Consider the following 142665-nt stretch of genomic DNA (forward strand, 5'->3'; position numbering starts at 1 on the left):
GATTATCCATTTAACCAAGGACAAAAGTTCCTTTAAGAAGAAAATTAAGGAGAGTTGGCAAGAGAAAATAGCCTTAAATTGTCCTTGGGTGACATGCATATGGATAAAAAGGGTTAGGGTACTTCATCTGTAAAGACCACCAAAGACCCCTGAAGAGAAGAAGGCATGCACAGAAGAATCTGAAGTGGAGCACAGAAGAGTGACTTTATGCCATTACGTGACCTATGTAGATTAGAATGAATATGTATTACATAGGTGGAATATGTATGGACTTATTGTATAAATATAATGAGGTGGCCACCTTTGGTGTGCTTCATTTGTGGAAAATCACCGAACACCCAGGCTTGCACAACTCTGACATTAATTCACAATCTCTCTCCTGTCTGTTATTATCTACTCATTGCACACTGGGCAACGAATCCATTTTGGACAAAACTTCCGGTATTTCCTATCTTTTCTAGTTACAGCCTAAACTTACTATTTCCCTCACTCCTCAGTTTGATGTTCTCCAAGTTTCCACATCCCATAGGTACTGATAAACTCTTCCCACCCCAACAAGAACAGCTGAACTTTCAACAGCAGTTGGCTTGTATTTCCAGGTATTTCCAGGCTCCTGTGCACCTCGCTGGAAACGAGTTCCCAAGTATGGCCACTATGAAAACTAAAGAGAGACGTTTCTCTAGCCCTTATCTGATCCTGGATTTGACCGCCTCTTGCAGAATGGAACTCACCATCTAGAAGACGTAAATTTTGCCCAATTATGCTTTCTTTCTCACCACATCAAAACCAGAAAGACCTCAATAATTTTGCTTTCTCTCATGAAGTAGATGCTCTTGAACTGTATTTTGGTGTGCACTGTACCAGTGTCACAGCATGATTTTTTTGCCTTGATTGTACCAGCAATACAAAATCAATACAAACATCATCAATTCATTTCTGAGACTATTGTCCTTTCCAATCTTGTTTGTTTAGAGGAAGTTCTGAATTCTTGCCACTTGTGCAGGTAAAATCAAACATACTGGATCCTTACAGCTGGGGACTGTCATCACTACTTTAATATGTCAACATTTTCAAATTATTTAGTCCACTGATCCCATGCAAAGGCAATACTCCTGTAAAATCCCCAGAAGTCCTTCCCAGTGACTTGAACTAACTGGATTAGCTATAGCAGAAGGCACATATACTGAGGTAAGAATACACAAACAGTGAGGAAATCTTGCTTTCCTGTCTAGCTTGCAATCCTCTGCAGCAGCAGGCGAGATAAGCCCAGGATGAGGGAGCATTTAACCCAGGAGCTGTGGACCAATGACCTAAGAAGTACTTAGTTGATTACAAGTACTCTAGTTGATTAGAGTGCTCCTTCTCATTATGTCACAAGATAAGCACAGTCTGCGAAAAGCTGATGTAACTGCTGCTACTGTTACTAAGGGAATTATGTTCACGCTGAATGTTCAGCCCTATGTGGTTCACAATTCTCCTTTTCAGGTATAAGCATGATTCTCCGCAAACTAGGTGTGGTCCTCAGGCTTCCATCAACATGCCACTCACATTTTTTCATTGGCCAGATGTCAGCGTTGTTGGACAAGCACAGTCAGATGTTATACTCACAACTTCAGAAGATACTTTTCTATCCCTTGTTTTCCAATTGCTCTGGTTCCCACTGCTGAATAAGTAAACAGAAACTAACATTCTGTCCTTTTTATGAACCTCCCAAGATCTTGTTAAAATTTTACCATCCTAGAATTTGACAAATATGTGCCTACAGATAAGCTGGGGATTTCCATGTGTACAGTAATAGATTTTGGCTGGTGAAAGGGCAGCCAACTGCCAATAGCCAACCCTCTGACCTTTGGATGGTCTTTTAGCATGGCAATGTCTGTGCAGAACATAAATGGTGTAGATGAGTAGCTAAAAAAAGATCAAGGCCAAGTCAAAGTCATGATTAGACAGCGAGTCCCAAATAATTCCCAATTATAACAAAGAGGTGTTTTAGTGATAGTTTATACAGATTAATGTAGATATATGTATATTGTGTATATTCATAATCACAAACATACACACGTATTTTAGCTTTAGCGGTATTCTGGCTTTAAAAAATGTAGGTAGCATAAGCTTCAATATAGGCACTGTACCAGCAGGGCAGTTCCAGAAATATCTGAAGATAGCAAAAGGCTGCACTGCCACAGAGAGGCTGCTGCCCTGCCTCCCTTCATGCCTCCTTGTGCCAGCCCAAGGCTTTGCACAGCCATGTAGTGAGCAGGAAAGCTGAAAGCTGGCCAGGCTTCTTTTGGGTCAGTCTTATTGCAGATCAGTTGCCTACTCTGGTTCATCGCGTGGGTGCACAAATGTTTGGGAAGAGACGATTTGAGAGAAGGGGAAGGAGAATGCAGAGGTGAAACAAGCAGCCAGAGATGGGACTGTCTTTGTGGCCAATGTCCTTGCTTAAAGTACTGGACCTGGAATGTGGAATCATTGAGCAACAGTACCTTTATGACTCTGCAATATTACGAGTAGAAGCAAACATGGGTAAATTTACTTCTCCAAGCAAAAGCAACACTTAGGAAGAAGCCTAAACTGGAGTAAACTGGACAGCTGAAGCACTGAATAAGAAGAGTTGATTCTCTCATCCCCTAGTTGCTTATTTTACTCAAGCAGAGTTGACCTAACTAGAAGCGCCATGCAATTCTGCGATGGTTAGTGTTGGCCTGAGTGAGCTGACTTTGCTTTTTGCTGTAGTTCCAACATTATGCAAGCTACATTTCCTGTATATAATCACTTGAGAGACTAATTAAATAACAGTATTTTAATTATTGAAGACTCAGAAAGGGAATGTCACCTTCCTGGTAGGATGAATGCCCACAAGGTTAACATGCCACATTGCCAGGCAATAACAACCCTTGATTTAATTTCTGAGCTAGCATTTACTAAGGTTCTGACAAAGCGAGTACTTTGGAGAGGCCATCCTTGAAAAAGCAGAGAACACAGTTCAGAAGTTTTGAAAAGATAAATATTCAGCCTTTCTTTTAGGGAGAGGTTATAATGAATGTGAACTTGAGAAGTGTTTTTAATAGTAAAGTCCTGTGTCTTTAGCATCCTACATACTATTGCCTTGATTCCACTGGTATTTCTCTTGGTGAAAATCAAGGAAGGAGAATAATACCAATGCATACCAGTCAGCTCAGAAACATTTTTTAATATAAGTCAATACTGTTTGGGACATGATAATTTAAGTCTAGGTCAGCAATCAACTTAGGCAGTGATGGAATCCCAGGAAAAGAGCCATGGACTTCCTGGGTGAAGACTGCAAAATTTCTAGGAAGACATTTCAGCATTTAACCGTTCTGTTTCCTAACTGGAAAAAAGGTATTCATAGAATCATAGAATCATTAAGGTTGGAAAAGACCTCTAGGATCATCAAGTCCAACTGTCAGCCCAACACCCCCATGGCTCCTAAACCATGTCCCCAAGTGCCACATCTACACATTTTTTGAATACTTCCAGGGATGGTGACTCCACCACCTCCCTGGGCAGCCTGTGCCAATGCCTGACCACTCTTTCAGTAAAGACATTTTTCCTAATATCAAATCTAAAGCTCCCCTGACGCAACTTGAGGCCATTTCCTCTCGTCCTATCCCTAGTAACTTCTAACTAGCAACTTCACGTTAAGTCCTGCAACAATGACGTAGCTACATCCAGATGATGGTAATGAGAATGTAAAATATACAGCAATAAAGTGACAAAACTTTTAAGGGTGGATAAATCACTAGAGACTTGCCTGAGGTCATGCAGGATATTAGTCACAGAGAGCTGAAATGCATCCTGCAGTTACTGATCAGCAGGCTAACCCCCTGAACCGTCTTTCCTCTCTGCCCTAAAAAGAATGCTTCTGACTAGAATGCATTCAACTATTGATATAATGCCTGTGACTTTGTGCTCATGACTGTGAAAAGTCTTCTGCATTGACTTAGGAGTAAGTACCTCCTCTGATCTCTGTGGCTAAAAATAGATGACAGAAGTTACTTTATAGAATACAGTTTCTGGTATCTTGGTTGTAGAACAGGATGAACATTTCCTTCTTTCCTAGCTGCACCATGGTACAGATACATTGGAAGAGAGAAGAAAGGGATAAATGGACTTATGTCCCCTATGCCAAACCCTAGCACTTCCTTTTGGAAGTGCCCACGCTCCTTGGTCACGATAGTCAGGGCTGAATAGGTTCCCTCTTCTGCTTCAAGTGGCATCTGCCACTAAGTACTTCTAGCAAAACTGCATACAGATTTTTTGAAGCTCATTCATGGGGTGCTTTATGTAGTTTTGCTTTCTATCACCACTCCTTTTTACACTGCCGTGATGTGTTACAGGTTAAAACGGACTGAATTTTAAGAATTATAGGATGATTAAAGTAACCCAAGTGTTTCCTCTAGAGGTTGCTTAAGCAACACATATCAAGTGATTTAATTAACCTTACAGGTGGCCTATCCGTGCTACAGAGGTGGACCAACTCAGTCTCTGTTGAGCTACAGGCTCAGATATGTGGCCTAAATGCAGCAGTAGTATTTCTAAGGCCTTTTAGTTCTCATCTTGAAAGAGTATGTTTGATTTTGTGTGGCACAGAAGCAAAGTTAAAAAGACTTATCAAACCTAAAGCAACTCCATACAGAAGCAGTCCAACTGTCTCCTGGATGGACCTCTGTGGCTTGCAGAGATGTCAAGGTGAGCCTCCAAAGTAATATTCAGCATGTCCTGTAGCACGCATATTACTTAGGATTACCCTGGATAATGAGTACTTGACAAATCTTCCTGCCAGTGCATTTCGATTCCATTTGAACAAGTCAGGTATGTACTGAGCCAAATATTTGACTGCAGTCTGCCAAGTTTTATGACCATATTTTGCCATCAATTGCAATGAAGGGTCTTAATTGTCTCTGGGACACGTATCACTAAATGTACTAAGAGAAACGCCTGGGAGACAGTATGCTGAACTCAACAGTGAAAGAAAGACTCTGAAGGAGCCAACATCAGCCACTGCCAATACTGTGCATCACTTTACCACACAGACAATGATTCCTAGGGAAGAAAACCACCACTCACCACCCCTAACAAAAAGAGGTAGTGAGTTGCACACAGCACAATGAACCAAGCAACGCTACCTTACCTATTTCAGAAAAAAATGAACTGGGACTCTTTTCCTATTAAATAGATGACATAAATGTTACATAACTACTGTAAAAGTGTGATGAACTACCGTCTTTGGTTGGTTTCATTTACCTAAAGCAAAACAGACAGGTCAAGCCAGTCATCCCTCAAGTCATCCCATCTAGACAAACTGGAAAGCTGGGCAATCACCAACCGTATGAAGTTGAATGAGGGCAAGGACGGGACTGTGCACATGAGGCATGGCAACGCTGGCTGTACATACAGACTGGGGAATGAGAGGCTGGAGAGCAGCTCTGCAAAGAGGGACCTGGGGGTTCTGGTCGACAGCAAGTAGAACATGAGCCAACAGTGAGCCCTGGCAGCCAAGAGGCCCAGCTGAGTCCTGGGGTGCACCAAGCCCTGCATTGCAGCCGGTTGAGGGAGGGGATTGTCCCGCCCTGCTCTGCGCTGGTGCGGCCTCACCTCGAGTGCTGGGTGCAGTGCTGGGCGTCACAGTACATGAAGGATATAAAGCTATTAGGGAGCGTCTAGAGGAGGGCCACGAAGTTGGTGAAGGGTTTAGAGGAGAAACCGTACGAGGAGCAGCTGAAGTCACTTGGTTTGTCCAGCCTGGAGGAGGCTGAGGGCAGACCTCATTGCGGCCTGCAGCTTCCTCCCAAGGGGAGGGGGAGGGGCAGGCGCTGAGCCCTTCTCTCTGGTGACCAACGACAGGACCCGAGGGAATGGCAGGGAGATGTGCCACGGGAGGTTTGGGTTGGGCATGAGGAAAAGGTTCTTCCCCCAGAGGGTGGTGGAGCACTGGAACAGGCTCCCCAGGGAGGCAGTCACGGTGCCAACCCTGATGACATTCAAGAAGCGCTTGGACAAGGCCCTCAGAGACAGGTTGTGAATTTGGGGTTGTCTCATGCAGGGACAGGAGCTGGACTCGATGATCCTTGTGGGTCCCTCCCAAGTCAGGACATTCTGTGATTCTATGAAGTTAGCTGCCTGTACGTGCTACCCGTTCTACCAATGCTCATTCCCTGTCAGGGACTCGGAGGCCTTTTCCCCGCGGGCAGGCTGCCTGCGAGCTGGGGTTCTGGCGGGCTCGGCCGGCGCTGCCAGGGCAGAAAGATGTCAGGCGGGGCGGTGCCCTCCGGACGGGTCTCTCCGGAGAGCCCTCGGGCCGCGGGCCAACGGCTCCGCCGCAGCTAACAGCCGCCGCCTGAGCGCCACCCACCGCCGACTCGGCGGCGAAGCAGCAAACGCCGCTCTGCCGCCCGACGGCTCCCCGCGCCCCGCCCCGCCATCGACCTTCCCTGGGAGCGGCTCGTCCTGCCTGCCGGCAGCCCGGCTGCCCGCTGCGCCTGCGCCCGCCATCGCTCCCGTCGTCCCCGGCGCACGGCGGTGTCTGGCAGGAGCGGCGCGGCGTGGCCCGGAGCGGAGATGGCGCTGCACGTCCCCAAGGCCCCGGGCTTCGCCCAGATGCTCAAGGAGGGGGCGAAGGTGAGAGCGGCGCCGGGCAGGGGCTGTTCCCTCAGGAGGATGCCGGAGGTGTTGGCGGCGGGGAAGGGGGGCAGTCTCAGCCTGGCGGCGCGGGGAAGGTTCTGGAAGGCCGGCGGGGCTCCGCGGCTCCGCGTGCCCGCCGGGACTGGGCGGGGGCTTGAGGGGCTCCGCGCCCCTCGGCTGGGGTCCCTCGGCAGGGTGGGGATGGGCCGCGGGCACGGGGCGGTGGATGAGGAGGGCGGTGCCTGGCGCACGCGGCCTTCCAGAAAGCTCTGCCAAGGCCGGTACCCTCTGCCCCCTCCTCCCCGCCTTCAGCTGCCCTCCCCCGCCCGGGGCCCGGCCGCCACCTCCCACCGCCTCGGGGGTCCCGCTCTGGGGGCTCCCGCCGCTGCGCGGGGCGGCGGCGGCCGGCGGTATTCCCGGCGCCGGTGCTCGCTCCCGGGCCGTGCGCCCGCCCCGTGCCCGCGCTGGGGGAGCGGCGGTCGGTGGGGGTCGGCGAAATTACACCGGGCCCTGCCGATTTAGCCGCTCAGAAGCGTCCCGCTCGCTGTGTGTGTGCTGTTGACTCTTCTCTGCTGCCCTGCCTGTAAGAAAAGTACCTTTGCCGGCACTTCTGAGTGGCGTATTATCTATGTATGTTCCCTTTACGTAAATCCATTTTCATTGTGTTTAACGCAGTGCGCATCTTGGCAGTCGTCAAGGACTGTGCCTGATAAATCAGAAGTTTTCTTTGAAAAAGGGGACAGAAAGCAAGCAGGGTTGGGTTGGGGTTTTTTAGTTTGTTTTTTTAGAGGAAAATAAATAAAAGAAAGTTTCTGGTTGCTGCTACTTAATAGAAAGTGACTTATTAGAAGTTAGTGACTCGGGAGGCCCTCTGTTTTTCTTTTCAGCATCTTCCTTGGAGACAAAGAATGGCATATGTCAAGGGTAGGGGGAGAGCAGGGGAACCAAGTGGCTTAGATGCTGGTTCTCCGATGGAGAATTCAAGGCCAGAATAGGGAGGGCTGTCTTTCACAGAACAAGGGGGCAGCTGGCATTCTGAGGTGTTTGTTTTCTGTTTACTGAGTAAATATTGTGAGAGAGTATCTTTCTCCCTTCACTTGTGGGCCACACAGTACATTTTACCCTGCTCCTAGTTAAGGCCCTTTCTAGGGATCATTCCTTTTCTTATGGCTTGCAAACCGAAGCCAGGCTGATCAGCTTCTCAAACACAAATATTCTATGAATTATTCTGCCTCTGAATTTTCAAACTGCACATGTTCAAACATAGAACTGAGTTAAATTATTTTTGTGGAATATAGAGTTGTGAGTAAAGAAGCATGTACAAAAACGCATGCTTACTAAATCCTTGCCTCTCTCCAGTCTGATATTGGTTATATTGTGTTTCCCTTTGGTATGCTACTGACTTTTTGAGTCACTGCTCAAATTTTCTGTTCAGAAACTTACTGTGCCTGCTGAGCTGCCTAGCTGAGAAGGAGTACACAGTAGTTCTTTTCTGACTGTCTTTGAGTAACCTTTCATTTCTGTTTAAACTTTAAGTGAAATACTGAATGTAAATTAATCAAAAACTTCCATGGACTCAGTAGGTTGTTGCTGCTTTGATGAGAAAGGACTGCTTCATCCTTTTCCTTTTTTTGTTAGAAAGCCTAATTCTGAGCAGAACATTTTTTCCTTTTAGCATTATTCAGGACTCGAAGAAGCTGTCTATAGGAACATCCAGGCATGCAAAGAACTTGCTCAGACCACCCGTACAGCTTATGGACCAAATGGTAAGTAAATCCTAAAATTATTGTAATGGTTTTGGGCAAAATGTTATGTTTGAAGCCTAAACCTACCTTGACAAAGAAACAACTGTTTGTTTCTTGAAGAGACATGTTGGACTTGCTCTAGAATGCTTGTGGTTATACAGATCAGACTTTGTTTGGTTAGCTTTTAAGTTATGCACAATGTACCTGCCTTTGCCAGGTTTTTTAACTAGTTGCTGTGTCCTTTTTGTTGTCTTAGTGCTATATGGAAGACCTGCAAAAATTAAAGGAAAGGCAATAACTTGGTAGACAGTCATAATGAACATAAGCGCACCATATCTGGTCAGATATACCAAAACAAAAGGTGTTCTCCAGTATTGATTAATTAAACGATGTACTAATATTTCTGAAGAGAGAACTGCTTCTTCAGAAATTATTGATTCCTCCTTAATGTAACACACTCCCAGTTGTTATTTTGCAAAAATCTTTTAGGTTGTTAAATTATCAATAGGGCTAATGTTTTCATGTGTAAGATATACCTGAAAGTTATGAAAGAGTACCTGTGTACAACATTATGTTTGCCAAATGGATGATTTAAAAATTTTTTCCCCTGTTAGGAATGAACAAAATGGTTATCAATCATTTGGAGAAGCTTTTTGTTACAAATGATGCTGCTACTATCTTGAGAGAGCTAGAGGTAAGTTTTCTTGCTTCAGATGTCAGTTGTGAAATAGTGTTTCTGTTCATGAGCTGCTATGGTTCTGAATGTTAATAAGGAAATACATGTCACCCTGCCAGATGATTTACATGTGTCATTTTGTAAGTCATTTCTATTTTTCACTGAATTACGAGTAAAGTCAATGGGCTGTTTCCACAGTGAGGGTGGTGAAGCAGCATCAAGTAGTTGCAGGAGATGCTTAATTGCCTACTTTTTTTCTCCAAAACCAGCGTAGATTTAGAAGAGGATACACCTAGAGAATAAATTGTTTGGAAAACTGAATGAAATAGCTGTTGTGTTAATATCCCAGTGTTGGTGGTTGCTATGTTCTCCCATCTGCTTAGAGTATGTTACTTGGATTTAGAAGCTGAGGATATAGCCACATCCTCCTGTGAATACAGTAAAAGTGTGGAGAGACTGACCTGTCCTAACTTTTACTATTAAATTCAAATTTGTGTCACAACACAACTAATATTTTATGGAATTCTATACTTATTGATAGAAATAATGTAAGTATTAAGTATTTATTTACTCAGTGCATTGTAGTAGTGTTCGATATAAGTAGAATAACTGGAAGTCTCAGTTATGTGTTCAAAAAATAATCTGCGGACAACTTTAATGAGTCTTGCATGTTACTTGGACAAAATGACAGCTGCTCTAATTATATTCAAGAATACAGCCTTTATTTGAAAGAAAATGAAAGCAGTACAATCTTTAAGCAGAAGAACCACTAGAATTAAACTGTAATTTAGATACCTACTTTGTGTGGTACACACAAATTCAGCTTGAAGGTCTAAACTGCTTTCCTGTTGCAGAGCTTGATTGTGAAGCCACTGCACCCTGTAAAAATAGGATAGAACCAATGTCAAGGATGTCTAATTCATGTTGTAGGGGGAATGTTCAGTTCTCTTATTATTATTTTTTTTTCCACATGTGTTTGTACTTTTGCTTAATAGGAAAGTTAGCCAATTAAGATAATCTGTGCTGCTTCCTTTTCTTATTTTGTGCATTCTTAGTATCTTTAGATACAATTTGAAATGAGAGAGCTTATACTGGATGAACAGAAAAACCTGGAGCTGTAGTCTGTGTGGGATTTTAGTAACTGAGATGTGTAACCTCTTTTAAAGGTTCAGCATCCAGCTGCAAAAATGCTTGTGATGGCTTCCCACATGCAAGAGCAAGAAGTTGGAGATGGAACAAACTTTGTCCTTGTTTTTGCTGGAGTTCTTCTGGAGTTAGCAGAAGACCTTCTGAGAATGGGGTTATCAGTGTCAGAGGCGAGTTATATTGTTATTACAATTCAGGTGGCTTGAATTCAGATTGCTGTTGGTCAGTATTCTTCGGTCGCAATATTGTGAATTGTCTGCTTCCTTCTGAACTAGTTCTTTAGATAGAGATGTATGAAGAAGAACAGTATGTGTTTTGATGCTTGTGATTGCTTGTTTTCCTTGTAAGCTTTTGCGTTTGTTAATGTTCCGTGACCTGTTGAAAAGGAGATATAAGCAGCATGAATGCATAGTGAAGTGGTGTAGTGAATATTTTGTTTGCTGCACAGGTGATTGAAGGATATGAAAAGGCTTGCAAGAAAGCGCTAGAAATTCTTCCAGACTTGGTGTGCTGCTCTGCAAAGAACCTTCGAGATGTTGAAGAAGTGGCATCTTTGTTGCACACTTCAGTGATGAGCAAACAATATGGCAACGAACGTTTTTTGGCAAAGCTTATTGCTCAGGCCTGTGGTAAGTGGACAGATGTGTGCATGCATCTAAAAAACTGAGTAGGTTTGCTTATGATCATTACTAATGTCTTCATGTAAGACAAGAGGTACGGTGAGTTTATCAGGTTGAATTAGATGGGATGCTTTGGCCTCTGAAATGAGTATAACTTTTTTCCTGTTGAACTCTTCGTTGGCATTGTGGCTCAGAAAAGGTCTGTGTTTTCTACTAAATGTTTATAGAAATAGCTTTCTAGTCTTTTTAAAGCAGAAATCCCATATTTCTTCCTCTTTTTTTATCATTAGCACGATATATATATTACACTTCAGATAAGCTGTTACTAGTCTCAGCCACAGAACAATGGAAGCAAGACTGTAGTTGTGTTGAGTTGTTGTTTTCTCCCTTTAGGTTTCCAAGAAGAAACTTTCATGTCTAGTTTAAGTGTTTTCTCAGAATATTCTGGATCAGACTTCGCCCTTGAATTTACATGTGTAAATGGATATTTGGACTTTATTTAACCAAGCAGCCTGATAGATGTTGATTTCTGATTGTAAAAACAACATTTCAGTTTCTCTTGGTGCAGATTATAATTGCCTTGAATTTAGGCAGGCATCTTAAACCATTGAATTTTGGTACTTCAGAAAAACTCCAGGCATTATTTTTGTGTTCATTGTTCTACTTTATTTATTAAGCAGCAAACTTTTTTCCCCCCCCTCCAAACAGTTTCTATTCTTCCTGATTCTGGTCATTTCAACGTCGATAACATCAGAGTGTGCAAAATTGTGGTAAGTTGGAAGTAGCTAGCTTTACTGTATTGTTAAGGTACATAGTTTAATGACAGTTCATTTTTAGATCTTTGAACTTCGAAAAGTGCCTTTTCTGTTCTAATCTCTGTTGTATTGTGGCATGCATAATAAGTTTTGGAAATTTGTCTTTACATTCCTTGTTTAATGCCCAGTAGCAGCTTTCAGAAACAGAAGTCATTAATACTGGAAGTTTATGCTATTTTAGATACATCTATTATCTATTTTAGATACGTTAACTTAATTATACACAGGGATATGGATTGCATCCTTGTTGTAGAAGCAGTCACGAGATTATGCTAAGATGCAGGCTGGCAGAAATGGAGCGGTCTAATCTTGCATGCTTTTTGTCAGGCCTCAGTATGGTATGTAGGATTGGAACAAGTTTATATCTGCTACGAATTTCGCCCTGTGGATTTTCCCTGCTAATAAATAAAGAACAAGTTGAGCACGGAAAATTAATGTTATGGGCCTTAACCTGGACCACCAACTAATCTGCAAGACAATGTTTGATGTTGCTAAATCAGTTTAAGTCTTAATTCTTTGTGCTGCAGTGAAAACTTATATCTGTTTCAATGTGCCAACCTAAGGACTGATTCTTATAAAGGGTAGTGCAGCTTTCTGACAATAAATGATCAATAATATGACTTTCCCCCTTCCACTTCTTTCCTTTCAGGGTGCTGGTATCTCTGCTTCCTCAGTACTGCATGGAATGGTTTTTAAAAAGGAAACTGAAGGAGATGTTACTTCTGTCAAAGATGCAAAAATAGCTGTGTATTCCTGCCCTTTTGATAGTATGATAACTGAAACTAAGGTATGTAGAAGCTCAAAATAAGTTTTATATCTATTTATGCTCATGTGCTCTTATTTTTAGACTTAACTATAAATATTCTTGACACTTGGTGATTGAGATATTTTTGTTAATATTGAGTTCATTAGTTTAAAAAAGTTAATGGAAAATGTCTGAACCTAATTTGCTTTACAGGGGTTTTGGGGTTGGGGGGGTGTCGGTTTTGTTGGGTCTACGTGATAGAATTAAAGGTTGTCTAGAAGTGCTAGAATTGCCCTTTTTTAACTTGTTTTACCCCATTGCCTGGGAGGGGTGGCAGTATTATAAAACAGGATGGCTTGGGCTTTATGGATAGGTTAGGAGACAAAATGGTTTGTCAAAACTTTCAGGCATGTAGTTAACAGGGAATTGATAATAGTGTATGTGTTTTACTAGGGCACCGTACTTATAAAGAATGCTGAAGAACTGATGAATTTCAGTAAGGGAGAAGAAAATCTAATGGATCTGCAAGTCAAAGCTATTGCTGATAGTGGTGCAAATGTAGTAGTAACAGGTGGCAAAGTGGCAGACATGGCACTTCATTATGCCAACAAATACAATATTATGCTAGTCAGGTAAGTACTAGAAGAGCATAAAAATGTTTGATCTACCACATTTATGAACTGTACTTGCCATATTGTCTCTTGTCTCTCAAACAAATTAGAAACAAAATATTGCAGACTATTTGGTTTTCTAGTGGACCAAAACCTGAGTTGCAGTTTGGTTGCTTTGTAGCCTATGTTTCTTGGTAGTATTTCACCTCTGTATGACAGGTAATTGGGGAGTAGCTTGTGTGTATGGTACTGTAACTACAGTTTAAGTGCCTTTATAGCACAACTGAAATCAAGACTATCAAAATTTGTGGATCTAGTAAAGAGGGATGTGACATCAAAGGCATATAAGACTATACGTAACGGTTCCTCCTGGTCACGGTCCTGATGTGATGCTTTATCAATGATGAGATATACTTCCGTGCATCACTAATGGATTGGTGGATGGAAGAACTAATTATTTGTACTTCTCTGTCATTTGTGTGGGCCTTAAATCTTCTTATCAATAAATAAAGCATGTTTGTATGTCCTTGAAATACATTCTGCAAAACAAAGCCCTCTGTGTGTGCAGCAGCACTCACCTCTCACACAAATAAATGGTCCTTTGTTGAAGGCTGTAACTTTATTGGTGGCATCCAAAAAGATTGAACTTCTGGAAATGGGGCATGATACTGTATCTCTTGTGTAACAAAGGAGGACTGTTACAGAGGTGTTGTAAAGATCAGTTCAAGTCTTAAGTACTAGAAGATGAAGTTTGATAATTTTCATGTATTTGAACTACCGACTTGTTTTTAGATTCTGAGAAACCAGTCTTTCTGTAGCATCCCTGAAAATAAATAATTACAACTGGAAAAAATAGATGAGTGGATTTTATAACTTGATGCAGTAAATTTGGATAGATGTCATTAGTTTAGAAAAAGCTGCTGAGTTAAGAGCGTACTTACACAAGTGTGTGTTAACACTTGTTCTGGAAACTTGTTATTAGAAAGACTGTTCTTGTTTTTAAAGGTTGAACTCAAAGTGGGATCTGAGAAGACTCTGCAAAACTGTTGGTGCAACAGCCCTACCCAGACTGGTACGGACTTTTCAAATGAGGAGCAGAAGGGAGAGAACTGATGAACAAGCTCACCTCTTCTGTTTTTTCTTTCCAGACTCCCCCTACTCTAGAAGAAATGGGTCACTGTGATAGTGTATATTTATCGGAGGTTGGAGATACTCAAGTTGTTGTGTTTAAGCACGGTGTGTATGTTCTGTAGAACCCTTAATGCTACGGTTCTAAAAGTACAATGTTGGTGTGTGTTTTACATCTAACAAACTGAATTCAGTAATGCGGGTGTCTGTCTGAACAGAAAAGGAGGATGGTGCCATTTCTACTATACTGATTCGTGGATCTACAGACAATCTGATGGATGACATAGAGAGAGCAGTGGATGATGGTGTAAATACTTTCAAAGTACTCACAAGGGTGAGTAACCAGAACACTTCCGTTATCAAAACTGAGCTACGGATCAGTTTGAGGCAAGACTGGTGCTTGCTTTGTGCTCATTTGCTACAAAGGCTGTAGGAGATATTTACAGATATGAGCAGATATATGAGATTAGGAGCCTTCTTGAGATGTAGAGAAAGCTGTGTAGTATTGAGGTGTAGGGGCTGTGCAGAGAAGACTTCTGCTGACGTAAAAGATAGTGCTCAGCATGTACTGCACGCAGTTTTCCAGAAACTAGTGAGTTCTTGAAGATGGGTTAGTTTTACCACTTTCTAATGGCAGTCAGCTCGCTCTTGACTATTTCCCTAAAGGTTTTGTGGTGTTCCTTGGAAACCAGGCACAGAAGAAAAGCTAGATAGCTTTGTGTGTCACTGGGGATTGGGAGGAGCTGACTGGTTACAAACTAAATTCTAGTTCGTCAGTGACAAGGCATGCTTCCTCCGTATGCTACAGATACGCTTTATAGATGGAATAACTCAGTTCTTCGGACTTTTTCTGAGCAGCTTTTGTGGACTTGAACACTTGAATATTTATTTTTCCTTTAATACAAAAGGAAATGTTTTTGTATTTACTTGGAAGGTAGCATGCAAAAAATGTTAAACTTCTGTTTGATGCTTAATGTCCTGTGCATGTCTTGGTGTGTACATTGGTTTGGAGTACAGAAACAGCCACAGACTCTGCGTTCATGATTGTCCCCAGGAGTGGTCATGACATAGAATTTATGATGATTACTCTTCTGTTTAAAAGACTGGGAGTTTTTAAGTGAATGCTGGTTGGCCAAAGGATACACAAAATGCTTAATCTAAAACAAAATAAAAGGCCCAACACCTTGTGATACTTGCTGACATGTTAAACATAGTGTACAGTAGATTGGTTTCCTGCATGATATTTCCTGATGAGTTAATGGAAAAAATGACAAAATCTAGATAGTCTAGTATTAGTTAGCCAAGAGCTGATTTTGTTTTAATAAACAAACAAAAAAAAAAAGGCTGAAAAAAACCCAGACTTAAACCCCACTGTATTATTATTTTGGCTTTTACAAAAGAAGCTATTTTTCTTCAAAGCCATTTGGAATGAATGAGTAAATTCTGCTAAATTTCTCTTATAATCCATGTTTGATCTGAAGCGGATTCTTGATAAGTCTGTGTGGGATAAAGTCTGTTGCATTCTTGATAGAGGATATAAATTCTAAAAAGTGAACATTAATACGACGCTTTAAGCAAAACGTGTTTTGGGATGGTCTGTTCACAGGATAAACGTCTTGTTCCTGGAGGTGGTGCAACGGAGATTGAATTAGCCAAGCAGATCACGTCTTACGGAGAGGTACAGCAAAGGGGCTTTCTGACTTTTTTTTTTCTATACACACGCACACACGTGTATGTACTTACACATGTATTTGTGACTTATAAAAATATATTTCGGTAGAAAATAATACTTATATTTGTATTAATGTATATAAATAAAAAAAAGTGAGGGGGAAAATGCCTCCCTATGTTATGGTTTTTTGAAATGCTGACATGGTTTGCATCTTCACTTTAGACTTGTCCTGGGCTTGACCAATATGCCATCAAGAAGTTTGCTGAGGCATTTGAAGCCATTCCTCGAGCACTGGCAGAAAACTCTGGAGTAAAGGCTAATGAGGTCATCTCCAAACTTTACGCTGTGCATCAGGAAGGGAACAAAAATGTTGGATTTGATATTGAGGTAAGTAGTCTCTCATATTACTTGGTGCTCTGCAGTAGAGGGTTGTGTTTAAAAGTACTTCTATCAGGGTGAAGTATTTATAGATTAATTTAAATCACTGAAGCTCTGTGTTGCACAGTCTAGAAGTAGAACTTCTTAGAGACCACTTACTGAAGTGGTTCCATCAGCAAGTGGTTAAATTCAGCGTGGTGGAGTGGCCTTATGTAAGAGGTAAAGTGAGGTACTGAACTAATGTGATGGAGGGTAAGTCTTCAGTAATTACTTACTTTGTCTTCCTGCTAATGGATTAGGAATGAAGGTTTTCTGAAGAGAGAAGATGAGCTTAGAAAAGTGATAACTTATTCTAAACCTGTAACTTTGAAAACCCAGTAACTTGCTAGGTAGAAGCCTGAGAGAGTTTTGAATAATGGTTTGGGTTTTTTTTTCCCCTGTCTGATAGGCTGAAGCTGCTGCTGTGAAGGATATGTTGGAAGCTGGGGTATTAGACACGTACCTTGGGAAATCCTGGGGTATCAAGCTAGCTACAAATGCAGCAGTAACTGTCCTAAGGGTAGATCAGGTGAGTTTACAAGTAATTTTGAGGCTGAGCTGAAACCTTTAACTCAGTGTGCAGAACACTAATGCAGAATATGTGAATCTTTTGGAAATGCAAGGCATAAAAATATGATACTTGAAAATGTGGTTTGTTTACTTCTGAAAGACAGGAAGTAGCTTGTTCAGGAGCTCTTAGTTTGGGACATAACAGTGTTGCTGCTTCCATAGGAGCACTATTAATGTTTCTTTTTAAGATTTGACAGCTGATATTTGTATCCAGAAAGTTACCCTAACTTTTGTAGGAACAAGATTTAACACAAGAAACGTTCTATCATATATTGTTTGTACACAAAAATCCAACTTTTAGGAAAAATGGAGGTTATAATATTAATGGTTTTAAAACTTCATATATATGGTAGAACTTCAGCAAAAACATATTTGCATGTAAATTTCTGTAGATTATTATGGCAAAAACAGCAGGAGGTCCAAAAGCCCCTAAGCAGCAAGGACATTGGGATAAGGATGACTGGAAAGATGAGCCTGAAATTTAGTATGCAGTAAGCTCTGTTTCTCTAGCAGAGAGGTATCTGTGTGTGAGCGCATGCATGAGTATATTGACAAGCACATGGCAGACGGTATCTTTCTTGAGGACACAACACTGCTGTCTTCTGTGTGCTGATTGCTACATTTTGTATTTGTGCCTTTGCAAATGAATTTTACTCCTAAAACCAAATTTTCATTGGAGGGACGACAAGTGGAGTTTTAGTTTTACCTTCCTTGTCACAATAGCAAGTGCAGAAATGAGCCTTTATCGTGGTAGGACTAGTGGGCTTTACGCTTTTAAACAGTGATGTTTAGACTCAGTAATTCAGAACAACAGCTCTGATAATTCTTCTGCTTTCTGTTGTGTGCATCCTCTAAACCAGACACTTGCTAGCCTGTTCAAGCACTCACTTTCTGTAGACTAACTGAAGTCTTAAATTGCATGCAAAAATGAGGTAAATGCCCTTTTTTTGTGTGTATTGGGGCTCAGCTTCTGCCATTTTCAAGAAAAAAAAATAACTAATTTGTGAATATCTCCATTAGGTGGATAATAATATTCACTGGCTTAAGTTCAGAGTAGGGAAACTGCATGAATTTGGTGAATGTTGACAGTCACCGTTGTATGGCTGTAAGTAAGAGTGGGGTAAGGGTCTGATTCTAACCTTACCTTTTTCTACTTCCCTGTTATCTTCAAGATCATTATGGCAAAACCGGCTGGTGGCCCTAAACCTCCATCAGGAAAGAAAGACTGGGATGAAGACCAAAACGATTGAACAGTTTAACTGTACTTAAGTGATGTGATTATGTGAGGGTTTTTTTAATACTCCAGTTGGAGCCTGTCACAATGTCTTGCTCTGTTGCCTTTAAGTTATGAACTGCGTGCAATGGAGCGCAGAACTTCAATAAACATACTTGCTGTTAAAATGTTACCTGTCACTTTATTTGGACTTCGCACGGCATGGCTGTTCCTAGCAGGTGAATATGTGGGGATGGCAGTGGGGGGGCTGTGGCAGGCTGACTCTAGGTGGCTGCCAGGGGCCCCTTCCTCACCAGGGCAGAGGTGGAAAATAAGCAGAAAAAGCTCATGGGCTGAGATAAAGATGGGGAGATCACTTACCAGTTGCCGTTTCAGGCAGAACAGATTCAACATGTGCAAAATTAATTTATTACCAATTAAAAATAGAGTTGGGGGGTGAGAAACCATGTTCCTGTGCACCTCCCCTTCTTCCCAGGCTCAGCTGTACTCCTTCACTCCTACTTCATCTACCTTTTCCTCCCCCCCGCCTGAGTGGTGTGGGGACAGGAATGGGGGTTGTGGTCAGTCCATAGCAGCTCCTGCCTACACACACTTTTCCCTTCCTCCGCTCCTGCAGGGCCCAGTCCTTTGTGAGCTGCTTCGGCAGGGTTGTCCTCCATAGTCGCAGTCTGTCGGGGACGACTGCTCCAGGTAGCCCTCTGTGGGCTGCTGTTTCTGGCAGGAAATCCTGGCCCAGCCTGTGCTCCTTGCTGCAGGCTGCAGCTCCCTCCAAGGCATGAGCCACCTGCTCTGACTTGGGGGCCTCCACAGCTGCAGCGCAGAGGTCCAGCATGGTCCTCACCATGGGCCATGGGTAGGCCCTGCTCCAGCGTGGTCCTGCAGGGGATCCCTGCTGGCGTGCCTGCGGCTCCTCTTTCTCTCACGTGGCTGCTTGCAGGGCTGTTTGTTTCTCCCGGTTTTCCCCTCACTCCTGAGCAGTGTTTTGCCCTTTCTTATATGCCCTTTCCCCAGGGTGCTACCACCTTGGCTGCAGGACTCAGCCGTGCCCTGCGGTGGGTCTGTTGGAGTTGGCTGCAGCCAGCATCAGGCACACCTGGCCTCTCCTCACAGAGGCTGCAGCCCAGCCCACCACCCTGACCCCAGATGAGTATCGAAATAAGTATGGCAGCAGGTCTGCGGTCCACGCCTACATTCATTTTTGTTACACGCATCTATTATTTGACCTTCACCCTTTAAAAGTCTCCACGCTCTCAAAATGGCAGCCTGACAGCAGTGAACTGCATCTCAGGCTAATGGCCTTAAAAATAAATGCTGAGCAGCAATAGCTACTGTGATGCAGTGCTGGAATCTTTCAGCTGAAGCCCCCTGTTAAGATTCTTCTTGGAAAGTGAACAGCTTGTGTGTCTCAGAGTAGCTTGAAAGGAGAACTGCACTTGAAATTCAAGCCACTTCAATAATTAATCCTTTCATCACTCTTGCCAGTGCTACTCTATTTCAACACCAGAAGGGAGTGGAAGGCTAAATCAAGTCTGGGACTATCATCTTATGCCTAAATAAGGCTGCCATATGGCAGCTACAGTAATGCTTTATAGTCATTTGCTGGTGTGGCTGAAAAATAGAGTTTTCAGGAGGACTGGCATACTGATATAGTCAGCTGCACAAGTGCTACTGCTGATGACCATAAGGATAATAGGAAAACATAAGCTGCCCATTTTCTTAGTAAGGTTGTGGTGAAAAATGCACTGACTGTAAGCAGCTGCTGCTCTTGCATGGGGGAGCCAAGATTTTGTTGATGTGAAACACCCTATGAAGCTTAGCCTGTGGAGAACTTCAAAGTTACAAGTCACTCTGGGACTAGTTTTCTTACCCCTCCACTGCAGAGAGGCTAAGCTGGAGTCACTGTAGAGAGCCCTGAGCTCTCAACCATGCCAGGATACCAGCATACGCTGCCCATGCAGAAGGATTCCTAGAGAGTTTGCAAACTGCAGGCTCTGCTGTTGCATGTAAACCAACAGTGGAAAGAGAGCTGATGCTGAATTTGTCTCAGCTCTAAGATGTGTAGGAAGACACATCCTAAAATACACATGGAGCAGATGATAGCCAAGATAACTTTAAAGTGAGAGAGTTGCTGACTAAGATGTATAACCCTTGCAGGAAACTAACAGTTGCTGTCTGTGCCAACACAGAAATTACTCAAGAGGAGGTCAAAGCTGTAATTCTGGAAAAAAAAACTTTATTTATTTAAAAAGTAGTGAAAACACTGGAAAAAGTATAAGTTAACCATTTGTCAGTGGGCCTAAGAAGCATAAAGTATATTCCTGCAGGTGTATACAGTGGCTCCGACATTTAACATGATTTGCTAGTCTCTGCCTTCTTTCAGACCACATGAAGAGGAAAGCATATACGAGAAGGCTTCTCAGATGAGTTACAGCAGTCGCTCATAGAAAAGGAGATAGGCTTGCGAGCTCAGCACCTTCGATGCAGACACGGCTTGTACGTGGGTATCGCTGATGTGGAACCACTGTCCTTTTACTGGCTCAGTTTCTAAAGCTGTGAAAGGAAGAATTTAGGAGTAAAAGTTATTACAAAGAACTGAAGCAACAACTCTGTTACTGTTCTGCAGTAAGAAATAATTTGTAAAGTATTTCTAATTATTTACCTTGAGGAGACTGTCCTCGAAGGACAAGATCAGAGAGATGGTTGTTCATGCTTCTCATTTTAGCATAAGCAGTGTAGTGCCCAGACCTCATTGTTCCACTATGTTCCACAACTCCATAGAGAGAGTAGAGTACTTTTGTATGCCCTTCAGCCACGTTCTGTAAACGCAGAAGTTTAGGTATGTCAGTCAGGTACTGGGCTTTAAACAAGGCTAGAATGTAAACTCTTCACTTTGCTTTGCTTGCTGATGGAAGGGAAGCTGATCATCATGGATTCATGCAAAAGCTACAGCTTTAATCAGCAGAAGCACGCTGACTCAGGTACAAGTTGCACTTATAAGTTATCCTGTATTATCACACAAAACTGAAGCTTCTGCTAGATTCTGCTAAGCAGCTTAATTGTGAAAGGACATTACATGGGAAAGGAGAATCTGACTGTTTTCCCACTTACTTTGCATTTAACTGTACAGAAAGGAGCCAAGTCTATCACTTCTGGAAACTTGATATGCCTGTTAACCTTCCGTAGATTAAATCCAGCCTTAAACAGACAAAAGTAGAAAAAACCCCGTAACATTAAAATGTAGTACATTAAACCCCTGCTTAGTTACTAAGCATTTGAGGTTAAAGTTTCTACAGTACAAAATTAGTTTTACATCACACAAAATTGGGAAAAGTCAACTTTTTTTCCCCTCTCCAATGCACAAGGTTCTCCAGCATTACCCCCTTGCCCCCACATGCTGAAGCGGAGGACAAGTTACGACCACTCTTTAATTCACTCTTATGATAACTTAACAGTAGCAAAAGTGGAAAAAGAATCACCTCTAACATATTTATGTAACTACGAGGACACCTCTGCTGCTCAGATACTGTAGTATGCCCGAGGGGCGAATTTTATATTGTCAAAACTGATTGTAACATCTACTCGCACCTTATTCAAATAATTCTCCAGTATCAAACTGGAAAAACAAAAGGAGGTAATGACAAACGTTATTTCCTTAGCCATGTTACAGTCTCTTGGAATAGGCTACACATTTCCGTTTTCTCTGTGGAATTGCTTTGCACGTACTTAAAGTCACCTCCCTTATTTTTCAAGAATTTTGACTAAAATACTGAACAGCTTAAATTTAGAAGAGGCAATACTGTCTCCCATCCCCGTTCCTTTCCTCTTTCTTGAAAAGCTAAAGCCCTAAATTAAAAGTTCTCCTACAACTTGGAACAAAGGTAAGCCACCTTACTTTGGTGTCTAAAACTAAGACTTAAGTTGCACTGCTTTCCATTCACCCCCCTTTTTTCTTCCCTCAGGAGGGCTCTTAATCCTCTCTTTTCCAATTCTACTGGCCTGTTTGTTACATTCATTGAGTAAGGGAACCTATTCTATCTGTACTGAAATGTAAGAGACCACGAACCACTGCGGTAGTGAGAAACAATTAATGCTAAGGTACTGCTTAATACAGTAAGCAATAACAATAGCGAGGGAATATATTAATAAATAAGGGAATAAATAAGCTCAAAAGCCAGTGTTTTTCAGGTAACTAATGGAATATTCTTTCAGGAAAAGACATCCCAACTCCTCAAAGACCACGAAAACCAACACTCCGCACGAATACCTTCCAAACCTTGGGAAAATCCTAAACCAAAACAGTCCTATAGGAAATGAAAACATGCTAACGTTAGTTTTAAGTTAAGCTAGTAGTATGTGCATATGTACATATTAATGCTATATACATACACATTTTTGAAATATCAGCCTTCTACTTACCTGCTGAAACCTCTTTAAGTGAAGAGTTAAAATTGGAGGAGCAAGAGAGATTAGCATCTGCTTTTGGGCATTAGTATAAACATACTTTTCACCTAGAGAAAAGAAAAACCACCAATGATTAACATCAAAACAAATGTTACAGCAAGAATTTCTTTATTTTCACTATTTAGACCGTTACAGTGTCACCCCCTACAGCAACTGAGAAACTGAACATTCTCCTTTAACATGATGAACTACTGTACAACAGCTGCCACCTTGCAGATCCCATACCGCAAGAGTAACCGCTCACACCACCTCTGAGCAGTGTCAGCACAAGCAGGATGATTTCTTGCTCGTTCTTTACAAATCTCACAATCAGAAATTGCCTTTTGAGCAATGACCAACATGATTTCCCTATGACTGTCACTGCAGAATTTTCACATTTGAGGAAAAGAAGTCACCTGCTAAATAGCTACTCCCTACATTCATCCACATAACAAATTTTCAGGTTGAAATGCCCCTTCCCTCTCCCAAACCCACTCCTCTTTGCTTACTCTTCTCTTCCAGTCCTGCAGTAATCTGTACTCAAACTGGTGATCCCTACTATTCTGCTCAGTTAAGAACTTACTTGTATTGATCTGTGTGAAAGATGTTCACAGCATAACTTGGATCAGTTGAACTGATCAGTGGGTAAAGTTATGCAAATACCACTTTAGGGACCTTTCCCCCCCCCAAGCAGCAGATAGGGACATATTTAAAGTTTTCTTTTAAAAGATGCTTTGTCATACTTTTCATGTTCTTCTTTGGTCCATAATGTCTTTGTGTACATATTTCACAGAGTAGTTTATTGTTCTCAGTAAGTTTTTCATTACGGGTAAATTGACACAAACAGTGATGGATTGAACCTTCTTCAGGGTTCAGATCTTCCCTGTTTGCAAGAGTACAAAACGCTGTTTCTGGATCTTCAGTTGACACTTCACGCAACTTGATGGGAGCAGTCTGAAGGTCATCAAAGATATTCGTATCAGATTCAGCACTGGTATCCAAGTGTAGTTTTGAAAAGTCGGTAGTGAACTCTTCCTCATCTTCATTTTCATCATCCTCATCTTTCAAAGATGAGTTGTCAAGGCCATTGAGAAATTTTATAGGAGAATCTAAGTCTTCCATAGGGAGATCCATGAGAAACTCATTTTCTACACACTCTTGTTCTGGCTTTCCTGTATTTCCATGCATACTCTGAATTTCTGTACTATTTCCCTGTATACTCAAGTCTTTTTGAGTTAAGCAGTGATCTTTGCAGTCATTTGATGATTCTTCTTCTTGCTTCATATCAGGAGTTTCAGAGTTAATTTCTGCCTCTGATTCTTGGTTATTCTCGACGTCTTTTTCTGACTGTTCAGTTGCACAGATATCTGTCAAGTGAAGCACCTTTCCTTGAAGTTTTTGCTGACGGCGCTGGCTCTGCAAATTGGAATACACAATATACAAGAATACAAAAACCAGAGCAAGGTCAAATTATTTTTAGCACTTCTTACCATATCTTTACCAAAATTTTTGGAGTATGCCACAGCTGCAAAGGGCTGGGGAATATTATATCTATGATATAATGATCACAGATGATCAATTCAACCAATACTGAGTTTATCCTCACTCGGATATAGTTCCCACTGCTCCTTGTTACACAGTATCTTCAAAATACAACCAATGATCCCCTTTATATCTTCCTGATCCTTTCTTATGCCTGTATTCTAAAGTTTAGTGAATATTCTCACAATCAATGACTGGAGAACAGCTGTCTGATACAAATTAATGCTATTTCAGGCAGGTAACACGAATTCCACATTCCTCTGGATATTAGCTTATTCCTAGCACAGCAACTCTTAGCAGAACATGTAACTTCTTAATAGCAAGGACAGATACAATTGGTCTTCAGTTGTGCATTTGAGTGCGGAGAAGTTCTAAGCTGTCTCCTTCCCCTCCATCTAAACTGAGGAAGCAAAAAGAATTTGTTTTGTTACTGAAGTGCTTGCAGCTTCTGGTAAAAGTGGACTACTTATCAAAACCAACCTTGGCTTGTTTTTTGGCCTGTTTCTTTGCTTTTTTCTGAAGGTGCTTGCTTGTACCAGGGGGCTCATCTCTCTGCTTAAGGTAACAGTCATTGTTTTTGTCCTCCTCTTCTTCAGGTGCGTCTTTGGTTTTTTTAATGTTTCTCTCATTTGTAATTTTTACTTTCTACAAAAAACCAAAAAGCCACAAAACAATCACAGAAGAAGAGATGTTATTGTCCTTAATAACAAAATAGTATTCCAAAGAAAACTGTAAGGATGTTATCTGAGTTTTCAGCTCAAGATATAACATTTTAGTGACTATAACATACACCACCCTAATGCTTACAGAAGGTCTCACGCCGGGGGAGTCCATGTGAAACAATGACTTGCAGAACAAAACAGTATGGAAAAAGTGAGGCTATCAAGGGCCAAATTCTGAACCTGTAAAGGGGCAACATTACCTTTGGCTCTGAGAGATGTAAAACTCATTAAATGCACTGAAGAGTAACATTCTACACAAGTGGAGACATTTTCAGTTGAATTGCCTTCTACAGAATTTGTTTGCTTCTGGCAAAGTGAAATTTGTTTGTTGCAGAAGACATATGATCCCTTTGCCTGAGGGGGCTTCATTTCAATATTTACTCATTAGCTTTTGTGTGAGCAGTGCTACGTAACAAATCTGAAATGTTACATATGCAAATTATCAATTTGAAACACAAAGCAAATAAAGTATTTTAAGCATCTAGAGATCAAGCAAATAAATCAATATTGATCAAGTAAGTATTCACATACTATCCTAATAACGTTTCTTAATATTCAGGTTATTGAATAAAGTTATTGAATAAAGTTATGAGAAGTATTCTTGCACTCAGTGCAGAAAAACAGATGAAAAGAGAAAAAAAGAAAAAGCATTCAAGCAACCAGCAGGCACCCACCACTGCCATGGAATTTAGTTCAGTTTTACAGCAGTGAGGACTAATTGGGAAACATTGTTCTTTGCAACTCAGTCTTCTACAACAGTAAGACAACATTGGCACACACTAGATTATTCCCTAAGCCAACCTCTACATTAGAAACATTAACTGACAAAGCAGGAAGCTCACTAACAGACTATCAGTGATCTTCCAGAGACAGCTGACAGGAATGACTGTCATAGTTGTATTCTCTGTCTTTCCGGGCAAATTTATAATTTTAACTTTCAAGAGACATTTAGAAAGATGCATAAATTCATTCCCTAATGATAATATAATAAAGGTGTTTTCATGTAAGTTAAAAAAAAAAAAACTATGCCAAAAAGCAAGCATGTACTATTTCTTACCTGATCATCCAGTATGGGAAGTGACAAATCAAGGAAAGACTCATGGACCAAGGATACCTTTAAATGAAAATTTAGGAGTCCAGTTTAATTTTGTTTGGAAGCAGCTAGCTTGCTGTCAATAGGTTTATTTGTATGTACCCTTGTTTGCATTCAATGCATGCTTTCACTTGTGCATACAAATGTAAAGCTCAGCTAACCTACCTTCACTAACAGCTATCCATGACCACAGAAATAGGCAAGAAATAACTAAAATTTGTAAAAGTTTCTAGTAGCCTGGAGTGTGAGAACCCAACTTAGGGCCTATGAGATTGTACTCTGCAATCTCTCGTGACACTCACCTAGCTCACTCACTAATGCCCTGAATTACTTCGTTCTCAGGATGCATTATCCCAATAGTGCCTTCTTGCTTAACTATTCTCCTGGCAATCCCATGGTCATTCCAGTGTGGGAAAGGGGGAGAGTAGTCATCTGATGAAAAAGGAAGGGTCCCCTGGCAGCATACTGCTGGTAGCAGAGCAATTCACCCACTCTACGGTCTGTACGTCTGGAAGGTGTTTACCAGGAATCTGAGAGCAAATTCATCTGGCAAAGGCAGCTTGCTGTTGCTGACCTCTTTTTTTTAAGTCTGTTGAAAGGGACTGAAAGATTAGCTTTCTAACACAAGGGAAGAAAGATTCCAGCCAAACCATGCCCCTCTTTGAAAAGCACGCAGCTAGTCAACTCTTATAAGTGTATTAAATGCAGGAAGCTTCTCCAATTTCACTTCTCTACATATAGTTAACCCTGCAGATTACCTAAAATTATACTCTAGGCTATTCAAAGAAGGAAGTTTACTTACAGTTCTGCACTCCTCACACATAATCGTACTGGTTAATTCTCCACCAAAGATTCGATCTACAAAACTTTGTATTCCTTTTTTCTTTTCATATTCTGAGAATTGACAAGTTATATAGTAAAGCTGTCAGTATTACAAATAATATAGTAGCAACCAACTTAGTTATGGCACTCCTATTTAAAAAAAAAAAAAGACTACAGCATGCAAGATGTATGATGGAACATGTTAGCCTGTTCTAGTTTCATCAGGAAACACAGCAAGATTCTTAAATTAAGATCCTTTTGTGTATCAAAGGAATGCAGAAGACAGTTTGACTGAACCAACACCTTTACCGATTTTTCAGCTCATACCCATTTCCCTGTTTTCTCATAAGTACCACATTCCAGTAAGAGTTCATGTTTTCTCTCAGGACTTAACCCAAAACAACTGTCTGAACCTAAAAAACAAGCACCAACCTTTGTCCGTATAGGTGCCCTACAAACAAAACCAACTTCCTCAAGCTATATTTTCAGTGTAGCACACAGTCTGAATTTAAACTTGCTCCTTATCTTCTGACCTAAGTCATATGGAAAAAGCTTAAAAATTCTTCTGTTCACTGGTTTGTTCATACCACTGTTATGTAACAATTGACTACTAGGACTGAATAAGTCCTTACATTTGTGTGCTAATGTTTTAGTTTCTTCCATATTTGAATTATTAAATACTACCCAAATATATTTCAATGCATAACTTCTATAGAATCAACTTCATATTACACTGTTAAGAAGGAAACACCACCAAGTTCAGTCAAGACATTTAAATAGACAAACACTTCTGAGCCTTATATTCCAGATACACACATATTCAAGAGATGCCATAAAGCTGTGCAATTAAACATGTATCTGTTAGGTGATACTATTAGTGTAACTTTGTGTACTTCAATGAAACAGAAGATTTTAAATTATCACATCAGTAACACATTTTACCTCTAATTTTCCTTTTAATTTCTTCTTCATTTTGTTTGTTAGAGTCAGTCAGTGCCTTCAGTATTCCAACACTTATTTGCTGAAATTTTCAAAACAAATACCCACTGTAAAGTTTTCTAAACTAATTCAGTTAACTAGTTCATTTTACAAAATGTTCCAGATGAAGGAAATACTTCAATCTTCACCAATTAAAAGAATCAATACAATTAACACAACCACCTGTAGAGAGATAAAATAGCTCTTGCTGATATTAAAGAAGATAACCAAACGAGAAACAAGCTTGCAGCTGTAACACTGCAATTAGTATGTAAGAAAGTCAGTTTAAGGATGAAATACTTTCCCAAATTAAAAACTGGCAAAAAACCCCTGTGGACTTTCCACAAGTTAACTTTCAGGCATTTCAGAAATTAAGACAAAAGGACATTCTTTAGGGTGACTACAGACACTCCAAACCCACTTTTTCCTGTAGAAGTGTTGGACAAGTCAATCTCTTTCTGAAGGACAACAACCATTGATACGTGAATTAACCAAAGACCTTTAGAGCAAGCAAAACTGAACCGTTCTACTTGATTTTATTAGAAAGGCATAGAGAACAACCAGTATACGGCTTTCCAATAAGGCAGAAAATATCATTACCTTAGAGACATAAACAATGTGTTCAATATATGTGAGATAGGCCATGAACAACTTCCTTTGAGTAGTTCTGTTAAGTGAAAATAGTAATACTTGTGGTTGCTCCTTCACAACCCCACTGCTTAGAGGCTGCCCACTCCTACAGCACTGTTGCTGCTCTGCTTCAAGCACATGCTACAGGCAGCACAAACCACTCTACGGAGGTTGACTTATCTCAGAAAGAACATTCTTCCCTCGGCAGAGGGGAAAGTCTTGGTCTGGGGTATGAAGAAGATAGGTATGCATAACTATGAAACTAGCACTCACCTGGACCACTTCTGCTCTCATTCCATCAAGTAAGTAACGAAGCAATTCATGACTGTCTTGCTGCTGATAACCTTTAAATCTTATCGCTCTGTTAAATGAAACAATAATTGTGAAGTGTAACTGAACTTAGAGATAGACAAAGTAAAAACAATTTATACCAGACAGAAAAGAACAAAGTCTCAGGTATGTATGTTTATTAAAGCAACAAGTGTCTACATATGGTATTTTCTAAAAATATAAAGCTAGCTAATCAGAATATGTCACTGAATATCTTTCATTTTATTTCTATTTGTTTATATTTTGCTCTTCGTCTTCTTCTTTCAAAGCTAGTTAAGTATTACACAAATTTTTATATGTTGTGATGTGAGCAAAAAAAAGGAGGGAGAAAACTGACCTTTTTGAACAACTAACAAAGTTTTTGCATACTCACTATGACATGCAATTGTACAGATACTCACTTTTTACAAACCTGAGCAAAAAGTTCCTTAGGAGTAACTACCCCTTTTTTTGGCTCTTGCATTTCTGTCAGGAACTGATACATGGCTACTGTCAAAGGACCTGGCTGATCTAGTTTTATCAGCTGAGGTTCCTGTTTTAAACAAAAGCAACAAAGTTGTTTTGTCTTAATTTGGTGACAGATCCTTCTGGAGTAAGTTTTTCCTTATCTAAACACTTCAGTTCTAGAATACACAAAATTCTAAAATGGCAGTAAGTTAACGTCACACACACACACACACACAAAAATCAGTCAACACATGGATTCTCATGATATAATATCAAAACACTATGCTAAGAATCACTAATTGCTTAGTTGCAACGATTTCTTGCCTTTATTAGGGAAAAAAAAAAGTACACTTTCTTAAGATGCAGAACCCTTCTTTCCCATCTAAATCCCTAACTGTAATGACAGGTATGTTATTTAAGTTAGCACTGCAGACATCCTCTAGTTTCCTATTTTGCATTTAGAGAAGTTACACTACAGCAAGAGTTACACATTTTCACCCTTTAAATAACTTATTCATAACATAAATACTCCTTTGATGACAACTAATTCTTTGAGTATTGAATCACTACTCTTTCACTTTGAATGAAAGACCTCCACTGACATCAGAAGCAGCTTTATGGAAGTCAATGGTGAAGTCCCCACTGATTTTACATCTTAATCTTCTTCACATTTAACTGAAAAACCTTTAAAATCCAGACATGAGTACTGCTTATTTCTTTAACAGATTGGAAGGGTGGGGAGATACACTACGGAGATCAAAGCATACATACCATGAATAACTCAGGTGACTCAATTTTAATTGTTGTGCCAGGCATTTTAACTTCTTTAACCAGCTCCCTCAGGACTGGAGTTTGTGACAAATTCTGTAGAACATAAAAGAAGGAAAAAGATTGGTAACTGGAGAACAAGAGGAAGGACAGCTGAGTTCCACTGGTCTTGGAATTAGTTGCAACCAGGTTAGCAGCAATTTATCTTTCCCAAACACAGGACCAGAGTGGTAATTACCACTCCGGAAATTCTAACAGTGTTTAACATATAAAAGGTATTGTCCATACAGCTAATGGGACTTCCAAGTGACCTCTCTATATAGTACTTTAGATTGCAGAAACCCTTAGTGTACTATTCTTGTACTAGTAAATAGACTGTCAAAAGATCAGTCTGTATCTGCTTCTAAAAATCAAAAGGTATAATGCAGTGTGCATATTTGCTTGGTTTAAAACACCGTAAAAAAGTTCATTAAAACCTGCAAGGACAGTGGGAGTTTTGAGTAAAGCTTCAGTCACAAGAGCCAAAGAGCACAAGATTACATGCGAGTTTTAATACACATGACAGAGCAAGTTTATTCCATCCAAACACTCAGCTGAGCAAGACAAGATGGCAATGCAAAATGCTCATCCTGTTAATATTTACTTTTATTTGATTTCCTGTTGCTGAGAGAGACATTCTTGTTTCAGTAAACACCCACAGTCTTTGGGTATTAATTTCTCATATTTTAAGAGGTCAGCAAGGGTGATGTGCCAGACTTTTTTTTTTACTAAATTAGGACATTGGCATGCTAGTCAACATCAATGAAAGACGCTGTCCCTCAAAGACCAGGCAGTTTGTTTTATCTTCCCTTAGAGCAAGTCTGAGCCTGCAGCTCCATTTCTTCATATTTCTCTGGGCCAACACACTATTTTTAGAATGAACCCATCATTCTTGGCAGATAAAAATTACATTCCAATTGTGTCATTATACAATACTGGGGGTGGGGTTGTTGTGCGTTGTCTGGGGATTTTTTTCTCTCTCTTTGAGAGCAGCAATGACTACCATACCTGCATCACTGCATTAAAGAAACATGTATTCCCCAAGTTACTAAGTCCTTTCACAGTCACTTCCGAGTTAGTACTTGTATGAGAATTCTCTTCTTTAAGCGAGACTTCTTTTTCTTGCTCATTTTTGATGTCTTTTTCTACTTTTTTATTTTCAAATTCTTTGTTCTCTTGTTTTTCTACTGAAATAATAAAAAACATACTACACATCAATCCAGTAACAGGGAATGGGCTAGCAAAAAGTTATTATAAGCAGCAGCAATCTACAATGTTAACACATACTGTTACAGAATTAGCTATCATATGTTTAAGTGTAACACTACTGACTTAGGTTCTTAAACTGTCTAGGTAACAGGAGTTAAATTCAGAAACCCCCTGAAACGCCATTTCAGATCAGCATACAATTTAAACACGCCACTTGGCCTCCAAACCATTCATGCCAACAACCACTGAAACTCTGCATGTATTATCTGAAATTTCATTCCTGTTGCAAAATCACCTATGATAGGGCTTTATACAACACCCAACAAGATGGCACCTGACACAATATCCCTTCTGACACAGCACTGTTGTCTGAAATTAAATGCACACCATTGTTAAAGCATTCTTACGTTCATTTCATGAGCCTAAACAGATGAAACTGGAAGGTTTATATTTTTCAAGACACATGCAAGATATTTTCCCCAAAATTACTTTGGTGTATAGCTCAAAATTTTAACAACCCATTTAATAAAGCCATAAGGGAATTCCAAGTATTTCAGAAAAATAGCCACACTGGTTCTGCCAGTTTGGCAGTTTCCTATTGATAAGGTTTCCGATAAATAGGGCTGTGAGCCAAGATTAACTTTAAAGTAAAGTAATGCCAGCTCACAGGAAGCAAGGAAACCAGGCAATACAATCTTTGCAGATGGACAAGAAACAGACAGGTGGACAACAACAGGTGGAACACATGAAACAGACAACAACTGCACCCAGGTATTCATCCATTTTCCAGTTCAAACCTGAGAAGAAAATTCTAGCAACCAATATGAGGTTCAAATATTAGATGTAGAGAAACTGCATATCTGGAAAAGACTGACCAAACCCAAAGATTCTGGTCCTGTGGGAAAACTTCAGCTGCTTCCTGAAAAAAAAAAAGTGCTCAGAGACAGCCATTTGGCTCAGTTTAGGGGACACTGAGCAAAATCCTGATCTAATTAGGTCCACAGGATGTTACTTACACTATCAGAATTCTGGCAAAGGGATAAAAAAGAAAAAAGAAAAAGCAGCTTTTTGATTTACCATAAGGTGCTTAAAAAGTTAAATCTAATTTAGTGTACATTCTTGATTTACAGTACTGCCTCCTACATTTAAGGGACTTTCTGATTTACTGCATGTATACCACAGTTACTTACCTGTACGTGATGAGTCAGCACAAACTTGTTTTCTAACGTAATCCACAGTCTGACCCAATCGGGTTGAAGTGCTGTATAGGACTTCATTATCACATATGTAGCACCTGTCTCCACCCCCCCCAAAGAAAAACAATTAATCCTATTTTTTCCTATTATTTAAAAATACTAAACTATTTGCTTGTTTGATGAAAATCATGACAGAAATTTAGAAAGTTATGGAATTTAAGATTCTGAAGTCTTAGAGAATAGTTCTATCTATTTGTGATCAAGAAAATAAAAAGTTTAAGAGTTAGCTTTACTAACTGATTTCAGTGATTGAAGGCTGAAGTTTACAAACATAAATTAGACCCTTAGACGTGCTTAGAAGCCTAGTCTGCAAGAAAAATAAATGCAGGGAAGACACTGATATCAGGCCCTAAAGAAAATGACTTACAAATGTTATGGCATGGAAAAATATTCTGAGTATTCTAGCCAAGCAAGTACTTCATTATATTTAAATTGGACAAGAAACAAACCAGTGTCTTCCATTAGTCCCGCATGCTTTTATTGCTCTTCTGTTGTCGATATAAATCTATTTGCCTCTTCATGAGCAAAGTGTGCAGTTAAACCACTAATCTAAAGGCTCAGGTAAGAGAAAAATTCTGCCAGAACACATAATGTCAGAGTTGTATGTACCAATTCAGTAGTTCTGCCCAATCAGCTCTTTGAAGAGGTGACAAAAAGGTATTGAAGATAATACAAATACTTCTGCAGTTTGAAACATACCCATTACAGTTCTATGTATAAGTTTTAAAGCAGAGAAAATAAAGCCATTTAAAAATCATAATTTTAAAACTCATTTAAATTCACAATAGTAAGTCCACTAGTTCATTAGTAATAGCTGTTATTGATGTCCATTTCCATTCTAGAGTTCAATAAAAGTACTGACAACTGCATATGAGTGTTAAATATGATTAAGTAAAGAGATAATGTTATATGAAATTAATATAATGACAAATAAGCAGCTTTAAAAAGGTTACAAAGCAAAATGAGAACTCTTGACATAAGGCGTAGTATTTCAGTATGGCACAGTTTGGAAAATTAAGGTTCCCCCTTATACAGCAACATGCTATTCCTTTTAAGAATATTCATTTCAGGAGAATGCCTTTTAAGATTAAAAAATACTACCAGAGAGATGATATTTGTATTGATTGATCCAGTAGCATCTTATAATTCTACAGTTGTGCTTCTTAACTATACAAATGGCATTAAGAAGTAACTTTCACCCTTGGGAGAAGCTAAGAGCTAGAGCTACATAACAACATACATTTCTACACATCAGGATAGTGACCTACTACTGACCAAGTAAAAGCAGTAAAATATGAAGTCAACAGCATTTACCAGTTGGTCAATTTCAACTTCAATTATGTATATTTCCTAGTTATAAATTTTACAATAATATTTATTCAGCAAATCTCAGCAAAGACTGCTGGGAATTTTGTGTGTGGAAATGCTTTATAAATGTCTAGAGGTAAGTCCTAGAAATCACAAAGAAAAGAAAACACAAATTATATCCCAGCCTCTGTTGCCCTCTAGCTATGTCTTCTAACTGTTGGCTGACAAACTCACCACACACTCCAGTTGTCCAAACTGAGAACCAAACAATGGGGCTCCGATCTTGGTGTTGTATAATGCTTTAAAGCATGCTGTTCTTGAGAATTTCTGCCACAGCCCTATAATGTTGATAACCAGAAGTGTCACAAAATCTAACTGACTATCAATGCAACATTCATAAAGTCAGAATATAAACAAAGGATTAAAATGAAAACTGTTTAATTATGTTAACCTAAGTAGGATGACCAGATGGGTCCGTATTTCTAGACACTTACTTCCCTCTCTGCAGAAATAATTTACTGGGTGCAGAATAACTATAAAGTTGCTTGGGGACCAAACATCTAATTTACAAATTCCAGTTCGAACAGCTTGAAAATGAAACAGAACAAAACCAAAAACCTCTTCAGCATCCATAGTTTAAAGTTTAATTAACTAATGTTAGCACAAGGTCTTATTGTAAAAATCACAAATTAGGAGCATTAAAAGAAATTTTTATTTTCTTAGCAAAATAATTTGGACTTTCTAGGAAAATAAGTCTCCAAGACAGTGTTTTAGCCTTAAGCCTGCTAAATTGTCTGTGCCAAGCTCTAAGTACTTCATTGGCACTTCAGAGCAGACATTTTTTTTAATCGCACTAAAGTATATAAAATCATTTATGTTGCACCACATTTAAAATAGAAAAGAGAATATAAGAGTTTAGTTAGAAGCTCTCTTGTTCCACTATATTATGAGGCATTGAAAGATATTTAGATTAATTAACAACAAAACAAAAGATACCCTATGGCCACATTTTAGACATAACCATATTGAAGGACTTTCGTCAGTCTCCTCCTCAGATTTCTCTTGTGTCTTATTGTCTGCTTTGCAGTCCTGACAAACATGCCATTCCACGTTCAGCAGTGCCTTTTTCAGATGACCTTGCTCCAGTCCTTTACGAATATGCTTGCATACAGGTTCTACAAAATAAAAAGCACATGGAGGATGTAGGTATCATAACAAATGCAAACGTCTCTAGGCTTCAAAGACAAAGGCAGCAATCCAGAAGTTAGGACAGCCTTTCTAGAGTCAAAGAAACATTGACAATTTAGCAGACGTATCAGAAAGAAACCCTTTTTTACACCCATTCACAATCCGGGGATATTGTTGCTGTATCCTAAACTACTGCATTACTTAAAAAAAAAAAAACAAAAAAACAAAAAAAACAAAAAAACAAAGAAACAACAACAAAAAAAAATCACCTAAATCTACATCTAGTCAGAGGAGTTGACAAAACCTTTGGATACAAACCTACCTACTATGCCAGGCTGTGGGCTTCTATTATTGTGGCGTTACGATTCCCACACCTCCCAGGGAGCAGCCACAGCCCACTGCCATGGTTCCCCGTCACCAATGCAGCACCTGACTGGCCTATAAGCGAGGAGATTATGGAGGTTACGCTTCCAGCTGAGCTGCCCCAGTGAAATTACGCAGCAGGCTATGGTAAAAAAAGAATGGTAGAGTCATCCTACCTATACCATTATTGCTTCACACTACAATACTACACCCTACTTGGAGCTGCACCTTCTGGGCCTGGTGTGAACTGCATCTATTTAACCAAACTGCTAAAAATGGTGACACTGAGAACAGGCACCTGTTGCTAAGAGTCTTATCAGAAGTTTAATTATCTTATTTCTTTTTTGTTTCATTTTTAAGGTTGTTGGTTACTCTGTCACTTGTGTGAAGAGAAGCTGTTCATAAGCCTAAGTCCTGTACAGAGAAATGGCAGTTGCCACCCAGTGCATGTGCAAACTGATTCACCTTCTTCCAAAAAAACAATTAGGACCATATTTTTATGGGTTTTCTCCCCCCTTCTCTTTCTTTTACAGTGTAGGTTTCTAAGCCATTTAGCATCATTAGCCTACAATTCTTTGCCATCTGCAGTTACAAATCTCTACATTTGTACTATCAGATATTTAGCGCTATATTTGCAAGGAGTACCTCAAAAGTAAAAAAGCAGAGAGTGAACAAACCCTTGCTAAAAGAGAAATTGTGTATATACTTAATATATTTTTTTTTTTAAATCACGTTTTTGTGAAACTATTTGAGAAGAATTACATAGCTGTTTGTATAATTCAACTGTTTTAAGTCCTTTCCTACAGAGATATTTTTATTGCTCAGATAGCATAACAGGTCTGAATCTGTCTTTATTGAGTACCAGATGCAAGCTTAGAGCCTCAAGATAGCAAACTTTTCTTGGCATGAACTGGAACTGGTGAAAAGTTCTGTACCTACAGTTCTGTTTCTGTCCAAGATTATAGGATTTTACCACAGTACAAACGCTAGCCAATAAGAACCAAATACAGATATTTAGATGCATTCTTTAAGCCTTTTTAAAAAACACAACCTTCATCTACAACTTCAAAATTGTGTTTTTTAAACAAGCCTTTTATATATTGGCCACTATTAAACAGTGGAATTATTCACAGTCATCAGTTTTAGTCTACATTTGTGGGTTTACAAGACTGTCAGGGTAAGCTAGCCTATTTTTAGCCAAAGAAGTGAGATGCCATCAGGAATTGCACCATAACTGATTTTTTGCCAGAGGAAAATGAGGAAGAGTCATAGCAGACACCGATCTTGACTCCAGGAAAAAAAAAAAAGATAAAAGATACTAAAAAGCCATATGGGACAAAAGCTACCACAAGACAAGGACAAGCAAGAAACCAAAGTGGAGTAGACCTGAATTTAAAATAAACAGGCTATCACACTGAACCTCTTGGCTCAAACTGCAAGCACTCTCTCTCCCAGCTAAATTAGCATGGCTCAACGTATTTCCCCAGTTGGGATCAACAAAAAAGATGGGCAAGATACAATCTGTGACTTGGTGGACAAGACAGTAGAAAAGAATAATACGCAGCACAAGCGAAAGCAAGAGCTAGAATAACAAGAGTAAACAGATAACAAATAAAATTTCAACACAGGGGTGAGATCCAGCTAGAAGGATAACATTTAACAAGTGGAATTTTCTCTAAAGGAACAGAAGGCAAGGAAGAACAAGAGAGTTTAATAAAAAAGCACTATGACTAGACAGCTGAGCCGTCCAGGGCCACTACTAAGTCAGTTGCTAGTATAAAGACAAACAGTCTCATGGAAATACTTTAATCACAGTCTTTTTTGCTGAAGCAAGAACCTTCTGCAACAAAGTCTTCATTAGGAAAATGCTATGTAAACCTATCATGACAAGCTTAGCAGCTTACTCTATAAACCATTTATATTCTGAGGAATTTTATACAATTCAATACAACCTGTACATCAGTAGAAAACTGTCTCAGTTTTCAAGACAGGATTATTATTTTCTAGCATACTTACAAGAGTAGCAACACTAATGTTCCTAGGTAGACTTCAGTTCCAATTATACAAACCCACTTTGTAAATGAGACCTTGAATCCAGCAACTAGCATAAAGGTCTTCTAATATTAATGAGTTTTCAAGCCCTCTTTGAGGGTAAAACAAACATTAGGATCACAAAATTCTCTGAGGAAACGTACCCGGAGTATCCAGAGACTCAGATTGTGCAGTTTTGCCTTTGATGCGTTTCTTCCCCATATTTGTAGCCTGTAATTTTTCTTACAAGGAACAGTGACCTAGCAATGAAAAATAGTAAATTAGAAACTAGGTTTTGGTTTTACTTGTTCATTGCTAAATAGTAAGTTACTTCTATGGCCAAGATGTCCCTTGAGGTGAATTATCTTGTTTCAATTTGAGATTTTCAAAAGAAAATAAATTAGTTATACTTTAACATGAAACAATTTTAACTGTTGTAGAGGCAAGATCACACTGTGAATTGTAAAAACCGAATTGTTTAAAACATTAAAACAAAAGTATTGCACAAAAGAACAAGGTGGGAAACTTAAGTATCAAAAATCCTATAAGCCTTTAGGACTTGTATTTTAACTGATAACACAGGGATTTTAGGCAAAACAATTGCGTTTATCCCAATTAATTATTCAAGCTTCTTGCACTTACAATATTTCAGTTTTCTTTACAGCAAATTCCTTGTATCTTTGATGAAGTCTGATACAGGCAAATACTCCAACATATTTGAAATATATACAGACAACAGGAGTCCCGATTTTTCAGCTCCTTCACTGGGGAAGATTTATCATCACCTTCCAAACATATCAAGCAAATAACTCAGATGTGGTCTGTTATTTGGTATGCCTGTAAACTCTTCCAGACAAGAGTGATCTACCACTACAGAGTCCCAAGCCAAGTGCTTGCCTTCAAAGAGTTGGCTACTGCGTATATGGTAGGACATTTTTAACTTCTGGCCTGTAGCCCCTGTGCCTTATCTCAGAAAAGATAACTTAAAAAGATAATGTGAAGAAAGAAAATGATAACCAAAATACACTACATAGTGAAAACATGCAAGCTGAAAGGGTTCAAAATCAAGTCTCTGCAGTCTCACACAGTCTTTGCAGGTTGGCCTAACCCTGCCGTCCACCCTTCATGTAAACATGCTAGCACCACATTAAATCTGACTTGTAAGATGCATCCTTTCAAACCCATTTCTTAGCTTGTACTCAGCAGCATGCCAGCCATAGGGAACAGCTGCCTGCTCGGAGCTGTCACAGCCAAAAAATGAGACCAGCCCAAGAGAATCTGACAGAAACTGAGCTGCAAAGAGTTTAGGCATGATACCACTGAGGGCTTTTCGTAAGAAAAACCTTTTCGAAGCATGCTTTTAGGACAGATTTCCCAGTCGTTAAATGACAGGTAAGCACCTACTTCAAGGGTGCAATGATCAACTTTTGCAACTTCACATTCAATTCGTCCAGAAAAAGAAATGACAGCTCATCCAACACACTGCCTCCACAGCGCTTTTTATTTTCGGTAAAAAAGCTACAACATTTGGTCTTTTAGGAACAACTCAAAACCGATAAATCCTTTCCAGATTGACTTTGCTCCCGCCGGGAAGGCGGGACAGCGGGCGCACGTGGAGCTCTGAGTTTAACCCTCACTGGGTCTGGATAGACTTGTCTGGCAAGCTCTTGACCAGCCTTTTCCACGGAACGGCTCGCGCGAGGAAAAGAGCTGCAGAGCCCAGTAACTAAGGCAAGAAAACGACGGTTTGGGGGTACGTTTGTTTGTTGTTGGTTTTTGTTTTTTTTTTTTGAACTACGAGAGAACGGTCTGCAAACGACAAAAAGCGCACCTGTGCCGGACGGAGACCGGGGAAAAAACGCCGAGAGAGTCACGCCGGGCGGAACAACCGGGGCGTGCGGCAGGCAGCCGGCCTGGCCCCTGAGGCTCCGCCGGACACCCGTCGCCGGCGGGGAGCCGACAGCCCCCGTCCCGGGGCCAAGGAGCAAGTGTGCCCCGGGCCTCGCACAGAGCGGCTGGAGCTCGGCTCGTCCCCAAGTGTCCCCCTCCGCCCCGGGCCGGGCCGGGCCGGGCCGCCCCGCCCGCTCACGGACCCACTCACTCACCACGTCCGACGCGCACCGCCGCCCACGTGCCCCCGGCCCCGCTGCCGCCCCGCACCTCGCGACGCTGCACCGCCCCGCCTGCTTCCAATTGGCCCGCGCCCGCCTCCCGCGCCTTCACTGACAGGCGCCGCAGCCAACAGGGAAAGCCGAGTGTCCCGACGGGAGCGGAGGCTTGTGGAGCGCCGGCGGAGTGAGTCCCGGGGCGGATGGGATAAGGGCGGCCGCGGCAGGATCGGGGTAGGTGGGTTCTGTCCCTCACCTGCCGGTGCGGCGGGATGAACAACGGAGTAGCGCATGGCTCCGTCTCGGGGCAGCCAAGAAAAAGACCTCATCCCCAGGCGATTGGGCGACGGTCACCAACTGCCATAAGCGCTTCCGGCGCGGTGCATTGTGGGGCCGTGAGGGACACGGGGGGGGTGGGGCAGTAAGGGGAACGGGGACGTGTCGGCGCATGCGCGGGCACCGCGTGCTTCCCCCTCCGCTGCGGCGGAGGCCCGTGAGGAGGGAGGGAGTGTGGTGAGACACAGGAGCGTGCGCTCACGTCTCAGATCAACGGGGGCCTCAGGGACCGGTCACAGAGTACCTTCATGCTTCTAACCGCCCGAACTACCGGAGTTAGTTTTGATGGGCTTGGTTAGAATCACAGAATGTCCTGACTTGGGAGGGACCCACAAGGATCATCGAGTCCAGCTCCTGTCTCTGCACGAGACAGCCCCAAATTCACAACCTGTCTCTGAGGGCCTTGTCCAAGCGCTTCTTGAAAGTCATCAGGGTTGGCGCCGTGACTGCCTCCCTGGGGAGCCTGTTCCAGTGCTCCACCACCCTCTGGGGGAAGAACCTTTTCCTCATGCCCAACCCAAACCTCCCCTGGCACATCTCCCTGCCATTCCCTCGGGTCCTGTCGTTGGTCACCAGAGAGAAGGGCTCAGCGCCTGCCCCTCCCCCTCCCCTTGGGAGGAAGCTGCAGGCCGCGATGAGGTCTGCCCTCAGCCTCCTCCAGGCTGGACAAACCAAGTGACTTCAGCTGCTCCTCGTACGGTTTCTCCTCTAAACCCTTCACCAACTTCGTGGCCCTCCTCTGGATGCTCCCTAATAGCTTTATATCCTTAATATATTGTGGCGCCCAGCACTGCACCCAGCACTCGAGGTGAGGCCGCACCAGCGCAGAGCAGGGCGGGACAATCCCCTCCCTCAACTGGGTGCAATGCAGGGCTTGGTGCACCCCAGGACTCAGCTGGGCCTCTTGGCTGCCAGGGCTCACTGTTGGCTCATGTTCAACTAGCTGTTGACCAGAACCCCCACATCCCTCTCTGCAGGGCTGCTCTCTAACTTCTCGTTCCCTGGGATAGGGGTTGGGATGATAACTTCCCAGGTTAGGAGGATTAGTATGATTTATGTGGAGGTAGTTAATGAACTTAGTCCCATTGCTTGCTGAAAGTTTGCTTCCTATCAGTGTAGTTTACTTAGCCACTGATGTAATGTAAATTAAACGCTTTGCCATAATCTAATCCATGCAAGGACCTCTGTTACTAGTGTGAGTGAGTAAATTGCATCTGGATGAGCCTCTGTTGCATGGGAATTAAATGATTCCAACTAGGTCAGAAATAATAGCCTGTCAGATGGGGGGTTGCTTTTTATTTGGTGGTGGGGTTTTTTTGTGGGTTTTTTTTTTTTTTTGCTTTACCTTTCCTTCCTCAGTGTTTGCTCCTTGAAGCAAGGGGCCTGTTCAAGCGTGACTCTGGCAAACCAGTTGTCTGGGAATGCCTCTTTTTTTGGAGTGGATGATGAACCAGTCGTGTAATGGTACGAACAACTGGACTGGCAGCTTCCTGCTTTATTTTCAGTTTCTGCAGAAGGGAACTGTGACAAGACGTGTTGCTAAGAAAACAAAAGTGCAATGGCAGCAAGTGCTACCGCTTCAGAATGGCTTGCAAAATATTAGCTTGTTACCTTGATTTAAGGGTCCTTAAGGAGACCATAAGGTCTACCAGAGGTTAGGTTTAGGCTGGATGTGAAGAAGACATTTTTTTACAATGAGGGTGGTGAGACACTGGAACATGTTGCCCAGAGAAGCTGTGGATGCCTCATTATCGGAAGTGTTCAAGGGCAGGTTGGACAGGACTTTGAGCAACCTGGTCTAGTGCAAGATGAAAGGAGGGTTGGATTAGATGATCTCTGAAGGTCTCTTCCAACCCAAACCACTCTGTGAGTCAATATTCAAGCCCTGTTTCTCTTCCCTAATTATTTCTTTGCTTAGGAAACATCAGAAATGACTAACCGAGAAGAAGCTGAGATACAAATTTCGGAATTAGATTTACTTTCTAGCATGTTTCCTTATGAGGAAGAGTTCATTGTGACTGACCAGCTGGCTGTAGCAGAACTAAAGAACTATGTGGAAAATGAATCTGCAGAGATGCCGTCTTCAAAAGTGCAGTTTATACTGAATGTAAAGTCAGAGGTCTCTCATGCCTCTATGGTACTGTAAACACCTTTTTAAAAACGTTTATTTTTATTTTGTGGGATTTTAGGGCTTCCTTGAACATTTGCTCATTTGTTTTCAGGTGGAATTCTCTATGGCCTGTGCGTTACCATTTAAATATCCAACTGTTCTACCAGAAATTACTGTGAGGTATGGCATTAAAAGTACATCTAATAAAAATGTTTTGAAGCTATGGTGTACTACATAAATACAGTTAAAATAGGAAAAGCAGTCCTTTTGTGATAGTTTACTGTCAAATTAAGCCAGATGGAGAACAACATGGAAGAAAAAAAAATCTCCAAGGTTATGATTTCTCTGGTGTCCTCAGCAAATAAGGGAGAAAAATGGGAAAACTGTGGAGGAGTGCCATCTTCTGTACAGAGGGGTTACACATAGATACTGTTCATAGGTCTGATGCTCAAGAACAGAGACCTTTGTCCATTTTGACAAGGCTTTACACTAATTGAAGGAGTGAAAAGTTAGTCAGTGGGCTTATTCCTCCCCTGTCAAAATGCTGTTACTCTCAGGCTTCTGTTATTTTTTATTGTAACCTTTCTGTTTAAAGAAGTAGCCTTGCATATTACAGGAAATTAGTTCAGCCACCATACTTACTTTTCAGGTATGTTTTTCTTGACTTTGATTTACAGATTGGTAGTACTATATGTGAACTCAAGAATTAGCACACCAATTAAATACTAATGAAGACCTTTTCATAGCTAATATGACTTAAGTATCAGTAGCAAGTGCATACCATCTAAACATGGCCTTATTTTTTGGCAGCTTGAAGTAAAAGTCTTTGAGAAACATGCTAAATTGTAAGCATATTACAACTGCGTTTATATTTTTCTTTTTCTTTAGGTCATCATTGTTAAGCCGCTCTCAGCAGATTCATCTGAACTCTGACCTAAAAACATATTTGATACAAAACTGCAGTGGAGAGCCCTGCATGTTGAGTGCAAGAGAATGGGTTAAAGACCATGCAGCTGCTTACATTGACAAAGAGCCTTCATCTTCCTCAGTGACAACATCAAATGCCACGCAGTCAGAAGTCATCACGTTCACTCGATTGTGGATCTATAGTCATCACATTTACAACAAGCAAAAAAGAAAGAATATTATCGACTGGGCCAAGGAGCTTTCGCTGTCAGGGTTTTGCATGCCGGGGAAGCCAGGTGTTGTTTGTGTAGAAGGTCTACAAAGTAGTTGTGAAGAGTTCTGGTCAAGGTTAGTTTTCTCCTGTGTACTCCAGTGCCATTAGTAGTTAGAATAATACATGTTTTGTATTGTACGTGTGGCCAGAAGGTGGGAAATCCAACCGCCTTCCAGCCTATCAAAGTCTGCAAAGTATTTGTGTTCTTCGTAACATATTCACCACTCTGAATATCCACTGTACTGTTGGTTACAGCAATCAAAGCCACTGGTATCGCACGGTGCACATTTATTTCTGTTTTACATTCCTCTGTATTTCAGGTGTATAGTGACAGACTGCAGCACCCCAGTCGTGTTAGATATGTATGCTGTTCTGTCGCTTTACGTTTGTGTTTTATTCTGCTCCCACCATTTATATTTCTGGGTGATGCAGACTAAATGAACGAGCAAGTCCAGCGGAGAGCTACCAAGATGATCAGGGGACTGGAGCATCTCCCTTATGAGGAAAGGCTGAGGGACTTGGGTTTGTTCAGCCTGGGGAAGAGAAGACTGAGGGGGGATCTTAGCAATGCTTATAAGTATCTGAAGGGCAGGTGTCAAGAGGATGGGGCCGGACCTTTTCAGTGGTGCCCAACGACAGGCCAAGGGGCAATGGGCACAAGGTGGAACACAGGAAGTTCCACCTCAATATGAGGAAAAACTTCTTCACTATGAGGGTGCCAGAGCAGGGGCACAGGCTGCCCAGGGAGGTTGTGGACTCTCCTTCTCTGGAGACATTCAAAACCCGCCTGGATGCCATCCTGTGTCCCCTGCTCTGGGTGTGCCTGCTCAAGCGGGGGGGTTGGATGAGGTGATCCCCAGAGGTCCCTTTTAACCCCTACCATTCTGTGATTCTGTGATTCTGTTGCCTTTTGATTATAACAGCTAAGAGAGCATGAGAATATGAGAGTTCTTAACACAGGCGAGACAGAAGTGGGCACTGAAATTGAAACCACATCTTCATCAATTATTTTGTGAGGAATAACGTTAGGGTTTTTGAATCCTGTGGAGATATAAAGAAACAAGCTCCTGCTTATGGGAGTGTTTACATGTGATTAGTATTTCTACGGCCAGCTAGGGAACTGTTATCTCTGCCAACATATACTTACAAATGGAATTTATTGACTTCTGTGATAATAGCTATTTCATAGTATTTTCTAAAACAGCCTTTATTTTATAGATTCGTATTTCTCCACTTGCTTTCAGAGTACGAAGATTAACGTGGAAAAGAATTCTCATTCGGCACAGAGAAGATGTTTCTTTGGAAGGTGGAGGACATGCTGAGATTCAGAAACAAAGAAAGTTCTCCACTTTGGAAGAAAAATGTTTTGATGCACATGGCACCAGAGGAAATCATATGGATTTGGGGCAGCTCTATCGGTTTCTAGAAGAAAAAGGGTGTGCTGACATTTTTCAAATGTACTTTGGGGTTGAAGGGCATTGAAGGATCCCAGTGGTGATCTTTGTAACTTAATCCTTATACCAGATTCCTTAGCTGTTCAGTTGATCAGAGAGGGAATTAATAATTTCTGGTTTATGTGATGAATCCAGTTTTCAATGAAAACAAATGTCAGTGAAATACTGATTAATGAAAATGACTAAATAAATGCTTTAGTACACTTTCTGGTTTTAAGGACAGTTAGGGTGCATACCTAATTACAGTGAAAGAAAATATGTTTGATACCCTACTGGGGCAGTTACAGAATTATAGATGAATTAATACATGGAGTTATGGTGAATGAATGTATGAATAAGAAGAGACAAAAATGAAGTGTGGCTATCTCAGGAGAGGAAATGTGATGTTTACATTATTTGTTACTGTTTATGTACACTACATGAAGACTTTTTTGTAACAATCTTTTTTTCTATTTTCTACCAGAAAATATATTAAGCCATGAGATTAATGTTTTATTAAAAAAAAAAGAGGAGGGAGCAAGTTCACAAGCGCCTTCTTCATGCAAACAGGGTGAGCTAGGGTGCCTGCTCTAAGGCATAAGAATTGTCCATAGGTAAGTGTGTATGCAGGTAAGAGAGATACGGTGGTGGCTCCACTCCATCTGTAGCTGCAGAGCCTAGTCTGTTTACTCATGCAAAAGCAGAAGCTCACCAAGGAGTGGGCTGCCTGACAGGACACTCCAAACCAGCAAAACAGTCCTTACCCTGCTGAGTTCACAAGTTAGTTGTCTACTAATTTACAGTGCATTATGCTGAATTATGTTTTTGAGTCTGGTTTCAACAAAGTTGTATTAATGAATGCCGGTTTGTTTATTTGCTTATGGATTCTGTATCTAAATCATGTACATGTAATAAAAAGCCAACGTTGGTTGCTTTTGATGTTGATTAAATATTTCTGCGTAGATCCGGTAAAATTCCTAACACTCGGATCTCTGGTATGGACTTGGGACACCTTTGGTAGTGATGCTTTGCAGTGATTTCATTGACGAGTGCAGCTTTGCCTCTGTTTGAAACTGCCGAATCATAAGTCTTTGTACGTGTACAAGAATACTGTGGCTTAATAAAGGACCCACAATACGCTTGAAGCCTCTGCGCTTTTAAGACCTATGGACGGGTACCAAGTTTAAGGATATTCCAACTAGATTAGATTGTTATATTTCACAACAACATGTTGGCAGCTATTTATACCATCTGCAATTTTCCTGTCGGCACAGGCTCGTCTATTACAGATGTGTTCCAAGTAAGAGGGGCTGCACGGGCCACCTCTCCCTGTGGTGCCCCGGGTACTGGCACTTCCAGCAGTCCTTGCAGTGCCAGAGGACCTCCTGGCACCAGGAGGGATGGAATCCTCTTGTCCAGAAGGGGCAAGGGAATCTTCGGCAGCAGGCTGGCCAACTTGGTGAGGTGGGCTTTAAACTGAAGGACTCAGGGGGCAGGGTCCGAAGTAGCACTGCTGATGCCATCACATCCAATGGCAGAATAAGCCAGGCCAACCAGAGCAGCGACAAAGGTGCCTTAGCTGCCTCACGAGGTGACAGTCAGAAGACCAACCACCTCAAGGGTGTGCATGTCTATAGTGGGTCCTCGTGCACCCCTCCAGGGATACCTGTGTGCTCAATTACCTCCCTGAAATACCTGTACACCAACGCATGCAGCACGGGGAATGAACAGGAGGAACTAAAGGTCTGTGTGCAGTTGCAGGGCCACAACCTCATTGCAATCACAGAGACAGGGTGGGATAGCTCCCATGACTGCAATGCTGCCATGGATGGCTACAGGCTTTTTAGGAAAGACAGGCCAACAGGACAAGCCAACAAGGTGAGGTGGGGGAGTTGCTCTTCATGTGAGGGAGCAACTGGAATGTATTGAGCTCTGCCTGGGGGTGGAGGAAGAATGAGTTGAGAGTTTATGGGTAAAAACTAAGGGGCAGGCAAATATGGGTGACACTGTTGTAGGTGTTTGCTACAGGCCACCTGATCAGGAAAAGGAAGTCAACAAGGCCTCCTACAGACAGCCGGAAGTTGCAGGACCTGGTTCTCATGGGGGACTTCAACCACCTGTATATTTGCTGGAAAAGCAACACAGCGAGGCGCATGCAATCCAGGAGACTGCTGCAGAGCATCAGGGGTAACTTTTTGACACAGGTGGTGGAGGAGCCAATGAGGTGAGAAGTGCTGCTCAACCTTATACTAACGAACAAGGAAGGGCTGGTTGAGAATGTGAGGGTTGGGGGTAGACTTGGCTGCAGTGACCATGAGATGGTGGAGTTCAGGATCCTGTGTGGTAGAAGCAGGGCAACAAGTAGGATTACAACCCTAGACTTCAGGAGAGCCAACTGTGGCCTCTTCAAAGTCCTGCTTAGAGGAACCCCATGGATTAGGGCTCTAGAAGGTAGCGGGGTCCAAGAGAGCTGGTGAATATTCAAGGACCACTTCCTTCAAGCTCAAGATTGGTGCATCCCTAGGAGGAAGAAGTCAAGCAAAGGATCCAGGAGACCCGCATGGATGCACAAAGAGCTTCTAGAAAAACTCAAATGGAAGGAGGAGGTTTACACGATATGGAAAAAGGGACTGGCCACTTGGGAGGAATATAGGAACATTGTCAGGGTATGCAGAGATGCAGTGAGGAAGGCCAAGGCCCACTTGGAACTAAATCTGTCAAGAGGAGTCAAAGATAACCAGGACTTGTTCAAACACATCAGTAGTAAAAGAAAGACTGGGGAATCTGTGGGCCCACTGCTGAACGAGGTGGGGGCCCTGGTGATGCAGGATGTGGAGAAGGCTGAGTTACTGAATGCCTTCTTTGCTTCTATCTTCACTGCTAAGGCTGGCCCTCAGGCATCCCAGCCCCCAGAGGTGAGAGGGAAAATCTGGAGAAAGGAAGGCTTTCCCTTCGTTGAGGAGGATTGGGTCAGAGATCACCTAAGCAAACTGGATCCTTACAAATCCATGGGCCCTGATAGGATGCACCCATGAGTGCTGAGGGAGCTGGCGGATGCTGTCACTAAGCCACTCTCCATCATCTTTGAAAGGTCATGGAGGACAGGAGAGGTGCCTGAGGACTGGAGGGTAACCAGTGTCACTCCAGTCTTCAAAAAGGGCAAGAAGGAGGACCTGGGAAACTCTAGGCCAGTCAGCCTCACCTCCCTCCCTGGAAAGGTGATGGAACAGTTCATTCTGGAGGTCATCTCCAGGCATGTAGAGGAAAAGAAGGTTGTCAGGAGTAGTCAACATGGATTCACCAAGGCAAAATCATGCTTGACCAACCTGACAGCCTTCTATGATGGCGTGACTGGCTGGGTAGATGAAAGGAAAGCAGTGGATGTTGTTTACCTCGACTTCCACAAGGCTTTTGACACTGTCTCCCATAACATCCTCACAGGTAAGCTTAGGAAGTGTGGGTTATATGAGTGGACAGTGAGGTGGTTTAAGAACTGGCTGAACAGCAGAGCTCAGAGGGTCATGATCAACAGGGCAGAGCCTGGTTGGAGGCCTGTAACTAGCGGTGTTCCCCAGGGGTCTATGCTGGGTCCGGTCCTGTTCAACATAGTCATCAGTGACCTGGATGAAGGGACAGAGTGTACCCTCAGCAAGTTGGCTGATGATACAAAACTGGGAGGAGCGGCTTATATGCCAGAAGGCTGTGCTGCCATCCAGCAAGACCTGGGCAGGCTGGAGAGTTGGGCCGAGGGGAACCTCATGAAATTCAACAAGAGCAAGTGCAAGGTCCTGCACCTGGGGAGGAACAATCCCATGCACGGGTATAGGTTGAGGGTTGACCTGATGGAAAGCGGCTCTGTTGAGGAGGACCTGGAAGTGCTGGTGGACAGCAGGCTAACCCTGAGTCAGCACTGTGCCCTTGTGGCCAAGAAGGCCAAGGGTATCTTGGGGTGCATAAAAAGGAGTGTGGCCAGCAGGTCGAGGGAGGTTATCCTCCCCCTCTACTCTGCCGTAGTAAGACCACATTTGGAGTACTGTGTCCACTTCTGGGCTCCCCAGTTGAAGAAAGACAGGGAACTACTGGAGAGAGTCCAGCGGAGAGCTACCAAGATGATCAGGGAACTGGAGCATCTCCCTTATGAGGAAAGGCTGAGGGACTTGGGTTTGTTCAGCCTGGGGAAGAGAAGACTGAGGGGGGATCTTAGCAATGCTTATAAATATCTGAAGGGCAGGTGTCAAGAGGATGGGGCTGGACTCTTTCAGTGGTGCCCAACGACAGGCCAAGGGGCAATGGGCACAAGGTGGAACACAGGAAGTTCCACCTCAATATGAGGAAAAACTTCTTCACTATGAGGGTGCCAGAGCAGGGGCACAGGCTGCCCAGGGAGGTTGTGGACTCTCCTTCCCTGGAGACGTTCAAAACCCGCCCAGACGCGTTCCTGCGTGCCTGCTTAAGCAGGGGGGCTGGATAAGATGATCTCCAGATGTCCCTCCCAAACCCTTCCGGCCACTCTGTCATTCCGTAACCCACGGCGCCCCGCAGGCTGCCTTGGGCGCCGCGCGCCTGGCCCCGCCCCCCGGAAGCGCCGCGCTCCCCCGCCCCGGCCGCGCAGCTGCCCTCTCCCGGCTGGTGCCCAACTTCTGCTGCCGCCGCCGCCATGGGGGGCAAGAACAAGCAGCGAACCAAGGGCAACCTGCGGGTGAGCGCGCCGCGCGGGTCGGGGACCGCCGCGCCCGTGGGCCCAGGTCCGCGCGGCCTCCGCCGGTGGCTCCAGCGGCGACCTTCCCGCCTCAGCGTGGCGGCGGGCGGCCGGGCCGGGGAGGGCGGCGGGGCCCAGGCCTCGGGGCCGGGGCTGGCGGCACGGGCGGGCGGGTGAAGGCCGGCCTTCCCAGTGCCTTGGGAAGGGGTCTGTGGGCCGCCGGAGCCCGGCCCCGCTGGGGGGCGGTGCTGCCTCGGGGTCCGGCTGCGGCGGCTGGGGCTGGGGCAGGGGCCGCCGTCGGGCTCCAGGGGCGAGCCCGGGCCGCAGGGCAGGGTGGCTGCGGCTTCCCCCGGCGTTTGTGCGCCCTTCATGGGGAGGGGCAGGGGCCGGGGGGCGTAACTCTAAAATCACCACGGGTGTAAGTTCGGCGAGGTATCGTTGAGTACGTTTAGTGTATTTTTTTCTGTGGAGATTCTTAGAGTACACCTGTCACGGTGTCTCCGTCTTGTCGCCGGGCCTGAAGTGATGTGACGTCTGTTGTATGTGGCACTTGCTTGGGATGTGAGAATTGTGGGTGAAGTGTTGTGTTTGGGTTGCTACAGATCTCCTTTTCATGTGTTCAAAGGAGGTTGTAGTGAGGTGGGTGTTGGTCTCTCCTCCCGAGTCACTAGTGATAGGACGACAGGAAATGGCCTCAAGTTGTGTCAGGGAAGGTTTAGATTGGATATCAGGCAAAATTTCTTCACTGAAAGAGTAGTCAGGCATTGGAACAGGCTGCCCAGAGAGGTGGTGGAGTCACCATCCCTGGAGGTGTTCAAAAAACCTGAAGACGTGACACTTCAGGGCATGGTTTAGGAGCCATGGGGGTGTTGGGTTGACCATTGGGCTTGATGATCCTAGAGGTCTTTTCCAACCTTAATAATTCTATGATTAGAGAAGACTAGGGAACACAAAGAAATATGTCCTTATAGTTGAGGTTGCACATGCAGAAAAAATGGCTTATCTGTAGATATAGTAGTCAGGTAAAATGTGACTTACGTACCTGAAGAAAATCACAAAAATACAATAAATTTAGGCAAATTGTCATTACTTAATAAAAACCCCTCAAACCCCAAACTCAAACTGCAGTGGTCATTAGGAAATAAAAGGTATTTGGGCTCTAAGGTGTCACAGAGAACATAACACCATCAGCTGGTTGTGAGGTGGTGTCGTGATTCAGCCCCAGTCAGCAACTGAACACTACGCAGCCGCTCGCTCACTCCCCCCACCCCTGTGGGATGGGGGGGAGAATCAGAAGAGCAAAAGCAAAAAATGGAAACTTGTGGGTTGAGATAAGAACAGTTTAATAATTAGAATAATAATGATAATATTGATTATGATAATAATAGCAATAATGATCATAAAAAAGAAAATGGAAAAAGGGAAAAAACCAGAACCACAAGTGATACAACCGCTCACCATCTTCTGACTGACGCTGCCCGTCCCGGAGCCGCAATTGCTGCCTGCCCGCCCCGGCCAGCTCCTCCCAGTTAACATACTGGGCATGATGTTACATGATATGGAATATCCCTTTGGCCAGTTTGAATCTGCTCTCTTAGCTGTGCCCCCTCCCCTCCCGGCTTCTTGTGCACCTGGCGGAGCGTAGAAAGCTAGGAGAGTCCTTTAATATAATAGAATATACAGATTTCATTTATCGTTCCCGTAGTCTATGGATCACCCCTGTAAAATGTATGTGAAATGTCCATTGAGTTCATTTAGTCCATGACTTTGGGTTCCATCCATTGTACGATTCTTTCAGAGAGGTGGGGTGTGTGGTGTTGGATTGTTGCATGCTGAAGTCTGTCCTTGTTCCATCACTGCTGCACTGTTAGTCCTTGTTCCATCTCAGCTGCACCTTGCTTGGTTCAATGAAAGTTCATTTTTTTATTAGTTCGGGAGATTTCCACCGTGATACCATTGATATGGCGTATAGCAACCATAGTAGTGATGACATACAACATTATATAGCAATTAACAGCATACCATTCAGTTCATTGGCTATTTTCACCCAAAATCAAATCCCCTTGAGGTACACACTGGACTCCTCCATCATCCCGCATCACCCACCAAGTGCACCCAGGTCCTCGACCAAAAGCAATCCCACGAATGGGTTTGCCTTTGCCTGAGGCAGGAAGAAGCCAGACTGTTTTCCCCAGCATATTTTTTCCGTGCACCACAGGGACTCTATCCCCTTCCAGAGTATGTAGGATTTCTGGCTGGGCAGGGCCAGCTCGATTGGTAGATCCCCTAGTGTTGACTAACCAGGTGGCTTTTGCCAAGTGTGTATCCCAGTGCTTGAATGTCCCACCCCCATTGCTCTCAGTGTAGTCTTTAATAGTCCACTGTATCTTTCAATTTTCCCAGAGGCTGGTGCGTGATAGGGGATGTGATACACCCACTCAATGCCGTGCTCTTTGGCCCAGGTGTCTATGAGGTTGTTTCAGAAATGAGTCCCGTTGTCTGACTCAATCCTCTCTGGGGTGCCATGTCGCCACAGGACTAGTTTTTCGAGACCCAGGATAGTGTTCTGGGCAGTGGCGTGGGGGACAGGATATGTTTCCAGCCAGCCAGTCGTTGTTTCTACCATTGTAAGCACATGGCGCTTGCCTTGGCGGGTTTGTGGGAATGTGATATAGTCAGTATGCCAGGCTTCCCCGTATTTATATTTCAGCCATCGTCCCCCATACCGCAGAGGATTTATCCACTTCGCTTGCTTGATTGTAGCACATGTTTCACATTTATGGATAACCTGTGCAATAGCATCCATGGTCAAGTCCACCCCTCGATCACGAGCCCACCTGTATGTTGCATCTCTCCCTTGATGGCCTGAGGTGTCATGGGCCCACCAAGCTAGAAATAGTTCACCCTTATGTTGCCAGTCCAGATCCACCTCAGCCACTTCAGTCTTGGCAGCCTGATCCGCCTGCTGGTTGTTCCGATGTTCTTCAGTGGCCCAACTCTTGGGGACGTGAACATCCACATGATGTACTTTCACAACCAGGTTCTCTACCCGGGCAGCGATATCTTGCCACAATGCGGCAGCCCAGATGGGTTTGCCTCTGCGCTGCCAGTTGCTTTGCTTCCACTGCTGCAGCCAGCCCCACAGGGCGTTTGCCACCATCCAGGAGTCAGTATAGAGATAGAGCACTGGCCACTTTTCCCGTTCAGCGATGTCTAAGGCCAGCTGGACGGCCTTTACCTCTGCAAACTGGCTCGATTCACCTTCTCCTTCAGCAGTTTCTGCTACTTGTCATGTAGGGCTCCATACAGCAGCCTTCCATCTCCGGTGCTTTCCCACAAGGTGACAGGACCCATCAGTGAACAGGGGGTATTGCTTCTCATCTTCTGGCAGTTTGTTAGAGAGTGGGGCTTCTTCAGCATGTGTCACCTCCTCCTCTGGTGATAATCCAAAGTCTTTACCTTTTGGCCAGTCCATAATCACTTCCCAGATTCCTGGGCGACTGGGGTTTCCTACTTGAGCCCGCTGGGTGATCAGTGCAACCCATTTACTCCACGTAGCATCAGTTGCATGGTGCATAGAGGGGACCCTCCGTTTGAACATCCAGCCCAGCACCGGCAGTTGGGGTACCAGGAGGAGCTGTGCTTCAGTACCAACCACTTCTGAAGCAGCTCGAACCCCTTCATATTCTGCCAATACCTCTTTTTCAGTTGGAGTGTAGTGGGCTTCGGACCCTCTGTATCCCCGACTCCAAAACCCTAGGGGTCAACTCCGGGTCTCCCCATGTGCTTTCTGCCAGAGGCTCCAGGTAGGGCCATTCTCCCTGGCTGCAGTGTAGAGCACATTCTTTACATCTTGTCCGGCCCAGACTGGCCCAAGGGCTACTGCATGGACTGTTTCCTGTTTAACCTGTTCAAAGGCTTGTTGTTGCTCAGGGCCCCATTTGAAATAATTCTTCTTCTGGGTCACTTGATAGAGAGGTCTTACAATCAGACTGTAATTTGGAATATGTATTCTCCAAAACCCCACAACGCCCAAGAAATCTTGTGTTTCCTTTTTGCTAATTGGTGGAGACATGGCTGCTATTTTGTTGGTCACATCCATTTGGATCTGACGACGTCCATCTTGCCATTTGATTCCTAAGAACTGGATTTCTTGTGCGGGTCCCTTAACTTTACTTTGTTTTATGGCAAAACCGGCTTTCAGAAGGAATTGGACTATTTTCTTCCCTTTCTCAAAAACTTGTTCTGCTGTATTGCCCCACACGATGATGTCATCAATGTATTGAAGGTGTTCCAGAGCTCCATCTTGTTCCAAAGCATTATGGATCAGTCCATGGCAAATGGTAGGACTGTGTTTCCACCCTGGGGCAGTCGATTCCAGGTGTACTGCACACCCCTCCATGTGAAAGCAAACTCTGGCTTGCACTCTGCTGCCAGAGGGATTGAGAAGAATGCATTAGCGATATCAGTTGTGGCACACCACTTGGCTGCCTTGGACTCCAGTTCATATTGAAGTTCTAGCATGTCTGGCACAGCAGCACTCAGGGGTGGTGTGACTTTTTTTAGCCCATGATAGTCTACTGTTAGCCTCCACTCTCCATTAGACTTCCGGACTGGTCATATGGGACTGTTAAGGGGTGAGTGGGTCTTACTGATGACTCCTTGGCTCTCTAGTCATCGAATAAGCTCATGGATGGGAATCAGGGAGTCTCTGTTGGTGCGATATTGCTGCCGGTGCACTGTTGTGATGGCGATTGGCACCTGTTGTTCTTTGACCGTCAGCAACCCCATAGCAGAAGGGTCCTTTGAGAGGCCAGGCAAGGTAGACAGCTATTTAATTCTCTCCGAATCCAAGGCATTAAAATCACTATAGGATAAGGGAATGCTCATTCTATAGAGAAGAATAATTTTCCAGGTCAAACTTTAAAGCATAAGTGGCCTTTTTTTGTGAGATTTTGTTTTAAATAAGACGTTAATTATACAATATAAATAGGATCATTATTTCAAACGCATGATTTGTGCAAAATGACAAAATGACAAAAATGACTGAAACAGATCACTGACTTCTGTCCCTGTTTTTTTGTTAGCCTTCTAGCAGTGGCCGAGCTGCAGAGCTCCTCGCCAAAGAACGTGGCACAGTGCCTGGGTTTATTGGCTTTGGAACATCTCAGAGTGATCTAGGATATGTTCCTGCAGTACAAGGAGCAGAGGAAATAGACAGCCTTGTGGATGCTGATTTTCGAATGGTGTTGCGAAAACTTTCTAAAAGGGATATCACAACAAAATTAAAAGTAGGTGTCTCCTTCGTCCCGCATAACTTTTTAAATTGGAAAACAATACATTTTTCTTAAGGATGGAAGATGAATGTATCTAGGTAGCTGGATCTGCAGTCCATCACACAATACTGGCGGAGCAAAATTAACTCTATAGATGCTCAGTTGCAAGACAGTAGTTGATTTTTGAAAAAGAGGATTGCAGTATCTGGTAGGAGCTGGTAAATTACAGAACGTATATATCTTCTTAAATAATGCTCTTGATGTCTTGATTTTAGGCTATGCAAGAATTTGGGACAATGTGCAAAGAGAGAGAAGCGGAAGTTGTTAAAGGTGTTCTTCCTTACTGGCCCAGAATTTATTGTAAGATCTCATTAGTAAGTATTAAAGTATCAAAATGAAAAACTTATCTGGATACTTCCTGTGAAAACCTCTAAGGCAGTCTTTATTGATATATCTAACTTTGTTGGAATTACTGACTTACTCTAGGAAAAACATGAAGTTGAAGGAAGGTAGTATTCTTTATTCTGGAGCTGTTTCAGTATTGGCAGTGGGTGGAATCTTCAACTGCTGATACCTGGGCTGTACTTGCTGGGTAGAGATAGCTGTTTTTTAGACCTTTATGTTGAAAACATGACAAGATATTTCTTCTCATGAAAAGTTATTTTATGTAGATTCTAGAAGAGCTGAAGAGAATGTAGTGTTCAGTTAATATAATTATAAATCTTTTTGATCTTGGACTAATACCAGACCTGACAATATTTTTTAAAAAAAAAAAGCAAACACAAAAAAAACCCACAAAAAACCCCTCCGAACATGAAAAGACCATGCGTAGCCAGATAATCCATAATTTTCTGATCTTTTTATATTTATATTTAATGTATCTCGAAACTATCTGGACTGGCTACTGTTAGAAACGTGGTATTGGATAAAATGAATCACTGTTCTGATCAGTTAGAGCGATTCCCAGTATTTCTTTCAGGAGCCAAGAGCATAGAAAATCATGATGATGTAAATTCATATGCAAATAATGGATAATGAACTTGTGTAGGCTTATGGTCATTTTAATCCAAAAGGAGTCTTCAAGGCTTCCTGTTTCTTCTGCCTTTTGTCTTTCTGTTAAATGTTTGTATAAAATGCAAATAGGAACTCTAGTTAGGAATATCAGGAAAAGGTTATAATTTTCAATGTACAACATGTCAGGAATATGCTGCTAAGTTAGGACTCTCTTCCTTATCTAGGGATACCAAGACTTTTTATTGTCGTTGTTGTGTATTTTCAGATCTATATAGCCCAATTAATTGCAAAAATGGCTAAACTGAGAGACAGCTTTTTTTTTTGGTCATCACTTCTGATCATCAAATGATCTTACTGATGATGACCAATCTCACCAATTCTGATCACAGCCAGCATTAGAGGTACATTTCTTAAAACAATAAACCTTCATTTTTTTTTTCCTTCCTTTATTTTTTCTTAAACAGGATCATGATCGCCGTGTGCGAGAAGCAACTCAGCAATCTTTTGAGCAACTGATTCTCAAAGTAAAGAAACACTTAGCTCCTTACCTAAAAAGTATCATGGGATACTGGCTGATTGCTCAATGTGACACTTACTCCCCTGCTGCTTCTGCTGCAAAAGTAGCTTTTGAAAAAGCTTTTCCTTCAAGCAAACAACCTGAAGCCTTAGCATTCTGTAAAGATGAAATTCTTAATGTGAGTTTATACTTTTGTATTTCTTTAAGGCTTTGTGTTGAATGTATGTAAAATTTTATTACAAGTTTAAAACTCATCCTGCCCCTATCTATTCTTCATGGTTAAATTTCTTTCTCACCTGATGCTTTGCTCCTGCTCATGTGAAGAGGAGACTGAGGCAAAGACACATCCTCTGCTGTTTTGACTTGCAGTTAGAATGACTAAAACCAGAGGAATGAATATGAAGTGAATTTTCTTGTATGCATTTCTACGTAATGATGCTCAGTCATCACATAATGTTGCTGACAGATGGAATAATGATGCCGGAGTAGTTTAGCTGCAGTGGTGGAGGATTAAAGAATGCTGAGCCGTGTTTCAGAGAGCCTCTACGAGTTTACTTCTGTCCAAGGTTAATGCTTTTCTGCTAGCCATATATGAAACTGAATTGACTGAATTTAAGAAGGTGAAAGTTTGCATTGCTGGCCTGCCATATGCAAACTTAACCATTTTGTTTTGTTTCAGTTTGGTTTCTTTTTACCAGAAGCCTGATGTCGTGGAAATGCAACTTACAAAGTATTATGAAGTCTTGATTTAAACAGTACCACAGCTACTATGTTCAGCTGGCGTCAATTAAATTATGTTTTCGTTCACTAGCATGTCTAAAATGTGTTTAAAAGACTCAGCTCGGAGGTTGTGAAGGTTTACTGTACAGCTGTTTCTGAATAATATATAGACTATATCATTCACATATAAATATTGGATTCTCATGTGTGTATATGTATTTTTTTCCCCTAGGTACTTCAGGATCACCTTCTGAAAGAAACACCTGATACGCTCAGTGATCCCCAGTATGTTAGCCTGCTTTAACGTGTATGGTTTAAGTCTTGGTCTGTACTAGGTTGTCTGTCCCTAGAGGTAGTGAATTTAGTTTTGTTTCAAGAGACAGAATAGTTATTTGAGTCTAGATCCCAGCAACTCCCTTTGGGACTAAGTATAAATACTTTTGAAAGTGTTATCAGTTGTCTAGTTCTTGTTTCAGCTCTTCTGCTGGAAGATGAGATGACTTGAAACTCTTTTTCTAACAGTTCATAATGTAATCTGCTGGCATTAGAACCTATGGAAAATTTACATGTTTACATTGCTGGCATCTGAAATCAAAAAAACACAGAAAAGCTGAAGAACGTTTAGTTTAGAAAAGCTTGAGAAGCCTACTGATTTATTTATGGTTCACTTTTTTTTGTTTTGTTTCTTTTTTGTTTCTGAGAACTGTACCAGAGGAAGAAAGGGAGGCCAAATTTTTCCGGATTCTGACCTGTTCCTTGTTAGCTTTAAAAAAGTTGCTTAGCATGTTGCCAAAGAAAGAGATGCATTCACTGGAGGAAAAGTTAATGTTACTTCTGTCCCAAAACAAATTTTGGAAATACAGCAAACACAGCATACCACAGGTGACTTTTTAATTTCTTCTTTATTTTGGTTGTTTTTAGTTAAAGGTAATACGCTGAACCTAAGCAAGTATTAGTTACTTGTATCCTACAGGGATGACCTTTGTACTTTGCTGAATTACGTTTGAAACGGCCTTCAAATTTCTAGGCCTTAAATAGACAATATTGCTCTAAAATTTGCCCACTAGGCTAATTTGTTGCTTCCGTGTCACCATCATCTACTTCTTGGCAATCTGCTGTCATTTCAAATTCATGTGAAAGACACAAACTGTGTCAGCTTGCTGCATGTGCTTTTGGTTTTTCATTTTTTTAAACGATTTCGTTGGTCTTTGGTCTGCTAAGACCAGTAGTGCATAGAGCGATGAATTGTTTCTGGTAGTATTTTGCTAAAAGTTTTAAGCTGCTCCTGGGAAAACATGCCTTTTGAGAAGTAAATTAAAATAAAATTTTTGATAAGCATTTTATCACTAAGCAAATTATTTAAAATATTAAACAGGCTTATCGAATACTTTATTTTCCTTTATTTTTAATAATACTTAAGCCTTTGCTGATGTGATAAAATATGGGGACTGCATGTTGTAAATTATGGTGACTTCAAAAGGAATGTTATAAACAACATGTAGTGTCAAAGTGTTGTCATTTGACTAAAATTTTGTTTTTCTGTGGCCAATGTCAGGTTCGCTCAGCTTTCTTTGAGCTGGCTTCTGCTTTTTGCCAGTACTTGCCTGAGCTGGTGAAAACTGAAGCACCAAGAGTTTGTCCTGCTGTTCTTCTCAGCATTGACGACAGTGATGCAGTGGTGTGTCCTGCTCTTTGGGAAGCTGTACTTTATGCTATCGCCACTATTGAGGTAATGCAGGAAACCTAAGGGGCAGATATTTTGCTCGGATTTAGCTTTTCATCAAGTGCCATTGTTCTCCGTGTAGCATTAGGAAGAACAGCTTGACTGGGTTTTCTCTATGATTAATAACATGAACTTATCAATGCTACATGCTCTCTCTTCCTTCGGGTTTTAGCGTAACTTTCAAATATATTGTGTCCAGCATGTGTCCAGGGTTGGTTTATAAGTTTTACTAAATTAATCTGAATCCCTTTGATTAAAAATAGTTATAAGTAAAATAATACTGAAAAACCTTTTCTTGGTTAAAGACAGTTACAAAAATAATGTGCAGTGCATTTTTGGTTGGTTTGTTTCACCTTCTACTTAAATGTTTGTTTCTGTAATTTTTTTTTTCTTTTTAAATTTGAAGTAAAAGACCAGCTTTGAATTTATTAGCAGGATGAGTGGTGTTGCCATAGACTGGGATGCTTTGAGGGTTTAATGCTGCAGATCTCTTTTGTAACTGTGGGTATAAACAGTAACAGTTTATGGGGGGGAAAAAAGATCTTTGTTCAGCTTGCTATAAATATAGGTATCTGGAACTATGATAAATCTGATTAGATGACAAAAAACTTTGGGGTGTGTGGGGAACATGCCAAGGTATTTTGTAACGATCAGAAGATTTTTTGAGGGGAGTTTTGAAGTTAGTGATGCTTCTAAAGTTAGGTTTTTGAAATCATTGCATATTCTTGATAATAAGAACTCAGAATTAAATAGAGGACCAGTTACAATAAAGATTTTTGTAAAGTATCCTTAGAGTGGTATTAAAGAGAAGCTTTTAATTACAGTTTGCTAACAAAGAAGGTCCATTGACCTTAAACAATACAAAAACAGTTTTATCATGTTAACTTCTTAAATTCACAAGCTGAAATAGGGAGAAAATAATATTTAAAAATACTGGCAAGTGAATTTAAACTTTACAGCAACTTGTTTCAGCTACACCTTATGGAGGTAAATGTTTAGCTTGGGAGTTCCTCCTAGGCAACATTTAATTTACAAAAAATGTATTTGTTTCTGTAGGACTGTTGGAGTCATGTAAATGCCAAAAAGGGAGTTCTGCCGAAGCTGTGGACAGTGCTTCGAGAAGGCGGACGAGGGCTAGCTACTGTTATATACCCAAATCTCTTGCCGTTCATTAGCAAGGTACCTCCTGGCATTGCAGAACCAAAGCTGGAATATTTCAGAACTTTTTTCAGCAATATGATTCAAGGGTATGAACCACAAATCTGTTTGTTTATTTATTTGAAATAGGTCTCTTTTACATTTGGAAATAGGAGAAATTAAGAAATTAGAGCAGCTTTGAAGATACCAGGCTCTTCTCACCAGTATGTAATTACTACAGAGGTTATTGGGGATTAGCATTGTGATTGTGGTTTGTGAAACTTCCTATATGCAGGAACTTTAATTCTTGTGATACTGATTTTTAAAGGTTTAAAACTGGTATAATTTTTTGCCTTTAAAATACATCAAAACCAACTTTCTACCAAATCTGTTTTAAATAGATGCATGTGCATTGTGTACTCAAAAGCATACGAAAGTTATTTTATGAAAGACTGAAATGTAACTTAAACAAAAATCAATTCTTGATTGATGTTGGCGTGGCCATTAGCAGAGCTCTTGGAGAAGAGAGTTATATATGGGTTGGTTTTGAAGAGTACACAGAATTTTACTGTAAGTAGTAAAACAGTTGTAATATTTGTATGGTGATTTGTGTGGTCTAATTTTCATTAAAAAACAAATCACAGTTGCTTAGACACAAACTGGCTATGGTGGAACTGTCTTTTGGTGGGTTTTTCTGTTTTTTTTTTTTTTTCTTTAATGTCAGAAACTGGCACCTTCTAAACCTCTGGTGTGTGTAAAAAACAACAACAACAAAAAAGACAAGGAGTTTTGACAAACAGCTGAAACAGTAGACAGTATTCTTCACTGGATATGTTTCCTCTAATTACATAGATATTTTTGATGAATGCTAAAACTGGATGAAAAAAATATTTTAATATAAGTTACATTAAATGCCTGGATTGATTGTTTTGACTCTTTGAATATGTCCTATTGAACTGGTTTTGATCTGACTCCTATCAATGATTTTATTATTCTGTATTCTCATATTGGTGTTGTCTGGATAAGAACAACACAACCGAGGTTACATTCTTTACGTATGTACTGGGTTTCTCAGAAGCACAGGTGACTGAGCGTGCCCTGCCTTTGATGTTGCCTTTCAATAGGTTGTCAAGGGAGCGAGTGATAGCCAGCCCTTCAGAAAGTTCAGCAATTATAACTGCATTTATGGAATGTCTGCGCTTTGCCATACTACAGAAAACAGACAAAGAAGATGACCAAAGACCAATTCATCAAATGCTTATATGTGACCAGGTATATATTAGAATTACTTAATATTGTTATGTGTACACTCAATAATTCAAAGTTAAATAAAAACATCAATTTCTGTGACGATTTACTTCTCTGTTGAAAGTCTTACTAGTTTTTATGGAAAAAAAAAACCAAAACCAACCCAACTTACTGAATTTAGTAAATTTTTTTCCTTCCTATAAAATCATCCCTTTTAATGTGCCATTTAAATTGTATAAAAAAAAACCCCAAACAAACCAATACAAAACTAAACCCCAAACATCCTACCCTGTATATTTTTATTAAGTATTCAAGCATGAGTAATTCCGATGTTTTCGGAATTGCTTCTGTAACATTCTTCAAAATTATTGAATTTCCAAGTATTATAAAGAATAGAATTATCATCTAGTGGGATTACTGTACTTTAATATTTTTTTTGTCTTTATAGCTAATTCCGCTTACCGATGCTGTACTTAAGGAGCCCAGGTTACAAAATGGACTGTTATTCTATCAAATAGCAGAAACGCTGAGCTCCTGGGAAGCTAAAGCAGAACTTTCCAATGATGACGGCACAGATGAAGTTTTCCAGAAACTGTTGTCATATTTTTGGGACCATCTTTTAAAAATGTGTATACTCCATGTCGATAAGTTGGATGCTCATGAGAAATCATTGTTTGCTATATCTGGTATGCTAGAAATTATTCAGAATCCAAAGAGTGCTACAAAACCAAATAGCAGAAGATCTCTCAAAATCAGATTTACTGATGAGGATGAATCTGAAAGAAACACAGAGAATGGAAAGCTCACGGAAGTGAGAAACAGTGACTCTGAAATACAGTCTGACTTGCAGCATTATTCACTTCTGAGGAAAGAGCCTTTAGAAAATTTAGTCTGCAACCTTGCTGAACTAAGTATTGTGTACGTCAACGAACAGAAGTCAGAACAGCATTTGAAATTTCTCTCTGCCCTGCTCAAATCGTTTTCTTCAAATAGAGTTTTTCAAGTACTTTTAGAGCAGGGAAATGATGCAAGCTCTGGTCAGGCTGAATCCCGAAAGGAAATTAAAGCTCACCATGAAAGTCCATCTGTACAGTTTCTGTATATGAATTTAATAACTTGGCTGAAAGAAGACTGGCGGAAAGACACCCATTTTCTGATTGATATTTTGTACAGTGTGCTTGATTGTTGCAACGGTAATGGTGAGAGGAAAATTGTTCTTGATGATTTAACGAAGGTATGACTCTTCTACGTTTTGTTATTAGTTTTTATCAAAGTGACCACTCTTCTTGTGGGCTGTGGTTGGTTATTCGTTTTATTCTGGGGCTGTGAAATGGAAGATCTTCTACATGAACTTGGATAAGTTCAGCGTAAGGACAGTAGATTTGGGAAAGGTTGACATGGCACTGTTGGGGTGAAAGGTTATGACATGTCCCTTTCTATATGGTATAAATCATTAAAAAGGTAACATCAGAATTTCTCTGTTCTTGCTTCTTCATACACCGTGCTTTTATACTAGTCATTGGTGGCCTTTCTTATAAATACAGTCCCTTGTTGACCTGTGTGGTAGAGAAACACTTGGAAGCCAAAAATAATATAATCAATAATTTTGTTACTGAAACTTAACAACTTTTGCTGATCCCCTACAGAAAATAAAGTTGTAAAATAATAAAGAGTTAAAATGGTATTAAATGCTTCCTACTCAGCAAAGAATGTGCTAAATACTGTGGAATTTTGTTTTTCTTTTCAGATGGATCTGAAATGGATTATTTTTCTGCAGATAATTGAAAAGGTACCTGTAAAGACTTTGTGTTTTGCATGTTTTTGATTATTTCCTTGGTGTTAGCTTTGAGAATTACATGTGTTTGAATTACTTCTTTTTTAATTATTATTATTTAAGTAGTGATCATTTCCATAGTTTTAAAATCTTGTAGTAATAGTTTCAGAGTGTTGTTTGTTTTAACTGCATTTAATCTGGGGACAGTCTTAGAAATGAAATGATGATACCAAAACAAAAGCATCTTTGTCCCTTATTTTTGGTCAGTTTGCTTTTTGAGCCAGGGGGATTCCTGATTTGTTTCTGGTCATCCCTTCTAAGCTAGAGAGAATGGGGCTGGGTATTAGACCAATAATTTAAATGATTATTTGTATCATCATGCTAACAAGGAGAAGACAGTATACCATTTTTTCACACAGGATATTGAGAGACTGACATTTAAGTGATTGCCTGGGATGAAGTATGAACTGTATTACAAATTTTTGGACAAGAACTTATAGCACTTGGTTTACAATCCAGTGCATTGACCATAATATCTTTCCTCACAGATACTGTGTATTTTAGGAATCCTCAGTTTTTATGGTTTTGTAACTTAAAATGGCTTATCTACTGTGTTTCTGATTTGTGACCTTCCATTTCTTTTTAGAGAAATTCAGATACTGTAAATAGATTTTATGTTGTAAATATATTTTATTTCAGACAACCTTGTCATCCAATGTAGGCATTCCACAGGCTCTATAGTTGGAGAAAAGGAAAATGAATAGCTTTCAGAAGGTCTGATCTAGCCATAAGTTGCTGTCTCTGACCAAAAAGAAAGTTGGGGGGATTGTTGGCAGACATAAACACCTGGAGTCTTATTGTTTATGACAGATGATATGATTACCACTCTGTGTGCAGCTTTGACAAATTGATCTTATGCTTAGTTAGTAATAAAAGTTAATACTCTCAAAAGGTTATTGGAATTATTTTCTTGTGGCTCAGGCATGCTCAAGCTCAACAAAACTTTCCTTAGTCTCTGACTGGCTGAAAGGAGATACACTTGGAGAAAGACTTGTAATGCTGGCAGATGACCTCTGTCATCTGGGTTTAAAACCTATAGCAGCCTCATCAGAATCATCCCCTTCAGAAAGGTGGACCCTCCTGAGCTTAGTGTTGTCACAACACATTAAAAATGGTAAGTGTATTTATTCCTTTGAGTTTGTGAAGTGTAAATATCGCACTGATGCTTTGTAGAAGGTTGAAAGGAATTTGAGGTCATCCAGAACACTTAATTTGTAACATCTAGGCTTTTTTTTTTTTTCTTACCTACCCCAATTAACCATGTCCAGTTTAATTTTGTAAACACTAACTTGCAGCAGTGACATTGCGATTTTTTTGGTCTGTGTTGCTAAAAAAGGTCAGTGTTTAAAGAACAGATTCAGATTTGTTAGGAAAATTTGAGGAATATTTTAAGTAAGTTTGTTTTATTAGCTGATGTGCTGCAAAATAATACTAATTTTTAAACCGTACTATCTGTAATTTACCATCAAAACTAGAATATCAACAATCAACAGTTGTGGACCCGTGTGTGTATTGGTAATGCCTTGTTACAGGATCTGTGAATTGCTTTGAGCCATTTTCAGTTTGATTAATGTATTTTAAAAACAGTGTGTGTGTACTTGTGCTGTATATGTAATCTATTTTTTATTAATAACATCCTATTTCATTTCTTCTTGTGTTTTGTGGTATCTGTGATATGACTTCTAGTGGCATGGGATTTTCTTGGTGTTTTCCATGTAAACTGGTCATTGGTGTTTTGTTAAACTCAGCACTTGCTTTGATCCCTGAGGTAACATACTTAAGTTTATCTGAACGCCGGTCACATTTGTGGTGCTTTGAGGTTTCAAGATGCACACAAGTTGACTGCAGTGGATGTTCTTAGATAGTGCGTGCTGAGGGTGTTGTAAGATTGTGATTTCTGTTACTGGAACTTTTGATGTAGAGAAGCATCAGGAAAACCTATTCCTTCCCTCCAGAGAGAGTTCAACAAACTTGCTCACTTGTGAGTCAGTGGTGCCCTAGGGCTGATTGCTCAGAGACTTTGATTTTTGGCTTCAGAGCTGGAGGTATTGCTGAGCTCAGGTATTTGTTTTGTGCTGGGTGCTGTGTGATCCGTTTTTAATGCATGTTGGATGAAGTCTAAGAGATCTTCCAGAACTATGGTGGTTCTTGACTTAGTGATTTAGGCCAAAATAGAGTATGTGGACTTTCAAAACGGTTTTTGATGAGATCTCATGTCTTAGTTTCTCAAGGTAAACTGTCATGGAGTAAATGGAAGGGCCTTTCAATGATCAGTAACCTATCAGATGATAGGAATTAAAGAGGGAAAAAGGATAAATACTGAAAGCATGATAATTGTTTTTGATTAAGTTATTCAGAGCCATCAAAATTGAAGTTTCCAGGAGCTGTAGCAGTGTGTTGTGATACTGAATGATTAACTCATACAATTACAAATGAATTTCAAAGCCAATAAATATAAAAAGTATACATGGGAAGAAAACAGTCGTAACTGTATCTGTTTTATGGTAGGCTCTGAGCTGTTAGAATTGAGAAGAGAGATCTTCAGTCATTGTGATGGCTCCCTGTAAGTGGCAGGCTGGTGCTCCGCAGTAGAAAGGGAATACAGGTGTTGTGGTTTAGCCCCAGTCAGCAACTGAGCACCACACAGCTGCCTGCTCACTCCCCCACCCCGTGGGGGAGGGAATTGGAAGAGCAAAAGCAAGAAAACTCGTGGGTTGAGATAAGAACAGTTTAATAATTAAAATAAAATAGTAACAGCAATAATGGTAATGATAATGATTAGGATAATAACAACAACAATAATAATGATAATATAATGGAAAGGAAAATAAAAAGAAAGAGAAATGAAACCCGGTGGGGGAAAAACAAGTGATGAAGCCACTCATCACCTGCCAACTGATGCCACCAGTCCCTGAGCCATGATCACTGCTTCCCCCAGCCAACTCCCCCAGTTGATGTACGGGGCATGATGTCATATGATATGGAATATCTCTTTGGCCAGTTTGGATCAGCTGTCTTGGCTGTGCCCCCTCCTTTCCCAGCTTCTTGTGCACCCGGCAGAGCATGGGAAGCTGGAAGAGTCCTCGACTAGTAGAAGCACTACCCAGCAACAACTAAAACATCGGTGTGTTATCAACATCATTTTCATACTAAGTCCAAAGCACAGCACTGTGCCAGCTGCAGTGAAGAAAATTAACTCTATCCCAGCTAAAACTGTGACAACAGGTTATTAAGAGCTGCTGTGTAAAGAACGGAGGACAAATGAAAATTGTTATAGCATTGGTGTGTCAATATCTTGAATACTGCCTGTAGTTTTGGTCACTACAATATTCTTGTTCACTTACATGCTTCGAAAAAAAGGTGTTATAGAATTAGTGTATGCCCATAGAAAGATGGCAGGGATGGTAAAGAAAGATGGCAAATACAATGGCTTCTGCTTATAGAAGCAATAAACAGACTAGAATATTTTATCTTGCAGTGAAAGTGATTGGGGATGGGGTTGTGGTAAAGAGGCATAAAATCATAATTTGTATGGAAAAAGCAAATAGGAAGAAATTTTTCATTGTTTCTTTAAATGGAAGAGCCTGAGGTTGCTTACAGATGCTTAGATAGCAGGCTTGAAGAAAGAGAAAAGTGTACTTCTTCATACAGTTCATAATTAAATAATGGGACTCATTGCCACAGGATGCTGTGGAGTTTGAGGATAAATGGGATAAGCCTACTTCAGTCCAGTGAGAAAGGGACTAAGCATATTCATGGAAGATTGGTCTGGCTGGGTTAATTATATACAGGGGTCCAGGTGTAATCTCTGGCTCACAATTGATTGTCAGAAGTGAGGAAGGCATAAAAGGGAAAGGGTTCATTCTGCACTTGCTCTGTTTTATATACCTTTTGTCTAAGCTGCTTCAGCTGGTTTAGAGAAGGGATGCTTGGCAATATGAAACTTTGGCTGGGTGATCCTAGATGACTGTGGGATAAGAAAGAGGACTTAGGTGTGTATGTTAAACTGAAACTACTTTGCCCTTTATTTTGCATTCAAAATTAGTAAAGGAAAACCAAATCAGTACATGGCAATCTGATGCCTTTGAATGATCATGTTTATCAGGTAGCCAAAGCATGCTGTCTTTTTCCTTTCCTCAACAGAGTCTTTGATTGGGGAAACTTTTGTTGAAAGGATTATTGATAAACTTCAGGCAGCTCTGTCTAAAGCTAAGGATCTTTCTGAAGCTGGAAATACTGAACCGTCAGTATCTTTTATCTGCGATGTAGCCTCAAGCTTTTTCAGCTCAGTTAAAGGGTGTTTACTGATGCCATCCTCAGAAGACTTGCTGCTTACCATCTTCCAGTTGTGTGCTCAGAAGCAGGATGCTACGCACTTAACAGGTAATTTGGAAAAAGCACAAACTTTTTGTGCTTGATTACATCTAAATTTTTCTTTTTCATGAAAGAGATTCAATATATAAAATAATATTGAGTTCACAGACAGCTGTAACAGACATGAAAACTTGTGCTTTAATTTACAATGCCAGTAGTTACTACTAAACGTCAAGTCCTGTACCTCTTTACAAGGATTTTAAACTACTTTGATGTTAGTGTCCCTGTCCTTCAGCTATCTTTGATGCTGTGATATTTCACGCTTTCTAGAGTGTTACATAAATTATTTAAAGTAATGAAGTACAAAGAATGAACAATATTTTTTTGTTTATTCTGTAATGTGAGGTTCCTATGAAAAGATGTGTGCAATTACTTCATTAAAGATATATATATTCTGAAACCATTTATATTGGACAAGTTGCTCTGACAAATTGTGATGCATTTCTGTCTCCACCAGCGTCTCATTTTCAGACTGAGATCCTGATTTATATTCTTTGAACGCAGAATTTGAGAGTGATAAATGATATATGCATCTACTGCTGTAGGTATAAGGGAAGAAATGCTGCAGTGTTGTCATAGAAGTGAAGTAGGACAACAATAACCTGAAAACCACTGCTGCTTTGCAAATGGTGGTTGACGTTGTGAATGTTCAGTATTTCAGTATTTTAAAAAGTTCTGCGGTTTTGAAGACCATATGTGCATATTGTAGTAGAAAACAGGAACATCACTCTTTTTCTCAAAGCATTACCTGTGCGTCAGAGTTAATTTGAAGTTGCTCTGCAAGAACCTGTATATTTGCTCTCGATAGTTATTGCATGTAACCACATAAAAAAAGAGAATTCTTTTCCTGCTCTAGGACCTTTAGATATGTGTGGTTGTTGCTGTATGCTGTAGGTTGCAATTTGGGCTTACCTGTTTGTGGTAGCTTTGCTTGTCTGTTTGCTGGGGGCTTTTTTTGGTGTTTCGTTTTTCTTTTCTTTTCCCTACAATAGATTTACTTGTATGTAAATTAAAACACACTTGGATGTCTGGTGTGAATTCACTTGTGCATCAGCTTCGGAGTGTGCAGAAACAGAGTACCTTTTTGCATAAATCGGCACTGTGGGTCAAGAATCAAATTCAGTCATCGTCTTTGGATGTTAAAAGGTAATTGTGATGTACATGTCCATTTCATAATATGTTGTTCTCCAAAACAAACTAAGATTGGTACTATACTATTTTTTTCATTTAATTGGTATCTGTGTTGCTGAGAGTTTTTTCAGCCTGTCAGAGGTGGGAACTGTGGCACAGAGCATAACTTAAAATGCCATTGGTATGGCATGTATATAGCATTGATACAATGTACATAGCATTGTATCAATGTAAAATAAAGCAGCTTGCTTTTACTGGGTCATGCCAAACTTGTTTGCAGCATTTTTTTCTTTTTTTCAGCCTTCAGATTTTGATCTCTGCAGTTAGTGATTTGTTGTCTAAGCTTATGGAAGCTGACGGACCGTCTGGATATCTTGTGGGAGCTTATGTTGAGCATGTCACACCAAACAAAACTGAGTGGGGGAAATTGCATGAGTCGCTATCCACTGAGGTACGAAAATGATAATGGACTTGCATGCAGTAGTCGATCTTACCTCAAGTCTGTGTCCTTTCGGGTGATAAGCATTCTTTATTTTGACATCACACTGCAGTTATGAATACGCATATGTCTGTGTAAAGGTTCTTAGCAGCCTCTGTCCATGACAGAGGACAAAATCTATATGTTTATGGCCCCATCCAGTACTACTGGAGAAAATCAAAATCTGCAAAATTACCCTTTTCTGCATGGAACACCAGCAACTTCCTTTACAGTTCAGGAATTTTGTCTGACAGAATATACATCATGAAGATGTTCTTATAGATGAATTAACTTAAAGATAAGATTAATTTTGTGAAAGACGCTGATATCTGCAGAGGAACATGATACACTGACTATCAACAAAATGGTGACATGTATAGAGTGGAGAGCGGGGAAGGAAATAAGTTTCCTGTTTGACCACCAATATTCAGTAACCCTAGTATTTCTTGTAAAATATAGAGTTCTAAAGATAGATATTTATTTCTGAGGCAGCAGTGTAGTTCCAATCTACTGCTGTGCATTTAGGTTTTTTAATATGCTGGAGCAGATCAGCCTCACTGTTGTGCTTTTAGTGTTAATTTGTATCTTTCATGGTTATTTTTTAATAATTCTGAATTTTCAAGGTTAAACAGATCATAGCTCTTCTATGCATCATTAAAATGTCAATTATTTACTCATACTCTCTTTATGCACCTATTACAGTGGATGCACAAACCTCTTTTGGAAGGAAGGCTTAGTATGAATTGTGAACCTTTGGGATCCTGTGTCAGGCTGTGTGGCACAACTAAACTTCCAGGCCATCTGTGTACTTCAGCCTTAATAAGTAAAATGGTACTACTTGTATTGGAAAATGGTATAGTCCACGGAAATGATGATGCTGAAAGAAAGAAAATTGACAATATAAGTAAGTTACAATGGTAAAACTTGAAGGAATTTCATTTTATAGTAGCTGTAAATTAACCTGAATCGGTAATTAGAAATGAATAGTTGAAGTTTGGCATATAGGTATAAGAAATCATCCTTTTATCTTCTGTTGTTTTTTTTTTCTTCTCCTTTAAAAGTATAAGTACACACAAGTGTAGTCTTTAAATTTCTAGAACCTTTTGTGATTATATACGTGCTATTGCAGCAGAATGTTGAAGTTCATCGTAAATTCAAACTTCTCCCAATTCAGAGGTGCTCATTGCCAAAACACATGGTGCATTGGCATGACTGGACAGTGAACTGTATCCATGCCATCAAATAAACGCCCTGAGTGTTTAGCCAAAATGTAAAGGTATTTTGAGGCAGCAATTTCTCTTAATTCCACCAGGTGGAATCTTGTTTCTTTTTAATTATCGAATGCTCAGATTAGAGCCAGTGTTATCAAATTAACAATTCTATCGCCAAAAGTCTCACTACAATAAGAAGTGTTATTGTTCAGTGTGGGTCTTTTTAAGCTAATGAAGAAACCGCATCCTAACTATTAGCATCAAATTTGTTTTGTGTTTTTTTCTTTTGCCGGACTTAGATCTTGATTGCCCTGTCTGCAAGAAATACACATTTAAAAAAAAAAAAAAGACAGACAATAGAGGGGAGTTAGAATTCTTCTCAAATTTGATTTGCTTTAAAATTTCCTGAGCATCTGGAATAGGTTATTGTAGCCTTTTCTTCTCTTGGATTTTATGGTGCAATGGCAAATATGCAGTTCATGCTCTGAAGCACCTGAGATTGCTTGTAAATGTCATCTTCTTAATGCATTAAAAACATACTTTAAAAACCCAACAAAATCTTGACCTGAAACTTCTTGCTGATGCACTGAGTATATTCAGCAGTTGTTTGTAAACAACAACCTTTATTTAATTAGTTGCAGAGCTGTTGTACTCATTACAGTGGATTGAAGAATTGGAGAATCCTCCTTATCTGCTTCTGGAATACGTTCATATATTAGAAGAAATGCACATCACATATGAGAAGTTCAGTACACTTAGTAATACAACTAGCCTTCAGCAAACAATATTTGATAGGTACGTAGGAATAAGTAAAACAACCCTTAACCCTGTCTTCATGTTTTGCATTGTATAAAGTACAAAACTTCATCCAAATGTTTTTGTTGTGAACTGTGCATCTGTATAAATTAACCATGGTCTGTCTTCTTATTTGAAGATCAGAAGCACACGGAAGACTCTGGTCCTTAACCATGGCTAAAGTGATTCATGTGGAAAACACTGTATCCTGTGAGATGAAACAACTTTTTAAGACAACAGAAGGGTACCTTAATACTGCTGCCTTTAGTCTTTTAGTTTGTTGCAATTGTTGATAAAGTTAAATGATACTGATTCTGATGATTGACAACTGAAGTCTGAAAGTTTGGTAATACTTGTGTATGGAATGTAAAAGTGAGACTCAGTGTGTGAGATTAGTTACATCATAGGATATTAGATCATTATGAATCAATTGACATTTTGTTTGCTAGTTAAATTTTTGGGTTTGTTTCATTCTTGATGTTTTGTTTGTATGAATAGGTTTCTGCCATTAACAGAGGGCAGACTGCATACGCTTCAGTGTCTATCACCTTTTTTAATTGAGGAAGAGAAGAAAGAACTTGTCTTCCACTGTGTGGCCAAACTTATGACATGCGCACAGACGGAGCTTTCCAGCACTGATGGTGAGTATATTCTTACCTCAGTCCACTTCATTAGAATTTAAGAACGTTATTTTGTAATAATGTTTGCTTTTAGATAAAATGTGTTAACTATAATAATATTGTCTTTCCTAGAAAGAAATGTATTCTCAGTTTGCATATTTCTTCTAGACTGTTTGGCGTAGTAGTTTTCTGCCTTAATAAGGAAGTGCAAGCTATACTACCTGATAGAACATTAGAACTAAGTTTAGGCTGATATTGTTAAAGGAGCTTTGATATCACCATACCTCTTGTTTGGTCTACCTGACTTAAACACATCTGTAAATATCAAGGTTTTCAGTTAATCATTTAGGCTTTACACAGCATACAAAAATATTACTCTCATCAACTGGTAGTGTCATGATTGTCTGTAGATGCTTTAGCAAGAACTCTTTCACAGTTTATGTATAATTCCTGAGTAGTTCTTCCAGTGCATGGGATATAGTGTGCTGAGTCAGAACTGCTGTATATACACTTTCAGCAGCTTTTGAAAAACTACTTAGATGTGATTGAGGTTTATTATAATATTGTTTTGGATATCCTTTAGAAAACCTTTATATTTTCAGAAACTTCTTGTTTTTCAAGAAAATTTAAAGGAAGAAACTTTCTCTTTTTTCCTCAATACTGCTTTTGTGCTTTCTTGCACATGCTCTTACTGATCAGTCGGTATAAAAACTTGAAAGGTGATTTTGTATTTTTTAACAGGACTGTGCTTACTTAAATTGGAAAGTTGTCTTTGGTGACTTTAAACTGTGGACATCTGTCTGACCCTTAGCAGTGTCCTCAGGATTTCAGATGACATCCTTTAAATGGACATCGTCAAAGTGTGAAAATTCTCAGTGTTAGTGCCATGCAGTGATTGAGAGGAATCTTGAATTTTTCTACTGTGGTAGTTTCCCTAACTCTTACTCTTTGGACTTAGTTAAGCTTTCCTGGCTTTCTGAGTGAACTGGTGAACCAACCAAATGTGGCTGTGAAACTTTAAACAGAAAATGGGAAAAAGAGTCCTCACTCCTCCCCTGCTGTGGAGTGCTCATGTTTGTAACGCTGGTCTGCGTTTTCCTTTCTGCTGCTTCTCATTTTTCTAGAGATTCCTGCGCAGACGGTATTTCCCCATTAAGTGTGATGTAGGTTGTAGGCCTACCATTCAACTCTTAATTCTTTTTTTTTCAGATCAGCAAAGTGCTGGTAAAGTTCTTGTAAATCATTGCACTGCTGCTTAAGTGAAGTTGGTTTTTTGTTTGTTTTTGCTGTGCGTAAATGGTACTTTAACTCTGTCATCATGCTTGTAAGAAATTTTCTCCAAGACATCTAGATACATGCAGTTTTCCGTAAAAATGGAGAACAGTATTAATGCAACAGTAGTACTTCACTCAAGAAGTAAAAATTAACACTCTTAAAACAATACTGGAATTCACAACTCTCAGTTACATTTACTTAATTATCTGGCCAAATTATTGCTTAGCACACTCATTTTTAGTAACGCTAGTAGATTTAAATCTTAGCAGGTATTTTCCCTTTTCGTTAATTGTACAAACCAACAGTTAATCTTATAGGAGTTTTTGGTTGGTTTGAGGGCTTTTTGGTTTTGTTTTTAGGTTTGGGTTGGGTATAGTATTTTTGATTTAACAATGGCATCTCTGGAATAAATGTTGAAATAAGAAAGCTTAGGTATTATCCAAACTAACTTACAATATGAATGTTAAGTTCAGATAAAACGATCCAGTTAATTGAAAAACACTCCAATGTTTGTTTTTTGTCTTAATAAAAATATCATACCCAAGAGGTCTTAATTATCATGTTATAGGAGCATTTGGGTGTCTTTCCATTTTGAACTCCTGCTTGAATGATAGAAGTATTGATTGTGATCACCTACTACCTGGAATACTAAAAATCATAATGTCCTGGAAAAATGATAATGAGGACAGCTTTCTCTTTAGCTGGTGGGTGCAACTTTGAGATAATTTGACTTTTTTTTTTTATTTATTTCTAAAACAAGAGTTTAAAAATATGAAGTGGTTATTAACTCAAAGAAAATAAATTTGTAAGTTACAGCTGTTACCCAGTGCTCTAATATTACATTTTTAAGCCTTTGTAGAACTGAATCCCTCGGTTTAATGTGCCTGTCTTTAAGTATCTAATAACTCACGCTGAAGAAAATTACGTAGGTGGTTGAAGGCTGGCAAACTAGGAGCTTTTTTAGTGCACCTAGATGTCAACTGCTTTCAAAAGTATTCAAAACTGGCCAACTTCTGTAGATGTTGCTGGATATTTAGTTCCAAATTCTGATTGCTTATTTAGGTAGCAGAAACCAAACTTGGATACCAAACTTAGGTGTCTGTTTTCTAAAAATTGGGACCTGAAAGTGTAACTTGTAAAGCTTCCAGCAAGGAGTGTGAAAATATACTGAGGTTTATTTGTCTTGAGTATAGTGAGAAAAATCCAGGCAACAAAGTCTCGAAATAATGTACACTATTTGGACACTTGAGGGCTTATATTTTATTTTTAAGATTAGTAACTTAAATGATTATTTTTCTTGCATTGATTTTAGTTAAAATTGCAAATTTCGTAGTTTAGGTAAGTATATTGCCAGAGTGAATATGTACATTGTACAATTTTAGGAATCTGTATAACATGCAAATGGGCAAGTAGCTGCGATAGACTATTTTGTACCTGTGGAATGATTTATTTAGACCTGGCAGCTAATGTAGTATTCTAACTTTGAAAGACAAGCGTATCAAGAGCACACAGGGCAGAGCCTGGCACAAGACTAATTTGTCCTAAGAGGAGGAATGAAGGCAAGAATATAAGCAGTCGTATCTGCAACATGAAGATAAGTAAGCTTTACTTGTATTTTTATTGCAGCAATCTGAAAGAAACAAGTGCTCAGTTGCTTGGTTTCAACATAGAGATGATCCGTTACCTTCCCTTGTTGCTGAAGTATTCCACAGCTCCTTTGGCTGATAATGAATGGGACTTTATCATGTGTTCCATGCTGGCTTGGTTAGAGGTAATACGAAAGGGCCTATTACCTACTATTGCACTGCAGCTTTTCTTGGGATCCTCCTGATGCCCTCTGAAACTGCTGGGCTGATGAAGGAAGTGTGGGGTTAAAAAACAGGCTATGAAGTAACTAAATTTTTATTATCTTACTGGGCTGGCTGATGGACATTTCTGCCTAAATCTTTGAAAGCTGTATGTTAAAAGTTCACCTTTGTATTTACGAAGTAGAAAGTTGGGTATCAGGAGGATGAAACACTGTAGAAGCTATGCCACACAGAAATTAAATTTGAACAAAGATGCATGAAGATTGTTAAGAGGAATGGAAATCAGAGTGCTAATGGCTCTTACTTAGAGTTTACAGCATAATGGTCTTAAGAGCTTTAACTTTGTTTTGTCTAATCTGTGTGTTAACTTTCTAGTACTTTAGTGTAATGATCAATATTAATAGCTGGGTACTCAGCTCTTCAAAGATGACTTAGTCTAAAAAGCATCTCAATTGAAATATGAAACTAAGAAAATAAACTTTACCTACTCCATGAGTGCAAATGTTCTGTCTCCAGTTTTGATGTACTTACCTTTTTTAGATTATTCTGTGGATGTGGCAGGCACAAAGTTGTCTCAGCTTACTAAATATTTGACACAGTGTTAAAAAGAATTGCACAAAATCCTTTCTGCATTGAACTTTGGCAAAGGTCATGTGTGGCTTAAAAGCACAAGCAATGCTGTACCTTGTGTTTCTTTTTGTATATGGAGATGAAATTACCTCCCCCTCAAAGTAATATATTGTTTAGTAGTGGCATTGGTAATTGAAGAATAATTTCGAAATGTGTCTGCCCTAGGTCTCTGTTGAAAAATAATACCCCTTTAAGACCAAAGTCTAACACGGCATAAAAATTAAGTGAATGAAAAGCAAGATCAGCATTTCAATATCTAAATGATCCCATGAAACATCAAAATTATATTTTAATGCTGTTAGAAAACAGTTCAGAGTGAACAGCTGACTACTACTTTATTAATCAAATAAAGATATGGAATCTCTCACCCTCTAGCTTATTCTTATTTTTTTATGTATAGCTCACGCTGTCACTACACACTTACAAGGGCAGGCTGGAAACATCCATGTGGAGTTCCTTGGTCTCAGGATTAATCTTCTTACCTATGTTGTATGTCCCTCAAAACTGTAATTTTTTTTCTTAAATTTTAAAAAAACCCAAACTGCAAACCTGTATGAAAAACTTGCTGCTTAGATTAAGTGCTTGGGAATATTTTTATATTCAATGATATTCCTTTTTTGGGGAAACTAGTAAGAATAAAAATAAAAAGAAGGAACGGTGGTGTGGGAGAGGAAATATTCTCCTGATTGCCACTTCAGTAACTTCCAGTTTACAATAGTGTATCGCCAATTTCCTTCTGCAATTTAGAAGTATAAACATGATGTTAGGACGGCTTTTATGGCTGGGAGAGAAACGTGAGAGCACTTCACATACCAATACTTGGTGGCAGTTTCTTTCTGTCATTATAAAGATGGCCATATAAGGGAGGTAATCCAGGATTCTAAATGTTGATGAGACTTGGAAATAATTTTCAGCAAGTCTTACTAAAACACAGATTATATTTTTAAACTTTTTTCTTTTTCCCCCCAAATAATTTTAAAATGGTATTTGCAATTGGGTCTTCTTTGAAATTACTCTTTCTGGTATAGACAGGGAATGTGAAACAGATATTTTAAAGCAAATTTATAGTCACGAAATATTCCTTTTTTTTTTTCCCCCTCCTAGACAACAAGTGAAAATCGTTCACTTTATCATGTCCCGCTCGTGCAGATTTTTGCTTGTGTTAGTTGTGACTTGGCATCTGCCCTTAGCGCTTACTTTGAAGCTGCAACTCCTGAAACTACTGAAAACCTTCCTGCGAACTTGATCAGTGAATGGAAGGAATTCTTTTCTGAAGGAATTCACAATTTGCTGTTACCTTTGTTGGTGAAAATCACAGGCAAGTATATGGCAAGGAGGGTAATAGTGGTGCCTGTCAGGCTATTCTGAAATAGAACCTGATGGGCCTAATTTTTTAATTTATAGGAATATTATGTCAACACAGCTTATTGAACACTTATATGGTAATTAGTAAAGTAATTGCACTTAACATTGTGTCTTTTAAGATGAGATTTTGATAAGCAGAGTCTGAGTTGTTTCTAGTAATGCTTGTTTATGATCTCATCCATACCTTCTGCATCACAGCTTGTCTTTCTCTATTTTAAATAGGAGAAACCAAAAATGCATCTGAAGGCTCCTTTCAGAACTCTGTGTTAACATCTTTGGGTGAAGCTCTAACGTACATCTCAAAGGACCAGTTGTTAAACCATAAATTGCCAGCGAAGTTTGTTGCAGGCCAGAAAACAAATCTTCCAGATAAACTCCAGACTCTACTAAATAAGTTATCTCCATTGTTGCTTTTCCGGGCTAGACCTGTACAGATTTCTGTCTACCATATGCTGTATAAGTAAGAATCAATTAATTTCTTGCTTCCTTCACCTCCCCTTACCCGCCCCCCCCCCTTTTCTTTTTAAAAATCTGCTGTAGAATATGCAGCTATAGATGTGTTTAACAAAGTTGTGTTCCATTACGGGAGAAAATTTTTAACTGGGCGGTGTGTTCTGTATTGGAGAACATATAAAGCTATGAATGCTAAATTTAATTGTAAAAGTAGACTAAATGTATGCTGAGAAATTTTACTGCAGTACATGAAGATGCAATTTTATTTTCTGTACCATAGTTAGATAGCTATCAGTATCATAACTATAAAGTTATTTATTTTTAGCTCCTATTTTAACAATCTGAGAATCCTGAAATGTAAACAAAAATATTCCAGGTTTGATCTGGGTCTGACAGTATCTTTAAATAGTGTCACCTTTTTATTTTCACTAGTTTAGAAAAGAAAATGAAGAAAGTGCATAAGAACATGGAGTATTCTTGTGAACTTTTTGGATATCTCCAATACCAAAAGAGAGAATATAGAATTTGAAAAACAGTATGTGCATCTGACTGCTCAAAGTGCAGATTGTGAGGCAGATGGCTTAAGCATAAGAAGCTACCATTATCTTTCACTTATACTGAGGCATAAAGTTGCAAGAGCTTTATTCAGAGATAGACAAGTTTCTTTTAGTGTGACTTAGGAAGTGTAAAAGGTCTGGAAAATAACTGAGCAAAGCTACTTGCTCGTTGGCTGTCAGTCAGGAACCAACTTTGCAATGGTGACATGTCTCTTAAAGATTCTGTGTTAACTGATGAGCAAAGAACTGTGGATCACGGATATTAAAATAGTAAAAATTAAATCTGATTTCCTTTCCATGTTTCTATAGATTAATGCCTGAATTGCCTAAATTTGATGAAGAAGATCTCAAATCTTATGGTGATGAAGAGGAGGAATTGGCACTGTGTGTATTTTTTCTTCATGTTATTTTACAACTGTTTTCCGTATCTTTAAAATGCGTTACAAGAGTTGAAATTAGCAGCAAATAGTCATCTGTCAGGAGATGGTAAAAGAAAAAAAAAAAGACATAGCTATGACAGTAGGTTCATAAATATTGAAAATATTCAATATAATTGGTGAAGTCTGTGCTAAAACTGGAAACAATATTTGCAATTGTTTTCTAGGTACAGTTACTAGAGTAAGTGCAACATATATGCTCTATATTGTAAAATCTTGACAGATTTTTACTAGACTGCTGTATTCAGAATGTGTCCAGCTGCACAGGTAACTTCAGTTTCTTAAACCTCCAAAATTGACCTGGGTGTTTTATACAGCTTGAACCTGCATAAAGTCAGCAGTTCAAAGAGGGAATACAGTAACCGTTTTTCAGCCCAATGGTTAATACCTTTTTTTACTATGGAGCTGCAAAAGGCTTTTTAATTCATTGTGAAAGCCCAAACCCTACACATCCAGTGATTAGGAGATCCGGTGTTCAGTCGCTCCTTTGTTGCTGTGACTTGACAAGCAAAGCAAGCAAGCAGGCCAGCTGTCCATGATGTAGGTTAAATCAGCTCCACCATAGACCACTTCCAGATTGAGTGATCAGCATTCAGTTTATATTCAACTTGCAAGATGAATATAACTGTCCATTTCGGGGGGGGGGGGGGGGGGAAGAAATCTTAAAATCTAGCACTAATGTGTGAAATTGAAAGTCAATTTTCCTGTAATAGAAAGTGCCTTTTATGTTCTACATACCTGGCTTTACTCACAGGTTTCTAGTAAAGCTGTGAATATAAATTCAGTTAATGCTGTGCTCAAGATTTGAGTTTACTATGCCAGATAACATTTTTCCATAGATCACCTCCAGCGGCTCTTATGTCTGTCCTGGCCACTCAAGAACTCTTGCTAGAAAACATCCTGGAATGCATTCCAGTTGGAGAATTTGCAGTTATTCAGCCCCTCAGCGATGAGTTCTGCCTTGTTCTAGGGTATCTTCTCGCTTGGAAGTTAACATTAGCTTTCTTCAGAGCAGCTTCTTCTCAGGTATATGTTCAGAGTCTTTTAACTGAATCTCTTACCGTGCTTATTTGCTTTGAATCTTGAAGTTTCATCTGGTCTTTTTATTCTTTTAATTATGTATCTTCCTGCATCTTGTTTCTGTGGACTTAGTGGAATTCTGGAAGCATCAATAGACTTAGATTATTGCACTGCAATATTAAGGATGATAATATTAGAGTAATAAAGAATTAAGATTCATTAATAGACGATTCTTTCTGGCATGTAGCAGCCTTTTTGAACATTTTATGATTTTCTAATCATTCACAACATTGCAGAGAACTAAATCACTCTTCTAAACACTTGTTTTGAATCAGTCTTGCTTTTTTTCTCTACAGGAATGTATTTGTATTATTTACAGAGTAAGCTATATTTGTTAGGTCTCATCTGTATTGTGTGTGTGTGTTATTTTCTTTCTTAACACCATCAGCTGCGAGTTCTCTACTCACAATACCTTAGAAGAACTAAAAGCTTGAATAAACTGCTTTATCACTTGTTCAGGCTTATGCCTGAAAACCCAGTCTTTTCTGGGCTGACTTCAGAAGTTCCAAATAAGGACACAAAAACCTTCTTTACCGAAGAGCTTCATTTGGATGTCAAAGGTTAGTAAAAATTGTATTTGTGCATCTGAGAGAGTTTTGACATTGCTGAAGTTTAAATATGCTTCTCTGCTTAAAAATATTTATTTAGAAAACCTTACCTATAAAACAGGTACTTAGGAGAGACAGACAGGCAGGCAGACACATACATGCGTTTAAAAATCTTTGGCTAACACTCCCCATTTGAAGCTTAACCAAAGTTGTAATGTTTATCAGAAAAATCAAGAAAATGGAAAACCAAACCAGGATATGCTCAGGTTATTCACTTAGGGCAGAAATAATACATTGCTACTATCTAAATCATGAATGTATTCAGAGATTGCTAAACAGTAAAAATGTGTGATCTATTCTGGGACTTCTCTGTTGCTTCTAGATATTTTTTTCATGCTAAATGGGATTTCTTTTTTTTCTTCTATTTTAATACATAAATAAAAACAAATTATATTTTAGTATATTTTTTTAAATGTTTGAGATATTAAATTGTTTTTGCCACACTGTTCAGAAGACCCAGTTGATCAACCATGATGAGAGAAGATATACTGGTTTTTTAGCTGAGAAACACGAAAAAGAGACTTAGTTTTGAAAGTTGCTGCATTGAAATTGTTATTTTACGTACACGCGTAGATGTAAGCAAAGATACTGAGTTTTCACTTCTTAGTTTTTTACCGGAACATCACTGTACGTTGCAGGACAATTTATATGGATGACAGTAAGAAAGAATTACTAATATGACATTTCAAGAGAAAGATTTCCCTTATCTCTTTATGCACTTCTGTAGGACACTGCAAACTTCAAACGTGCTCCAAACATCTTAGTTTGGAGTTCACTCCAAGGTGAGAATTTTGTCACATCTAGAATATAAAATTATTCTTGATTTCTGGTAGTCCACCTAGAGTTCATCTCAAAATTAGAGGATGAATTCCCAGTTGTGAAGTGTTAGTCTAAAGACAAAGAAACCAGGCTGGTGGAGAAAGGCAGAGTCAAACAAGCACTTGGAGTAGCAAGGATAGAAGGAGCACGTACATGAAATTCCGGTTACCACAGTTCGGTTGGTATCAAAATTTTTGTGCGTGGTGTGGAGGAACCAACATTTGTGACTAATGTGTTAGAGTAGTTCAACACCCTTTCTTTCCCTCCCAGGGACAGGACTGCTGTCATCCCAGATTCCGCACTTGGCCTGCTCTGTGTACCACATAACGCTGAAGGACTTGCCAGCCATGGTCAGGCTTTGGTGGAATAGCTGTGAGAAACGTGTCTTCAGTGTTGTAGACAAATTTACAAGCAAATATGTCAGCAGCGTGCTTTCTTCCCAGGAAATATCTTCTGTTCAAACTAGCACGCAGTTATTTAATGGCATGACGGTTAGTAAGGCTTTTTGTCCTCTCTTTGATTTACTTCAGGTTTTTTGCAAACGTTTTAAGAAATGTTACTTCTCAGGACCAGACTGCATTACGGTGTTCGATAAGATTGCATTTTTGTTGTTCTAAATGACTGATAAAAGCATAATTTATCTTGGTATCGATATATTAAGTTGGTGTTTATTAATAATTGTGTTTGTGGAAAAAAAAGAATGGGTTTTATGATGTCGGAGAAGTTGAGGAGGTAAGTGGAAGCTGCTGCTATCGATATACTTTTTTAGTTTGTCAAGAAATGTTATCAATCAGTAGATTGAAAAATGCCTGGTAATTTGGTTTTGGTTTGCCAAGATATGAGTGGACTTTTATTTTCTTTGAGCAAAGTGTTTTCCTGGTCTAAGAAAATCACTTGATGTGTGTAGTAAAGCACTTATGGTTTATGTATGTATAAAATACCTACAGATGGCGCATGCCTCTCTGTGGAGTTTTTTAATATGTGCATTTTTTTCATAGGTAAAAGCTCGGTCTGTGGCACGGGAAGTCATTGCTACCTATTCAGTTGATGATATATTTATTGAACTAATAATACAGCTTCCATCAAATTACCCACTGGGATCCATAACAGTTGAGAGTGGAAAGAGGGTTGGAGTGGCTGTGCAGCAATGGCGCAACTGGATGCTACAGTTAAGCACATATCTTACACATCAGGTGAGTTTAGAGAAAGCCCGTAGTTTTGAAAACTTAAGAGTCCTGATAATAAAATATTCCTAGTAATGTAATATTATTTAGATTTGTGTAGTGGATTTCATCAGTAGATCGCAAAGAACTTAATAGAATTGATCACTCTTACTATCTTCTTTGCCCCAGGTGGTGAAACAGAGAGGTAAAATTACCTGCCTAATAAGTCCTGTTAAAGCCATAACCAAAATTGAAAATTTAAATCTCTTAAGACATGGGCCAGTGTTCGCCCCATGTGGCAATGCCATCTCAACTATAATTAGGAAAAAAAATTTCCAAAAAAAACCCCAAACCCCTGAAAACCCAGTACATTAAATTTCCTAAAAGATAGTGGTTGCTAAGTTCCATCATCTGTGGTTAGAACAAAATAAAACAGTGACCGACAATTCTAAAATCCCTGTTTAAGTGCTCCTAAGTTTTTTGTTTTGATAAACGCTTGCATTTCTATAGACTGTCATCTGGATTTCATACGTGGGCCATATAAATTATTCACTGCATAAATTGCATATAATTTCAGATTATAAAGCCTTCAGACTTTGTTTCCTTCATGTGCTTATGAATGACAGTAAGAATACTCTGAAGGATTTCTACAGTATTAAAATCAGCTTTTTCCCCTCTGTTAGAATGGAAGTATTATGGAAGGCTTATCTTTGTGGAAAAATAACGTGGATAAACGTTTTGAGGGCGTTGAAGATTGCATGATCTGTTTCTCAGTCATTCATGGTTCCAACTATTCTCTTCCCAAAAAAGCTTGCAGAACATGCAAGAAAAAGTTTCATTCGGCTTGCTTGGTAAGTACACAGACTGATTTTTTTTTTAAAATAGGCAAATTACTCATTTCTGGTTTGAACCAGGAACTTCTATTGTAATACCATCAATTCTCCATTATGTTGTTGGAGCACCTGGGTTTAACTGAACTCATAAATTATACGTATGGATTTTATACTGCCTGTCAGGGCATGTAATGAGAGAGGAGTTGCTATGCTTCACAGACGATAACTATCTGTTTCGTGTTCACTAAGATATAAGCCATTACACCTGTGTCAGGTGCAGCAGCAGCATCTTGTTGTTATCAGCTCAGATACAAGAATAGAAAAGGTTAAATTTACATTTATGCAGCACGCTCTCTAGTAAACTCTGCTGATCAGGATAATTAACATGGAAGTATATCTGAGTCATCATAGGCATTGGTTGTACAGTCACAGAGTCGACTGGAACACGTTGGCATCTGTATGGCCATACAATGGAGGGATTATTGCTGCTTTAAAAACACTATCTTTTTATTCTAAAATGAGACTGGATGAGAATTCCTTTGTGTCAGGGTTTTTAGAATAAAACCTCAGTATTATGTGTGTATAGTATGTGTGTATATATATGGATACATACACAAGTGGAAAGGGTTTTTTTACTGTTGCTTGTTTTTTTTTAAAGTGTAGTTAATGTTTTGATAGTTATATTCATTGGCAAATAATGGTTATTTTTGGTGATAAACCAGTGTTCCTGATATTCAGCTTGCATTTGCATATTAAACACTTTTATTTCTCTTTCAGTACAAATGGTTCACATCCAGCAACAAATCCACCTGTCCACTCTGTCGAGAGACATTTTTCTGAAATAAAACGGTCTTTCTTCTCTCTGTGAGCTAAGTAGTAAATGAAGAGGAGGCAATAAACTGTATGTTGAAAGAAGCTAACCTGGAATAATGTCAGTTACTTTAGATTCTTGACTAGTGGGATATGACATATTTACCTCTGGACTGTTTTTTGTAAGTTTTAAGATTCTTCTTTGATATAAAGAAATATATAAGAATAATTTATTTTCATTTGTATATTTTTAAAGTCTTGATATATTAAAAATTCAGAAATAATGCCAAGTTATGTCTGAAAAGTGGTGTTTAAGCCACAGCATAGTTGATTAAAATCTCTTGTTTTAGGTATATTCTTAACATGGTGTTATACACTTAACCCGCATTATGGCTCTTAATATAATAGCAGAATTTAACATAGATGGTATAAAGACTTGATTTTTTATTATAGTGCGGTTCATAATATTTCCTCTTAAGGGGAAAAAAAGAATGTTGTTGCTGTTAGACATGAAGGCATGGAACTAAGCTGATAAAATGTTATGCTTTAACAGAAGGTTAAACATAGCGTGCTCTAAATTAACATGTTTATAAACCAAGCTTTCACCTTGAACAGTCTCATTTTCCCAGAAAACCTCAGCCACCCAGCACCCTAAACCCATGGAGACTTGGAAGCCCAAGCAAGTAGAGGGTACAATCATTCCTGCATGACAGTGAAAAACATTGCCTATTTATTGATAATTGGATTTTAAAGAGAAGGCATGCACACTGATCAGTTCTTGTTTTCGTTATTTCAGTTAATGACTTCATTAGCTGGCAAATTAACTCTCACTGAATGTACACTGTACTTCCCATCCCATATAGTAAGGACTCTTAGGTGAACACGACAGATGTATCAGAATTTAATATTGTCTTCAACTATACATTTTTTCATGCTTTTTTAACAGCAGTAGCATACGAGCATGTTCAAACTTGGATGGTATTTGTGGTGGACTTGTTTAAAAAGTCCATAAAGGGGAGGAATAAAGGACTTTTGTCAATATTTGTAGTCTCTGGATTGCTGTCTCTTCCTCTGAGTGATAAACTTTCAGAAATTAATAGCATACATTTTCAGATGCCAAGTTTATAGCATACGCAATTGGCTGTACCTCGACAGCTGGTTTTTTTTAGTTCCTGTATGTTTTCTCAAAGTTGGTTCCTTTTGAGGTGACAACCCTGGAAATGATTTTGGCTGTTGATAACTTAAGTATATATTTTTAACAGGTAACACTGGGCTTCCAGAAGATAAATTTCCTGACATTTTTTGAGAAAGAGAGAAGGGAAAGGATTTAAAACTGGTATTGAAAAGGTCTAACTGAAAACACAGATTAAGGAGCAAGCTTTATTGTTTTTGTGATTACTGATACTAAACCTCCAGGTGTGTCTCCGTTGCATCACTTTGTTTCAGACATGACTGGCTATTCTAAACGATTTATTTGCAAGTTCAATCACTGAACTGAACTGATTGTGGTTAACCAGGTATTGTTTGAAAAGAGACATCTTAAACTCTTCTAGCAGACTCTAACTTGCAAATTGTCTACTAGGAACAGCCTGGGGAGAGCTTTTGTCCTGGTTCTGGTAGAAAAAAGAAGTGCAGGTGCTTGCAAAAGCAGCAGTGTGTCTTTTGACGCTGGTACTGGCTGACAGAGCAGTGCTTAGGGGCCTCGGGGAGCAGGAATTTTGCTTGCTTCTGGTTAAGTTGAGCACTACATAGGAAGTCTCTGTCTACCATGTGGCTTATTCGCATGTGTGCTGAATGCAGCCGTACGCCCCCCAGAACTCTCCAGAAGCAGTGCTGTGTTCTTTGGTCTTCTAGGAGAAGGGAACAGGTATGCCCTGGCAAATATTAGGTCATGCAGAGTGTGTAGGCATAGTTAGTTTTAAAAACAAACACACACACAAAAAAACCCCAAAACAAATAAACCAACCCCGAAACAAACCAGAAAAACCAACCAAACAAAAACTACCTGCCTGGCCTGTCAGTAGTTCCCAGTCCTCACGAGGTTGATGGCAGCATTAATAGGAATCAGTTCTTGCAGAAGGCACCTCTGTTCTTATGTGGATTGCATTTTGAGAAGTGCTTCCACTACAGTTGCAGCAGGCAGCAATACAGTGTGGCCGAGAGAATTGACTCATGATTTATTAAAGTAGACACATTTTTTTGTCTAAATACCCAGCTGTTAGACAGTCCAGTGCAATGATTTTTTGGTGAAAGCATGTAATATTTTATTACACTTTCTGTTCTGATTTTCTTTATGCTGTCCTTTATAATTTAACACTGCCTACACCATTGAGCATTGTGATCTACTGCACCAGATGACTGCTCTTTTTTAATCTCTGATTACCTCTTTCAAAACTCTTACAACTAAAAGCTAGATGTTAACTAAAACTTCCATTTGTTAAACTTGTAGTCAAACCACGTAATAGAATCAAACTACATCTTAAAATTGTCTTTTGATTTGTGATTCTTGCTCAGCAACCGAACTTTGTTAGCGAAAGTGGTTAACGCCCAAAAACTCCTGGGGCGGTCTAAGGATGACAACATTTTGGTTCATTCAAACAGCCCTCTGGCTGTAACCATTACCTCAACACCCATGACTCTGCATAAAAGCAAAATTGCTAAGCATAAAACCTCCTCTCCTTACAGTTTTGTAAGTGAAAACTGAACAACAAGAAAGGTGTAGCTTTGCAAAGGGTCTGCCATCAAGTCAGAAGTAGGAGGCAGTCAAATTGAAATATGACTTCTCAGAAGCGACTAGCTGGTAGGCTGCAAGAGCAAAACTTTGCTTAAATTCTTTGATGGAAAACTGGAAACACATTATTTCATAGATGGCCACAATGTTCCCTCTCAGTTTCCCAACTGAGACATTCCTTAGACAAGTTATTCAGAAGGCAAGAATCAACAAAGGCCTGTGTGTAGTCTCACTTTGGTCAGTGAAACACAGGTCTTTTAGACTCAGTAGTTTCAAGTACTAGAATTTCTTGTATATAGCATAAATATCAAGTAACATCCTTAACATGACTGAGTCTATTAAAAAAAGTTTGATGACACTCTCTAGCACACAGAGGCCCTGCAGAGAGATCTGGACAGACTGGAGAGCTGGGCAGTCACCAACCGTACGAAGTTTAACAAGGGCAAGTGCTGGACTTTGCACCTGGGGCACGGCAGCCCTGGCTGTACATACAGATGGGGAAACGAGGGCCTGGAGAGCAGCCCTGAGGAGAGGGATCTGGGGGTTCTGGTCAACAGCTAGTTGAACATAAGCCAACAGTGAGCCCTGGCAGCCAAGAGGCCCAGCTGAGTCCTCGGGTGCACCAAGCCCTGCATTGCACCCAGTTGTCCCGCCCTGCTCTGCGCTGGTGCGGCCTCACCTCGAGTGCTGGGTGCAGTGTTGGGCGCCACAATATATTAAGGATATAAAGCTATTAGGGAGTGTCTAGAGGAGGGCCACGAAGTTGGTGAAGGGTTTAGAGGAGAAACCGTACGAGGAGCAGCTGAAGTCACTTGGTTTGTCCAGCCTGGAGGAGGCTGAGGGCAGACCTCATCGCGGCCTGCAGCTTCCTCCCAAGGGGAGGGGGAGGGGCAGGCGCTGAGCCCTTCTCTCTGGTGACCAACGACAGGACCCGAGGGAATGGCAGGGAGATGTGCCAGGGGAGGTTTGGGTTGGGCATGAGGAAAAGGTTCTTCCCCCAGAAGGTGGTGGAGCACTGGAACAGGCTCCCCAGGGAGGCAGTCACGGCGCCAACCCTGATGACTTTCAAGAAGCGCTTGGACAAGGCCCTCAGAGACAGGTTGTGAATTTGGGGTTGTCTCATGCAGGGACAGGAGCTGGACTCGATGATCCTTGTGGGTCCCTCCCAAGTCAGGACATTCTGTGATTCTGTGGGTCTTCCCTCTAAACGCCACTACCCCATGTTTGTCTTCATATTCATGTTTATCTATATAAAAATAAATGAATAGAGAAGTTACTGAAGGAGGTCTAGTAGCTTTGTTTGAATTGTTGTACGGAATTGCAGTGTTGGTCTTCAGTAGTCTTCTAATCTGTGGAATGGTGACTCCTAGGATGTAAAACAATCAGCACTGCACACTTCCTGCTATCCAATCCTTTCTGTGTTTTCTTCAGGGTAGTATACGGAACAACTTTTATGCGACCACCGTAAGTTGACTTTTGACCTGTATCAGTCAAAAGCAGTTTCTTGCATTCCGTTGTGGTGAGATACCTCAAATGGTCTAGCTAGGTTTGCAGTCATGCAGTTCTGCAGACAGTACCTACCCTTCTTACGTGTTATTCTGCCTGTCCAAAACCTTTTCAATCTCCTTGAGAAGTTTTTTGGGTGTTCAGATCAAAACATGGAAGCTTTTAGTGTTTGTATAGCCTGGGTAAGTTCAGCATCATAAGTTTAGCTCTGAAGTCTTAAATGAAATAGTATTTTCCGTGCCTCAGCATCCTACAAAAAAAGCCCTTGGACATTAGTCCCCAAAAAGAGCTAGCTAATGGTTCGCCATAACTGTTGGCACAAACCCTTAAGGGTCAGTGTCTTTGAAAGCATTCTCCCAGACAGGGCTAGCGGTGCTGCATACCTGAATGGTTTCTACCTTTGTGCTGCACGTGAGCACAGCACCTTCCTCTGAGGAGCGTGCTGCACAGCACAGGTCTCTCAGCACCACTGGGACAATGCAGGGTTAGAACCTTCTGTGGGTACGGGGAGGCAGCTGCCAAGGAAAGCTCTTTGGCAGGGTCTGGTGGTCAGGAAATAGTTTCCTGTTTTGTAGAGTGATTTTGAAAGACCTTTGTCCCACTTCTCTGCTTACAGCCATTGTTTACAGCTACCTAGCCTTTTTAATGGCATATGCTTTTCTTCCCCTTTAATACCTTTTCATGGGCGAGAACTCTTTATCTAAGCTACATCGCCATAGTAGTACCTTCCTTGTAAAATGGCATGAAAGGGAGCACAATCACCCCACTATTTTGCCCAGAAGACTTCAGGAGAATAATAGCTTGCCTTTGCCCCAGCTCCTGAGATACACTTACTGCATCTTTCTGTTCAGAAGTACACTACTTCCTTACTATAGAAACAAACTCAGTAATTGCCCTTAGACACAAGTGCCTGGTACTACATCAAAACGAGTAACGCTGATTCCAAATATTCGTTTAAACCCAGCATAGGTATAACTAGCTATTAAAACAGGACAATTCTATCAAGTACATTATTTTTATAAGCCACAATGACAAATATACAAATACCTCTTTATAGAGGAAAGTCTTCAGTGCTTAAGTGCAAATGCAACAAGGTAGGGTATTTCATTGTTCCCCCACAACTGTCCTGCAGATAACCAGAGGATGACTCTACCTCTGACAACAGGCAATAGCTGGTTAACATCCAGGATAAAAGTAGTCTTGAGCAGTTTCACTGCAGTAATCGGGAAGTGAGGATATACCTTAAGAGGGTGAAAGTCTTGGCTTAAAAATTCATTTGACAGCTTCAGCACCCTGTTCAACTTTCTGCACGCCTAGTATCTGGAAGGTTAAGAGCAGTTATTGATGCTTCCTGAATTTGAGGATAGTAAGCATCTCTTGTCCTGCTTGCCTGGAAAGTACTCGTGTGCCTTCTAAGCCACATTTCTTCATTGTTTCCACAATTTCATCTGTAATTGAAAGTGCAGTGTTAGAACTGAATTTAGATGGAAGGTGGCTGCAAGAGGCAGTGCTAAAGCAGCTACCAAACATAAGCTGTAAAACAAAGATTATAAACTGTGTGCTCTTACTCTTTCAGATCGTAATTTTTACGCAAAGTGGTCTTCCACCAAGAACAAACAAAGTTTACAATTTACTAACTGAAGTTCTGTATTTTGGTATTATTAATAGCAATGAACAATTCAGTTATGAAGTTCATTTGTAGGAGAAACTGAAATTTGTAGCACCTTCTCCTAAAAGCTGTCTGATCAATCAGGTGTGAAAGAGTAATCTTTCTTCTTGAAACTACCTGGCATTAAGCATTAGAGCAAGTCAGAATCTTTTCTCTACATGTCAAAATGAAAGACCTCATATTTCCAACTAAGGGCTTTTACCTTTTAACTTTACAATGCCATCCTCTTTCATGAAAAAGGCTGGCCTGGCTTTGTTACTTAGTTCAGAAGATTTACGGTCACCTTTAAGACTTGGAATTGAAGTCTTGCAGAGCTGCTGGGCTCAGGGCCTCCATATTACCATTTTCCAAACTAGCCTAGAGAGTTCTTAGTTTTGTTAAACTTGCTTGTGTTTTTGTTCTAGCTCACCGTGCACTGGTTGCACAAGGCACAAATTCAGAAAAAGGGTTCCAGGAGGCATCAGGTTACATAAAAGTCCCTCTGTAGATTAGACACCCACACCAACTTGAAAGATGAGAAGCACAAGAGTCCGCAGAGATGCCACGGTTCATAGGAAGCATGCAGATAGAGTGTATCTGTAGTATTTCTAAAAAATGACCTAGAACACCTATACGGATTTCAGTACATGCTGTCACTCTTCAATTAGTTGCTATCACCACGTGGTAGAATCATCTGATGTTATGTACTACTTTTTCTTGTTTAGTGAAGTCTAATAACCTACAGATCATTGCTGTGATCAACATTTTGGTTAATACAGTGTTAAATCTGGTTTGGCACATTTAAGGGTCCAAGGAAAGTGATCACCTGGATCGTTTTCTTTAAGTGTGACCAAGTAGAATAATCCTCCTGGTGAAAGTAGGTCTGGTACTAATGGGAAAACTCGATCCATTACTTCTCTGCCCTTTTTGCCACCAGCCCAGGATGCCTCTATTCCGTGGCTTCCCACCTAAGAAGAATGAAAGCAGAGATTGTCTTAATACAGAATGACAGAGGTGTCAGTTGCAAGAGAAACATCACCGTAATCTCTACCTTTAGGTGTCTGCCATTAGAAATCTGACAACTTTGGTTCTGCAGATGAGTTTAGGCAGCAAAATTACTTCAAAACTACTTCCTACATGACGAACGTTCTGCTTGGGTTTCAAGTTCTGTTCTTCAACTAAATTGAGAGCTACATTTTGTCACATGCTTTGTGTGTATTTTCTTGAATGTTTTATGAGCACGTTTGCCAAACGGAAGGTGGCCAGTAAACCCTTTAAGTGTTCCTGGGTCCAATTCTCAGAGTCTGAGTCTGTGGAAGCAGAGAATATTTATTTTGCAGGGAACAAATGCATCTTCCATTGAAAGTCTTCCTTAAGAATACCTTAGCGCGCCTAGCAGGAGTCTTACATGGTTTATACTTGATGAAGAAACTAGGTATTGAGAAGCAGCAGCAAGCAGTCCTTATCCCCATGTAGTCTCTGTAACCAGCTCTAGTAAACCATTTTCACTAAAAAAGCACTGTTAGAAGTGCCATTATGACAGTGCTGCTCCTACAATGTCCTTTACTATTTCAAAAAAACCCTGAAGTTTTCATACCAGAGCTTATATGATTTGCCATCTCTCCTCTGACAGCAGAAATACCATTTTTATTGTGTATTTCAGATTTTTCCTACCTCTTCAGAAGGTGTTACCACATACGGTGGATTAAACAGCAGTAGATCAACCTTCCCATTTAATCTCGGAGACAGTCCTTTGACCTGTAGATGAAGTTGATGATTCTTTTGGTTTTGTTTTTTTTTTTTTGAAATGTGAAGAATGCAAACGTTCTGTAAACAGAGTTGCACAGAGCAGGATATTCTGAGCATTTCAGCCTGACTCAGTTATACTAAACTTTACTTTCCACATGCAAGAGAAGCATCAAGAAATACCCTTGCCTAGCAGAACAATTTCAATAGTCTTAAGATTGTTATGTATGGGATGTTGAAGAGCAAGAAACACATATGCAAGCACAAAGGTAGTACTTCATTCTTGCTCAGTTCAGAACTTAAAGTTAGATGTAAAAGAATTTTGTATTTATCATTGGTTAACATGTTACCCAAAATGACCAATCCGTGACAACTGCAGTTCAGTTCTCAGGTATGAGCAGCTGTTTATTTTAAATCACATTTATTGTTGCCTATCTTCATCATCTTTTATAATCATATATATTCCGGGTATCTTAAACAAATATCTTGCTAAAGAGATGAGAAACTTAAGCTTTTCTCCATACCAAATTTTGTAAGAAACAAAAAGTAATAACATACACAGTTCCTAATTAAATCCAAAAGAGCTGAGAACTAAGAACTGCACAGCGCTAGAGGAAGGGCTATGGTAATGCCAGGTCACTGCAGAGTTCCTGGTGCAGCATTTTCCATATATCTATGTAAGCTTGGGGTTTTTTTCCAATTAATTCAATGAATTTTTAAAGCTTCAAATTGAGTTTTAGAGCTTGAGTAGTTTGTTTTTCCCTTCTTTCAGAAACACTCTGGCATTTTGTTGTTTTCTGTTTTTCATCCGTGCGTACTAAGAATGTTTGTTCTAGACTTTATGGTTACTTTCAGTATCTCCAATAAGTATTAAAAAACCACAAAAACTGTAAAGAAGTTACTACTGAAACATCTGTCTTACCAAGTCAGTAATGACTGGCTGAAGGTGAACATTGTTAAGCAGAGCTGTCTCCAGCGTACAGTAAGATGCCATCGGGTTGATATCTGTACATCTAAAAGCAAAGTGTAAGTTCCTGGCAACTCCATCTGGAAGTTTAAACCTCTGAACCACATGCTAATTTATGTACTCTCAATGAAAATATCTGTTCCAGCATCCTTTCCTTTGCAAGTAAATGGCAAAAATAGCCAGTAAAATACAAGTGAGGTATCAGCAACTAAATCACTCAACACTACAGTGGAAGTTTTAATGACTGTCTGAAAGCTGAAGGATAGGATTTCTTTTTCAATGCTAGCTCTGTGTAAGTATACATCCATACAAGTCTCAATAAAATTCAGTTACTACCAAAACCCAGGTAACTGATGTTATGTCATCAGACCTCAGTAAGACTAGTCAGTGTCTAAAATTTAGGATTTAACCCAGCAAACACAAGTGTAAGCTGAGCAATTTGTCAGAGAAGTGGGGAAATGGAATTTAGTCACACAACTACTTAATTGTTACTGAACCTGAAGTAAATAGTTTAGGGTCTCTTTCATTTCCACGTCTGTAGAATTGAGCTAATATTTCTTTGTGAAATGAATAGTTTTTAAAACATGAAAATGAAAAGTATATATGTAAGGGCTATGGATTCTTTATTACTGCATGCAACAGTTTAAGTGCTATTATACTTACATGTACAGTGCATTGGATCCAATAATGGAAGAAGCTAGAAATGTTGAAACCACACCAGATCCAGATCCTATTTCAAGGCAGATGTCAACTCTAAAGAGAGAAAACTCTGCATGAATTTGATTTGTGACATATAAGAGCACCTGCAACAGACACAGAATTAGTCAAGGCAACATTATGAAAGTGGCTGCTGAAGTGCTCCTCTCCCAAGTAGGCTGAAATACTTGCTGATCATACCACCCTTGAAGCCCACATTATGTCATCTGCTGCATAAATGGCTGCCAGGTCTACTTGTGCCCATACAGACAGTTCCTGGTTATCACAAGCCACTTTAGGAAAGTTTCCATTAACTACACAATCTCAACAGTACAGGCTATGTTTCTACAGCATTTATTACAAATTTATTGCACCAAGATTGAACTCCAATGGAAGTTATGGAAGATCACCATGAAGCCACGCAATGAAAACAGAAATGCAGAATACCCCAGAAGAGTTTCAGCTAGCTCTGAACAAACAGCATTGGCAGACAGTTTCAAAGTAATCACACAAAAGATTAACTCCCTGGGCAATTCCCATAGTGTTTATTGCTACACTGGCAGCTGTGCAGATGACAGCCAGTGATACTGGATGGTGACCCAAGCAGCTATGCAACTCTGACAAGAGGAAACGGCCTCAGATTGCATCAGGGGAGGTTTAGATTGGATATTAGGAAAAAATGTCTTCACAGAAAGAGTGGTCAGGCATTGGCACTGGCTGCCCAGAGAAGTGGTGGAGTCACCATCCCTGGAGGTGTTCGAAAAACCTGTAGATGTGGCACCTCTGGGCATGGTTTAGGAGGCCTGGGGGTGTTGGGTTGACAGTTGGACTCGATGATCCTAGAAGTCTTTTCCAACCTTAACGATTCTATGATTCTTGTAGCTTCTTCAGGGCTGAGACACGGACCTTTTACTACATTGAAGCGCGTGCTGCTGCCAACAAGGCAGGTACCGGCTCTCAGCGCAGCTGCCCTCCAGCCCACCGCCCGCCAGCGGGGCCGGAGACCCCCTGAGGAGACGAGCGCAGAGCAGAGCAGCAGGTCCCGAGCCGCCGCGCTCCCCTCAGCGGCTCCCTCCCCGCGCGGGGAACCGTTAGCTTCGCACCCCCGCCGCGCCTACCGAGCCTCCCTCAGGCGGGCCGCGTCCCGCTCCAGAGCGTCCAGCAGCAGGAAGGTGTCCTCGGCCGGCTGGTACACATCCCGGAACGGCCCCGGCCGCCCGACGTGCTCGTACCGCGGCGTGGGGAGCGACGGCGACGCCATGCCCGCCGGCCCCGCGCATGCGTGGGCACATCCCTCCGCTCCGCCCCGCCCTGCCCCGCCCGGCGCGCGGGGGAAGGGGGCGGGGTCGCTGTCGCTGAGGTTCTAGCGTCAACTTCCGGGGAAAACAGCCGCTTTCAGCGGAATCCCGCCGTCGGGTGTCGTCGTGCCGATGTAAGCGACCCGCGCCGCAATCTTCGCTCGTCGGGAAGGGCCAGTGTAGGTGAGCGTGGCGGTCCCCGCGGTAGGTGACCGGGCCGTCCCCGGGGGTTGGTGCGAAAGGGACCTGCTGCTGCTGCTGCTGCTTACATAATTAGCGTCAGCTAATTAACGGTTACGTCAGCTTCCCAAATTAATTGCTTTTCCATCGTGAGAAGTGCTGTCTTTGCACGGCAGGTTAGCGGGATGCCAAACGAAAGAGGTGCTGGGGAAGTTTCTCAGTGGCAGTTCTACAGCAAAGCATGTAGGGGGAAGGAATCGGTACTCAAACGAATCCCTTTTTTTCCAGTTATGAACAAATATGTTTCTGTGATTCTTTGCCAGCGACACTCGACAGCATCCGTAGGTCCAAACCTGCGAACTCCCAAATTCAAAGGAAAATACGGCTCTGCAAAAGTGAGAATTGAGAGGAAGTTCCAAAGGAAAGATCAGATTAATAATCCGCCTCTGCACAATAAAACAGAAATGAACAAAAAAATTCAAATCAAAAGCAGGAGAGAGGCGGGCTATGACCTCTAATTCCCATGAAATGTCTGTGTTCAGTTATGATGGCACTGAACACTCAAATTCTGAGCGAGATAAATGGCTAGGTCAATGAAGGAAAAGGGTGATGCTAATAAACAGGCCAGAATCTTAAAAGATTATTTTAATAGTAATTTCAAAGAACATCAGTTTTGGGAAAAGAAGGAAAAAAAATTCCCATGACTAATCCAGTAGATTAATCTTTGTGGCCTTAAGTACATTTAAGGGTTGAGGTGTGTCTTGTTTCCTAGCCTCCATTTTTGGTTCTGGAACTAGGGAAAGATAACTAATTTCCATTTTTTACTTGCAACTGTAAATGGCTTCTGTAAATCAGAGGGTGTCTTCCATTCCTGCAGAAGAAGAACTTGATTTTTGAGCAGCTCATAGTTCATAAATGCAGCTAACTTATTTTGAAGCTAGATTTATTCTGTTTATTTCTGTATCCACCATAGGTCAGCTTTTCACAGGAATACAGGACAACACAGAGAGGGAGTTCTGGCTTTGTGGCGGGGTCTTACCATTTACTGTCCATTGCCAAGAATTGTGAAATAGATACTTTGTCCTGAAAGTTTATAGAACATCTACTCCACATACCCATGTGAGGAAAAAAAGATGTCATCAATATACTTAGTCCTTGTGGTAACAAGAAATTTGTTTGGGTAAACTCTTAGAGACAGGACTATGCCTGCACACTACAGACAAAACAGATCCTCAAACGCTGAATCTCTGTGACTCGTACAGCAGGGGACAATTCTATTCTGACTGCAGATGTGGCGGCTGGTATTACCTGATCCGAGTGCTGGGCACCAGCTCACCAGCCAGGTATCTGCAAGAGTGAGCTGAAAATTCCGTGTTAGTGCATCTTGCCTTCCAGCTGCCTTTAGCTGTGGCCCACCTTCAACGTTTCCAAGCAAAATCAACATGCTACTCTTTAGCCTCAAAGCCAGTGTCTTTTCAAGTAGCCAACAGAAATTATGGACAATCATAATATACAAGAAAGGCATGCAAAGAATTATGATCAGCCAGTAGTAAGAAAGTGTCCTGTATGTCCAACCTCTTAGGGTAAGTCAATGCAATCAGATATCTAGAGTTTAATAAGCAGTGATCCAAAAAGGATATTTTAACTTGGGGATCACAGAAATGAAACCAACAAGTTTTATCTGAAAACAGTTTAGGTTCCTTGTTCCACTGTCCAGCATGTAAAGCAATTCTAGAGACACAGAGGTTCAGAAGACTTCAATTTCTGGAGTAAATTTATTCAGGGACATGATCTTGTACTAGTATTACCTTTCAGTTTGAAAAGTTAGCTTCTTTTAATTTATTCCCCCATATGAAGCGTCATAACCCATCTCAACCTTCACTGTGACACAAAATTAACCATTGTTGCCCCCTAATTTGTGTCCTTATCGTGCTCTTTCCTGAACCTGTTCTCATAGGGGTTACTCTGCCTTTCAATATGGTGTTTGCATACAGAATAAACGAGATCTTTGCCCGTGAGAAGATACTAATTGTTTCCTTTACTGGAAATCCCGTGGCTGATGCAGAGTAGGATTATCACTTTTGTGTCGGAATAGTGGGTTCTGACAGAGGTTAACAATGTCTGCTCTTCCTAAATTACCTCCATCATCAGTGGAGCAAGATAGGCTGCTTCAGGGGGCAGTAGTGAGCTGAAGCCTGGCTGGAAACAATAGCATTTTTTTAATGCAAAAGGAAACCCAGTGGATACTCTTGTCATTTCATCTGTCTTCCCACTGATTTTCTTCTGCACCAGAGGAACAAGTACTTGTAAAACATATTAAGTTTGCATAAAATTCCATTACTTTGGCAAAATGAAGTCATGTTAAGAGACAGAATTTTGCACTGTGCCCATATTAGGAAAATTAATTCTTTGGATATATTTTTTTAATCTCTACAGGTGGTCAGGCTTTGGAGTGCAGTAGAAGAAATGACTTCACCATCTTCAGCTGTACTGGTAGTTATTTTTGGCTGTTTCGTACTTCATGAAATCTGGTTAATTATTATTGGTTTTTATAATACTCATAAGTCCTTCTGAGTGAATTTTATAAAACATTTATTTTTATTGCTTATATAACTACCTAAAATGTTTTTCTTGGTAGACAACTCTACTGTTTTTGCCAAAACAGATTCTATTTCAATTTTGGGAAATTGTTGGAAAGCTAATATTCCTGTTTTCAGTGGTGCCTGTGCCATGTTATTAAACTAGGCTTTATGGAGATGAAAAATTGTTCTTGACAGGAATCATAACCATTTGTTTACACTAAGTAAGCTGTATGGCTCTATCCCATTTGGAATTCAGTGCTGTTCCTCTCATACAGCGATACTTAACCCATAACTTCCTAGCTGCCTGTCAGCCCTTGGAGGTCTCCACTGTAAACTTCTCAAACATTTCATGGCTGTGTCTGGCCCTCAGCATCATGGAAGAAGCATAGGCCTGTGCTGGACCCACAAATACTCCTTTTTCAGAGCATCTGGGGAAGTGGAGCCACCAGGATGACTGCAAGGACAGAACTGCTGAGAGAGGTCTGGAAGAAATATCTTTACCTATGTAGTCCAGCAGGCAACCACATCATATCATCTCTTTCTTAAAATGAGCAAGTATCTTCCTAAAAGGAGCTGGGTTTCTTGCCATCAATATTTCTAATGGAAAGCTATTATAAAACTTAGTGCTGTAATCATTAGAAACCTTGTAATTCTCTGCCTAAATGCTGTGGTGATAGGTTTTATGCTCACTTATTCTTCTGGCAAGTATGTAAGCTTAAGCAGTTCTTTTCAGAGCTTTTGCTTGATGCATTTGGAGACAAAGGAAGGTTCTCGTCAGCCTTTGCTTTGCCTGACTGAATAAGACCTGCTTTTATAAGTTTCCTGTAATAACACATTCTTTTAATTTCTTTTACCATCTTCAGGCTTTCCACATATGGTATCAAGTCTGACTTCACCCCGAATATGACTGTTACAAAATACTCCAGGTAACGCCTTACTGATGCTTTGCAGAATTTACTGGCTTCATTATCTCTCCTGGAACTTTTCTGGTACATCTCAGGATCGTGTTTGCATTTTCTTCACAAAAGCGGTTTCTTACCATTTTGTGATCAGCTGGTTTTCCTCAGTTTTTCGTCAATGGTTTCCAAATAACTGACTGTAAAGTGAGAGTTCTGTAGTGTTTTGTTGCTTTTACTAGTCCACTTTGCATGCCTGTTGCTCATCTTCTGGTCATTTTGTCGCCCCTGCGTGATGTCTCCTGACTTCATGTTGTTGTCAGAGTGATAGTCAAGGATACTGATAAAAACACTAAGTAAAACCAGCCCCAAGATTGATCTTTCAGGAAGTCACAACTAGTGACTGACTTTTAACCTGATACTATTCCTTTTCAGTATGATATATGACTGTCTAACCTTTATTCAGTTTCTTGTTCACCTCATGTTTCCTCTGCCGGTTCCATCATCTCCAGCTTAGTTCCTACTTTTCCACGTGACATCACATCAAAAGCTGCATGGAAGTCTGAGTACATTCACTGTGCTTCATTTTTCTTTAAAAATGGAGACAGATGCTGCAGTAATGTAGCAAGATGCACTGCCTTTGCCGTCATGGCCAAAATCGTCACCCACCTGTTGTTTTTAATCGTTATCCCAAGTTAACGGTACAGAGGTCCTGCTGCTTTCCTTCTTGTCTTTTTGAACACACATGCAACACTTTTTGCTCTGTGTTTTAGTATCTTCCTTAAGACTATTTCAAATTGATTTTAACAATTCTTATGTTACATTGTATTTTCTAGCTTCTAAGACACAACTTTATGTGCAGATCAGTCTTTTTCTTCTGTATTTTTTGACACTGCATATTCATAATATCTTGCTTGAGATGGTTATTTAACCAAGGAGGTTTGAAGCTTATTCCTGCATGCATTCATTCCCATGCTTCTGCCTTTAACCACAATCAAATCTTTTCATCCCCGTTTGAACTGAATTAAGACCTCTTTCACATTCATATCCTGAAATCCCTTCCATAGTTTGATTTATTTCAATTAGTCTCTTAATTATTACAGCTTGTTATTTTAGAATAGTAAGTTTTAGTTACAGACCTGTTTTTGTTTATCCTTTGTTTAATTATATTAAATTATTCCATGGTCAGTCATGTAAGGTTATTTTCCTTGACATCCTTGAAATAACATACTCATTACTTAGCTAAGTCAAAAGTAGTATCATCTTTTTACTGCTTCCCTGACTATTAAGTGAAGAACTATGCTACCGTTGATGTGAAGAATGCTTGGAGGTTTCTCATTTCTAGTCTTTGGATAATTAACTACTTTTTCCAAGTGCCACATTTCCCACTTACATTTCCCTTTCTAATCATATTACTGAGTTCCCTAACCGTACCAAAAGCCAAACTTTGGAGTTTATACTCCAAAAAAACTTTTCGACTCCCTGTTCTCCATAGATACTCTCGGATGAGTTAGTGCTGGCTTTTATGCACAGTTCTTTCTTTTGTATTTCTAAGGTGAGTAGACTGAATCTTTTTTCACTTCCTTGCTTCCCTACTGACTGATGAAAATTCTTGCCCTTACATCATGACATGGCTTCAATACACCATGGCATGGTAATACTTAATCACAGCTGTGGAATTTTTAGACCTGCTAAGGAAAGGTCCAGGGATGACATACTAGAGAGTAAGAGTGATGGATACTTGTTTATAGCCCTTCCTGAAAAGATCCCAGAGTGCATGTTAAACTTTACGAACCAATTACAAACTATTCTATTGAAGGAATTACATCACTCATCACTGAACTGCAGCTACCTTAGGGAGAAGGCAAGGAACTTCTTAATAGTGTACAGAAGTATTTCAACACTTCAGGAGAGAAAATGAATAATACCATAATCAACTGAGCGGAAAGAGAATGTTTAGGTAAGTAGTCACATATAGTTGTTTTAACTGGATGTAGGCCAGAAACCTAGGAGAAACCTACTGCTAAAGCAAAAAAATGGAACTGGGATTTTTAAGTCACAAATGATCAAGTCCTTTGGTTCACATTTACATCTTAAAACATAACACCTCAAGCAGCAGCGTCGTAGCAGAGCTTTCTTTTATAACTGGGTTACCAACATTGCCTCCTTCAGTGGGTGGGAATGATGTCTGATTTCCCCAAGAACCTGCAACGATGTGCCTGCAGGCAGATTGGCTCCTTCAGATATTTTCAGGGCACTTCTGCTTTTTCTTGCCATTTTAAACTGTTAGTTTTTAGAGGTAAATAAGGCTACAAGATGTTTTATTGCATTGGTTTCTGACAAAAAAACTGGCAAGATAAGAGATACCTTTACTTCATGCCTGCTGCTATCCTGAAGAGAAGTCTGTATCATGACTGCTACTTTGGAGTCTGCTTTCTTGTTTTGTCTCCAAAGGCTTTGAATGGAAAATTCAGAGAGAAAGAGAAAAAACGGGAAAATTATGTGCAGTCACAAGGCAATATTCCTTCTTGACAGTTATAAAAGATCAGGAGTCCTTTTTAAAAAGGTCAAAAATAATGTGGATTATTCTAATCACTGTGTTAGTCTGTCAGCAGCACTCGTTGTAGTATAAAATGTAGTTGTAGTTGAACATTTTAGTTAGAACCATTACCTACAGGAAGATGTAAGGGGTTGTTTTAGAATCTCTTACAAATAGCAAAATTGTAGTGCAGTCAGGCTTGATAGGATCATGTCAAGGAGTTTACCAAAGAAATAGCTGTTTTCAATGTAGGCATACATAATACAGAGACTTTTATTGGTTTTTAATTACATTATTCATGAAGTGTATATATCTGCAGGTAGCAGTGTGGCACAGGAGAAAAACATACTGGCTAGAAGGACATTTCTCCCACGGCTGTATACAATAGAAGAAAAATCTTCTAGGATAGATGTTCAGCAAACACATTCTAAAACAGATGAAAAATCTCCTGTTTCAGAACTCTAGCTGGACTGGCATTTTCATTACATGGATAATGGATAATTTCTATATTTGTCAGTCCTCTGGAACTGGAGTGAAACAGAACTTACTGAACAGCTAAGCAGAAGTGACTGAATAAATGCAGAAGTTATCCTGAGACGGACAGTTTTTCCTGCATCTCCTTAAGAAAGCTCTTTGGTTGCTAAATCTTTCTCTCCTCATTTCATAAAACATTAAAGTCTCTGGGCTAGCCGGAGATAACACCTTCCTTTTTGGTTTAGAGAAGGTTTAAGAGGGAAATCAAAGAATACATGCTCAATTTCCAGGATAAAGCCAGGTTGACAAATTACTCAAATTGTCTGAAATAGTTCTGACATTGTACAGGACTGTGTAGAGAAGCAGCAACACTACAGTCAGTCATTTAAATTAGTCAGTATTAGAGAAAACTATAATAAACACCAATCTTGTCTTATCATAAGCGTCTGAGTAGGTATAAATACAGCAGGTTAAATCTCTACCTATCTCTACCTATTTTAAATTATTATAACTATATTGACTTCAGCAGAGTCATAGCTACTCTAGTGTTTCATAAACAGAGGATAGAAAAACTGGACAGAACAGTTATAATTGTCCATATACGTTTCAGAGTAAATTTGTTGTCACTCTTCAGAAAATTGATCACTGTCATGGAAGATCAGTGAAGAACTTTAACAAATGCAACAGATAACGTAGAAATGGCTTAGGTTAGACTATGAGAGAAGATAAAATCAGAAATATTATAATAATGTTATATGTATTGGGGTTGATGTATATAAGCATATATATATATTTATAATGGCATATAAAAATGGTATTGTATATACACAGTATTCTACCTGATGATACGTACTTTTTAATATACATATATAATCATATTTATTGTATATTGGTTCTGTAAGTAGGTTCATAAATGGGTGATGAAAAGGTTTTGAAGCCAGGGAAAGACTCTGACTTTCTGGAGAAGAGTAAGAATAAAATGTGATTGAAGCTTTTACAGCAGTGAATGCTGAAAAGTACATTATAGGAATTGAAGAAATTGAAACTTTGAGTTCTCAGGAACCCATAAAACTTAAAGGCCAGAAATATATATTTTTCACGCCATATAATTAAGTAATAGAACTAATTTTCAAACTATGTAAATGAAGCCAACGGTTTGAAGCCATTTATTTAAGGAACAGGCAGTAAATGACACAAACCCTTTTGCTTCAAATAAAAAGCAGCTGTCCGCAAAAGAGCATTTAGAGTAAGATTTATTAAACAGTCAGGTTATTCAAACACTATACACTTAGTTTTGATTCTGATGGGGTCACTCTACAGTAAGAGTGACAACTGAGAGTTGTTGGCAGAAAAAATGTCATTTTTCTGTTGACTCGTTGAAGCAGGTTGTACCAGGAGAAACTCACTAAGCAAAGTGATTCTGCTTGAACTGAGTGGTCTTTAAGGACTGTTCCCTAAGAACGACCAAACATTGTGTGAAAGTTTGAGCTGATTTTTAAAATAATCTTACTATTTCTATTAAAAAGCCTCTAATTATAGGATCAAAGAGTCACTCAGGCGGGAAGGGGCTTCAAGAGGTCTTTGGTCCAACCCAAGCAGGGCCACCTCTGGGATCAGACCAGGCTGCTCAGGGCTTTCTCCAGGCCGGTCTTTAGACCCTCTGAAGATGGAGCCTGCTGAACCTCACGGGTTCCACTGCTTGACTGTCCTCAGGGTGAGAATCTTTATATCTAGCCTGAACCTCTCTTGTTTCAGCTTGTGTCCACTGCTTCTTGTCCTTCTACCAGAGAACTGGTCCTCCCAGTTGTTACCTGAAAACTTGATTGGGAGTCCTTTATTACACAGCACACTTGTAAAAATGTGAGGGGAGACACCCACCCACCCTGCAGAAGATTTTGCGTGCCATGTCCTGGCTGACACTGCCAGACACTGATTACACTGAGACTGATACTCAGTCAGGCAGGCTGTGGTTCTTGCATTTGTAAATGTTATGTCTCACTTTCTCTATTTGTTTGGATATATTATGAACATTTTGCCAGCATGTTCTTGTCTATATTATTTCCTGGACAATTTTAATGTGTTCATATAGTCAGTAAAGGAAAGCGTGACTATAAAGAAACTAAACAAAATCTGCATGTCATTATGTTTTGGGTGGCAGTTTTCCCTGTGTGTATTTTAGTGTAAAAATCTAATAAAGAGATATTAAAACAGATTTTCATTTCCAAACAACCTTGAAATGTCTTTCATAATGACATTTTATACTCCATTACAGTTATGCTTCAAAAGCGGGGGGGTTAGGCGGCTGTCTACCAAAACACTGGATGTTGATGTAACAAGCTTAGTAGGTACTGGATAGAATAGGTCATCGGGCACCTCAGAGGAAAGGTTTTCTTGAGGGTTATATAAACAAAGCATCTTGACAGATACAGGAAAAAGATACTATATGTTGTCTATAGCTGTATATATTGTAGATGGTTGATGAGTACACACTGAGTTCACGCCATAGGTATGCATATAAGGCTATTTTAGTAGAATCATTTCTGAAATCATATGTTGTTCAGTCAAAAAAAGAATACCAAAATTTGGCCTATAATGAAGGACGTTGTCACAGTACAAGACAGTGAAGATAAGACTGCCACCAAGGTAGCCTGACTTAATGCTAAGGACTGTTGATGGGAGTCCACATTTGCTATGGCTTTCCACAGCAAGAAACATTTGCTAGTACTTAATGAATAATGAAGCAATCCCGTATTTCATGGGTTATGCAGGTTTTCAAATAACTTCACATCAGGACTTTTCTTTAAATAAGTTTCCTAGTTTTTTTAAGGAAAAGTAGAAGGAGAAGATGCAAAAAAAAGCATGACTGAAAGAAGAAACTAAATATATTGCAGAAGGAGCCTGAAGATTAGCTTCTTTCCAGCTGAGTTAGCCTGATCTACAGTCAGAATGTGAGATTTGGGGAACTTTTTTTTTTTGGCTTGTAAGGCTACAAAATGTAACATTTTCATTGGACTGCACTCAAATTGAGGCTTTGTTCAGCAACAGCAACCTCCATAAGCTGCCCGTTTTTCACATGCACACCTGTTAATATATTTTAAAGGAAATACTAAAAATATGTTACAGATAGAGACATAACATATGTCAGTAAGAATAAATGAGGTGATTTAGAACTGTATTAAAATCTTCAAGGTGCCTGGTTGGTGAGCCATGCTCTAAAGCGTTGCAGATTGACCTCAGCTGGAAATAGGATATAGCCGAGCAAGCAAAATTGCTGCAATGGATCCTTGTCACTCCTGCTCTCTCACTTTCGTCTCTTAGTGTAGAGCTAAAGTTTGTAAGAAACGTTGGAAAATATTTTGTGATCGCTGGTGAGTTAGGACGAACGTAGTGACAGCTCTATAGATCTGCATCCATTGGACCATTGCATGCAAACCTGGAGGACTCAACTCAAAGATCCATTTGGTCCTTTCAGCAGCAAATCCCCAGCTGGGAGCCAGGAGGGAAATAAGAGTGGAGATTTAAAGCTGGACAGGCTGAGAGGTTGAGGAGGAGCTCAAAGGGACAAATTTCCTAGCAAGAAGAAACATTGTAAAACAAAAGGCAGGCTCCATCCTGAGACAAGGGAAAATGTTATTTGCTTTAGAAAGATCTAAATATTTCTTGTATTTTATAGGATAAATTGCTATTTGGTTTTCTTTTGCTGAGTCTGTACGTGTTTTCTTCCACTGTCACCTATATCAATGGTAAACTGAAATGTGCCAGAAGAGTTGGGGGATGTTTGATCTCCTGGGGTACCCTTGGTGCCCAGACACAAGGACTAGCAGCTCCTGTTTTTTTTGAGACTTATTTCGGGAAAGTATGGGGGGGAGTCTGCCCTCGCGAAGCATGCTGTTGGGCTGACGGCTGGATCCTTCCTGATCAGGGAGAATCTAAAGTCTTTTAAGCCCAGCATATGCGTACGGACATAGGAATAGGATGAATAGCTACAGAAAGGATTAATTGGCAGTGTCAATTTAAATACTAGATGGCCATAAATGCAAATGAGAGTATTAGTTAGGTATCAAAATTGCCATTTTATTTTTCTTCTGAAGGGAGTACTGCTTTCTAAAGGGAGCGAATGCTCCCTGAATTGTAGACACTGTCTAGTTATCCGCAATACCCTCACTTTACAAACAACAATCTTTTGAAACATCACTTTCAAAACTCTCATAACTTGGACAGATGTTCAGTCAAACCAATATTTTATGAGAGATGTCAGTAAGCTCTAGGAGATAAAATTTGGGATGGAAATCAAAACTTGTAAATAGATACATAAACAAGGCCAATATTTAATAGGTCCACAGCAATTGCACATGGGAGAAGAATGTTATAAATCCTTTCTGCCTGTCATAGTCCAGTCCAGATGTTAAAGAAAGCAAAACTAATCAAGCACTGAAGGGTGGGCTGGTGGTCTGATTAGCTAATGTAATTCTCCCAAATAAAATTAATTTTCTAAAATATGTTAGGTGTTACAGTGAAACCTATCAAATAAAAATTCATACGGCCACGTTTTTTTCATTTCCAGCTTAAAATAACAATACTGACCTTGGCACGAGGTAAATTCTTGAGATTAATGACCAGCTTGGGTTAATGATCCTTGGCTGTGCTGCTGACCTTCATCTCCTCCCAGCCGGTCATTAATCTCCAGGAAATTTACTGCACCTTGATTGTTATTACTTACACAGCCCATGTACAAACCTCAGGAGCTGTGGCAAATATGTAAGTGGTACTTTGCATTGGGAACTCTTACAGCAGAAAACAAAGGAAAATCAGCTTGGAAACTTTAAAAAATCAGAAAGGCAAATGATATGACTTTGATCAAAGTATTAGTAACCACCTTTGTTGTGCGCCGTTTTCTCTGTATGAGTCTTGGAGCAATTATTGAAGAATATTACAGAATACGAAAAATGTAGCGTTTGGCATTGACTGTCTGTTTCAGGCATTTCTAAAACAGCTATCAACTTTGAATTTAAATGCCAAATACAACATTTTGCTTGATGTAATTCTTCAAAGTACCGTCCATTCTCCTTTCACTGGAAATGGTGCAAATCAGAACAATGCTTTTACGAAGTTATAAAAACAGTGGGAAGGTTTTTGCTCATGAATTACTTTTCGCTACCCACCTGTCAGATAGCTAGCTCTTGCACCTAGCTACAGCTTAGAAATTGAGATAATGAGGCAGAGAGAAGATGTGATTTGACTAAGACATTACTAATAGCCATGTATGGAGTTATAATTGGAAGATGAGATTTTTTCTGGTTAATGCCGATGTTAGTGTTCAGTTCTGAAGACCATTTTTCCATCTCTGTCTGTGCTAAGGATGTGATGATGTTTGTACACCTGATGACAGTATAGAGGCCTGAGTTGCCTTTCCCAGCACTAAGAACTTCATGAGAGTTCCAGATATAGAAACAAATAGGAAGAAAAATAAGTTATATGATACTGCTTTCTGCAGCTGTTTGAACAGGCAGTTCTGGAAAAATAAAGAAACAACACAAAAACCATGGCTGAAGTCAGACATAAATACTTCACGGTGTCAAAGGTCTTACTGTTAAATTTGGATCTAACTAAACTTTCTTTTCCCTCCAAAAATGAACAAACAAGAAAGCAGGAGTTTGAGTAGAAAGGCATCCAAGAATACTTTAGCCATGGAAGTTAATGTCTGTAGAATTTATTTAAGCAAAGACACTTTTCTTTGCAAATAAAGGGCTTTAATGGCCAAAGACGCTAATTATTATAGTACAGGCCACCGTCCTGTAGAACAGGAGCTATATAACCTCAAATAGGGTATATGGAACATCCTTTATAAAAATGCCTGTTTGATTTGCAGACTGCTTCCTGCCTTGCATGCGGTGCTTGGCAAGAACATGGCGTGCAGCAGTGTGCCCTACGGAGGGGCATGGGAATGAAGTGGGTCATTTCTCGGGTGAAACTCAGCGCTGGCAGCATACAAACTGCACGAATTTACTCTCGTCTTTGAAGAAGTCCAGCTTGGTCTCTTGGGCACACATAGCAGGGACATGGCACTGCTCCCGCGGGGCCACCCATAGGGCAGCAGGAAGGATGGCCACCCCACCAACCGGCTGGGCAGCCCTGGCCCTCGCCCAGGCCCGCAGGTGCCCACCATGCCAGGGGTACACCGGAGTAGAGAGAAAAGGTCTCAAGCCCTAGCCTGTGTTCATCCTCCTGAAACCACTCACAAAGAGATAGCTGTCTGTGACCCATCTTATTCAAAGATAAATTTTAAATTTATCCTGCTGCTAATGCTGCCATAAGGAGTCATACCTGGGCAAGGGCGCTCATTCTCCATCCATCCATGAGCATCTCCAGCCCTCCATAGCAGGGGGAGTAGGAAAAGATGATTTCCCCTCTCAGCAACAGGCTGAATAATGTCAGCCCGGCTCTGTGTCGTGCTGGTAGCAGTCAGAGGCCAGGCTTGGCATGGTTTGCTTCTACTGTGGAGCCCCGGCTCCACCTGAGATGGTGGCAGACTCCCTGCAGGACTTCTGAAGCTGGCTGCTCTTCACTCAGAAATGATGGGACACTTACTAGAATAGGAAAAAAAAACCCAAACCCAACCCCCCCATTGTGTTCTTAACCCATAGTCATTACTGGCAAGTTTGTAAATGGTTTTGCTAAGGAGACAAGATCTTATTTAATTTAAAATTAGGCAGCATCCTCCATCCTCTTCCATTCTTTGTGACTTTCTCATTTCAGTTTTCTATAAACCTAGGCCCTGCATTGCCTACCAGCACTGTTCTGGCTAAGGAAAATTGTATGAGGAGCTGTGGAACTGCTGTATTTTAACCACCTAGGAAGAGAACCATTTAAAAATGTAAGGCATTTTTTTCCCCATAAACAATTGATCACAATGTCTTCCCAGTGTTCCCAGGTCTGCCAGTCTGAGACGCACAAAACCCCAGGAACAGAAATAAAACAGCTACTGAATGTTTTATTTCCAGTGTAATTTCTGGCTCTGTGTGGATGCGGACAGAGCAAGTGAAGGAGTGGTTTTCCCAAGAGGAGAAAAGCATCGAAATACAGTTACTTTATAAGGACTGCTATTATGGCAAAAGCACTTTTGAATGAGAAGGAGAAGAGTCATCTTTCTTCACACACTATATATAACTTTATAAACCCTCCCTTTGAACTATTTGTGTGCAACATAAGCTGCATCCAGAAATCCATGAAAGTCTTTAAAAAGTTTACCTCTTAGTAAAAGTTTCCCTACCACATTTTCATAAAACAAAAGCACAAACAATTTTACTTTTCTCTAGTCTGAGATAAAACGAGAAGAAGTTCAGAAGTTAGTCAGAAGTCTGGCTTTAGCGCAAACGTAGTATCTTGTAATGGAGGGGAAGAAGGAAGAGAACAGGTCAGAAACTGACAGCGAGTTTGTCTTTTGAAGCCCTGTGGTGTGATGAGGTAAAGATGGAAATCTTCAGTCAGCAGCAAGATGTTCGGAAAAACAGCTGAATTCAGCTGAGGACTTGTTTTCTGGGGACGTCGGTGGATGCTGGAGGTGGCAGCTGGTTGCCATAACAAGGGACAAGAGGCTGAAGATTTCCAGGGGTGAGCCAACCTGGCTGCTGGGAAAGGTAGAAGAGTGAGTGGATGAATAATGAAGGAAGGAATGGACACTCTCCATCTCAAATAGCCTGCAACACCGTTTTAATATACCAAGCAGCTTGATGTACATCTTGGATTACCAGCTAAGATGCAGATTTACTTATTTTCAGGGAGACTGAAAGAATATTAATAAAAAAATGTGCAAGTAACAGAACTTCATTGTTTTGGCCAATCCATAACATGAACTGAAATGTTTTTTCCTCCGTATCTCTTTTGACCTGATAACATGAAGTTTATCTAAAAATTCTTTTTCAAATATTTTTTCTAATGCCACACTGACATTGGAATAGGAGTGGTATTTGTAGAAATGTCAGCAGCACAGGTAATAAACATTAGTGATGTACCTAAAAGTAAAAAAACATGCATGGCTCATCACCCTTTCAGCCCTTTTCCAGCTCTGTCTCAATACTCCATACCTGAAGCAAACATCCTCAAATATTTGGTTGTTGATTGACAGCAGCTAACTTGAAAAGACTTCTAGAAATGGAGAGCTATTTAGACGAACAGGCAATGAAATGTACAGTTTTGGTATCTCGACAGAGGTTTCTTATTTCATCCTGGCAGAAAATGAATATATTAATGAAGAGCTGAGCTTACTGAATATTCATGACATGCGTACATTTAGCAGAGACAGAAGTAGCTTAGTGCCAACTGAGATTTTCCAAAGTCCCTGCAAATCCTTGCTCAAAGGATTATTATGTATAATTATGTATTAATGGCAGCAATTTGATTATTTTTGTTAAAAAACACATTGAAGGAAGAAGATGCAGAAGACGGAATAACTGTCCATTTAATAGATTAACAAGGAGATTGAATTAAAATTGCCTAGGTGAATATAAATTTTATATTACTTAACTTTTGAATGCCTTCACTTTACAACCACAATTTTATTTCAGTGTAGTTAAAATGCATAATGCGTGTTTAAAGGAAGAAGAAGAAGCACTAAATCAATATACTCTAAAATCACCAAAACCCTGCCATAGAAGTAGTGGATATCTCTGCAATAAAAGCAGTTTGTCTGGAGGTCTTCATGTTAATAGTTTTCTTCATTGTTAATGGTAATGTTTAACGGCTTCTGACAGCCTGCTCCAAACAGTACAGATAAATTTCATGTTATCATCTTGCTTAGCATGTTCTGCTGTGAGGAAGTCACAGAAAGAAAAAGCAAAGGTATGACAGGAAACAAGATTCAACGGAATAAAAAAGAATCTCACCTGACATTTGTGCATAAAGGCTACATCTACGCTACCAATTTATTCTGGACCTGTAGAGGGGTTTGAAAACAAAATGCTTGGCTCTGTTTTGCCATGCATTGATCCAACATATGGAGTAGTTTCAGTGTGTGTGAATGGGCATTGCTTTAGAGGAAATCAAACTGGAATCTCCCCACCAGCTGCATGCCAGGCCTTGATGGGATGCTGTGAGTCAGAGTGTGGGCTGCTTCCCTCTGGGAGAGCCTCCAGGATCCCTGCTGCCTGCCGCTCACATCCACCGCTGTCCTGTGCCAGTGCTCCTGGTAGAAGTGCAGCTTTTTGTACATTTTGTACCCTTCACCCGCAAAGCTGATGGAGTGGGAGGGGGTGCTTAAGCACTATGGGGGAGTTGGGACCTTTGGCTCATAGCTCTGGAGAAGTGATCTATATGGCAAGTCTGGGCTCCAGTCCTCGCTGGAGATGTGGGCTGCGGGAGAGCCTTTCTGCATGGCCGCTGTGTACACCAAAGACAGCCCACCTGTCTGCAACCCAGCGTGGGTACCCAGCTCCCTCCTGGGGGACTAAGCCCTTAAAGCCCCCCTAGACATCTGTACATGGATGCTTCTTGGGGTCTCCTCCTCACCCCGAACACAGTGGCTGATGGCCAGAGGAACAGTGCCCAGCAGGAGCACAGAGCAGATCTCATCCCTGTCCCCAGTCACAAGAGGCAAGCTCAGGCTGAAGCGTTTCTGAGTTTTCAGTAGTTATTAGCCAAGGAGGAGCAGCCAGTCGTGGTAACTCTCCTCTGCATTCCCACCAGCGCAAGTTACATGGCTGCCAGCCTCCGGTGCCACGTGCAGCAGAGGTGCAGGCCTTCCCCTGCATGTCTTCTGCCATGGAGAGATGGCATAGCACCCAGCTCACCCTTTGGCTTTGGGGGACTGGAGGTTTGCAGGACCTCAGCAGCCTGTGTGCAGGATTGCTTCCCTTCCTGCTTTCAGCAGGCGCCCCACAGACAGGATCCACCAAGGAGGATCTTCCCAGCAAGCGGAGTGGGTAGAGAAGAGCTGCTGCATTTGCTGATGGACCGTTGCTGCCTGTGGACCACTGAGTCTGGCCACGCTGCCTCCTCCACTGTGGTGGTGGGATGGGCGTACGGGTGCTACAGGTGGCTGCATGTCAGCACGTGGGGAGTCAGCCTGTGGTGGTCACTGCCACCCCCGTAGCACATAAGACCATTCCTCAGTCTGGATGGCAGTAGCATGGCACAGCTGCCTGGTAAGATGCCCCTGGCCTTGCTTGAAGACACTGTCAACTTCCTGGATCAAATCCCTGTCTCTGGCTGCAGGCAAGAGCAGATGCCTGGACAAGAGCGTAAGAACAGGGAAGATATGTAGGGATATTCCTAATACACTGCCTTGTCTTCCAGTACATACAAGGGATGGAAGGAAGTGTTTTATATTCTGACCAGCTACCCTTGCACAAAACTACCTGCCAAAGGCCTGAGCAGCATCCATCCAGAACAGGTAACCCAGCCTTCCCCTCCTGATGGTGGGAGAGCGGGTCCATCATCACTGTGGCATGGGGAAGGACAGCTTCGGGCTCAGTCTGGGTGACCACCTGCAAATTTGGGTGCACAGGAGCCATGGAGGGTAGGGGGAGTAGTGAGGGAGGGCTACACATACTACTGAGCCGATTAAAAGCTATGTGAAGCACTTGACACACAGAACTCTTGGACAGGCCTGTAGAGTTAGGACCTGTACAGGGGTCTTCTCTGACATGTTTTCTGGTGAGGAAATAGAAAAGATGCTTAAATCTACCATTATGCCCACTCCCATCCACCTGAGGGGATTAAGCAGTCTATCCCTCTGTCCAAGGCAGGATCAACAGCACTATGGTCATCCCTGACAGATACCTATGTGGTGTGTCCTTAAAGATATCCATGATGCAGGCTCCATAGTTTTCTAGGCGATCTACACTTCTACGTTTTCCTTCAAATTAGAAAGGACTTTTCAGAATTCCTGTCCTAAACGGCTTTCATTTCAGGTCAAGCCTGTGACTCCTTGTTGTTTCCACCAAAGACACAGAGAAAAAAAGATTACTCCTTGCAGTAACCTGCAGTGAAAGGCTGTTATCAAGTCTGTCACTTAGGGTACCTACCTTTGAGTTGTCTGCTCAGTGTGTATATATATGTGTGTATTATGTTTTTTGAAGCATAACCTCTGAAAAGGCATTTCACTCAAGGAGTACGTGTTGAAGTCTACAGCAAGGGCTGTACAAACGTTCCTTCCCAAATAAAACTATTATTTAGTGCTTAATTATTTGCTACCAATTTGAATAGATGCTGCGGTTAAATATGGTCGCACCCGACTCACAATGTATGTGCCAGAACAAGAGGAAAACAATTAGTCCTTCTGTTCTATTCACATCACATTTACTGCAGAGAAAAAGTTTCTTTCTTTATGCAGGAAGATTTTAAAAAGGGTTTCTTTTTCTCTCTAGCCATGCCAACATTCCTTTCACATTAGAAAACTTGAACAGATTTAAGCCTTCATTCAAAGCACGGCTTATAGTACAAACATGCTACAGTTGTCAACACACAATGCACAAACACACGGGCACAAAAATAGACCGAGTGGAGCAGCCGCTGGCCTGTATTGCTAAACTGCTTGTGGGAGGGGTGAATGAAACTATTTCTACGAACAGCCAGCCAAGCTCCTCGAAGTCTCAGAAAGTCTATATTTGGAGTAATTATATGACTATGTTACATCTTGGCTAATTACGGCAGTCGTGTTAAATAATTAAATTATTCAGCCATTTCTCTGTGTGTGAGAAATGGCCCCAGATGGTTACCCTCATCCACTTCATACCAGTGTAGTGCAGCAGCACTACATATGAAGAGCATATGGGGAAATATTTTAAGTGTGGTGTAACTAGCTTTATACGGCAGTTCATCTTAAAGAAATAAACAAATTGCAGTAATTCCTCAAATTTTTTATTCCACAAGTGTTCTATAAAATTCTTGCTATATCCGGGCTCTTACAACATAATTTTAGAAGTTGGCAAAGGAAGTAAGTGTTATAAAAGCAAACTACTATTCTGTATGATTCACAACATAAAAAGTGGTAAAACTAGTGTTGTCTATAGGATTTAAGGTATATACTCAATAATATAAAAGTTCAATCTCTCTTAAATACAATTTACCTCAACACACTTTTGCTTCATCTGCTTGGATTCCACAGGTTAGCTTTATAACACAACCAAGGAGACAAAGAGTTATTATTGAAATTCCACCTGTCCCCAGTGGTATGTACCCAAAACCGATGCCAAGCCTAACATGATGTCAAAATGAATTCACTCACACAAGAACAGAATTAGCTTAAGTGCAAGCATTTGATATTATCCAGACACTCTTAGAAAAGGGAGAAAAGCTAAACTGGGCTGAATTTTGATTAGGGAAAATATTATGCAAAAACAAGGTGCTAAGATTTCTGTTGCAAAGGGATGACAGCAGTATATGCACAAGGCTATCTTGTTGCATCCTAACTGAACAATACAATAAACTCCAAGTGCTTATGCACATCATTAGAGACACTATGCATGGAACAGCTCCTGGAAGCCTTCCCTTCAAAGATGACTGAATAAAACCACAATCAGATAGATGTATTGCAGTGCCAGTCCGAAGCTGGTTTTCTAAGAGAACAAAAGCCTCTTCTCTTTACTTGTTTGCAGCTGGCCAAACATATAAGTTTTTAAGCTTTTTGAGCTTTTGTGTAGGCTGTTTTTCACATAGTGTGTGTGAAATAAGAACCATTTGGAACACAGTCCTGGGTTAGATTTTTCAAGATTCCTTAGATTTATCCTTAAAAAAAGAGCAGGTTATCTACGCATAAACTGGCAGAGAGGGGGATCTGAAATTGAGTGGGGTTTTGGTTTTGGTTTTTTTTCAGAAACAGTTGGAATTCAGTGTCTTTAAAAGTATAATTTTCTGTAAGTGGAAGTCTGTCTTCAAGAGGTGGCCCATAAAGTCTTCTGCAGATTCAGGATGCTGGGGCTGCCTTCTAAATGTCAGCATCCTCTTCCTCCAGTTGCTGCTCAGTGACATTGGCTGGCAGTTCCCTCCAGACCACCTTCAGAAAGGAGCTCAGGCTCTGCAGACTTAGCAAGTCATCCCCTAAAGTCCCTGGGGGGAGTGAAACCAGCCTCCCATGGGAAGATACCCCAGTGTGTGGGTGAGGGGACACTGAAGGAACAGGTTACAAGGGAGATGCAAGTGTAACTGGGGAACACTGGTTTGTATGTGAGACATTTTGCAGAGGAAACATCAAGAGGAGAAGTGGAAGTACCTCAGGATGGAACTGAAGGGACTTATGAGGTACAGTAGAAAACTTGAACAGATTTGGAAGAGGATACAGCCTCTCTTTTACCTAATGGCAATCATCTGGTGATTGAGGGAACAGTGAGGGTGTTAACCATTAGCACAAGGGCTTACAGTACGCAGGTTTTTGTGGCAATGGTTCCCAGTATTAGTGGAGAAATAGGTAACTAACTCATAGAAAGACTGGAAATAACATGATGTACACAAGTCTTTTGCAAGGCACAAAAGATTGTCATCACTGAATGATTTAATGGATGATTTCTGTAGCCTATTGTTTTGCATTCAATTGCTGAGTCATCCCTTTTTAGTATTCATGAGGTTTATTAAGGTCAGAGCTTCTTTCTGGTGTCATATTGCAATTGAATCATTTAATGTAATAGTTAACATGCAGGTCATGAATGGATATTTTTCTCCTGCAGGAGACATTTGGGTGAGGCTACTCAATATTAACTTGGGCAGATTTATCAAGAGGATGCAGGACAAAAAAAAAAAAAAAAAAAAAAAAAAGGAAAAGCTCCAGTATGCCATGGCAGATAAATCTGCAATGGCTAAATGTATCTGGTGGTTGTAGTAGCATTTTGCTAAACAACGTTTAGAGTTCCTTTAGTGCATAGTTTGGCAGGACACTGTTGTTTCTTGAGAACATAAAATTTGTATGTCTAAATATCAGAAACATATTGTAACTAAAACTACTGCTTTATTAATAGGTGGCTTGTGAGCTGCGTGATACCCCACTCCAGCAAAACTGGAAATAGTACTAGCAGCCATACTCGATGAACTGAACCAGAACCTAGAAATTCAACATAAGTACAATCTATTGCGAAGTGGGGAAAGCATCTGTATGGATGAGAGAGTGTAAGCGTCAATGCTTATATGGGATTTTGAAATGAAGCTCAACGAATCTTTATTTCTAAGAATACAAGTAGTCTGAAATCTGCATGATTTCCTTTGCCACTTTATACATGAGGTTATACTTTAAAGGTTCTTAGGAAGGCACTGATGAGACTGAAGGGTCAGAGGGACCTGTCTTTTAAGATTTAGCATTCCTAACACAATGCCATTACACAGGCAGTAGAAGGTGCTCTTGTAACAGCAAACGATGTTCCTTGATTTGACCAGTTAGAGCTCAAAATAATTCTGCTTCTCATGTAGCCCAGCATCCTGTATTTCAAAAGCCATGGAGCCAAATGATTGCACAACCTAATTGTTTTTAATCAAGCAAGGCCAGTTTTAGTGATATTGAAGTGTATAGAGAGGGCTATAATTTTCAAAGTTTCAGTTGGTCTTGGGTATCTTCAGGAAAAGATTTCTCTATTGTATAAATATATCCTATCATTGCTAGGATAGCATGAGGTTTTATGTGTGAGGGATTTGGCAGGGAATGAGGAGATAAAGGTCAGTATCATACACGTACTTCATGTAACACTAGTGTTGGCATAGCCCCTGTGGCTTCAGTACCTGAGAGGCAAGTTTTGTAGGCTTTCCTTATTATTGCCTGGGCTAACAAGTTATTGGATAATAGTCTTCCAAGAGTTTATTCCAGGTCTTAACGTCAGCTAGATCTTTCCATGGGACTCAACCACTGGCCCAGCTCTTCTTAAACACTACCCAATGTCCTGAAAAGATCTGCCTCTAAACCACAACCGCTACTGGATCTCCCTCCTTGCCTTGACTCTCCCAAAAGTTGAAGCCTCCCATAAATTCTTCAGCGGAGTACCTTCATGATGTGGGAACTTAACCCATTCCTTTTGCTCACTTTCTCAAGTCTTCTATCGCTGGCAGCTGTCTTGTTCCACACCCCTGAAAGCCCTGACAACTCTGATGGTGCCGGATATTTCTCTTAAATAGAGTAGAAAAGCTGATTACTATGCATCATTCTTCTATGTATCCATTAGGATAGATCAGTGTAAAGTAACTTTTACTGTTTCACAACATCAGCTGTTTTGAAATCTACACCTGCAGTCTTCAAAGCAGGAGCTGTGTTTTTTCATTTAACAGTGATGGAATAAAACTCAACCATTTTTCGGTTGTTTTAACACCCTATCTGGTAGCCAAGAGCATGTTTGTATCTGAGCATTGCTGCAGTTCCACCAGAGAGCCTGTGCTTTCCAAGCCTTTTTATGTCCTGAGGTAAAATAAAGCACGCAGTTGTGGAAATGAGCTTGCGACTGAACAGTTGTTGAAGGTTTCTCTTTCCAATGGTTGGGATGTGGATCTCTGAACTCAGAGGATGAGGTTCATGGAAGAGAACCAGATAAGTAACACATGCTAAGTTAGCCGGGACATTTAAAAAATGTTAACATTTTCTTTAGACATAAATGGATGAATTTCAGTTCATGCCTCCAAGACCTAAAACAACTTACAGCTGTTAGTTTCTGGAGGAAGACGCCTCAGTATTTTAATTCTGACTATGCACGGAAACACCTGTGTATTTTAACTCGCATTTTAGTATCAGTATACCAATACTACTATCATTATTCTCTAAATAAGTCCCTTCTATGGATTTTTATAGTTCATGATGCTTCCCTGTGTGAAGAAAGTACAGTGCCTTTTTGTTAGGCTTCAGTCTGCCAGAAGGTTTAGTGTCATATTGATCCATATGAAACTCAAGCTAAAATGAAAACTCATCCTTCTAATTATGTAACAGTAAGCTAGAAAATACTGGTAAATGCAATTTTATGGGCTTAGCAGGTAGTGGAAGTTCCCTGATTATTAGGACTAAGGTGGATCAGTTTGGGTGACTACATTTCTATTTACCTACTTAGATAAATGCAGCTTCGTTTTCAGGGGTATTTAAGCATCCATAATGAGGAGAAGCAGCAAGGGGTTGGTGAGAGTGAAAACCTGACCATTTTATGGTGTGTGCAGGTTGCCTATGAAAACTTTGGCAGCTACATTTCATTTTCAGCCCAAGGTGCTTATTTGCCTGCAATTAATTAGAAAAAGTTTAGTTAAAAGATTAGTTACACAAATTTTTACCTAACACTAATGTCTACCTGCAGAATGAAGCTAGCCTTCCCCATTAAATACGTTCAAAAAGGTAGAATGATCTACCTACCATGTTATAATAATCTTGAACAGTCTCCTAAATTTCTTGTAATATGAGTAAGTGCCAGTGAGATTACATTAACAACGTGATCCTATATGGCTTGTTATCTTGTTCTGTTGTAAATTAAGATCCTTGAATGCTGTAGACTTGAAAATGGGTCACCAAAGAGACTCACACAATTGGCAGCACAGATATGTCAAAACAGTTTGGAAAAAAACTGAATCAGGAGACGGGCAACGGGTAAATTTTATTGTGTGTACTGAAATCCCAGACTCTGAGCTGGTGGCTGCTGCCAGCTGGAGCAGCGCTGTACCAGGGACTTGCATCATATATGCTGCAGTGCTGAATCTGGGCTGGCAGTCTGCGGTGGGCCTTCAGTCCCTTACCCAGGCTGCATGTGACACTTACTGCCTGTATTTCCACTTACTTCATTTTTGTCTCTTATTAAATAGGAACGAAGTAATACAGCTTTCTTTTCTTGCAACTTCGAAGCAGTCTTACAGAGCTTGCAAAAGTGGCAGAGAGTTACTGAAGAAGCAATTCTTGGTCTATATTTTCCTGACATTTGAAGCTACATATTCTTAGAATCATAACCAGAATTTTCGCTTGCACTAAGTTACACTTTTTAAACTGATGCTCTTTCCCATTTGAGTAACACCATCACAGAATCTATTTCAAGGTCCCTTATTTGATCAGGAATAACCTTGCCTTGCCTTAGCTGTCCTTTACAGCTGAGATCAAAGTATCTTGTGTATCTTCCTCAACTGTATCTCCTGATTAATTACAATATTAGTAGCAAGACAAATCAAAAGGATACATGCTTAAAGAAGCCCAAAACATTGCAGACATTAATACATAAGAACTTGTTAGTTATATTTTAGAAGCAGAAATTAAACTGAGGATTTGAAGTCAAGGTTTCAAAAAAATAATCAGTGATTTTAGTGCTGCAGTTTCCACACGTTATCAGCTAGAGACAGTTTAAATACAGAATATTTTCAGGAAATGTCTAACAAACACTCTTGAAAGTGCCACAGTTTGTCCATTCAAAATTAATATAATCTTAAAATCTGATTTCAGTAACAGAATCATATCTAGATATAGTGAGAAAGCATCAGTACTCTTCTATAATTATTTTATTTAGGATTTTCTGAGGGATTTAATTTTAAATAATAAATGTAAGTATCTACAATTAAATGAAAAATATTAACTTGGCTTTTTGTATTGACACTATTTCGTTTGAAAGAAGATCTCTTTTGGGCAATGAAAAAAAGCATCCTGAGGGGTACTGCAGGGTAAAACATTCAATGCACACTTCTTTTTTGTGCTGGGGAACTTGGAACAGTAATTCTAAGCATACAAACTACTTCCATTTCCTTAAGCACTTATGCAGTCTTCATTAATATAGCACTCGACCTCTTCCAGTCTGTGGTGTATAGGAGTTACCCCTGTGCTGATAAGGCAGGGAAGGACCACTGCCCAGTTAGACCAATGGGAAAATTCAGGCCCCGAGAGATGCATGGCCTTAGTTCAGGTTGCTGAAGGTGTCTGTGACAGAGCAGGGTACTGAAATCACTTCAGATCACAGACCAACACATAGTTAGGGAGATGTGCTTACTCTCTAAATTCACTTAAGTTTGTCTCCTCTTTTCAGCTTCCCTCGCTCTCCCACTACATACCTCTCACATGACAAAAGCAAATGTCAGAAAACAATATCAAGCCCATACTTCTATATGAAAGAATATTTTAACGACGGAGAAAATTTTACCTACCTTCTTACGGTTGTAAAACAATTGAATTTTCATCCTACTTAAAGTACAAAACCCACCCCAAACTTGTGAGAATATATACTGAAAAGCTAGCTCATAAGGTGAATACTATGAAACATTTTGATGTAGAATGTGCAAGTCATTGCCAATGGCAAATACAGCAGCAGTTACATTTAAAAAGTAATCTATACTTATTTTTACATTATAGCTATAAGATGAAACTAAGCATTTGCTAAACAGCTTTGGGATAAACCATCCATTGCTAGCAAACAGGAGATAATCACATTTTCTTCAATTATATAATTTTAGGAAATACTGCCAGCTGTGTTGTCAAAGCACTGAATAGTGCCACGCTAGAAGCCATGTAATTAAGTACACAAAAGGATCAGATTATAGCTTGTTAAAACCATTACTTTTTCACACCTGAGACTATTGTTCTTTGAATTAACAGGAAGAATAGGAGAGCCTGGTTTCAGGCACTGCTTTAAGTCCTGTGTTTGCAACAGTATTTTGTTTTAAACATTGAAAATTCAGCTCATCTAAGTTAAATAGAATACTCAATCTCGATGTTCAAAACAATTGCTAAAACAGCAGTCAGCATTTTAGCTCATCAGTGCTGATCCACCTAATTTTCTGTCCAGGGATCCTCAGTCTAAAGCCTATTCACTATCCTTTTATTTGTAGTTTTTGTCTCCTGCAACCAGTTTACAGAAGGATCTAGGTAGTCGATTCCCTTTGTTGACAGTGATGTATTACAATGTCAGTTCTCCATACGATGTTCACTTTGAATGCTGCCTGTGAGCTGTAACAAGCAAACCCATTGAAATGCGTAATGTGACAGTGGAGATACTTTTGCAGTAATCCAGTTCTATCTCCCATAAGCTGCAAGAAAGTTGAACAAAGCACCAGCTCTGCTGCCAATTTGGTGTGGCAACAAAAACATCTTGGGATCGTAAAAGAGCCCTGCAACGTTGGAAAAGGTATGGCTCCATCACCGCAGCTAAGGGGGAGGGCACCGACATGGCAGTTAAACATGAGAAAGAGGGTTTCAAAAAACCTCAGGGTTTAATATGCCTTGGGAGAAAAAACTGCCAGCCAAACAGCATGCCCACTCCATTTGCGAGGAGCCGAGAGCATCCACTTCTTTTAATACGCATGCTTTCATCCCTGTCCAGTGTATTTATTGCCATCCACACAAAGCCACCTACTTGCAGATGAATCAATGGAAATGGCAGTGGCTTTGGGGCCCAGTCGTTCTTTGTGGTTTTGAGGGAGGAAGGAAGAGCGGGTCTGTTTACATTTATGTTCTAAATGTGATTCTTTATTTACAGCCCACTGCAGTTGTGCTCGTTAGCGATGGCCTGCATTACAGACCTAAAAGCCACGCCAATACGTTTCTATAAAAATTTTTAAACAAAAAGAAGAAAAAATGAAATGTAGAATTACATGATCACGTCTAGTTGGTTGTTGCTTAACTGAAGTAAAGACTGGTGCATTGCAAGGCACAGAATTCCAGATTCAACAGGTAATTCCCTAAATGAACTACCCTGTTGTTCTACAAAATATACAGACATTATCCCTTTAATAGCTTTGTCCTTTAAGATGGCACAGTAACCCACACATCCTCAAACAGGACCACCAGACATCCTCAGATGCTTTGTTTGGCAGAGCATTTGAACTGAGAAAATATGACAGATAAAATGATAAATTCACCCAGAGAATCATTCCTGTCTCCTAAAAGGCAATCCCACTCGTTACAGGTATAGTCACTGCACTAACATCTTCTAGTGGTTGAAGTTATGTTGTTGTGGTTCAGCCGCAGTCAGCAACTGAGCACCACGCAGCCGCTTGCTCACTCCCCCACCCCTGTGGGATGGGGGAGAGAATCAGAAGGGCCAAAGCAAGAAAACTCATGGGTTGAGATAAGAACAGTTTAATAATTAAAATAAAATAGCAATAGTAGCAATGGTAATAATAATGATTATGGTAATAATCAATGATGATAATATAATGAAAAGAAAAATAATGAGAAAGAGAAATGAAGTCTGGAAAAAAAAGGAAAAGAAATCCCACAAGCGATGCAACCGCTCACCACCCACTGACTGACGCTGCCGGTCCCCGAGCTGTGATCGCTGCGTCCCCCGGCCAACTCCCCACAGTTAATATACTGGACATGATGTCATTTGATATGGAATATCCCTTTGGCCAGTTTGGATCAGCTGTCTTGGCTGTGCCCCCTCCCCTCCCAGCTTCTTGTGCACCTGGCAGAGCACGGGGAGCTGGAAGAGTCCTTGACTAATATAAGTACAACTAAAACATCGGTGTGTTATCAACATTATTTTCATACTAAGTCCAAAGCACAGCACCATGCCAGCTGCAGTGAAGAAAATTAACTCTACCCCAGCTAAAACCATGACAAAAAACCCCATGCTTAAAGTAACCTGAGTTTATGCAAACGATGCACTGCAATATGAACAGGGCATTGGCCTCTGCTGCTTTAGACACAGGGCCGGTAGGGACCAGTGCCTCCCCACGCTCACAGCAGTTTCCATTTGCTTTTTCCCATGCGTATTCTTTGCACAATTCACTCCTTAAATGGATCTCACATTCCACCAGCCATCTCTCTCCCCACAACAGATATCCGTCAGAGGACAGATCATCACGAAGGGAAAATAGCCAGTGTGGTTTTTTTCTTAGATGGATTTTTGGCAAATGGGCAGACAGTTTAGAGCATAAATGTTATGAAGTTCATTTGCCAAGTCACAAGGCATTTTCCTTTTCCTGATCAGCTTGCTCTTCTCAGCCCGGTCTGATACAGAGGTTTTGGTACAGCTACCTCATGATGTCTGCGTCCGCTAGAGCCACGTCACTCAGCCTGTCATCTTTACCGTGTTGCAGCTGATAGGTTTTGCTTGGGCTTCCAGCATCATCCTCCTATTTTTGAAAATTACTTTTCATCATCCTGGTGGGTGACCCAGTGCTTTAAGTCTGCAGCCTGTTCTAGCACCAGCACAATGGAGAGGAGGGAGCCCAAGACAGAGGAATTTAAGGAAGATTCACTGGCCTTTGCAAACCAAGCCCAATGTTTTTTATGAACAGATGTAACTAATAGCATCGGTCAGAGGCAGACAAGAGTCAGAAGAACGTAGGCATTGTGCAAGGTCCACACCCTTTTATGTCACAGTCGGATCCTCATCTCTAACACCCCCTTTGACATCATATTCAACTTTCTTTTGAATACAGCCTGCCAGCCAATGTTCCATTGGGTAGCGTTTTTGCAGTGTGCAGGGTGACCTCTGAGGGCATTGATAACATAGTTAAGATATTTCAAAAACTGGGCAAGCTTTAAAGCTTCACATCTGGAAGCACTAGATGTATGCTTGAAAGCCCTCTGATGTCTGCAGAAATCCAGGTTCACTGTATCCCACCTCTATTTTCCAAATCTTTCCTTAAAGTGAACAGAACAGGAGGAAGTTTATTTTGTGCTGAACGTGTGTATGAGTCTAGTTCAGGACTTTGTACTTCGCTTATTTCACAGAGATGCTGCATGTGGCATGTGCAAGTGATTGCAAAATGAGTAATAAATTAACCTGTAAAAAAAGTGAAACTTTGGCTCAGGATGGATTTCCAGACAAAAGTATTAGACATTGGATGTTATTTTGATTTTCAAAACCTACAAGCACATGGATATTTATTTCTCCACCACGCTCCTAGCCTGAAGCCACAGATGTGTTTCGCACATATTGCAAACAGGCTTATCCGGAGTTTAGGGTGTAACTTCTGATTAAGCTTTCTGGTGCTAGTGCAACAACTATTCTTTTATGATGGGTGGTTGTACCTATTCCAGTTATGCTTTCCTGCTTCGGCAGATTTTTAATTCTCACGCATTTATTTTGTAGTTTATCTTGGCATTACAGGAAACATTCTTCATTAATCTCTTGAAATCCCAGCAGTCTTCTCCTATATGAATCTTTTACATACATTCTTACAGGAAAGTGTTTCTGAGAGTCTGTAAGAAGTCTGGACATTAAAGGTTGTGCCGGTGTGCTGTGAGTGGGTCTTCCTTGTTTTCCTATTCCTTTTTACCCAAACAATTGGCTCAATCAGCTTGCACAAAGCATCATGTAACTACCACATATAACATCTGAATTTAGGACTCCCATGATATTGGGTAGAGAGTGAATTAGTGAATTGATATCACTGCAATAATACAGTAGATTTTTCTTTGCAATATATTAAAATATGCTTTTTATATTAACATATTTTTGCTCTCCTCTTGCATTCAAACTCTTCCCAGCAATTAGAGAAGAACATTGTAAATTCTCTTCTGCTTTATGGAACCTTAAATAATTTTCTTCAGTGGAACTTACCCTGCTGTTTGTATGGTCAACACATGTTAAACACTTGCTCTGTAAAAGCACTGCTAAGCTCATTAAACTCAGAAGAAAAACCCAAGAATTTAAAAGAAGCTAAAGTAATAATCTAAGTTTAAAATAAATTGGGTGGTTTTCTTTGTCTTAAAAATGTGGTGTTAAAACACAATTTATAACTTAAAAACATCTCATTTTTGGTAGATTATGTTTCAGGTTTTTTAAAACCAGAGTTGCACTCATCATAAATGAAAATCTGTAATGCACGCACACACACACACACTTAACTAAATATGATAAACCCTACAGAATCACACTGTGATGGATGTGCATGCACCAGGGGAGTCAGGAGAGAATTAAGGAGTTGCTCTGTTAGGGAGATGGTTTCCCTGTTACAGTCTCCGCTTGAAAAGGGAGACCTGAGGGTGATCCCCTTCTTCCTCTTCTAAAGTCTGTCTTAAGGCTACTTCTGGGTCATGGTGAACTCTAGCCCATGTTGAAGGCCCCTAGGTCTGGCACCGTGGGACTCCATATGGGCTGCAAACGCCTGCCCAGAGGTTGCCCTGTGCTATAGCCAGCAGGGTCAGACCACGTCCTTCCAGGAGGAAGCCAACCGGGTTTGTCGCCATGGGCTCCTGTCGTACGTTTTCTATAGAATGTGAACCTCAGGCTTGCCCTCTGGCTTGTCTGAGCTGCGGTGCTGTATTCTTGCACTCCTTGTGAGACCTCTGGTTTTGGATCTGGTGAGAAAGAGGACAGCGGGCAGAGGAACCCAGCGCTTCCACGCCATGTCTTTGCATATGCAGGCACTCAAAAGTGTACCTGCTTTTTAGGGCCCATTTGGAAAATATAATCTGCAGTCTTCAGGTGCCCACTATGTGGCCACAGGGATGATAATCTGACAATATTTTGGTCTTCCTTTGAAACAAAGTCAGCAGAGATACTGTTACTGCTGCCAGGTAAACGTCAACACGTGATGTGTAATTAGCAGTAACTTTTGTTTGAGAGACAAAAGTGGCATCCCCCCCAGTCTTTGATATCACATGAAACATATGATTAATGAACTAATAGTTACGTTTGATATCTGGTTATGTTTGATACATAATCAGTCCCCAATCAGTGTGTATTTAATGGCCTCTATGACTTGTGGTAGCTTTTTAGTCATTTATGGAAAAGAATCCGATAGTGTTACTTTAGTTCTTGGGGGGACATGTACTTACAGCCGCATCTTGCCCTCGTGCCTTTGATCCTACTTAGTGGTTTTGGAAGATGCCACGCTGGCTGAATAAGCAGTGAGGGCTGTGCCAGGATGTGCTCAGGATTTGGCTACCGGTGGGCAGCAGTGTAGGCGCGAGCGCCTAGCTCTAGTTACAGTGAGGGCCTCTTTCTCCAGGGGTCTCTGTCACAGTCAGGCAAGCTCAGACCACAATGAGGACACAGGCAATTCTGGGCATTCACCTCAACTCTGATGGCTCTACCTGAATTTTGAAAATACATACAGCTGCCTTGCACATATAGTTCTCATCTGCAAAATGGAGGTAGCACTGTCTTACCTTGCCCACTCCAAAGGAGATGGTGAAATAATGTTTTTGCTCTTTGCTCTATTGCTAGGATTTGTGCTTGTTATTTTAATTACTCTATTTAGTTAAAGTAGGGACTTTCCTCTCTATGATCAGGCCTTCTATTATTTTTTTTTAAATAACAGTTTATTTTCTTGTCTTAAATTTTGTTTAGAAATGCCATTCAGATTTGTTAACAGTTGATCACTTATCTTGAAAAAAAAGATTTAAAAAGACATCCAAAGCAAATGTTTTTGTGCAACTCTTTAGACTGTATATATAAAGTGAGTGACCTGTAGCCTTTAATTAATAGACACAATTCACTACTTATTGAATTGCAAATTTAATTGGCAGTGCTGTAAGAATTCCAGAAATAAGTGAAGATTTAAATTCCTACAAAAATATGTTACCAAGTTGTCCTGCCTCAAATCTGCAAGAAGAATGCTTTTGTTTATACAGCCCTTAGAGTGATTCATCCACATATTTTTAAATACAGCTGATCTGGGTTTTTGCTAAGGAAAAAGGTTCTCTTCAGACCTTGATAAAGGCTAAACTACATCCACCTCTGTGCAGATGCACAGGAAGCAAATTACAGCCTCCTGAAGTGAGTAGAGAAAAACAACTGATGCTCTTCGTTTCAGGTGGAGTGTGAACTTGCCTCCACGGCTAGATGCTGGGGTAGCCATACAACAGAGAGCTGGCCGTGTTCTAAGAGTTTCATACCATATTAGAGGGATTATATCTCAGTGTACAGTACAGTCAGGCAAAGTGAAAAATCAAAAGCAAACGTCATTTGGTTTGCACTGAATATGATGTTCTTGGATTTGTTTTCCAACTTGAAAAACCTCTGAAAGGGTTTTTTTGAAAATTCAACAGAATTGGAACAACATGTTCCTATCTGGACCACCTCTAACAGGAACCAAGGAAACAAAAGAGTCAGCTTGCAGAGTTCATGGAGATGGCAGCGCTAGTGGCATCTCCCTTTCATCCAGGCAACCGACAGAGAGGGCACATGTAGGCTTGACCCACCTCTGTGCCTCATGGCGCTGGAACTTACTTCCTCTGCAAGAGGTATCATGGAGAGACTCAACTCTAGACGATGCTGCTTGGGAAATGAGTTCCCTAGTTAACAAAGCTCAGCTGTCTCACAGTCCTTTTCAGTCATTAATACCTCACTAATAAGGGCCTCAGCATCAACGGTTCTCATCTGCTCCTCCTTTGCTGCTGTGCTTGCTGATGTCTGCAGTCCCACACACGTACCCTGTTCTTTGGACTGGTGTAGCCTTTCTGCAACTTCCCCCCCGCCCCCCCCCCCGCCCCAGTACTCCTGCTCCTTTTCTACTTGGTTTATTCCTTGTCCTCCTTGCCTTTTGTCACCCTACCAAAACAAGGGAATGACAACCTGTGAACAGCAGATCATAAAGTCACAATAGGAATTATATGGACTAGGATTTTCCAACACAAAGTGCTTCACTCCATGCTTTCAAACTCATCTAAAAGTCCTTTGTTTGTTATTTTTTCAGCTATGTCTTCTGGGAAAGACTATACTTGCATTTGTGGTTTTCAGTTATTCGTTGTCCTGTCTTTGGAGAACCACCTGCTCTTCTCACCGTTTGGATACTGCTCTTCTCTCTATTTCTGCCTGCATTTTGCACTGCATTCACTCCAATGCTGTGATAGCAGAGCTGCCCGTTTGCTGCGGTGAGGTGGAGTGGGCCACTTCATTACAAAAGACAAAGTACGGTAGGGATGTGGTGAGAGTACAGACCCCTTAAGGCATGCTGAACATGCACCAGAGAAGCCTGAAACAGTATTTTGCTCTTGTAGTTGCCCTGTGAGGGTGCTGAGCTTCCCAGGCCCAGTGCCATAATGCAAGGATTAGTGCAACGAGACACGGATGGTTTCAGGATCGATAAGTGAAAAAGCTTTGAAACCAGGGTATATCTAAGTGGGCCTAGAATTTAGCAGTAGCTGCACAGGCAGGAATTTTTGCTGGGAAACAAGAACACAGCTTATATTTCATATTTCTTATGAAAAAAGCAAAAAGTCCAAATCATCTAAATAAGCTCCCTAAAGCATTTCCTGTTATTTATAAAAGTCCTAAGACATCAAGTTGCAAAATTAAGCACCTGATTTAGGAAGTGCCAGTCATAAGGTTTTCTGGCGAACCTCAGTGCCTCTGAATTATGTTTCAGTTCTGCAAGTATTCTGGCCTACATCTCTTTTACACTGCATGAAAGACCACAAAGCAGTTCTGTATTTGACTTATATGTAAAAAAGAAGAGGATTTGTTTTTGCAAATTAGGTGTTCATCTGACACAGATTGAATAAAAACCATGTGATGGTATCCTACAGAGGTAATAGTGTCTTAGACTTTGCCTGCAGTTTATTGCAATCTCTACCGCTGAAGAGAGGGCTTATGGCCCATGCCAAACTATTAGCTTTCCTTGTGTTGCACAGAGGATTCAGTTCAGCAAACACATACTAACCACATGCAAAAGCCTTTTTGCTGAATTGGGGCCCTAGCAAACGATGCCTACCACGGTATCTTTTCTTTAAAAAATAAATTCTGATGATGATTTTGATTTGGAGAGGTTTCAGTTTCACATCAAATAAAAGGCATCTATAAACTTTGATTAGTCTTTCCATACACCACTGCCAATGCTCATTTTTTAATATCTTTTAGCATTTCCTTTTCCATTGTATTTAAGCTGCACATTTTTAAAGGCAAAACCTACCGTCCTAAACACTCCCTTGGCAGCTGCAGCTAGCAGCTCTCACAGAACAATGATACCCAGCACTGCACTTGGAAAAAGTGCTTTTATTGACCTATTAATGATGTGTAAAAAGCAATGTGGCAGGTCTTGCTGAAGGCCTCAAGCTGCAAATCAATGGCAGTGGGTATATGTACCAATAATTGTTTAGATATCCAATTATGTTTGCTACCAAATGGGTGAAGAGTGTTATCAGTGTCCCATCTAATAGAAAGCAAAATAGGTTACATGCCAGGATCAACAGGTAGTTGAAAGGTATCACATTGCTCCCACGAAACTCTCTTACAGTGTCTGTTTGATGTTTCATGGTGAATAATAATATTAAAGTTTTTAGTACCATTCCTCACTATCTGCTTCTGATTTTATGGAGTTTTATTAAATTCAGATCAGCAAGGTAGGGTAGCAGAGAGGAATTTGAACCTTGCGCTCACCATTGCAATCGGACAGAGCTGGTTTGTACCACTAGCTGCAGGAGGGTGTTTTATTTTTCCAGAACAGAAGTGGTAGTCATGGCAGTAGCAATACTGTCAAGCCAAAGATGAAGTTTGCTCAGTTTTTCTGCCACTGACAGAGCCTAAAGAGGCTGGAGAAGAATATGGGAATAGAGCTTACATGTACGGTACTTCTACTTAATATTTTCCCAGCCTCCAGCTTTTTGAATCATATGGGGTTTCTGTATAATTAAGAAAACCATTAACCTGTGCACTTGCTGTAGCTTCCCATTGGTTCATGTAAAATTTTAGCATCCACAGCATCTGCATCCCACGGGAAGCAGATCTACAGAGTGACAAAATACATCCATTGGTTTGCTCAGAACTTGGATCCTATGAGGTTCATTTAGTGCCCTATAGTTCTTATACTGGAAGAGGAAGCAACCCTTCCATGTCATACCATGGTTTCATAGACCTCTATCATATTGACTTTTAGACATGCCTTTTCCATACTCAGGAGACCCAGTTGACTATCATTTGTGGATGCACTGTTGGCTGCAGAAATTGGCATCCCTAACTATTGCAAACGTACTGAGACTTGGTTGTCCCTAGGCTGCAGGAGATACCTCTTGCCTTCATTCTCAGAAAAGTATTTAGCAGATGTGTTGGTAGGTCTCTGTGCCTCTTGGTTGTCTGGAGCTCCTGGATCCAACCCCAGTGCTGGAAGCAAAGAATAAAACCATATACACTTAATTTTTTATAGGTCAGTTAAATGGGCGTAAATTATTCAGAGCTGGAATTTGTCCAGCACAGCAGACTTTAACAGATCTCATCTCATGAAAAAATGTACTTTAGGAATTTTTACTGGTCTTGAGGACTCAAAAACCGTCGACTTCAGTATTCCACCTACTGACATAGTGGTTCCTAGGAGCAAGCTGAGACACTGGATCAGACTGGGTGAGTCACCAATACCCAGGAACATCCTGAGCTAAATGTCAACTGTGATTGACCCTGCGTAGTTTGTACAAGATGAAATCCTGATTTCGCATGTCCAGAGCAGATCACTAACATTCTTCATTAATTTACTGGCGCCTCCTTGAATTTGGAATCATGCCCAGCTGTATCGAGTCCCCAGAGCTATTTGTTCAAACTGGTGGAGGTTTTGTCTTTTTTAACCATTAATCACTAAATTGTGCAAAGTAAAGGGTGGGAGACAGAGCGAGAGCAGCATATAGTCACAGAAATAATACATAGTTTACCAAGAATATTAAATGAAGTCACAGATATAATTCACTAGTTATTTGTCTTTACACACACCAGCTAAGAGTGGACTAAAGTACATTTGCTGACAAGATTTGTGTGTCATCAGGAAAACATTTTATAGAGCTACCACAATAGTCCAGATATCATACTAAGAATAATAATGACAGTGCTAACACAGTACCTGAAGAACTCCTCTCAGTCAGAGGATGTTTTTAGGTGCGTGGATGGAAAAGATAACAAATTTGCCTCATCAGGAAAAATGTGAAAGCCAATTAAAATATTTTTCCTTTGCAGAGTGTGATTTGGCAGCTAATTTTCTAAATGTTCTTTAACTCAAACAAAAATGTTTTCCATTAAAAAAAACATTATTCCTTTGCTCTTCAGTTGCGTAAGGCAAGCCTGAGACAACCATTTTATTGCTGAAGTCTGTTTAAATTTATCTTGTGACTAATTGGGCTTTGATTAAAGTACAATAAAACATCAAGTGTCTGTAGGCTGTGTCCTACAAATGATTACTTTTCCTTCTTCTCAAAAGTTAGATGGCTTTTGAGCCTATATGACCCAACATTTCAGTGTTCTTTAGTCTAAGGAACTACTGGTACTGTAAGAACTTGCAGCAGTACTTACAATTTGTGGTTACTTGCAGTGTGTAGCAATTTGTGGTTCCTCACAGAAGAAAACCACCACATAATGTACCATATTGCTGTGCTATCTTTATGAAAAAATGCTATGACTTTATTAGCTCGTAGAAACAGCAAATCTTTACTCTTGGGATGGGAGCTGGGAACTCCATGTCTCCAAGACTGTTTGTGGAGAATTCGAAATGTCTCTTGCTCAGAGCATCTGCCATAAGATCCTGTGACAAAGCCCCTAACTTAATGTTAATGGCAATTTATATTCTGCTTGCAGTTACCATAAGCTGAAGAGTGTGTATTCTGGTTTCCTATCATTTTCTACCATTGAGCATAAAGGAAAAAGGATATAAATATCATCAACATACTTTGCATGTTAACAGAAATAAATATTCATTTCTTCCACCTGTCCCCTGCCCTCACTGACATAAAACTGAAATGCCCCTAACGGAGAAGCTGTTCTCAGGGTCAATACAGAGTTGGGGATAAGGCTTGCGCTTTCTCCTATTATTTTTATACCTTTTTTTAACACTCTGGTTTATTTTTCTGACTTTCTCATGAGTCTGCTGTTGTCCCAGTAAGAAGGCTGTACATGACCCATTCAATCGCAATTGTCACCGCCTCTGCCCACTGTTTCTATCATCTGCACTGGGTTTTCAGATGTGCTGCTGTCCTAAAAGCTCAGCCATGCAGGAGAAAGTCTCTGGCCCAAAATCTGCAGCTGTGCAAGTGTGAATTTATTACCTAGCATTGAAAGGACAAATTAAAAATCTACGTGTGCAATTAGATTTTTTCTTTCTCCTTTCTCTGTTTCTTTACCAGAAAAAAAAAAAAAAGCAAGTACAAAATGCACACTGAAGGGCCTTCTACACTGCTGAGGTCATATTCTGAACAATAGCACAGAAAATATGGCATGATATAGATTCATGCCTATGTAACAGCAGCTTTTATGGAATCTTGTTGAGTTTACAAGACAGATTTGTCCACCTGCCAGCTCTGCAGGCTTCTAATCTTGAAATCCAAGCTGCATTCTCCTTGACTTCTTCATTGTCACCATAACTAACTTTCCACCAGCCAAACTGTGTCTTGCATTGTATTTATGCAAGCACACGTTCTCAGATTCTGTTTCTAGTTAATCTTTTTCATTCCCTGTCTTCCAGAGGCTGTCTGGAGAGACAGGATTATGGCCTTGGATTTTGAACATATTAATGCATGATGCAGAACAGTAAAACATATCAGTACATGATGCAGAGCAGAGTCTTACTCATTATTCCTTAATGGACATGACTTTGCAGTTCTTAGAAGGCATAGAAATAAGAATAAATATCAACTTCAGGATGAAAAAAATTGATATGACTCTTAATATCAGCAGAAATATATTAATTTTACAGATCTGCTTTCCAGAGCAGGAAGTGACTCTTGTTATGTGCTCGAGTTGACATCATGTATAATTCAGAGGCTAAGGTAGGGTGGTCCATCGGACAGGTAGCGTAGGACTCAAGAAGGTTCAAGTCCTCTTTGCTGTAATTTCACTTAAGCAAGTCACTTAAAATCTTTTGTGATTCTCTTCCCTGCTACTCAGAGAAGTAATGAAAACAAGCACAAGCAATATTTGGGGTAAACATGTCTTAAATGGATTGCAATAACTAGGCTTGCTAATCTTGTTATATACCTGCGTAAGGCCAAATAATCTTTATTCTGTTGAGTTTTCCAGAAGGACCTGTTAAAAGCATGATGATGATCATGCACAAATTGAGAAATTCAATATCACAGTGTTTTGAAGCTGTTTGTACTGAAAGTGTTCTCTTCCAGCCAGCAGGTTAGTCTATGAGGGTATTGTCATTTTTCTTTAGCTGGAGGATGCCACTTCTCAAAGCCCACAGATTATTTCTGGGCCATTGGTGCAGTAAGTTATGCTTGGCGGTTCATTTAAAAGCAAGGGACGTTGTATGGTATCCTAAGTGGAGTGTTTTCTGAAACCTCAGGCTTTTGGAAATACCTCAGGGGTGATCAGTTTGTGTTGTTCAGTGTTGGTGGATGTTGCATGATTATTTCAGAAGAGCCATATCACAGCAACAAGACAAAGTTAAGAAGAGCAGTCTGCCTGGACTTAACACTGACTTGCACTAATGGTGTCATTAGACCTTCTGCCAACATTTGCAGAAGTGTTTTAGCACATGTGAAGGCAGATCCTGCAGCTCCTTCTTGAGGGACATAAGTTCTCCTTAGTGGCACAAATAGAGCAGTCTGTTCGGAAAACGGGGTATGGGATGTGCCTATGCCTTGTCGACTGTCCCCTACACTTTGCACTCTTGGTGTTTGAACACAACAAATGAGACATAGTCCTAGTCCTCATTGATCAGCAATCTGAAATCTCTTGATGCAAACGACATTTTTGTAGACTTAGTTTACTTGCTGAAGTTATCCCTTGAAGGACTGTGGTGAGGAGCAGAGCCATGTGGAGCCTGTGGGTGTGCTGAGGTACCACTAATCACACAATTTCCCTTTTCCCTGCCTTGCAGCCTGACTTTTCTTCTGATGTGTGGACAGATCTCAGACCTTTCAGGAATTAAAAAAAAAAGAAAAACAGAGAAGAAAAAAGAGCATGAATCAGACACAACTCCATCAGTAAAAGAGTACAAAATAAAGCCTAAAGAATAGCATTTCACACAACTTGAACACCAGTGCACATTTCTTAGGTAGGACACCAGCTCCTCCCCACCCCTGCCCCCCCCCCCCCCCCAAATCCCACTTGCTGCTCTAGAAATTTCAGCAAATGGCCCCCACTAACCCACACCCATGTATTATCCACAAGATGACTGTACTGGCTCTAAGGTAGTAGGGATGTCTCAGGGCCACCAGAGATGAAACTTCAGGCCTTCATCACCACAGGCTCCAGAAAGTTTTCAGCAGCACAGTGAGAGCTGAAAGGCTGTCGGCAGCTTAGCTCAACAGCTTCCAGAGAGTGTGACGTCTTCAGTTTGCATACAGTGGTACATGCTACTGACTGAAGACTTCACATCCCGGCCCTCAACTGTTCAGCTGCCGTTTCCCAGAGCTGGTTCCCAACCAGTGCTGTCACGTTGACTAATACTGTATTAGTCTCTGGCACTCTCCAGAGAGTCTGTAAGTCTCATTTATCTCCTGGCTTATACTTATTCTTTCAGATACGAACCATCACTTGTGCAACATCTACCACTGCGGTGTCTTGCTCCATGGATGAATTTCCTGGGCACTCTGGCAAGGTGAAAAACAGCTCACCCATTTTTCATCTATTCCTTTCAGAGGTCAGCTCTGCTTTCATCAGGGAGGAGAGCCTGCAAAGATCATTGCCCTTCATGTGTACTTTCTCATCCACTTTCAACTACTTTCACCTGCTGAACCTGTCCTATGTCTATCTCATCACCTGCATGCCTTGTTCTTAAAACTTCTAAGCCATTTTGAGAGAAGAATTTGACACATGCCTCTTCCCCTGTGCTTTCATAGAATCACAGAAAAGCTGAGATTGGAAGGGACCTCTTGACATCATCTGTCCCTCTTTTGAAAGCAGGACATTAGGTTTGGTTATCCAGGGCCCTGTCAAGCCAAATCTGGAGTATTCCCAGTGAAGGAGATTCCACCACTTCTCTGAGCAACCATTTCTAATGCTGCATTGTTCTCAGAGCGGATATTTTTTTTCCTTATATCTAGACAGCATTTACCCAGTAGTGACTTGTGCCCATTTCCTCTTGTCCTGTTGCTGTGCATCCCTGTGAAGACAATACTTCTGTTTACCTCTATAAAACTACTTTTTGGCTGTTAGAAGACCATGATTAGATTCCCCATGGGCCTTCTCTTGGCTGAAAAACTCAACTCCTTCAACCTTTCCTTCTGCATCAAGTTCTCCAGCACTCGCTTCACCAGGCTGTCTCCAATTTTTCAATGTCTCTTTTGAGCAGAGACAAAGCAGAACTGGGTGAAATAGTCCAGGTGTGGCCTGACAAGTGCCAAGTAGAGAGGAGTAATCACATCTCTTGATTTGCTGGCTGTACTTTTGCTGATGCAGCCCAGGACACAGTTTGCCTTCTTTGCTGTCAGGGCAGACCACTGGCCCATGCTTAGCCTGCTGTCTGCCCAGACCCTCAGGGCCTTTTCAGCAGAGCTGCTCCCCAGCCAGCCAGTTCCAGCCTGTGCTGTTGTTTGGGATTATTCCATCCAGCTGCAGGACTTTACATTTGTCTTCATTAAACCACAAACATTTATTGTTTTAACCTCATATTAAACGGCAATCTTGTTGGCTCAGTCTTCCAGCCTGTTGGGGTGTCTCTGTGTGGTGGCTCATCTCCTTCCAGAGTATCTCTTTTCCCAGTTTGGTATAATCCACAAATTTGGTGTGGGCATTCAGGCCCATTATCCAGGTCACTGAAAAATATGTTGAGCAGTATTGGACCCCATATCAACCCCCGAGGAATGCCATTTGTGACTGAATGTTGGTTTGGTTTTGAGCTGTTAATTAACTGTCATATTTTGAGGTTTTAGCTGGGTTTCCACCCAGCTTGTTTAGACCTATTCTTTGGATTTCAAGAGAGATCAATGGTGTCAGTATAGCTTTATGGGCTTCAGAGTCCATCAGGCAATTCAGATTGAACTTTCATGTCAGAAAATGTGACTGTGAAAAACAATGAGTTTAGGGGGACACAGTGAAGTGCTAAGGAAGAGGAACAAAAGCTGAATCAAGAAGATGGGGAGGGTAGCAGTCCTGAAATTAGGAGTTAGAAGCAGTATGTGGTTTTGGTCTTCAAAAAGGACAAAAGTTGGCAATAGAGAGAAAAAGCTTTGCGGTGTGAAGGGCTGGGTGTCTGTAAGTGGCTAAGTTCCTTCGCAACACAGAGAGGCAGCAAACACAGAAGGAAAGCAGTGAGGAGATGAGAGTATGAAAATGAAGGAAAAAGGGTGAGAAGACTAGGGAAAGGGGGGAAATTGAACACTAAAGAGAGAAATGAAGGGGCTCAGTGGGTGAAACTGAAAGTGATAGGGCAGTACCAAGAGTCAGCAAATTAAGAGGATTGATGAAATGGAAAAAATAAGACACCCAACCTGTAAACCTATAGTGTCATTTGAGAACTCTAGTGCTTTATCACAGTGTGGTATTATGAGGCTAATTCTTGATGTTCAAAACTGTCATCTAAACCCACATAACTCTCCTGAGTTGTTCTAGGAAAACATAAAAATTTGAATTTTTTCTTGGTATTTCTGAGCATTTTATTTTGGCACCCACCTTTGTCATGTTCCAATGACAAACTGAGCAGCTTGCCATGTAAATACACTCATTCATCATCAAAACCTCGCTTAGAGTCCCCTGTGTTTCCCATACTGTAACAAATACTAGAGTTTTCAGCTGAAGCGCACAGTACTGTTGGTATAAAACATAACAGGGTGTGATCATAGATTTTTGGCTTAATCTAGCTCTCACTGAAATTATTGGAAGATTTGCCATTGACGTCAATGGGAAGAGAATTGGGCCCATGGTAGGAGCTACAGTAGTAGTAACAATGCGTTTGACTTATATAGCCCTCTCTCTGCTTGCCAGAGGCCTTTGGGCACTGCATATAAATGAATGCAAGACAATAAAGGAGATTAAAATGTCTCTGATTCCTGCAGGATTAGAACAGACAAACAGTGAAAATCAAAGTATGACTATATAAGGGCCACTTCTTATGCAATGGTTCTAACTGTGTCATCACATAGTTTATGGCAGGTCATCACGTACTTGATCTCCACAGAGCTGTTGTGGATTGATCCATGAAACCACCGCCTGCTTAGAGTTTTCTTAGCATGCAAATAAGCACAAAAAAATGGATATTGATAAAAGAGAATATTTTTAGGCTTGCAAATCAGCCAGAATCAGTCAAATTCTTGGCCCCAGCCATGTGCTGCTGAGTAGTGTCAGATGCTCACACATACACAAATTGACATTTACAAGGCATGCTGTGCCTACTGCCAAGTTCAGAAATAAATTGCCTCTTTTGATAGGTTCACCAGAGCCTTCTAAGTACACCAGAGCCTCCTAAGATTCATTTATTGTTTGCTACTGGAGGGACTGGAATGCTCCTGGACACAGAATGAAAATCCATTCAGCGCAGCATAAGGGAAAGTACATAAACTGAAGTACAATAACTGTGAAGTTGCAGTTTCACAGGATAATGTTTTCAGTGTGCTGCATGTGGAGGATTAGGTGCTTGGCTGTCATTAACGGCAACGCGGGCTGCATAATTAACTCCATGTGTATACTGCTGAAAACCTTCTCCAATAAATACCAATGGCATTCACCTGGGGAGCACAGAGGAGGCTGGGTCTGACCCCTGGAGCTTTGCTTGTAAAGAATACAGCCCTGAAAGGATTTCCTTCAGCTGCACAGGGGTGATGCTGACTGTTGGTGGATCTCCCCAAGAATACATAGTATTTTGATGCTGGAGGAAGCTGAAGATCCTCATTTTGCCCCTTTGCTTGTCCAGAGCCAACGTGAGGTTAAGTCTGCAAGTCCATATGAGACAAAATCTCTGCACATTTATAGTACGGGAGAGAGGATAGCCTCACCTGGTCAGATGATTCATAGATCAAAAATCCAGCATGCTGTCCCTTAGGCTGACCAATACAGCTCATGGTATCTCAAAGGAAACAGGTAATTCACTTAGGCAATTGTGCAATACTGTACAATAATTAGATATGACAAGTATTAGACACAGCAGCCATGAGCTTACTTCTCAGAGCCTGCAAAGCCTATTTAAACATCTTCATGAATCCCTGAGATTCAGCATTTGCCAAATTCAGATTTACCAGGCTTTGTCCTCTTCTTTGGACTGTTTTGCCTCCTGGAGAAGGTACAGGCACTAACTTTGCAGATGAGGCCAGTTCTCAATAGCATTGTCTTTTTGCAAATAATTATAGTATGGGTTTGGACAGTTAAAAAAGATGATCTCTACCACATGGTGCTGTAATATTTATCAAGGGAGCTGAAGAAGACAAAGCTTTACCACAAACTGGCCTAGTTAGGCAAGATGGTGCCTGTGGTGAGAGGTCCTATTCCCTGTTACAGTAACTGAAAACACTGCAAAAGGAAGACGGTCAGAAGCCTTCTTCATAGTCATCGTTCTGAAAAACAGTTTGTGTGTCTGCCAGCTTGTCTGGATTTTCAGATCCAGCGAAGGTCTGGAGTTGTGTTGGCGCCACTAGCAGTAATCGTGTTGCTGTGATGGTCCCCCCTAAACGAGGGAAGGCTTCTAGGGAGAAGTATGGTTCTCTGCTGGGCTAGCTTATACACATGGGAAACACTGGGCAAACTTTGGGGTACACAAGCCCTTTTTGGCTCAGAAGGGTCTCAGCTAGAATGCCTCATATCTTGCCTGTTTATTCCAGTTTTATCAATTGGTCTAACAAAAGGTATTGCCTCACCCTTGCTGTGGTTACATCCATAGTTCCTAGCAGCTTCAATAGTACTTCAAGAGTATTTATCCCATTTAAAACTGACTTATGCAGCTTCAAGCCCTAGTATGAAGTGTCATGTGTGTGACCTGGTCTTGGCTTCAGCAGCACTGGTGCTGACAGCTGTGGCTGGGATGGCTGCTCTGGTTTTAAAGAAGTTTAGGGATCTTGATACACATGATACATACATCCCTAGACTTGGTTAATGTCTCAAGAATTTCTTGCAACCATAGTTAATGATGAGCTGATGCTGTCTGCAGTCATTTGATACCTCTGGATACGGTGAGCTGTGAAGGCCTGCGGGGAGGATTTGTGTAACCACGTACCTGCGTGCCAGCTGCCATTACTGGAACCAAATAGTCCTGAAATTAGTTATTAATTACATTGCCACTGTTCATAATTATTTTCTGTGGTTGTTGCCAGTCATGAAATGTGTTGACTTGACTGACTGGAAGACTGGACACTTCCCATCTATGCGGGCGTCTGTGTTGCAAACACTGCCCGCTGCCTAGCAATAACGACAGGCAAATCTCTCAGTCTTTAGACAATGGTTGTATTTTAAGGGCCTGTTATCCAGAAAAATGGGAAATAAGAAATGGAATGAGCTAGTCTTCTTCCCTCTAGCATACCTGGTTTTAAAGGCAGTGGGAAAACAAGTGCCTGACCAGCATGGTCTCACATGCAGTGGAAACGGAGGGTCAGAGCTGGGAGAACTCACACAGACATGGTTCCCCTTACCCCCACAGCCCTCCACCTCCTCTTTAAAATACCCTGCTTTTAAATATTTGCCCCCTTTCAGGGCCAGAAGGTGGAATCACCTTGTGAAAAAAAAAAAGGGAATATGTTGAGGGAGCACTGTTTGCCCTTCCTGTGAGAGGATTTTAGACATTTTAGAGACAGAGTTTGTTTAAAGTGCAAAGCAGCCGAGAAATGGCTTGGGAGCATTATGCTGACAAGGATGGGAATAGCCTGAGGCTCAGAGATGTGAACTCCCACTCTTGCCTACTGGTGCCTTAGTAACTGTAACCAAATAGTTCCCAGTCCGTTTTTATTAGCAGGCTTTATGCGTTTAGGGATAAATATTAAATGCTACAATTTGGTGTGAATGTCAGCTGTTGATGAAAAGCAGAACCCAGCTGGGACAGAAAGGACATTGCATCCAGGCTGTGTTTGAGGTACATGAGTGGAGCTGTGTGGGAGAGGCTCGGCTGAGTTTATTGCTCAAGGCCAGCTCGGGCTGCTGCTTCTCTGTAACTTCAGCCAAAGTAATTTGATCTACTTGGGCATGTGGCTCCACTCTGCCCTCAGAAATACCTCTCAGCACGGTGACATTAATTCCTCCTTTTCTATTCTCTCATGTTAAAAATGAAGAGGAGAAAAATCCAGCTTTTATTGGCAGAGCATTCTGCTTGTGCCCCTTGTCATCAGGGGGCTACACCCACACCAAGCTTCCAGCTCCTGGGTGCGGGGGATTCCTGAGCATGTGCATTGGAGGCACTTGCCTGGCAGCCAGGCCTACACAGTTTTGCAAGTGCTGTTGGGACATTTGCCCCTTAGTTCAGGGCAGTTACCCAAGTGCCCTGGGTTAAGAGACAGGTCTTTCTCAGCTCCTTTTGCATCCTGCGTGGAGATAGAGGGAGCTGATGGCTCTGGATACTTCACAGCTTTAGGTATACTCTTGCTTTGAATCGTTCTCTGGAGGAGCCTTTCCTAAAGTACACAGTATTTATGGTATTAGGAACTGCAAACTATTCATAACAAGGAGGCCCAGTTTTTCTCCATTTCTGTAAGAGTTCCCACTGCAGGTACAAGGGATATTCAGTGTGGTGTTGAGTGTCAGTGCAGAGCTTTAACTCAGCTCTGTGGCCCTGAGAGCTTCTTTTTTCTCCATGGAGCCATGAAAAGCAAGGAGGAAAGGATGGCTGGCTTTTCTTCCGGTAGGTTTTGCCTTCCTTGCTTTCCATTTTCACCCTGTTTTATGTAAACACACCTCCTAAATCTTCCTTGCCCCTTCCCCTTGAAGAGGGCTACTGGGCTTGACCTGTAATGATGGCTTGGAGTACGTCTACACCATGAAGAGGAGTGTGGTGCAAAGATCGCAGAGCTTGTCTTAAGCCTCCCTGGTATTGCGTGGCTGACTGGAGAGGGCATAGCTCCAAGCCCAGAGCTGAGCAGCCAGGCGAGCTCAGCACTGTGCCTAGGCTCCCCAGCCCTGAAGTCAGTAGTATTAGGAGGCTTTGCGTGCTGCTGACTAGGCTGCCAGTAGCTTGAAGATCTGTGCCAGCTACCATGGGACAGTGTGGATGTGCCCTTCAACTGTCCTTGCACATACTCTTTTATCTAGCCTTTCTCACACAGATCCTCAGCAATCCTTCCTTGTGTTTGCTCCAACATCATCCTTGATCTCCCCACTGTCTTTGCCTTATAGGCTGAAAAAGAGAAAAGAGCTAATGTTCTTGGCAGTCAGGGTGGTGTGAGGATAGTGTCTCATTAAGATTGGAGAAGTGAAGATTAGTCAGATCTTCCAATTTTATTTGGGCCAAACTATATTCATATTCTTCCATGAGCAGTTCCTGCTGGTCACTAGATACTGATGGAAGAGTATCTGTCAGCTGATCAAAAAGGGCCATTTTTATGTTTCATAAACTTTCACCCTGACATTAAAAATGACAAAAAGTAACAAGGACACACATTTACTAGTAACCTGAAAAATTTCCTGGATGCTGGGCCAATTTTACAATTTTTACTATTAAACAATTTTTTGAGTGACTGGTTTAAATGCAGCTTTATCGTTAGACTGAGACTTACAAAAGGAGACAGGGCTAGCAAGTACATGCAAAAGCAGAAACTGAAATTAAAGTTTATATATAAACTCTGTGATTGCAACTACTAATACACTGGGGGAGCCACATACTGTTCTGCTGAAAAAAAGGATATATCTTACCATGCTGTAACAATTTACAAGTTAATTCCCCCCAGGTGCATGTTTAAATGTTCTGCACAACCACAAGATGTCAGTCTGGCTACATGAAAATTCAACCACAGTCCTGCACACTGATTCGGTCTGACTTTTTAACTCTAATATCTCTGGTAATATAATCTCTTCATTTACCTCTACAATTTGTCCTGCACTTTTTCCCTTATAGGTGTAAATCTCCTTTCTCTATGCAGTGACTCCTTCACATAAACAATATATTGAAAACAAAAAACAGTGTCAAGGAGTATAATTTACCTCTTTTTAAAAGAGTTCTTAATATTGATGTGTCCTTGATCTTTATGTTTTGGCTGCTATTTTGCTTTACTAACACTTGCAAGGACACATATTGGCAGTAGGGATTAGTTGTACTATTACATACCATTTCCTTGAAGCAGTTTGTGCGGTAAGAGCATTATGTATTAGAGAAGTCATGGGTCACTTTCTCTCCCTGTTTCCCTATTTGATGCCTTTGGTAAAGTTATGTTTAATTTAACTGTGGTACAGTTTAAATTTCCACATGCATTCCCTAAGACCTTTGCTCCAGCAATTAAATTTTTTTTTTGTGTGTCATTGGCTTCTGTGGAACTGCAGGTGTCCAGTTCAGGGTGCTCAACCTCATCAGCTATGGGGCTAGATCCCAGTTTTGGAATTCTTCTTGCCAGTTTCCTTGATGTGATGGTTTTTCTGGCCATGCGCCCACGTGAGATACGCCTCTAGCTCAACCCCTGCCTCCTAAGAGACTCCTGGGTCTAGTACTAAGCACTGTGATTTGAACAGGCACTGGGAGAAGCATTTGGCTCTTAAGATAAAGCTGACCAAGTAGCTGCTCCCCATTTGCATCACGAGGGCTGTAGCTACAGTTGCCCAGAAGGCAGAATCTGTCCCATGCACTGCTATTGAGACAGTGCTAAATCTTTCAGAACATGACAATCAATCTAAATAAATTTCTTGAGATTATGGATCTTTTCAGGCTCATTCTTTATTTCAGATCAAAGCCTACCAAATCCTTATATGATACTAGCAATATTGAAACAATTTACTTTGAAAAATTGCTGTAGAGCTGGGGTTAGCGCGAGATGCATGAGTTTCCAAGGCAGCACATGAGTGGATTTTAAATAACAAGCAGCCGGGCAGAGGCAGGGCCAGGAGCTTCGTGTGTGGCAGCTCAGGAAAGACATCCATGCAGGACTGCAGCTCATGGGTCCTTACCCTGCTAACTTATTAACACAGTGAGAGATCAGAGCTGCTGCCTTACCTGGAGGTGAGATACTGCTGATAATATATGGCATCTTACCTCTCTAACAGCCAGTATCCCCCCTGAGCTTCCAGCAGCATGCCTGAGCTCTAATTAAAACTCAATGCTGTAACTATAACAACACAAATTAAAAAACAATTTCTGTATGTAGCAAAGACATTCTGTGCAATTCCTAAAACACTGCTCTTTATCAGCATGTTAAAAACTTTCTTGAATATAAAATGTGTTGAACTTTCGGTCTGACATTCAACTTCAATTAGCAAAGACAGCAGAGAAGTGAGCTAAAATAGAAAATAAAAAAAGGCTGGAAAAAGAACAAACATCCTGAAAAAGAAGAATATTTTGATTATTTTAATATAATATTTGTGGAAAAAACCATCTGCCTGCCACTGAACACGCCTAATGTTTACAGGGACCATGCAGTTGCTAAGGTCGATGTGAGCCTGACAATTTAGAAATCCAACTATGACCAGAAGGCTGCAGATGGCAGTACAGGACTGTGGATGGCTAGATGTGAAACCATCTCAGCAATTGCTCTGTTTTGATCCAGTTTGCTGTTTTGTATCTAAGTTATTCACCTTTTGTTATTTATGATAAAACTTTCTGCCATAATCAGCCTTGCTGTTACTGTGTCCTCACTCTGTTGATTGGATTGCAGGTAATTTGCCTTCCCATGACAGTCCTCCTTCTAAGCCTAGTCCAGTAAGTGTAACAAATGGTAACAGCTGAAAAGAGTGATATAGTTTAGGAGCAGAAGCAAAAAGGAATTTAATTTTTTTAATTAGTCTTTTTTGATATCACTGATCCATACATTTGTGTTTCTGATGATTTTCATTCAGTTTCTGCCGGGCAATTATGCCATTGCTTTAACTGTACATGTTGGAAGACTTTGAAAAGAAGAGAGGGCAGGCTCTGTCAAACCTCTGTGTTTCCTCCTAAAAACCTTTTGAGATGTGGCTTAGCTGTTCAAAGCGAAATCATTTCTTACAAGAATGACTGAAAAGAAATCTAGGGCCTGATCTTGCAGACATGTGTTTTAGTAGTCTGACTTCAGACACTGCGTAGGATTACTCACATGCAGAAAGTATTTATGGAACTGATGCCTATGATGAAATACAAAAACCAGAAGGCCCTACTTCCAAATAATAAAATAAGATGCATAACATTTTTGCTATGTAGAATAAATTAATTATAGAATTATGGTCAGTTCGGGATTTAAGAGACCTGGATTTGAATTCCAGTTCTTTCACAGGCTTCCTTCTGCGACCTTTGAGCAGGGCAGTTTGCTCGAGCTGTGACAGAGAGCAAGGCTGTTGGAGAGAGGTTGCAGGGACTGCGAAGTCTTGGAATACTTATTATTTGTTTCTAATGAGACTGGCAGCAAGAGATAAATACACATGCTGTGTGTGACTTCTGATGTTTTGCTACTGCAAGCAGGGAGAAGGTCATAGCTGCCATGTTTGACATAAAAGCATAAGAAGCTACAGGGTAGAATCCGCACACCCTATAAAAGATTTTGTGCATGTGCATATCCCCCTCGGCCAGCACGGTTACATCATTAGTGCTGGGTGCTCTCCGTTTCCCAAGGAGCTTACTGCGAGTGCTTGGGAAGACCAGAAACGCAGCGTTCTGAGCCAAGTGTTTGACTATGCCT

At 40.7% G+C, this 142665-nt stretch overlaps 5 protein-coding genes and 1 long non-coding RNA gene across 15 annotated transcripts; 4 read left to right on the plus strand and 2 right to left on the minus strand.

Moving 5' to 3' along the window:
* Positions 1-6482: 6482 nt before the first annotated feature.
* On the plus strand, positions 6483-18191 carry CCT8 (chaperonin containing TCP1 subunit 8). 2 transcript variants are annotated; one of them, XM_075101273.1, is made up of 16 exons: positions 6483-6642; positions 8321-8411; positions 9005-9084; positions 10233-10382; positions 10661-10841; positions 11541-11602; positions 12297-12434; positions 12846-13024; positions 14009-14075; positions 14152-14239; positions 14350-14465; positions 15738-15809; positions 16026-16190; positions 16630-16749; positions 17183-17281; positions 17963-18191. In XM_075101273.1, the coding sequence occupies exons 1-15, from the start codon at positions 6583-6585 to the stop codon at positions 17273-17275; spliced, it is 1662 nt and encodes a 553-aa protein (XP_074957374.1). In that variant the 5' UTR covers positions 6483-6582; the 3' UTR covers positions 17276-17281; positions 17963-18191. The 2 variants fall into 2 exon arrangements, with proteins under 2 accessions (XP_074957374.1, XP_074957380.1); XM_075101279.1 differs by lacking the exon at positions 17183-17281.
* Positions 18192-20248: 2057 nt separating this feature from the next.
* USP16 (ubiquitin specific peptidase 16) lies at positions 20249-39687 on the minus strand. Of its 3 annotated transcripts, none has more exons than XM_075101291.1 (18): positions 39555-39687; positions 37355-37450; positions 34605-34783; positions 33843-33946; positions 32235-32338; positions 30844-31022; positions 29800-29892; positions 28983-29113; positions 28525-28612; positions 27586-27664; positions 26624-26715; positions 25786-25842; positions 24487-24651; positions 23208-23880; positions 22441-22532; positions 21133-21219; positions 20684-20840; positions 20249-20574 (listed from the first exon to the last, which is right to left on the minus strand). In XM_075101291.1, exons 2-18 carry the CDS (start codon positions 37410-37412, stop codon positions 20450-20452), a joined length of 2463 nt encoding a protein of 820 aa, XP_074957392.1. In that variant the 5' UTR covers positions 37413-37450; positions 39555-39687; the 3' UTR covers positions 20249-20449. The 3 variants fall into 3 exon arrangements, with proteins under 3 accessions (XP_074957392.1, XP_074957408.1, XP_074957401.1); XM_075101307.1 differs by having other exon boundaries at positions 30844-31019; positions 39555-39682; XM_075101300.1 differs by lacking the exon at positions 39555-39687 and adding an exon at positions 39296-39405.
* On the plus strand, positions 39311-45296 carry RWDD2B (RWD domain containing 2B). 3 transcript variants are annotated; one of them, XM_075101337.1, is made up of 5 exons: positions 39311-39532; positions 41553-41771; positions 41857-41924; positions 42633-42998; positions 44169-45296. In XM_075101337.1, exons 2-5 carry the CDS (start codon positions 41565-41567, stop codon positions 44404-44406), a joined length of 879 nt encoding a protein of 292 aa, XP_074957438.1. In that variant the 5' UTR covers positions 39311-39532; positions 41553-41564; the 3' UTR covers positions 44407-45296. The 3 variants fall into 3 exon arrangements, with proteins under 3 accessions (XP_074957438.1, XP_074957431.1, XP_074957421.1); XM_075101330.1 differs by having other exon boundaries at positions 39408-39485; XM_075101320.1 differs by having other exon boundaries at positions 39466-39536.
* Positions 45297-48930: 3634 nt separating this feature from the next.
* On the plus strand, positions 48931-84013 carry LTN1 (listerin E3 ubiquitin protein ligase 1). Of its 2 annotated transcripts, XM_075101348.1 has the most exons (30): positions 48931-49056; positions 54144-54347; positions 54608-54706; positions 55811-56041; positions 56816-56868; positions 57285-57465; positions 58139-58312; positions 59363-59553; positions 60568-60715; positions 61140-61925; positions 62439-62480; positions 63447-63639; positions 66669-66908; positions 67892-68045; positions 68331-68481; positions 69211-69412; positions 70355-70514; positions 70654-70758; positions 71013-71155; positions 72978-73113; positions 74036-74180; positions 75952-76165; positions 76435-76672; positions 77532-77606; positions 78499-78685; positions 79128-79299; positions 80437-80657; positions 81165-81359; positions 82013-82180; positions 82940-84013. In XM_075101348.1, the coding sequence occupies exons 1-30, from the start codon at positions 49015-49017 to the stop codon at positions 83000-83002; spliced, it is 5313 nt and encodes a 1770-aa protein (XP_074957449.1). In that variant the 5' UTR covers positions 48931-49014; the 3' UTR covers positions 83003-84013. The 2 variants fall into 2 exon arrangements, with proteins under 2 accessions (XP_074957449.1, XP_074957457.1); XM_075101356.1 differs by lacking the exons at positions 80437-80657; positions 81165-81359; positions 82013-82180; positions 82940-84013 and adding an exon at positions 79986-80145.
* A 2966-nt stretch (positions 84014-86979) lies between these two features.
* On the minus strand, positions 86980-93574 carry HEMK2 (HemK methyltransferase 2, ETF1 glutamine and histone H4 lysine). Its single transcript, XM_075101368.1, has 6 exons — positions 93385-93574; positions 92234-92323; positions 91526-91616; positions 90532-90615; positions 89684-89825; positions 86980-88657 (listed from the first exon to the last, which is right to left on the minus strand). Exons 1-6 carry the CDS (start codon positions 93525-93527, stop codon positions 88548-88550), a joined length of 660 nt encoding a protein of 219 aa, XP_074957469.1. The 5' UTR covers positions 93528-93574; the 3' UTR covers positions 86980-88547.
* Positions 93575-93603: 29 nt separating this feature from the next.
* Positions 93604-102469, plus strand: LOC142060969 (uncharacterized). 4 transcript variants are annotated; one of them, XR_012661994.1, is made up of 6 exons: positions 93618-93747; positions 96181-96237; positions 96750-96806; positions 97190-97252; positions 99042-99182; positions 100081-102469. It is a non-coding gene; the product is annotated as an uncharacterized LOC142060969 (long non-coding RNA). The 4 variants fall into 4 exon arrangements; XR_012661996.1 differs by having other exon boundaries at positions 93649-93768; XR_012661997.1 differs by having other exon boundaries at positions 93660-93743.
* The last annotated feature ends 40196 nt before the right edge of the window (positions 102470-142665 follow it).

Source organism: Phalacrocorax aristotelis, chromosome 1 (assembly GCF_949628215.1).
Source record: "Phalacrocorax aristotelis chromosome 1, bGulAri2.1, whole genome shotgun sequence".
Classification (NCBI taxonomy): domain Eukaryota; kingdom Metazoa; phylum Chordata; class Aves; order Suliformes; family Phalacrocoracidae; genus Phalacrocorax; species Phalacrocorax aristotelis.

Coding starts and splice junctions, on each gene's coding strand:
- CCT8 (XM_075101273.1), top strand. CDS start 6,583: ATGGCGCTGCACGTCCCCAAGGCCCCGGGCTTCGCCCAGATGCTCAAG. Junction 10,842..11,540: donor GCTTATTGCTCAGGCCTGTG/GTAAGTGGACAG, acceptor CCCTCCAAACAG/TTTCTATTCTTCCTGATTCT. Junction 14,466..15,737: donor CTTTCAAAGTACTCACAAGG/GTGAGTAACCAG, acceptor GTCTGTTCACAG/GATAAACGTCTTGTTCCTGG.
- USP16 (XM_075101291.1), bottom strand. CDS start 37,412: ATGGGGAAGAAACGCATCAAAGGCAAAACTGCACAATCTGAGTCTCTG. Junction 32,339..33,842: donor TTGGACAACTGGAGTGTGTG/GTGAGTTTGTCA, acceptor GGGTGGAGACAG/GTGCTACATATGTGATAATG. Junction 28,613..28,982: donor TTTGCTCAGGTTTGTAAAAA/GTGAGTATCTGT, acceptor TTCATTTAACAG/AGCGATAAGATTTAAAGGTT.
- RWDD2B (XM_075101337.1), top strand. CDS start 41,565: ATGACTAACCGAGAAGAAGCTGAGATACAAATTTCGGAATTAGATTTA. Junction 41,772..41,856: donor AGGTCTCTCATGCCTCTATG/GTACTGTAAACA, acceptor ATTTGTTTTCAG/GTGGAATTCTCTATGGCCTG. Junction 41,925..42,632: donor CTACCAGAAATTACTGTGAG/GTATGGCATTAA, acceptor CTTTTTCTTTAG/GTCATCATTGTTAAGCCGCT.
- LTN1 (XM_075101348.1), top strand. CDS start 49,015: ATGGGGGGCAAGAACAAGCAGCGAACCAAGGGCAACCTGCGG. Junction 61,926..62,438: donor TTCTTGATGATTTAACGAAG/GTATGACTCTTC, acceptor TTTTCTTTTCAG/ATGGATCTGAAATGGATTAT. Junction 78,686..79,127: donor TCAGAGCAGCTTCTTCTCAG/GTATATGTTCAG, acceptor TAACACCATCAG/CTGCGAGTTCTCTACTCACA.
- HEMK2 (XM_075101368.1), bottom strand. CDS start 93,527: ATGGCGTCGCCGTCGCTCCCCACGCCGCGGTACGAGCACGTCGGGCGG. Junction 91,617..92,233: donor GGATCCAATGCACTGTACAT/GTAAGTATAATA, acceptor CTTTGCTTTTAG/ATGTACAGATATCAACCCGA. Junction 89,826..90,531: donor TGGTAACACCTTCTGAAGAG/GTAGGAAAAATC, acceptor CATTCTTCTTAG/GTGGGAAGCCACGGAATAGA.